Source organism: Cyrtonyx montezumae, unplaced genomic scaffold (assembly GCF_038088225.1).
Source record: "Cyrtonyx montezumae isolate F1298 unplaced genomic scaffold, pur_monq_1.0 scaffold_20, whole genome shotgun sequence".
NCBI classification, from domain to species: domain Eukaryota; kingdom Metazoa; phylum Chordata; class Aves; order Galliformes; family Odontophoridae; genus Cyrtonyx; species Cyrtonyx montezumae.
The window spans coordinates 1922908-2035849 of record NW_027071937.1 but is presented as its reverse complement, the minus strand read 5'-3'; the positions used below and the strand labels follow the sequence as shown (position 1 = coordinate 2035849).

General features: G+C 41.6%; 5 protein-coding genes across 8 annotated transcripts; 2 read left to right on the top strand and 3 right to left on the bottom strand.

The window, feature by feature from the left end:
- Positions 1-815: 815 nt before the first annotated feature.
- Positions 816-24223, bottom strand: C5 (complement C5). Its single transcript, XM_065737252.1, has 41 exons — positions 24159-24223; positions 23153-23345; positions 22352-22514; positions 21690-21760; positions 21103-21194; positions 19664-19746; positions 19157-19247; positions 18753-18858; positions 17967-18093; positions 17772-17887; positions 17358-17558; positions 16599-16802; positions 15896-16102; positions 15567-15716; positions 14618-14747; positions 14248-14313; positions 13504-13704; positions 12775-12865; positions 12278-12354; positions 11477-11616; positions 10786-11007; positions 10170-10230; positions 9522-9611; positions 9106-9318; positions 8886-8961; positions 8382-8541; positions 7838-7933; positions 7352-7523; positions 6948-7153; positions 6393-6545; positions 5988-6050; positions 5442-5523; positions 4757-4805; positions 3969-4071; positions 3229-3303; positions 3032-3137; positions 2757-2843; positions 2425-2514; positions 1995-2078; positions 1300-1438; positions 816-1022 (listed from the first exon to the last, which is right to left on the bottom strand). The coding sequence occupies exons 1-41, from the start codon at positions 24221-24223 to the stop codon at positions 893-895; spliced, it is 5031 nt and encodes a 1676-aa protein (XP_065593324.1). The 3' UTR covers positions 816-892.
- A 1418-nt stretch (positions 24224-25641) lies between these two features.
- Positions 25642-56480, top strand: CNTRL (centriolin). The gene is made up of 43 exons (XM_065737186.1): positions 25642-25744; positions 26935-27187; positions 27617-27750; positions 28256-28386; positions 29178-29319; positions 30162-30348; positions 30448-30641; positions 32065-32184; positions 32984-33209; positions 33583-33692; positions 33945-34139; positions 36149-36302; positions 37077-37297; positions 37804-37980; positions 38490-38624; positions 39331-39476; positions 39842-40022; positions 40873-41052; positions 41344-41523; positions 42096-42212; positions 42623-42764; positions 43552-43691; positions 44063-44240; positions 44480-44790; positions 45060-45268; positions 45449-45641; positions 45980-46110; positions 46350-46490; positions 46682-46808; positions 47325-47489; positions 48284-48443; positions 49122-49237; positions 49444-49661; positions 50061-50218; positions 50457-50530; positions 51083-51271; positions 52110-52335; positions 52634-52839; positions 53143-53283; positions 53504-53779; positions 53857-53919; positions 54479-54685; positions 56370-56480. Exons 2-43 carry the CDS (start codon positions 26968-26970, stop codon positions 56478-56480), a joined length of 7032 nt encoding a protein of 2343 aa, XP_065593258.1. The 5' UTR covers positions 25642-25744; positions 26935-26967.
- Positions 56481-58044: 1564 nt separating this feature from the next.
- On the bottom strand, positions 58045-71820 carry RAB14 (RAB14, member RAS oncogene family). 2 transcript variants are annotated; one of them, XM_065737364.1, is made up of 8 exons: positions 71647-71820; positions 64028-64086; positions 63374-63427; positions 61897-62074; positions 60718-60784; positions 59793-59880; positions 59441-59471; positions 58045-58623 (listed from the first exon to the last, which is right to left on the bottom strand). In XM_065737364.1, the coding sequence occupies exons 2-8, from the start codon at positions 64077-64079 to the stop codon at positions 58446-58448; spliced, it is 648 nt and encodes a 215-aa protein (XP_065593436.1). In that variant the 5' UTR covers positions 64080-64086; positions 71647-71820; the 3' UTR covers positions 58045-58445. The 2 variants fall into 2 exon arrangements, with proteins under 2 accessions (XP_065593436.1, XP_065593437.1); XM_065737365.1 differs by lacking the exon at positions 71647-71820 and adding an exon at positions 68648-69286.
- A 4939-nt stretch (positions 71821-76759) lies between these two features.
- Positions 76760-100051, top strand: GSN (gelsolin). Of its 2 annotated transcripts, XM_065737277.1 has the most exons (18): positions 76760-76801; positions 88160-88384; positions 89659-89860; positions 90676-90830; positions 91286-91447; positions 91678-91827; positions 92104-92193; positions 93071-93203; positions 93655-93743; positions 94465-94680; positions 95504-95637; positions 96383-96473; positions 96849-97019; positions 97376-97550; positions 97820-97944; positions 98471-98548; positions 99071-99131; positions 99562-100051. In XM_065737277.1, the coding sequence occupies exons 1-18, from the start codon at positions 76769-76771 to the stop codon at positions 99729-99731; spliced, it is 2460 nt and encodes an 819-aa protein (XP_065593349.1). In that variant the 5' UTR covers positions 76760-76768; the 3' UTR covers positions 99732-100051. The 2 variants fall into 2 exon arrangements, with proteins under 2 accessions (XP_065593349.1, XP_065593350.1); XM_065737278.1 differs by lacking the exon at positions 88160-88384.
- Positions 100052-101140: 1089 nt separating this feature from the next.
- Positions 101141-109599, bottom strand: STOM (stomatin). Of its 2 annotated transcripts, none has more exons than XM_065737362.1 (7): positions 109534-109599; positions 106402-106505; positions 105504-105576; positions 105046-105128; positions 102890-103093; positions 102269-102403; positions 101141-101346 (listed from the first exon to the last, which is right to left on the bottom strand). In XM_065737362.1, the coding sequence occupies exons 1-7, from the start codon at positions 109583-109585 to the stop codon at positions 101152-101154; spliced, it is 846 nt and encodes a 281-aa protein (XP_065593434.1). In that variant the 5' UTR covers positions 109586-109599; the 3' UTR covers positions 101141-101151. The 2 variants fall into 2 exon arrangements, with proteins under 2 accessions (XP_065593434.1, XP_065593433.1); XM_065737361.1 differs by lacking the exon at positions 109534-109599 and adding an exon at positions 107261-107415.
- Between the last annotated feature and the right edge of the window lie 3343 nt (positions 109600-112942).

Genomic DNA, 112942 nt, shown 5'->3' with positions numbered 1-112942 from the left:
AAAGCTGTGTTCTTGCACTCCCTCTGCTGTTTCTATCACAATGGCAAACTGGGAACATTTCAAAAGCTGTGTGTATTCCTTTATATAAAATACACAGGTGCCCAAATAAAAAGGGGAGTAACTTTTCCTGGCAGAAGGACTTTCAAAACTAAAGAAGCATGGTGAAAAACCTAAGGATAAACAGCTCTAGCTCTCTGGAACAGCCTCAGCCCATTGAATATGAACTGTTAAGTTTCCCAAATGGATTCTTTCTGTTGCAGGGAGTGGGAGCTGTGGGTCTCAGATGCACTGCAGTATTTCAGTGCATTGTTAAAATAAATGGAGTGGAACAATCTGTGATTTCTTAGCTTAGTAAACCTTCAGCATTTAACTTAAACATCTGTTACTCCATCCACATGTTGAATGAAAAATGTTAAGTGCCTGGATACTAGCATAGGTAAAAAAAAAAAAAAAAAAAAAAGCAAGATTTTGTCATCTGCAGGTCTAAGAAACTGACAGTGAAAACCTTAAAAATTATTTAATGTACTGTTTTATTTTTCTTTTTTTTTTTCAGTGTGTGTGCTGAAGGCAGAGTTGTTTTTACAAGACATTGGATTTCAATGTTCATTTTTGCTACTGGCAAAAGACAGTATTTTCCACATTCATTTTTACAATTGTTCCTTTTCACTTCATCTAAATGTCTTTTGAAGTCTTCTGCATTACTCTCCCATCCAAACTTAAAAATCACACTTTGAAAATTACCAGGTTATAAAAAAATGGCCACAAAACACAATCCAAGAGTGTTTTCCAAGGTGAATAATGATGACAGTTCTAGAAGAATTACTAAGCATCTGAGGATTTCTTTTTAATGAGATTTGAACTGTATTTCTAATTAAAAAATTCTCCATGTACATCAACAGCCACTGATGATGAGATCTTCAACAAAATCTTCCATTCTGTTAAAAAACTCCTGACAAAATGTACATGCTGTATTTGAAGGCCACCACTCAATCCAAGTGCTGGAGCCCAAAGGATACTGGAACCTTAACAAAATAAAAAAGCCCTTATTTTATAGTAAGGTCTTGGGAGAAAACCATCAGATAAAAAAAAAAAACAACAGTAAGAAATAGCTTGCTTTGTGTTCATGATCCTATTTTAAATTTACACATCTGAAAACACATTGCCTGACTGAGTGCAGGTTGAACTAATACTTCCAAAAATACGTTGTATGCTACGTGAGATTTATTACAACAAAAAGTTGCCACTTGACAGCACGCTTCCAGATGAAATCTCAGCACATTCTGATGGTAAGTTCCTTACCTGAAACTGTAACCGACGTTTATCTTTAAGGCTTCTTTTCCCATGATCAAATATTGTGATCCTGGGCTCAGTTCAACATCAGTGCAGGTCTTCTTTTTAACAAAGGTAATTTCATTATTTTTTTGAGCAAAAGCCTGTCCTGAAGTAGAATGTCAAGAATATGAAAAGTTCATTAAAAGAATTTCCTGCCACACATGTATGAGAAAACACAAACGTGTTCTATGGCATGGGACAGTGAGCTATTTGCCACTTGCTGTAAAACAGGAAGATCTGGTGATATCAAACACTTCCTGCAAATTATTTTTAAGTGAAATAGAATGGTAAATAAATTTTGTTCAAATTAAATAATTTTCTACTAATTATAACCATTTTCCAATTGATTAAACTCAGGAAAAAAATGGGTGAAAAACTGCATGAATACGTCCATCTTGTTTTGTCATATAAGAGATGTTTAACTGCTTATAGTCTAGGATTATTAACTATAATAGAGAAGAACTGCTCAAAAACCATTATGCAAATGCTGCCCGCCCTTCTTAGGACAAGAATGTTCAAAGCCCATACTTGAGGTTAGGGTTTTTCACTCTCCTGAAATGACTAGGTTTGACTCCTGATTCTTGTCATGTGCTTCAGTCATCTCAACCATCAGTGCTTGCTCTAAGCAAAATAGTTACACAGATTAAAAATAGGACACTCACCTCTTTTGTATAAATCCAGAATAGTCGCAGAATACTTTACAAAGGATCCTTCTTCACTACGAGATAAGATGTTCACTTTGTAAACTGCAAAACAAAGGTTTTTTAATTCTTTTTTCCTGCAGTATGTTCTAAATGTACAGATGCTCAGGTAGGGAATACAGTGCCCCTTTACGTTAGTTCCTGGTAAAATTATGGCTACAGCTGCACACTGTCTGGCTCTTGTCTGATGACCCATGACTTCTCCTTATCCCTAAGTCAAACAGAATCATCTAGACTGGAAAAGACCTTCAAGATCATTAAGTCCAGCCATCATCCTTGCCCACCAAGTCCTATCACTAATCAGTGTCTCTCATTGTCATGTCCACATCTCTTAAACACCTTGAATTTTAGCAAAAGCATAAGAAATAAATAATAACAGTTCAAATGTTACCATATGCAATATCATTCCGGCATGCAACTTCTCTCCTGGTATCAGCAGTTATTGACTGATCTAGCCGTTCTTGTACTTTGCCACACTCAGCTACATTGAGAGAGGGAAAAGGAATAAACAGTTAAGGCAATGTCATCACAAAAGTGTCCTCACAAAAAACATCATGAGCTTCTACCTGACTGGGATAATCTGCTGTAACTGAGAAACACAGAGGACAAATAACTGTGTTCTTAAGAGGATTTTCTCTTGTGGTTTAAAATGATTTTGTACAAAGCATTAGACTGTGTTGTTTCCACCAAATGGAACAGAACAACAACTTTAAAATAGTTTACCTTCCATGCATCTGCATTCATCTCCTTCACACAATCTCACAAGTTTTTCATTTCCATACGGGTTATAAAATACAGTGCATCTTTTATCTACAAGATCCAAAAAGATATAATAAATTAAATACAGAGAAACCAAGAAAATAGCAATGAAACTTTATGAGACAGAAATTACCTGTGCTTAAAACAACAAAGATTAGAAAGCTGTTGAAAAAGGGAAAAATGTAGCCTTCAAAAAAGGAATAAAGAGTTAAAAAACATGAGTTTGCATGGATACATACCAGGTGCATGATACTCATACACAGTGAATGTGCCAGGATTTATCATTCCAACGTGGAAAAGCTGACTTACTCGGAACCCAACACAGAGGGGCTGATCAGCTGGCACCTGTTTGAGAGACACATGAATGAAGGAGCTCTAAAAAGGACACACAGAAAGAGTAAAAGTTGTTCTTACGGTTATGAGAGAGGCAACATACAGAGTCTATCTGCAGAATAACATGGCCATCTTTTATCTCATAATCAGCTATCAACTGATCAACTCCACTTGCAAGCTGTAGGGAAGAAAAACATAAAAAAATTGATACAGTTTTCTGGAAGATCTTGAAGATTTTTTAACCAATAGCTTTCACACAATTTTGAGACTTTAAAATATCTATTTTTGGGTTGCCTCTTATAAAGCTTATACTCTCACTTATTTGCCTTTTTTTTTTTTTTTAAAGAAATGATCCTTTTACTCATTGCATCTATCATCCTACTTAAATCCTAAAATTCAGAGTCCCGTTATCTTGCAGTAAGAGTTGGACTGACACTACAGTAGAGATTCATCTCACAGACTTTAGCCAACTAATAGTTAGGTGTGAACATTAAGAGAAGCCTCTTGACACTTGGCAAATAAAACATATCCAAAAGTGGATTAACATCTTCCTAAAACAAATGGCAGCCACTCTCTATTCACTTTTCTCTTTCCACTGACCACAGAAGGAGCCTGTATTACAAGCTTTAGTTAGATGTCTGGCTTCTGATCAATTGAAGGAAGGTGATCTGACTACTGAAATTCCAGACTCTACACTTAGGTAGACTGTTCTCATCAGCATTAGAAGCACTTAGCAGCAATAAGAATACGATGGTACAAATCTGTACTACTAGTCTAACAGAGAGAGATGAAGAACAATAAGTATCACAATTCTGCCAAAAAAATCTCCAGCCAAACACTTACAGTAGATAAGTCTTCTGTGTTTGCTTCCAATCCACTAACCAAACTTATGTCCATCACTGCATGAGCAGACCCTGACTGTGGCTCCCCCGTGCTGGGCCTGTACCTAAAATAGAATAAATTTAGTTAACACAACTGAAACCAAAAATAACCTTCAACGTGGGATCTCAGAAAATCACAAGGAAAACTCTTTCAGCATTCATAACACCATCACAAAGAAATATACTGTGGATCAGTTATTTCAGAATTATGTAATTTATCATTCTTAAAGGAGCTTTTAATACTTATTTTCCAGATAAATATAAATCAACAAAGAGCTATTTTCCAAAAGAATAATGACCTTTGTCTCTACTATTTTTACACAAATGCATAGGGAAGAAAAATGAAGACAACAAGATCAGAAGACCAGATGTAATTATTGACAAGAGAGCATTAGCAGATAAATACATCTTAATCTCTCCTTTGAAAATAAATAAAAAATATATGAATATGTAATCTAGTTATTGTTTTATTATTGTATTAAGAAAAAATGTAAAAGCAGAAAGTCTTCATAACATTCTTAGTGTAATTTCATTATGTATACATAGAGCCACAATATATTTCCTTGTACTACTCAGTCTCCTTAACAGCTGGCACTTCTGCCTTTACAAATAGGAGCATTGAATGTTCAGAAATCCAGGGTGCTTGGAGCCAGCACTGAGTTTAAATGAAACATTTAAAGCAAAACATGGGCTCACTCACTGCAGAAATAATAACAAACTACCTAACCAAACCCCAATAGCTGTACTTACTTTGCACAAGCCTCTAAGCGCCCCAATGGCTCACCATCTTCTCTGTAACCTTTTAAATCAAGTAGAGTCAAAGAAGTGATTTGTCAAAGAAGAGATTTTAAAACTCTCCAGAAGTAGCAATCCCAAACTCTTATAAACTGTTCTCATAATTGAAAGAGAGTTTTTAAACTGTTTCAGTAGCTGTTTTTCATAGGAACACATTGCCTAGTCACAAACAAATAACACCAAAGTATTTTGTAACTCGGGTAAAATGTCAGCTTAATGCTTAATATGATTTATCTTGTACTAAAGTTGTTAAAACTACTTCTTAGCATAAGCTCAGAATGTATTTATATACCCTGTTGTAGCTGGATTATGTCTCAATGCCTCGCAGAATTTACCACAAACCACTCTCCTATTATATTTCTTTCTTCTGCTAGAATTTTGTATTTCTCACTGCCTCAATTGTAATAGCACTTCTACAAATGAGTAAAAACTCAATAACACAAATACATTAAAAATATTTCCATTCACAAAAAGACAATAGTTTCAAAAAGGGCAAAAAAAGCTTCCAGCAATTTGTTTTCCAGTGGAAGAATTCATTAGTATCATTCCTAACGAAAAGCACATTGACAAACAAAATAAGCTTCCCCCACCCCCTGCACTGACCCAAGCAGTAATGATTAAAACCATATTAACTCATTACCACCATCTCTCTTTGGAACAATCTTCAATTCAAAGTTACATGACTCTTCAGAAGTACCCATTATATTATATACTGTCCTCACCTACAAACAAACAAATAAATTAGACAATATAGAAACAGTGAACAGTGCTCAAATATGGCATCCAAATGTGAAAATTGACATTATGGAGCTAGGGAATTACGATACAAGTAAAACTAAGTTTGTGCAGCATGATTAGTATGGTGAACACAAATCAGATTGAATAAATGATCAGCACAGCAACAAATGCAGAACTGTCAAGAAAAACCAAACCACCTCTTCCTGCTTGTATCTTCTAGAAGACTAAAAATACTTCATGAACAAGTCCTGATCGTTTTATGAACATAACTAGTCCATATATTGTCATCCATCAACTCAGTACAAAACATAGCCAAAATGACATCCATCCCTTCAGTCTAAAAGTAAGGGCAACAAGTGGAATAGTTAATGAAATGCTGCATTTTCTTTTTCAGTGTTCACATTAACAAACAGGAGACAGCATACAAAAAATCTGTTTGCATGCTTACATTTACTGTAGCAATTCCAGTGCTGCTGCCAGTGCTTACATATATGTCATCATCCAGAGGTACCTATGGGATTGGTGTTAAATATAAATAGGTGTAAGATAATAGTAAATAGTATAATTGAAGTCAGATGAACTGCTTGTCTTCTCTGTATTTAAATACAAATTAGGGTTACAAACAAAAACTTCACAGGAGCAAGCAGAGATGAGTTATACATTAAACAAACACACAATGATTAAATGTAGCAGATAAACAAATTCCTTAAACACTTTCTATGTCATATTGATATTGATTTGTTAAAAGATAAAGTTAATCTAGCAGTGATTTTAAAATTCATAGAGCTACTTAAATAAGTAGTAGTAGCAGTAGTTCTGCTTCGACTTTTCAGAAGAGACACCATTCACTCACTGTCACAGCTCTTCCCACAAAATTATCTTCTGTCAGTTTAAATAGATGAAGATCTCCATGATTTCTGTATGCAACCTTAACACCCATGTCCAAATGAAGCCGTCTGACAAGAAGGGAATATTCAGTCAAGGCCTCGAGAGCATTAACAGTATCCTGTCAGAAAATGATTTTAAAGATTTACTTACAAAAATGTAAAACTAAATAACTTTTACAAAGCAATTTGTTGTGGAAACAAGAACAAACGTCACAAAATGAAATATACTGTTTTATAACTAACTTGGGAAATCAGCTTCCTACCGTGACTCCTTTCACTCAGCTTATCTCAAGTCAGTGGAATCGGCATGCAAATTTCTCTTGATAATGTGATAATGAACTTCACAAAAAGACATCATATTTCCAAGAGACCATGAAAAACACGGCATGAGAGCTATTAGATGCTAGTGTTGTGTACAAGACACTGAAGTCATCATGTGGGGTCATCTAATGATATTATCCTCTGGAAGTTTCTCAGATTTTGGCACTTGAGGAATAGGAACAAAGTATTTGGAAGCTCACCTGGGTTGAGTAAAATCCTCCACCGTACCTTTGTTCTTCAGACAACCACTTGATGATTGGATTAGCATAATTCTTGTCCCCTCTTAACAAAGAAGTAAGTAATGCATATGCTGTAGTTTCAACCATTTGTGCAGTAACGGAGCTGGGATCACGTAGGTCTGATGTTTTAAAACCATCTTTCCAAAACCGATAGATCGGAGGGTCACCTGCAGAAGCACAGAGGAAAGGTTTCAGGTTGTCTGTGCAGGTCAACAAGAAAAGGAGGCACTCTCTCTGCATATAACGAGATGAAGAAACACTTCTCTTATGCCTATAAATAATATTTATTCTAGAAGCCAATGATAAGCAGAACAATGTACTAGAGGATCAAGTACGATACTTTGAGAGAATTTACTAAGCAATACCTATGACAGATGCTTCCCTCTTCAGAGCAGAGAACAGTGATCTTGCAGACTGATGATTCAAATCCACAAGAGCTAAAGCATATGAAATTATTGCCATAGTAAAGGGGCTTTGAGCAGACTGTACATTTTTCAACAAATAATCTCCTGCCTTATTTTTAGCATCATGGATTTTCTGAAAAAATAAACAGACTACAGCTTGCATGTATCATACATTTATAAATGCTATATATATTATATTCAATGTATATTCATACACTTCTATTTTATGCATCTATCAAGACAATATAGGATTACATAGCATTTTATACAATTTAGCATAAAGTGATCTAGAATTTCATTGTTGTTTTTTTACCAATTTTGAAAGCAACTATCTTAACCTCTGACACTGTAAGAAAGCCTGTTGATTTCTTTGAACAAATGTTAAAGAAAATGGAAGAAATTAGAATCCCAGAACTGACTGCAGGCAGAAATAAAAACATTATTTACCTGAGTAGGGCATATTTTAATTGATTTTTCAATTCCAATAACAGAAAATGCTGTGAGATACAAAGATTTTTCTTTAGCTTCTCTGGGTAACGTACCCTAGAAAATCAAATAAGCAAATATAATTAAATAGAAGTAGCTGTTAATTTAAATAATTACAACTTTTTACATTTTAAGTGAGGAAATAAATAGAAATTCATGTATTGATTTTACCTGAAAATATGATGACTCTTTTCTAAGTAAGAGCTCATTAGTAAAAAAAAAAAAGAGACTAAAATATATTTATTGTCAAGGCGGGTCTGTTGCACTGTAAAAATCAAACTACACGTTCGTTGTTTCTAAGCATTAAGGATCATTACACAGCAACTTTCAGTGGGAAGACAGGAAACTTTGTAACGTCATGCTGTTCTTTAAATTAGTCAGAAAGAGGTAAAATTGGCAAAATTCTCCTGGCTAGATTTCTGGTGAAATGCAGTGTAGAATATCTTGCACCTCCTATAACTTTAATTCCTACTCTACACACATAGTAAACATGCAGTTTTCATACCTGTAGTTTCACTGGCTGATAGTCTGAAAATTCACTGAATGACCCATCTGGCATTTGGCAGTTATCAACCAACCACAGAAGTGAATTACAAACAGAAATTTGATCAAGATTTATATATTGATTAACTTGTCCAAGAATCCTTAAAGCAAAAGCTGTCAACCTGACAAAGAAATCAAAGGTATTATTTTTGTTCTCAGTTGCAGATACTTTCATATTGCTAGAGAGTAGACAGATTTGCATCATTTATAATTTAGGTGCATAAATACACTCCCACAGTTCAAAGAAATAGTACAGATGAATTTTAATTTAAACTTAATAAACGGCCAATAATTAGTCACAAAGAATTTTATAATGGATTAAATGTCATGCTTCAGGATACAAACTCATTACGATGTTACATGTTCTTCTTGAAAATACCACCCTTCAAAAATAAGCTGCAGTATGAAAGCAAAGGACTGAATCAAGCTTTTTCCAGGCATACAAATCAGAAGATTTTTAACTCACCATGTGCTAGCTTTCCCATTCTTCCACATGCTATATGAGAAGTCAGAATTTCTGAACGACAAGACGCTTACAACTCCTAAGGGATATACGAGGCAGAAAGAAAGTCACAAAAAGAGATTTATTAAAATTCTATCTGCTCACTCAGATACATTCCCCTTCTTATTCAGCAAAGTTGAAGAAGGTCTACAATTCTGAAGCAAGAGAAGTTATATCTTCCTACCTTCTTTCATCTTCCTCCTCATTTGAGTTCTTGAAGTTAAGGTTTCAGGACCCAGTAAATGCCAGTTGTTTGATGCTTCCAAGTAGTGAAACACATAAAATATTGGGGCAATACTCATAAGCTCTGCCTCTGCACTGCCCTTTGGCAGGTTAGAAAGAGTACTAAGACCTTCAGGATTGAGGACTGTGGCAATTACTTCACCCATAAGATGTCCTGGGGAAAGAATCATAACAAAATTGATTTAAATAAATGATCAGGAAAGTGAATCCATGGGCAGAATTTGACTGACTTCTAAGCAATCATTCTTTATGAGGAGACCTGCAGAGCCTTTTCTAGAAAGGCAAAAAATCTAAGAATAAATTCAGACAAATGTAAACATGGACTAATAGTAGACCAAAAGCTTCAGTACAATTTACCTTTAACACTGACACTTCTATCAATTTTTGTTTTAGGGACCAGGTTTAGTGGGATTTTATAACGAAATTCTTGTCGTCTCTTGATTGAACCTACAGAGGAAGATACATATGTAACATACAGCAAGATCTAAATCAGTACAGGATTAAGATATAATGATTGGATTTAAATGTTTCAACTGTCTGAGAAGCCAGCAACAAAAATAGCTACAATAACATGAAAACTAGAAATATACACACAAACAGTATCAGCTGTTGAGAAAGAACAGATGGAAACACTATAATCATACTTTTGTCTTTACTGTTAAAGAGAAAATATTATTTTTTAGTTTATAAGTCATCTGTGGTTCAATAAGAATGTATTCAATTTTCATTTATATACCTCTGTATCAGCTTTCAAACACACTATTAGTATTATATAATATTTAAAAATTCATAATGGTTTACTTTTAAAAAATATATTTTTTGAAAGATTAGCTATTCTGAGCTGGATTTGTTAGTCAATAAAAGGAGAAGAAATCCTTGGATGTGCCCAACAAAGAATATATCAGGAAGGAGTGTCAGTCTTTTCAAAACTCAGTCATCATAACTGCATGAATCCAGAAAATGAAAAAGAGAGTACATGAAGATACACAGAATCAATTTTCATACCATAAACACCTTGTGGATCCAAAGTGAAACCTGCATGAAGTTCTTTTTTTATGCCTTCTGGCTGTAATCATTAAGATGCAAGACATAAAGAACAGTAACACCATTACTTATTGTAAGCAACACATGAAACGTAACAAATACATTAGCTGTCTTCTGCATCCCTCTGTGCAGCTGAGTCTTACTTAACTGTTCCACGCTGTATTTAAGTTAGTGGTCTATGTCCCAAAAGTTCTGGGAAAGTTTAACAAAAGGTTTAAATGAAAGCTTAGGAAAGTATAAGATTCCCCTCCAAAAAAAGTATCCTTCAGTGAAGTAGGATGAAGCAGCTGAAAATGTGAACCAAGTACCTTAGAATTTCACATTCTCCTCGCTTACTGAATTAGATCTGGATGAACCTTTCTGATGATCTTTATATGCAAGTCATAAAATGTACATACTCAAATACTTTGCCATACATCTTTCCACTGCATGTACCTCAGTTAACTCAATGATATTGCATGATATTTGGAAGTATAACAACATTAAAGCAAAGCAATATTCATACACTGATTTCATATATTTTGTTGTTTTTGCAATTGAATCAATATGGAAATCAGAAATAATCATTTTTTCTTACCATTACACGTAATGTTCTAACTACAGTTTCACTGCTCCCAGTTGTCAGCAGTGTAAAGTTGATAGTGTGAAGACCTAATTCCAGAGGAAGAATCCTGAACAGAATTGGCAATGAAGAGCCAGCATCTAGATTCTTAAAATTGCAGTTGTGCACCCTTGCTCCAGTAGCTGCAGAATCTCCAAAAGAACAGATTCCATCTCCAGCTGCTATTTTAACACAGAACTGAAACATTGAGAGATTTTAAATGTTCATCTCCATGACAGATAAACTACCTGAGAAATATTAAAGTCACTAAAATACCACACTGAGCATTCTATTACTAATACTCCATTTCTGTGTATGATGAGCAAGTATTACTGGTGTTACTAACTGCACAAATACTACTTTTTGCACTAGGGTCACACTAACAAATATTCCTCAGCAATGTAAGGGAATCACAGACATCTTTACCCACTTTTCAATAGTTTTGCATCTTGGTTTAAATGCAGTTCATTAAAAGTAGTCATTTTGCATTAAGCCCCTAGACAAGGTAACCTTCTAGCTCAGGAGCAGGTTGCTCCAAAAATCCCATCACATATTCAATATCTCATCCCAACATTTGGAATAGAACAACTGTATTTTAACTTTCATGTGTTTTTTTTTCCCCAGTTTATTTGTTAGTATTTCAATAGAATTCACAAAGACAAATTACCTTAATTGCAGAAGCTCTGTGGTTATAAACAGATCCTTTCAACTCAATTTGTTCTCCTCGCACCACAGAATAAGGAACATAAATGCTAAGGAAGATATCTTTTACAACTTGCACTTCCAGTGGTGCAGCAACACATATACCTAACAAAATTAAACACATAAAATCACACTAGCCTATCTGCCCTTCTGATAAACCACACTTTTTCCCACCTTTACAGATGATTTATCATTTTAAAAAATTCACTTTGAAATAATCCTGTTTTTTCCAAAGCTCTTGCTTCCTGTTCTTCACATATACTTTATTTTATATACTCACTTTCAACTGCATTTCTTTCATATGCTTGCTGACATTGCAGTACTTTGGGCTCCTCCTACTTATTCCCAAAGCTAGAAGAAATTCTTCTATTTGAACTACCATATCTATTGGAAAATCTGTTCCTTCCTCTCCTCAGGTCCCCAAGCTATTGACAGCAGGACAAAGTGCAGCTGTACTACAGAAGAGACGCTATCTGTGAAGTTTTTACATTCTTTCTTAATTATTTATTATGGGCCCCCAGACAAATACAAGGTACTAGGCTAGACTGGCCTTTCTCTTGCACTGTCATTTTTACATTCATAGAAGGAAATGAAGTAATGTCCTTTCTCTAAAATATATATTTTGATGCTGTCTCTTCCTCTTTGACAACCAGAAAAAGAACATTTGACAATATGCATGGAAACTAAAATGAGAGGTTCTACAAAATCCAAACTGAAAAATTACCTAATGTTTCAGCTACAACTTTAACTGGGTTGCAGTACCTACCTTTATCAGAAATGCCAACACCTTGCACTTCCCAGGTAGTCAGTGAATCAGGCAGAGTGACAGACAAAGTCTTCGACCTATGTTTGGAAGTGTTTTTCTTTTACAATCAGCAAATTCATACATTAACTATTTGTTAATACCAAGAGCTGATCAACATAAAAACAGCATGTGCACAGAAGGACTGCAGTCTAAGACAGACAAGGCGAGATGAGAGCATATTTAGGGAACTGAACATCTGGGTTTTGTTTTTAGCTGACTTCACAGAAGCTGATGTCCAGCAAGGTAAAAAGTGAATGGAAAAGGGACTCAATAACCTGGGTGCCAGACAGCATCTCCAACATGCAGGACAACATGAAAAGAATAGTGTGCTTACACAAAACTGTATTCTAGCACACATCTTGAGTATGTGTAAAATGACTCAGGTTATATCAATCTTAGCATTTAGTTTATAGAAAGTAACCTGATGATGTTAGTAATTTTCTAGAGAAAAGTAGTACCGTGGAGAAACTTGATGAACTTCCCATAACCAGCTTTCAGGAAAATAGCTTCGAACCTCTGCCTCGTCCAGCTCCAAGAGAGCTTCAAATTCTGTACAAGATGAGTAAATCAAGTGAAAAACAAACAAAAAACCCTTGCCAAAAGCTTTTCACTAAAGGCATGAAAATCATTACATCTTCCTTGTGATACTAAATTCTGTATGCCTATTTGCCTCAGGTCAGTTCTGATATTAAAAGAAGTACCTGAATACCTAAATCAAGAGCCTGTTTATTCCACTTCATCTATTTATATATGTGGACAACCATTCAATATCTGGACAGATTAACCTGTTAACAAGGAGAGAATGGGGGACAAGAAATTTCACACTCCCACTGATCTTTCCTGAGATGTTACCCACGGGCTGTTTTAGACCTAGGGAAAGGACTCCAAGTTAAGCATTCAAGCATTCTCTTCGCATGAAACACATTTCTGCTTGTTCTAACATGGATGAATAGAAGAATATAGCTTTTCATCAGTTCTAATAGAATTAAGAACTGCTCTATTACCCCTCTGTAGGGGTACACAATCAAGGCTTGTGGAGTCTGGCACAATTCCTTCTGAAAAAATCCTGAGAGGTAATCAATCAGAGGGCTAAAAGATTAACTCAGTTGCCACCTCTTCGTTTGTCCATATTCTACCAGATGCATTTTTCTACATGTCCACACAAGAGTTAAAGGTCTTCTACTTACGCTTTCTCGCCAATATTAGGAGCTTATTAGGCTCTTCTTCCCGCAGTCTGTTTGCAAATTCACAGCAATTTATGAAAGCTGAAATGCACCTTGCATGACTCTGAATTCGACGAGCTCTATCACTGCAAGTCTCACTTACTGGATATGCTTTTACTCCATGCATACAGCACTTTCGAATTTCTAGATGTTTATATTTGGATGCTGAAATAGCAACAAAAGAATTCCCTTCCTTAGTATGAAGCTTTACACATTTTAATTAACTACACTACACTTATTTCTAAAATTAGCTGAATTTCTACGAAGGTATAGATTTGAGGAGGAACGTGGACATGTATTCTTGAAAATGCTGGAGACATGCACTTAATGACAACTGTGAATTAGAGAAGTTTTATTATGATAAGATTTAATGGACAGAAGCTGTTCTGTCAGGCTTGGCCACTGGCAGGTGGTCACTGCCATATGGTGGAACCGTACATTTTCAAGATATGCCTTTCCAGAAAATAAAAATAATCCTATACATATTCAACACGTACTAAATCTTGCTGATTTCAAATTGAGCATATGGTTAAGAGGCTTTATAAATGGGGTCCTATTAAATGTCATCTTCCACCTTTGTCAGCCTCTGGTATGTTACATGAATAGCAGTAATTTAAACTATTACACAAACATTCATTTTCTTGATCTGTAATGGGCATGAACTTTTTTTTTTTTCAAAGACACATATTTAAAGAACTTTTTAAACACCTTCTTTGAGAACTCGCTCCTCGAAGTCAGATCGCTTGGTTCTGACCACTTCATTGCAATTTTCACCTGCTGTAAAAAAAAAAAAAAAAAAAGCAAGTACAAAACACAGGACTTTTTTTGATAATAATATAGACTATTTAAATAGATATCCAAAAAATCACATTCCAGATTTGGGAGACATTTTTGATTTATTTTTCAATTTCCTTAATAGTAAGTCAATTACAATAACCAAGCCACAAACCATAATACTTTTCTTCCTCAAAACTCCATTTTGTGTTATATACAAAATAAGTTTTTTTGTTTTTTTTTTTTAATTTCCAACGTATTGTGAGGCAGAAGAGAAATTTCACTTTAAAACAAGTGAAAATACCTGCTTCATTTGAATCATCAGCATTTGCATTAGTTAAAAAAGTAAGCCCAGCCATTCGGAATACATCAACATTGTTTTTTCCTCCTCCAGCACCACAACCGAGGTCACTCTTTTCCAATTTCAGCATTATCTAAGGAATAAATACATTAGCACCTAGCTAAAATGTGGAACAGATCACATTTATCAAATGAGAGAATTAGACATGCAGAAAAGCTACTTCAGTCTGGAAAATATCTTCACAACACAATGATACATACCATTTTGTAAAATTTGAACTAATTCAACCACCAGAACTAACACAGTTTTGCTCTTGTAGCATGCATCTGAGCTAATAAGTCAGAATCAAGACAGTAATGTGTTTATAATGGTTCTGATACTCAATCTAGGTCGTTTAAAACTTCTAAAAATTATTCTCTCATTCAACTCCAATGAATTTTGTTTTCAATGCCACAAAGAACTGCTGTGTTTTATTACAGGAATGGAATTACTTCAGTGACAAATGATATATACGTTTATTTAACATATACATGTATCTAAAATTCTACAAGGACTGAAAACCTCTGTAATCCACTGAATGTAATAGCATCTGCCATGTCATTTTAAAACTATGCCCTAAAAAGTTTAACCTTAAGATACTATAGGAAGAAATAAAAAGACAAATGTAGTTTCCGTGCCTCTTTGACCACAGCACTCTCTGACACCACAGCCTATTTCTGTCCAAGTGTGAAGGTTTCTGATGAGACCATTCAGATTTGGCTTTAAAACACCACAGTTTACTGAACTATGAAATATGCATTATTTCTATAATTTGAAAGTGACAGATTTAAACTCAGATTTTATTCTAGATTTCTATTTTCAGGCTTAATGAAGGCATAAAACTTAACAGTGATTTGAAGAAGAACCTTAAACAAACAGCAATTTATCTTTCTTTTTTTGGCTATTACTTAACTTTTTCCATTGTCCTCTTTCCTCTTCCTGTTACTCCATATATTGCCTTATCGATAGATGACAAAGCAACAAAGGAATTGAACTGTGTTCTCATGTTAAGTGATACAACTTCTCCTGGTTTGTGTGTCTCTTTGCTCGATAGCAACTTAATCTATCAACAAGAAAGAAATGTTATTAATCTTACAAGTACACTGCTCAAAATAAACACATCCGAAAGCTGACATTTCAACACATCAAAGAAGTGTTAAAAAACTTATTTAATACCAAGTTAAAATCTGATCATAACATGAATGCACACCCACAAATTTCAGTGCCTATTTTACTACTCACGTCAAGACTACTCCCACACTTCTGTTCCACATTTAGCCAAACTGAATCAGCTACTAACTCAGCAGGTTCTTCTCCCACAATATAGTAAACAACAAGACGTGCTGAAGGAACCATTTCTTGAGTTATCTGAAAAGACAGATGTTCGTATTCCAAATCCTTAATTCTCTTCTGAGTTCCAAAGCTTACTATCTTCCCTTTTGATGTGATCTGAAATAGAAAGATGGTGGAGAATAAAAAAGTCAAATTTGAAGTTGAATATCCCTCACACATGATTATTTTGCATTTAGGTATAATCCAACACCCACAAAAATGCATTTGGAACAAGTGTGGCTAGTTCAAAGGAAGGCAGCCCTCTCCCTCAGCCTGTAACAACAGCTGCTGTCTCTGAATCTTTGTCTTCCTTTCCTTGGATGATTAAGCTCATTAAATAGTTCTTGAGATTAGCACTACTACTTCATAATTCTAGCCTATGTCAGATTTCAAAACAATATAGTTTTAACACATAATTTATACACGAATCTGGTAACAAGTTATTACTACAGGACTGGCACGTTTTATAGGAGGAGGAAGTATACATATTCTGAACAGTTGCGTGAGCAACATATATATTCCCCAGTGATGACAGATCCTGACTGATGAAGTTCTTCACCTAGGACAACACATCCAATCACAAGTCAGTATTTCATATGGAAACATCACTTACCACATAGCTGTAGTGATGTATTTTATGAATGTATCGACTTCGTGGATATATGTTAATACTTATGAAATCCCCTACATTCAGTATTTTGTGATTTGAAGCCCAGTCAATATAAAGATAACTTTGACTTAATGATAAATAAACTCTTGCTTCATAGGTTTTGGTTGCTTGGTTCTCATCTGAAAGTTGTGGATCAGAAGTTTTTACCTGAAAAGATAATAAAATGTCCACAAAACTGTGGCAGAAAAGGAAATAAAACCTGCACATCCTGACTTCTGCATAGTTTAAGTACCAAGCTACACTTGAGAAAATAAGCATAATATTAAAAGCATTCTGTAATATACCATTCAGAGAGATTACTAAAATAAGCCAACTAAAGGCTTTCATGTTTTCTTTAATAAAAATATTTATAAATACAAAATGAAATTGAAATTGTAGTATAGAAACATATACATAAGTAGAGCAGAAAATGTCAGTAATATGCTTTTGTACATAACAAGCACTCAGATTTGTTCTCGCACAATTCAATTACTAAATAAAGCATCTGAGCAATATAAAATAACTGTGATTAACTGGGATATTTTGTTTCAGAATAATTTCAAACATAATTAAATACAGAAGTAATGTTTTATTATAGCATTTAGGTTTGATAACCGATTATTGGGAACAATCTCTAAGTTTATAAACTGTTGTGCTGTACACTGGAAAAAATACACAATTAAATCCTCTAAGAAGTGAAATAAATGGGAGAATTTAACTCACTTGAAACTCCAGCAGGTTGCTGTCAGATGGGACATTAACAACAAATAAAGCAGTTCCATCATTCATGCTTGTTTCTCTTCTCCCAGATTCTGAGCCTTCTGAAATCAGCTCAGTCTCATCCATCTGCTGACTAAATGATTTTGCAGTGATAGTTAGAGGGATGTTTCCAACAAACTGATCCATTGTATCCTTCACCTGCACCTGTTTATTAGAAAGTATTTATTTCAAGAACGACATTTTTCAAGCAGAAAACGAGTGGTTAACCTTCTACAACAGCAAGTTAAAAAATTTTAACAGTCAATGGAAATCAAAAGTGTGTTAAGAACTACAGCAATATTCACAAAAAAAAAATTGTAAGACTACAACAAGATGGGTTTAATCTTGCAATGTGCAATGATACTTCTATTAACAAACCTTAATGAAGAATGGAAGTCCTGGCTTTACAAAGAGAGGAGTAGCAATCAAATTCAGTGTGTAAGGAGATACAGAATATTTTACTCCAGAAAATTCCACTTCACCACTGAGGCCTCCTAAAAAAATATTGTCTCCTTTAATAATTACATCCTAGGGCCCTTAATTTCAGCTGAAACCAGTCAGAAAGCAACTTACCCTTAGACTCTGCTACTGATGCAGCAATGTATAAATACAACCCATCCAATTCTTCTAGGCTTTGAAACCCTAAAGAACTCACTGCTTTCTTACTGTTAAAATTGATCTCAGCAACACCATTTTCAATCTGGAAATTAAATAGAAATCATTCATTTACAGTAAATAACGTAGAAATAATAGGTAAACTACACGTAAATTCTACTTTCAGCATGTTTCTGCTCACTATTTTCAGAGAAAATACAAAGGTGGACATTTTTCATGAACAATTTAACAAATAAGATTTTTTTCTTCCTTAGAATTATAAATAATTAATGAATCAATAGCACATGTTCCAACATCTGCATGCAGGCCAAATACAGACACCTCTCTCCTTCAGGAGAGACAGTGTGTTTTACAACTCTTCAGTGACTACATCAAAAAGACCAAACTAAATGAGGAAAGGAGGAACAGTCTCTGATCGTGACATGCTATTACTACACTGATTGTATCTCTGATTTCTTTTGTTTTGTAATAGCAACAAAAAATACTACATGGAAGTTTCAACCACAAGATTTACCCAAGTGAACAAATGAACCAGACTGCAGTGACATTCTGAGATGCTGCTTCTGCTTTCATCACACAGTATGTTTCTGTGCGAATGATTAAGGATTACAGAGGAAAATCTGACAATGAATAACTGTCAGTGCAAACTAGGAGTTGGGACATGTTCTCTCCAGCCTCATTCAATTGAATCAGTCCTGAATTAAGCATGTGAAGTGTATACAATTTAGGCTTGCTTTTTCTTACCTTAGTCACAATCATTGCACGAGGCATCATTCTTTTTTCATTTCCTTCTATTATTCCAAAACGTAGAAAGACATCAGCCTTTGCAAGTTTTTTATTATAAAAATAGCTGAGAATAAAAACCAATATACGTGTTTTTAAGATTTCCATCCTAATGGCTGGAACTAAGTATGCATTTTTAAGAGGAGTCGTTTTCTAAGCAAGGAATAGAAAACAAATGTCTACACTGAAAAATAATCACTTCATAAGTATTTTAAAATGGTTCACTTCTTTTCATAGCAGAGCTGAAAGGATTGTAATGATATATATATTTTTTTGGAAGCAGGAAGCTACTCCACACAAGCGAGTCATTCTTCAAGTAAAGAAGAAAAATACATCTTTTAGAAATCAAAGTCAATTTTCCTTACCTAGCTTTCACAGCAATCCTGAAGTTCTCAAATTTATCAGAACTAATGAAGTTATTTTCTGGCTCTATGACAATGGAAAAGCTTGGCATAGCTGAAAAAATGAGTAGAAAATAAAGCTACTTTGATGTGTTTTTAAACAGTATCCAAAAGTTACTCAGAAAGATGTCATTACACACACATCAAAGAATCACGTTTCAAGTGACGTGAATTACCTTATAGCCCAAATATAAAGCTGTCAGCTTGTCCACAAAACAACACAAGTTATAAAGCCCAAAGTTATTGTTCTGCCCTCTCCACATTTTGTGTCACTGCAACCATGTCAAAATCACCAGCACGCTGCAGAATTACTATTTATAGGTAAGTTGTGTTCATACAGTCTTCAAAAATAAAGTAGCCAGTGCTCCTTTAAGCATTTTTGCATTTTGTTACTCTGTACTGCATAGCTGCCCTAACTAAATCTCATGGGAAAAGCACAAAACTGAAGATCACATTTCAGACATGCCATACCATATTCCTTAACTTCAAATTTTGCAATCGCTGAAGTTATGAAATTCTTCTTGTACTTTGCTTCAATCTTCCAAATTCCATACCTACAATAAATCAACAACCAAACTATATTTTTAAAATTAAAAATATATACATTGAAAATGAAAGAACTGCTACTTAACAATAATTTATGTTAATAACTAGTTAAAAAAATGGAACTGACTATTTGCACATATATAATGCCTTTTTGAGAAGATTCCACTACTTTACTATTTTAAATAAAATCATCTGAAAGGTGTTTTGAAGAAAGTAAACATTCTTTATATTCTGACTACAGACATTTTTTTTTTGTTATTGTTACTAGGTCAGGTTGCTCTAGGTCCCACACAACATGGAAGTGAACACTTTGAGGCAACAAACAGCTTTGTCCCAGGGAGCCCAACGCACCACTATCTCAACCAACAAAGCTATTCCAACAAAACCTTTTACGATGGCTGAAAACAATTGATTCCCAGTGACTGGATCTGTAAGAAAGGTCATCCTGAATGACAATTACATTAATCTACAAGTATTCAGATCTAGAGTGAGAACTTGAAGATGTAACTACACTGGAAAATTTATCTGAAATGTAGTAATCAAGAAATATGCTCCAAAACACTCATGAAGGCTCTGTCAGGCTCTTTTTCTCTCCAACTACAGCACTGAGGCACAAACCTAATTCACATTCAACAACTTACAGAAAACCAGTTCCTGTAATCTTTTGGCTTTGTAACACCACAATAATTATGATGCAATCCATTGTTAACAGACAGTTTCAAAAGGGATACAAAATTAATTTTTGACTGAAATTATTGCTAATTTCCTAATGAATAATAAATTGGGCAGAAAACACTTTCAAGCTAGCTACCATCCATCTGCCAACTCAGTGTATCTTCAGCACCCTCTCAAGACTAAAGAGAGAAATGAAGAGGCATGTATTTTGTGTGCAGATCTTACTGGAAAAATGCTGGTGATTTGCGTGTATGAAATAGGAACATTTTCCTTCCTTGAAATCTATCCAACTTGACAGTGCTTCTATCTCCAGAGTAGAAAGTTTTAGCTTTTACTAGTCTTTCTTTTTAACTGAGCATGATAAATCTGCTGTTCAGTTTCATCATCAATATTTTCACCCACTATATCTTCTCACTTCCTCTTATTACAGTGAGGATATTCCATATTTTTGAAAATAAAGAGAGTAAACTTGAATTTCACTTCAGGAGACAAAAATCTGTATGGAAGTCAACTAAAAAAGGAGAATGCTTTGTAAAAGTTCTCTACCTATACCATTATAATACATTATGTGAAATTTTACAAATTACCAAGTTGCAAGTCACACACACACTGTGTATCAGCAAAACAACAGCTTTTAAGAAAAGACAGAATTATGCTGAAGGTTCTCAAAGAGCATTAAATATATTTACTTGGGATTAGGAGGAATCTTGAAGTCAGGAAAAGAAACTATCCCAGTAAAGTCATTTTCTTCTATGATATCCACTTTTACTCCATCTGGATCCTTGAAATCACAACAGAAGAGAATTAGTGATTAAATAATTGTGATCAAAAGGAAAAACCTTAACTCAGAGATACTAGTGGGAGCCTGTGCACGATGCCATTTTCTGGGTAGTTACTATACCAACAATAACTACTATTGTGGCTAAAAAAACAACAACAACAACAAAAAAACAGTACAGGAACCACTGATAAGTTTTCTGTGTTAAATGAAGGAAACAGCAGTATAAAAATCACACATTATCAACATTTCTCTCACACTGTTTCCATAGGTATTACGGACAATTTGTGCTTTTTCTTATCTCTGTTCTGAAACAGCTTTATACCACAAAATTGAAAAAAATCTAAGTGTGCAAAGTCCTTTTCAGATCTTAAAAGACAGCTGGCTACCTGCAAAAACATTTATCTGTTTTCTTGTATATCCATTGCATTGATTTCCTACATACCTGGGATTCTTGTGATCTATGAAATATTAAAATTAAATTCAATTGCAACATACCACAATCGTTAGGACAGTTTCTCGCCGTGCTGGCTGCAGTTCTTCATTCAGAGAGTAAACCCTGACTTTCACTGTAAGATTAATTACAATAGATCTCAAAGTCATACCATTGTTGATATTAAAACTAACAAACAAACAAAGCCAATCCAAACCTAAATCTTATAACTTATTTCTTTATTAAGAGTTTTGTCTTTAGTACTTATGAAATGCACTTGACTTTTTGCCAGTATGCTCTCCAGACAATATTTACTCATGTTAGCAATGAAAGACCCTGCACCAACACTTTTTCATATTGAATCATCCATGCAAAATAATTTTTACCATTAATATCCCAGCATACCATTTCTGCAGTGAAAAAAACAAAACCAAGGATTCAGTCATCCCTACTTTTGCAAAAATATGTATTTTTTTTTATTATGTTCTCAGGAAAACTGAGAAGGTAAGGACCCAGAGGATACTGGGAGCAATTATTAATTTCTATAATATGATCAAATATTTCAAAGTATTATTCTGCTAATTAAAAAATAAAATAGTAGCTGATGGCAATAAAACATGGCCAAGAGTTTAAAGGACATTTACATCTGAATTCCTTGGGAATAATGCCATTGGCTTGTAAAAAAAAAATAATAATAATATCAGCCAGGAAAATGAGCATTATTTACCTGACTGATCTGGAGTATAAACTGGTTTGTCAGTGTGAATAAAAAGAAATCCATTCTCATAGGAAACAGGAATTTTTTTTAAACCAGTAAAATGTGGAGAAACAGCTTCCAAATACACATACTTGACTGAGTCCTCTGTGCCAGCTAAATCTGTTGGTTGAAGCTGGGAGAGAACAGTTAAAGAATATTAAAATTTTTTCAAGTAGTTTTTCTACAGTATTTCTTGTCAAAAGGTTGGATGAATTTGGATGAACAGGAAAGCAGAGCGAGAAGCAGCTCCTGGGATGCATCACCTCGAGTAACACCTCCCTAGCGACTGAATTTTAGCAAAAACCTCTTGTCAGCTTTCAGGAAAACCTGTGGAGCTTCCTGCCCCTTGGCCTCAGGTGACTGCACGTCAGGGGTTTATGCTTACATCTCAGTCCCTCTGGAGCCTGTTAGTTCCAGACAAGATGAAGCTTAGTTTTATTTTGGCTTAATCTGAATGCTCAGATGAGGAGTCTTGTTCACACCAAACACGTCTCCATTCCTTCCTCTTTATTTTTTTAATGTTATGCGAACATGATAATGTTTCTAAAATAATCTGATTAAACGTTAAACTTCTTTAAATTCCTCTACACTATTTTTATCCAAAAGAATTTCAATTTCAGACAAACTAAAATGAAATAAACTACACAAGGAAATCTGAGGAGCGAGGGCTGTAGGTTTCTCCTCCCATTTTAAATATCTGTAAACTTAGTACAATCTTTTCCAACTAAAAGCAACAATAAAAACATGTCAAGAAAAGTTCTAATTCCTTACTGTTACAGTTACAGAATTTTGGAAGTTGTTGTCTGGACTTAAAGAAATGTGACCAGAAGAATAAGCAACAAGCTTATCTGGAAAGCTTCTTAAGGCAAGATTGACTGCAAATTCCTTGTCATAGCCAAAAGCTTGAACTACGACTTTCTCAGATGTCCCAAGTCGGAAGACCTTTGGTGCTGTAAGGACATACCTGTATATGAAATATAAAGAAAATATAAGGGTAATGACTTTTGTTTCTTACTTTGATTTGTAATTCACTTCCACAGACGCTGCCAAAACAAACCCAAATGAACCCTTGAAATGTTAATGCCCCAAACAGTACACTTGTATAGTTTTCCCACCAGCAAAGTTCTTACTGAAATAAATGAGGCAATTTACAGTAAAGGTGAACTTGATCAAAATTCTGCAGGATTACTCTGATCTCTTCTGTGCTTTTTAAATTGTAGTATGCATTACTCCACAAAACCACAAACCAGGCTTTAATACACGAACACACCATCTATCTAAAATATATATGAAGTGCTGTTGAACAATAAACATTCATCTTTTCCTGAAATGCCAAGAGCACTTATTTTGATTGCTTTCTTACACACCACTGTTAACAGAAGAATCAAAATAAGCACTGCTGAATACAACCACAAAATACGCATTTAAATAAGAGCCCTCCTCCAACCTGCAGCACAATATCTGTCTTCAGGCACTACAGAAAATCTAGTGAGCACAAGCTTCATTTTTTTCCATATATATTCTTGTTATTATGTTGAGAATTCACTGCAGGTAAGGAGTTGACTCTACCTCCTTCACTGACAGCAAATAGAGCAATTCAAGAAGCATCAGCCCTTTTTCTAGCATTAGCATCCATCAGGGAGTTTTGCTGTGAAAACACATGGATTTGGGCAGTCTGTGTTGTAGTGCCTCCAATGAAATTCTGCACCTATTCACCTAAGACAGTTGCCAACAATCAAGTAATGTTTCCAGTAAGCACTGCATTTGTTTTACTTACGTTTTATCCTGACTAAAAGCCGTTCCAGAAAATACTAAAACAAAAAAATATCTTAAAGTAGCCATAGCATCTCAATCGGTATGCCCACAGTGCGATCAAATCTGGATCAAACCGTATTTCACTGCTGCTGCAGATGAGCAAAAATACCACTGACAGTGGTGATACATGCCACTCACTGTTAATAATTAACTGCAGGTCTTGCTTTTACTAAAATGTCATTGCCCCTTCCAAATCGCCCCTATTTTTTGATCAGAAATTTCCTTTCTTTTGGGAGGGGGGTGGGAGGGGATGGAGGTGTTGTTTTGAACTAACTCCACACTTGCAAATGTCTTTTAGCTACTGGTATTCCTGTTAGCTATTGGTATTCCTGACTGTGCCCACCCTCTGAGTACTTACACCGCAATGTGAAAGCATTAGGGAGTGGCACATCTACAACACCTATGGCCATAAACTGCATTTGCAAAAAATAAACCCACAAAAAACAAAACCAAACCCAAACCTTTGGTGATACAGACTTTGCAAACTTGATACCTAAGCATAGAACCTAAGGAAAAAAAAACAACTAAACTAAACTAAAACATTAAGCTGAAGTTGTGCAACTGTGCACTGCCCAAGCTTAAACAAACACTGCGATCAGCCCTTACGGGAAGGATTAGCACAAAGCTATTTCTGATCAATATAAAAAGAAAGCCAACGTGGGCTTCACGACTGAGCTAAGTTATAAGGGAGGCATCAGCGTATGGAACACACACAGTGTTAAGGTGATGATTTCATGACATCAATGGCCCAGATATCTATCAATGATTAATGAACTATGAGAACGCTCATGTAAAAACAAAAAAGAAAACAGTAAACGAGGATGGAAGACTTTCAAGTTTCAAAACCTGTGACCATTATGAACTCTAATGGCAGATTGTCCCTATGCTCCTCCTCAGGTTTGGTTCAGTCACACCCAGGCACAGACCCTCAGCTCATACACACAGCCCAGAACCGTTAGGAGACCTTCACGAAGCACCTCCGTGAAGATGATATGCATTTAGGAGCACCCTATGGAGCCCAACACAGTCAGAGTATCTCAGGTTGTGCTCTCGAGGCTCCAACACGACGCCCACCTGACGCAATTCTACAGAGGCTAAAATGCAATAAGCACGTGTCACAGATATAAACAAAAAGCATCGTTACGAGCAAATACTTCGCTGTATATACAGTAAAAAGGGCTTTAATGAGAACAAAACGCTCCAATACCACAAACCAGCACCGGACCCACAAGGGCACGCGCCACGCGCACGCGCTGAGGACGTCGCTGGCGGGAAAGCGGTGAGGGGGGGTGGCCTCGACGAAGCCTCGCCCCCGATTCGTTCGCCCATCGCCGGCCAGCAACCAAACAAAATGGCGGCGGCGCGGCTCCTTGCGACGGGCTCTTAAAGGAGCCGCGTCGCCTCGGGCCTGGCGGGTGGTGGAGGCGGTGGTCCTACGAGGGACGGAGGGGGACGGTAGAAGTGGGCTGCTGAAAAAACGGTGCTGTCCTACGGGGGCATCCCGCCCGGCGGCGGCGAGCGGGAAGCGGCGTTGCCATGTCAACCCAGGTAATCAACTCGAGGCCTGAGGGCAGGCTCTGCCGGGGCTGGGGGCTGCACCGCACTCCGGTCAGGTGCGGGCGGGGCGGGGCCGGGGTGGGCTGCGCGGCTGTGAGGTACCCGTGCCCTTTTGGTGTGGAGTTCTGGTGGGTTTTTCATTGCTGGAGTGCGGTGTTTCTGAAGAAATTAAAATACCTAATTGTTTTTCCTTAAATAGGAAGGAGCTTCCCGTGGCAGCTTTTCACTTGGTCGTCCCATCTTCCATCTCTGCCTCTGCAGAGCACGATTTTCTGTCCCGGATGAGCTGTGTCCCCACATGTTAGGGCAGAAAACTGTCTTTTATTTCCGTGTTTTCTTATTTATAAAGGTTCAGTGAAAAAAAAATTTAAATGACAGAAAATCTTATCTTTGACATGTGTAAGCACTCTTATTGCTCAAAGTTCCCACAGTAGCATATATTTCTTCTAGAATGTCTTAGAGTGTGCTTTCTGCTTATTGCATTGAGCTTTGGTAAAGCTCTGTCCCTTGGAGATGGTCTCTATGGGGAAGGACACACAGCAGAGCGTGGCTCTGCCTGCACCCATCCCCAGGGAAACCACATTCATCTTTGGTGGAAGTTCCTATTGATGGTTCCCTGGAACTTCCCCTCAGCCGCAGCACGGCTCATTGGCAGCAAAGGGGATGCTGGGCCAGTGCTAAACCTCTTTTTAATTTTATTTTTTCTTTTTTGCTTGTATCTGTTCGTTTTTTTAGCTTCATTTTGGTGATTTCTAGCCCTGGTAAAAGCAGTTGCAATCCCAATTGTGTCTTTCTGTTCTCTACCGGCTATGTTAACTCTGAGCCAAGTGTCTCCAGACTCTGTAAGCTGTAAATTTCAGGACAGCTACCCAGGTAGGGTTGTGCTTTAGGATAGCATAAGTAAACAGCTATAGCGTTCCTCTAGGTATGTGTTAGCCCATGAAAAATGGAAGCTGTCACCCCCTGGAGAACTGGTTTGCATGTATTTTTTGGCAGCCTATTATTGCTGGAAATATTTCTAATGCTGACAAGACAGATTTTCGAATATCACTTCTGTGTTGTCTCAAACTCTCAACAAGCATCTAAAATCCTTGAACATGTTTCTGTAGCACTTCTGTTGGCAAGCAAACCACTACGAGTTCTGCTGATGCAGGTAATTATGTTTATTTCTTTCCTTGCAGATATTGTTCAGATGATATTCTATATTTTTGGCAATGAGGAAAGGCTGCATTAAAGAGGAATTATGTGGAAAGACACAAATGTCAGCTTTTTGGACACCTAGTCCAATGTCTTCTGTTGGTTCAAGCGCCAGATCACCATCTCCCCTTAGCCAGCAGACATCTCCATCTGCTCACAAAAGCAGGGCATATCAGAATCAACAGCTTGATGCTACAGCAAACGTAGAAACTACTGCTGAATCTAACTTTCATGAAGGTATTGTATAAAAATATGCACTAAAACCACAAAAAGCCCATGTTCTGTGAACTTTGTGGTAAAGATAATGATTTAAAGATAAATGATCTGTTGGAAAGAGACATGATAATCTGCTTTGCTGTTTTGATACACAAATGTATAAGCAATAATAATTAATCTGTATAGAAAAACAAGATTTTTACTCCTTTTAGTGTGCTGCAGAGGGAGAAGAACACTGAAGATGGGAGATATGTACTGTGTCATTTTTGGAAGGATATACCCACTTACTCTGAACACATCATTTCCTGTAAATGCTTCTGGTGTGCTGTTCTCATCTTGTGGGGGAAAATAGTTTTCAGCTCTTTTCCTGTATTCAGTGTGAAGTACAAGATGAATGCAAAAGTCACCAATCCTTCTACTGCTGAATGTGATTTCTCTGTTTAATTTCAGATGCAAATGGTGTTAGTTCAGGTGTTAGGTATGTTACGGAACCCCTTATAAAAAGTCTGTCAAAACAGGAAAATTTGGCACATATAAGGTCACTGAATCTTTCTTCACCAAAGAAGGGGGACAAGAAATTCAAGGTAAGTTACTGAATGAAACTGGTAATAACACAGAAGTGTATATCTACTGGTGTATGTATATAACCAAATAAAGGTGTGTTTATAAGTAGGTGTCAATAGCTATATTCTGTTGGCCTAGTTCTACAACCAGCTTCTGTAAAAATAAAAACGATAGAATGTCAGTGGAGGCTTTTGTGCAGAGGAAGAAACCATGAGTCAATTACAGTGAAGTTTAGAACATTAATTTTTTAGGGTTTGGGTGGTATGCTTTTTGTTTTGTTTTTGTTTTAATAGCAAATTCCCCTTAATGTAAGTGAAACTGATTCACTGCAAACTTAGATCTTGTTTTCTTTCTCTGATATTACAGAAGACTGAATTTAAGACTTCTAGAATTCAACAATGAAACTGATTAATGCTAGAATAATGCACTATTTTAATGAATGTGTTTGTTAAAAATCTAATTCTGCCTCATTTAAAGAAAAAAGCTAAAGCTGCAGTGCTAAGGGGTATATTTTCTGTTCTTTAGTACATAGAAAATTTGGAAAAATGCTCTAAACTGGAGAGACTGAATCTAAGCAACAATCAAATAGAGAGGATTGAAAAGCTGGAGAAACTGTTGAAGTTGTGTGAACTCAATTTGTCTTGCAACAAGATCAGGTAAGCAGAGACACTTCTTTATAGTTTTGAAATCCCCAGATATGACAAAGCTGATGCTCTCTTATTGTTTGAGTGAGACAGTAGGAAGTAAAAAAAAGTGTTTCTGCACATTTACATTCACACAACTTCCTCATTTAACAGGAATTGAAACGGTCAGAGTAGCTTTATTTATTGCTGCATGTTTTCAGACTTGAGTCGTAGACATTTGGTTCCTACTGAAACAATAGCAAGGTAATGAGCATTTTTCACCCCATCTTATGATACTCATCTCTTCAGATTAGCACCCAGGGAAACTTAAACCCATCTTATTTTCCTTGTTAGCAGTTTAGTATTTTAATGAATATACTAAAAATGTAGCTCTTCACAGTATCAGTTTACAGTTAATTCTTGCTTTTATGTGGGAGAAGTAAATACATGACACAGCTTAACTAAAGCATGTGTGTATAATTATATTTGTAGGATAAGAAGAGTAAAGTGGGTATATTAAAAAGGCATAATCACATATTTAAATTTAATTTTATAGTGGGAAGGTGTAAAAAGATTTTGTTGGCCATGGTAGTAAAACACTGCTGTAAAATTGTTGGATTTACTTGTTGCCTTAGCACAGTATGTGAAAGCAGGATATTCTGATTTCTTTTCAACTGTGAGTCCATTGTAGCAAACAACTGTTGCTTGCTGTTTCTTGAACAGTGATTAGTTGAATTAAGATTTTCTGTATCATATCCATAGTGCCTCAATTGCACTGTAAATTTTGTATTGCTTTGTGATGAGTTATGCTTTCTTATTTTCAGTAAGATTGAAGGCATGGAACATCTACATAACCTACAAAAGATGAACCTCATGGGGAATGAGATTGAGCATATTCCTGCGTGGGTAGGAAAGAAACTGAGATCCCTGCGTGCCCTGAATTTGAAACAGAATAAAATATCATCAGTAAGTGATTGTACTTAGGAGCAATATTTTCATGGACTCATGAATTTATGTTGTTTGAACTACTAAGAATCACTCGGTGTCTTTCAATTGTCAGTACAGTTGTGAGGCTAACAAAGCTGTTTTTTAAGGGGGAACTCTTCTTTTAACTCTTGTTTTCTTCCAGACATTCAAGTGTAAACATACTTTGTTGTTCAGGAAAGTGTAAGATTTTGGAAAAGTGTGAAAATGTGATGGCTTTTTCCTGTAAGTGGTGGTGTCACTTATAAGTTAATTACATGGTTTTGGAAACCTGTACTTAATATATTTGCATTTATTTTGTATTTAAGGCATGACTAAATTTGCTTCTGTGGTCCAGGTTTTGTATAAACAGAGTATCTATGAAATTAAGTCAGTAATGCAGTTTCTGAAATAGTAATAGAATTTACTTAAGATAAACCAGCTTTGAGTGCTCTCTTCAAGTAATAAAATCTCCTTTCTCACAAACTAGTCTGGAGCAATGGAAGGTTGTGTGTATCCACATGCTGTGGGATCTTGGCCTTCCCAAGGGCAAATGGATGAAATTTGTTTTTTGCATTTATATATATATATATATATATATATATATATATATAATTTTTTTTTTTTTTTTTAAGGAAGAAGCAGTTTGATTTTGAAGAAGGTATTTTAGTCATAGCACTGTGTATTGTGGTGGGTTTGGAGTTTCCACTCTCACAGAAACATTAACAGTGGACTCCTCGATGTGGTTCCAATATATAATGTTTTATACAGACAGGAATATAGACGTGTGGGTTGGTTGTTCTTGGAAGGATGTCTAATGATTGTACCACTTGTCTTTCATTTAGCTTCATGAAATAGCTAAACTAAAGCCTCTACAAGATCTGACTTCTCTGTTCCTTGCTGGTAATCCAGTTGCAAGTTTGCCTCACTACCGTTTGTACACCGTGTTCCACCTACGAGCACTGGAAAATCTGGATGGACAGCCAGTGACAAATCATGAGAGACAGGAAGCTCTAAAGAGGTTTGATTTAGGTAATGATGTTATGTTAGAACTATAATAAATGACATTAAACAAGTTCACCTGGAAAAGAATTTTTTTTCTGAATTGTTTCGTTTTACTTTGTTTTTCAGAGGAAGTAGAAAAGCTAGAAAGAGAGTTAGAGAATGCAGTAAAGGAGATAGAGAGCCTTAAGCTTAACCAGTCCAAAGTGCTTGAACAACTTCACCATCAAGATGAGGTCAACAAATCATTAAAAGAAAAAGCTTTGCAGCAGAAGCAAAGCTGTGAAGATTTACAGAGGGATGTGGATACCAAAAATGAATTGGTAAGATAGTCACTTGCAGTGTATATTTGGAACAGGTTTGTTATAAGAAATAGATGCCAGTGGGAGAGCTCAAATGGTTGCAGGTTTATGTTAAAAAATTAAGTATTTTGGAAGACATATTTTAAGACACTAAAGAGTGTTTTCAGTATTCCTTCCGTGAAAAGATAAATGTATTGAACCAGCAGTCAGTACCAGTCTCACAGTTGATAGTTTATAAAACCATTTTGTCTATAGTAACAACTATTTGATAAAAGATTAAGCATCCTCTAGCTGCTAAACAATCTATGTACGTAATCTCCTGTGTTGTTCACAACTTTAAATGCTGCTGCATTGAGGGGGGGAGAAAAGGCTAAGTATTTTTAAAATAATAAGGTATGCCTGCGAGTTGTATGCTGATATGTTCCTTGATTATTTCTCCAGGTAAAGTGTATTAGTTTTCTTGTATTTCCTTTACATCATCCTAAAATCTTGTTACAGTTATCTTTTGTTGGTAGCTATCAAATGCAAGATTTGTCCCGTGGCCCTGGAGGAAGCCCTGTTGACTGAAGAGTGTTTAGTTGTGAATGACTTGCTGGGAGCGTAGTGTTTGGCTTTTAATCTTTCTTGATAGCTCTGTCCTCTACTGTTTTATCCTTCAGATTCTACTGCTAATGCTCATTTGGCTGTTTCTTTTGTGAACATACTAACCAGCAGTCTATTTCTAAAATGAAGTTTTCAGTATAGTAGGATTTGGTAGCAGATAGTTTGCACCTTAACCCACTCTTATCCTCTGGATGACAAACTCTGCTTGCTTCTTTCTCCCTTTAGCTGATGTGTTGGTTTGTCACAGTCCCTTTCTGCAGAGCCTTTGTTCCTCACTGAAGGTAGCCCACTGTGCTCCTGGGTTGCATGCTTATTTTTATTTCTAGGATTTCTTTGCATGTTTAATAAAGTAGAAATGTTGTATAGGGAGTTCTGGTGAGATTTTTTTGTTTGGTTGGTTGGTTTTTGCATGAAATGTTTCTTTCAAATCTTAAGTCTTTACTCCTTTATTGCAGTCTTACCTATTTATTTTCCTCCAGTAGTTTTGCTTTCCACTGTCTATTGGAGTTTTACTGCATGTTCTCCCTCAGGTACTTTTTTTTTTTACTTTTTTTTTTTTTAAGTTAGTGACAAACTTTCTAGCATACATCTCATCTCGTAAGCTTAAGAGGCCTTTTCTGTGATTGTCTGTGCTGCACTGTGGGATTCCTGTCTACTCTTAGTCGTCATGTTGCATCTTGTAATGAAGTGGCACTTTGTGATATTCTTAACCTAAAATACACCATCTTAACTTTCTGATGTGAACTTTGTTTTGAAGTTAATGTCTGCCCCTGCTGTTCTGAATTGAATGATGTGATAACAATTCAGTGAATGCATCTTCCTTTGCTTACTGGTTTATTAGCTAAAGCAGAAAACAATGGAGCTGACCCGAGCTTGCCAGAAGCAGTATGAATTGGAGCAGGAACTGGCATTTTATAAGATTGATGCAAAATTTGAGCCATTAAGTTATTTTCCATCAGAGGTAATTTTAAAATAATGGATCTTTGCATTCCTTTTTCTCATACTTTTCAATTGCTTGGAAATATTGAACTTCCATAGTTTTTCTATCATTCTTTATAAACCTGTGTCTATTAGAGTTCTAAAAGACGAAAATCTTGTTCTGAAATTATAGGTTACATAATTTGATCTAAACTGAATCTTGAGTCACATTGAACTTGTTGAGAATCAGTACATCTGTGCATGTACATTTTAGCTGAACAGAGTTGATGAGCAATCGTTTTATTCTTAATGACTTATTAAATAATTGTCTTCGTTTCTGCTTAATTTTGGAGGCCCTTTCAATCTGAAAAACTCTACAAACCAGAACGTTCTTCAGTTAGATGATATCTTAGAATTTATCCTTTTTTTTCCCACCTAACCAATAAAGCTAACTTCTGTCTTACTTGCAACATTGAAATTAACAGTGAGAGAGTCTCTACAAGGAACATAACGTAAAGATCACAAATTAATGGTGTGTTTTTTTTTTTAAGTTATGCTTCAGTAAAGTTTAAGTGAAACATTGTAATGGACAAAGTATGGTCTGTGTGACTTCTGCATTTAAAATATTAAAGAAAAAAATCTTCTAGTTAAATACCCACTTGCATTAACCACTGGCAAGACTGATGACATCCCAAAAACAAATGTATCTGCCAGTGTCAGTAGCCTGTTCATTTCTAATGGCACTATAAAAGTGTTAAATGCATTTTATGAGCTGACAGCAGCTGTGTTTCTGAGACAGGTGTGTAAATAACATGACAGCTGTGCTGCTTTTTTCATTCCAGGATGTTGAGCTTCACGACTTACCTGGTGAAAGCCCATACATTGGTAAGGCCAGGTACAAAAGAAATATGTTTATAAGAGAAGGCTACATTGCTAGTAAACATCAGCTAATGGAGACTGGAAAAATGCAAGCAGATGAAAATGATTTGTGTAGGAAATTACCGCTGAAACCTCAGTTTCCAACTCTAGATGAACAGTTGGAGAGTAAAGAAAAAAAGATTCATTCAGGTAAATCTTTGTTTTTTTAATATTGAAGTGCATATAGCAGTATTTATTCCACTGTTGAAACTTTTCTCATGTATTTGACGTGAGAGTGGCAACAGTGTGTCAAAGCTATAATTGCTGTTACTACACTGTAATTAACGTAACTGGGGTCAAAATTGATATAAAAGAGAATGCCAGGGAAATCTCCCATCTGATCCATCAATTTAATTGTGCTGTTAACATTAAAAACTTGTTAGATCTGCTGTTGAAGTAATTGGAATATGTTAGCTTTGATTATCAGTGTGTAAAGAATGTATTCTGATTAACAAACCAATGGAAAATGTGTATCAGTGTTATATGGCATATTAAAATGTATGTGTGGGTTTTTTTTCTGCAGCCCAAAGGAGATTAGAAGAGCTGCAAAACGCAATAGGAAAGGCAGAACAACAAGTTTTGAAAGTAACAGCGGAACTGCAACAACTGGAGGATGCTCTGGCTCAGAAAAAAGTATGCAAAGGAGTTACTATGTGGATAGCAGGGGAACGTGTTTGAAACAGTGTTCATGCAGAAACAGCTGTGTCTCTCTCCCCACCCCTTTTTAAGGAGCCATTGTACACGTGTACAGTGCAGATTCAGATAATTAGTAGGTCATATTCAGATGGCCTGTTGTGCTGACCTGGCAGTCTGGTTTAATAGTGTCTGGACCAGCTGCTTCTTTCTAGTGTTACTGTTTGACCCAACCCCTGATGCTGTCTCCAGGTGTCACAGGCCAGCAGGGAGGATCTGGAGCAGCAGCTGAGTAAGAAGATAGAAATACTGCATCAGCTACAAGAGGAAGCCTTAGCACTGGAAAAACAAATGGAGAAACAGAGAAGAGAAATAGGGAAAAAGCAGAAAGAGCTTGAAGACTTGCAGAGTTTTCTTGCTTCTGTGAATTCTAAAGATCCAAGACATGTGAGTAAAACCGAACTCTTTTCAGGCTCTACCTATATTCATATACATATAATTCACTTTACTACATTTCTCAGTTACTTTGCTATTTAGCAGTGTCTTCAGCAGGTAGGAGAACTTGCTTTATCTGTTACTCAGAATGCATCCAACGCCTCAAAACTAAAGAAGAATTGTAAAACACTTGTGTAACCCGTTTTCAATGCAGTTACTGCACACTGCTTTAAGAATCATGTCTTTATGGTTCATACAGACATGCTGTGAGCCTTGGAAGGAGAGATTTTTCTGCTTTCAGTTTTCAGTTTATCTTTCCTAATTGTGAGGAGATCTATTAGTGGTATTTTGGTGGGGAATAATAACCTTCCTGGGCTGCACGTGTCCTCCTGGTGTTACTGAAGGCTGCTCACAGTCTCAGAGCCACTTGTTGCTGTAGCTTGACAGCCACCTTCTTTTGAGATCCACACGAGGAGGACTTCTGATTTGAGCTCCTTACTGTGCTCAGCAATTGGACATGATTGCAGAATCATCTGTTTAAAAAAAACCAAAGCTTTTTTTTTTTTCTTTTTGTAACGAGAGCTTTACAGTCCAGCTTGACACCTTGAGGCGTGCAAATTAACAAAGGCTTTTTCAGCTCGGTGCCCGTTTCGAGCCGAGGCCTGCAGCCACTTTCAAAAAATGCGTGAAGCGCGGGCAGGGCTGCAGGGCGCGCTCGGCACGGAGCCCGGGCCCGGCCCGGCCCCTCTCGCCGCCGCCGCGCTCCGAATCACGGCGCAGGAAGCCGGGCCCGGCCAATCCCCGCGCTGCTGCGGGAGGGCCCTCCGGACCTCCGCTCCCCCCCGGGTTGGGGCTCCCGAGGAGCGGCAGGTGATGCCGCAGCTCGTGCTGGAGGCGGCCGAGCGGTCGGACGGACTCCGGAGCGGGGCTGGGGCGTCCTGCGCGCGATACCGGAGGAAGAAAAGACAAAGGCGAAGCTGTAAGTGTTTGTTGTTTTTAAATAGGGCTTCTGTGACATCCAGCAGCTGCGGCGAAATGACTCAGCAGCAGCAGCAGCACCTCTCCGTGCTTTCTGCTTGTTGAAATTTCACTTCTGACAGCGGAGTGTTGGTTTGTTGTTAACAGGTGGCAAATTCAATTGCACTGATGAGGTTAGAAGTAGCTTTCAAAGCATTAAAAATACAGAGATCGTTTAGGTTTTTTTAAACAATTACTTTGCTTCAGAAGTAACTTTACAAGTTATTGTTCTGGGAACACACACTTCTGCCAGCTTGATTTCTTTTTCAAGTGGAAAGAAGACAACTGCTGTTTTTCATGACATCGTAAATGATGTATTTTCCCAATTTTTGTTGTATTTAAGCTGTAATTTTGTCTAATGGGGAAATATAGTGCTATATTGCATTGGCAATAGGGTTTTGTGTATGGTTGAAACGGTGGGTTAAATTCCTACAAAATATCTATGAAGTCCTGATGGAAGTCAGTGTGAGCTGTGGAGTCCCTGTGGAGTAGGGGCATTTCCTGGAAATACAGAAGTGGTTCTGCTTGAAGTAGAACTTGGCTGTTAAGTTAGCCTGACTTGCTGCTTGTTCATGGCATTTTTCTTCGAGTGGTGACCTGAGGTGCTGTGCTGCAAAGGCAGTGCATGATGACAGGATAAAGCTTCTGGGGGAAATCATGTTTGATCTTCATTGAAAGAGGAAATAGCATAGCATGAAATAAAGTAGAAAGAAAGGTAATAGTTGCATGTGCTTATAAATAAGCCCACACTTTATACAACGTGCCTGAGCAGGGGGGCAAGACTGCCTAATGCTGCTGCTTCCTGCACAGATTACTTGCTTATCTGGGATTCTTTTTAGGCAGCAACAAGGAAAGCAAACAGAACGAAGCACCATGAGATACACTGCACTTGTCACTTCTACGAATGTCAGTGAGATACTGCAGAACTGAACAGAAGTGTGCCCTGACTTTTTAAAATCTGTGCTGCTGTTCTTCTGCTTGACCTTTCCCACCATCGTTTACAGGCTCACATGAAAGCTCAGAAGGCAAGTAAAGAACAGCAGATGGAGGTAATGAACAAACAGTACAAACAGCTCGAGAGTCGCCTGGATGAAATGCTTTCTAGGATTGCTAAGGAAACTGAAGAGATCAAGGACTTAGAGCAACAGCTCACTGATGGTAACTTTTTTTTCCTTGTATCTAGGATAACATAATTGAGCTGATAAAAATGTTGAGGTACTAAGGCCCTTGATCGAGTCTGAGCTGAGTGATTGTTTACTGAACATATCCTTGTCATCTTCAGATTTGTTGTTACATCAGAAATTCAATTAAAAGCAGGATAATTCTAAGTGAGCTACTGATATTTCAGTACCCTTAGGAAACTGCTTTTTCATTTAGACTTCAGATAATATGTCATAAATATGCTAATTTCATAAATATTAAAACACTTTCTTAGCTAGAGCTTGAGCTGGCTGAGATTCACTTGCATCACTTTAATCTTCACAGAAGTGCCTTTTCTGTGTCATCTTCTACGTTTAAAAACTGATTTAAGAAGGGTACTTCATTAATGTTATTATGTATATGTTTACTGTAGAGCTGGCCTGTGTGAAAGCTGATGCCCCAGAGAAGGATATGATTTTTTTTTTAATGGTATAGGCAGAAAAGTAGCAAGTGCTATCTTAAATGAAGTGTGTGTGTGTGTGTGTGTGTGTGGAGGGAGGTGCATTAAGAACTGCAGGTGCTTTTCAACTTTTCCAGTGGTCAGGAATGGTAATATTGAAACTCCTAGCCTTAAAAACAGAGCACAAACATTTTCTGCTTGACATCGAGTTACTTGTTTTTATTACTTGTTTACCTACTTAGCTAGCTCAAGATTAGCAATGGCAGTTGTGTATGTTGGTGTAAGTAAAAATGGCTTCTTCAATACCTTGAATTCATTTTGCATTTCTGCAGGTCAGATAGCAGCCAATGAAGCACTGAAAAGGGATTTAGAAAGTATCATCACTGGATTACAGGAATACCTGGAAAGTGTTAAGCATCAAGCAAAACAGGCTAATGATGAATGTAAGGAGTTGCAGAAGGATAAAGAATCTTTGCTACAGAGATTGGCAGATCTGGAGGATGAAAGAAATAGCCTGAAAATAGCTGTCATGGATGCTGAAAAAATGAGAAAAGTGAGGTTTAATGCTATTTCTTCTCAAATTCAGATACCTAAGAATAAACTTAACATTAAACAAGCAACCAAAATTGGGAATGGCAGAACAGTTCTCTGGAAAAAATTAGTTTTTGATATGGTAACTTCAGTCAAATGTGTTCAAATGCAGTGGGAGCAGAACTGGGCCTTTCAAATGTATCATCCAGGTACTTAAAAAGCTTTCTTAGTATCTTAGTAAACCTTAATACCTTACTAATATTTATCACTGTAGGTTGCACCTTTGTAACTCATGCACAAGCTTCAGTTGAGGTCTGTCATAGTAGCACCATTGACTTGGCCTGTGTGTGTAATAATGCTGCCTGTCTTGTTTGAAATGTTTGGAGATTAGGTTTAGTGCCTCTATTTTGATATATTAGCATTCGAGTTAATTGTGAGCTCCTGAAAAATAGAGGAAGAGTGTCAGTGTGATTTGAGAAGTCCTGTTTCTGCTGTGTATGTATTTCTGAAGTGAATGTGAAATTCCAGGAAATAGCAATGCTAGAAGGGGCACTGCAGGAGCAGCGTGAGATAAACGAATCACTCAGAGGTGCACAAAGGAACATCAGTGCCTATGAGGCTGAACTGGAAGCACAGTTAAGAGACAGAGACACTGAAGCCAATCAGCAAAAGGAAGAACTGGAAAGACTGAAACAACTCAGCCAGGTGAGAGCACAGCTGTAATGTTGCCAAAGTGACAGTCAGCCTGGGCTGATGGCAGCGGGGTGGGGGAACTTTTCCTCCATACCATATTCTCCCCACCTACATTTGCAAGGAGTTGTTGGTTTAGGCATGTCCCAAAATGGAAGGTAGTATCAGTTCATCACCTTGCATTGCAGCAAGACAGAGTATTTGTGGTCTCTTTGTAGAGGCCTCTATATTTGTGGAATAGCAGATGAAGGACAAGGTTGGCCTTTGCTGCTTTTTCTAGTAGAAGTTCAGCTCTGTAGCTTTTTTTGTTTGGCTTTCTGCTGGGTAAGAACAATGTGTGCTTTAAGTTATGCAGCCCCATTTTGTCTTACTGTTTACTGTTTGGGATCCTTGTTTGGATTCAGATGCAGTGATATAAGGTGAGTGCCATCTTGGTTCATTTTCCATTAATCAGGAAAGAAATACAGCTTTACACATTTGGGTGATGATGTGGGGCTATTGATCTGAATGTTTTGTGTTTGCAGATGGAACTGTCAGCTCTGCAAGCTGAACTTGAGAAAGAAAGGCAAGCATTAGAGAATGCTCTGACCAAAGTACAGCTAGCAGAAGAGAAGGATCGAGATAATGATAAGCTGATTTCCCAGTTCAAACAAGTGCAGGTGAAGTATTTGTTGCCATAACAAGTTACCTGATAAGCTGTGTGCTTTTTCTTCTGTCATGGGGCAAAAGTGATAAGAATTTTACAGAGGTTTTAATAAATCTTGTTTTGAAGTTCAGTAGTGCTTCCTGACAAATTTCTTGTCTGGAGACCCTGCACCACAGTCTTTTATCTGACTGTTTTGGATGTTCAGATTGACCTTTGAAATAATTCTACAGCTGCTCTACTGTATTGCAGTGGGATTGATAAATTGTTTAGATCTTAATTTCCCACAAGCCTCATTCAGTACGTGTCAGTAAGAAAACTGTTTGTAATGGGGGGTGAAAAAAGCAGACTTTATTGCATCAGTTTTTCTTGTTGAGGCAAGCCTGGGTTCAGTGCTCTGCATCCACCAAATCCCATTTTCCAATTTCATGCAGTCAGAGGATAAAATGACCATCAGCTTATAAAGGATCCTCGCCAGATATTAGCACTATAATTTCTGCCACAGCTTGACGACGTGCAGAGCTGGTCTCCTTAGCCCAGTGTGGCTTCTTGGTCTAGTGTCTGGGGTGGAGGTGGCACAACTGCAGGCACTGTAGTGTATGGATGTTGTGATGGGCTTTGGATGTCACTGTGCTTTGCTTATGCAAAACTTTCATTAAGAAAAATCTAAGATCATTCTGAATTATCACTGGAATATGGAAATTTACTTGTTTATTTATTAGGGAGACAATAATCTTCTGAAACAACAGCTTAAAGATCTTCAGAATCAGCTAAGCCATGCAGTTGGTAACTTGGTACACCCTGAGGAAGTCCTAGCTCGTATAAATGAACTCAGGCAAAAGCTTCGGACCGGAGCAGGAGAGATTAAGTGAGTAAAATAGAAACTGTTAGATTTGTTAGCTGCATCCTACTCAGTATGACATAGGGCAGTTCAGACATGACCTTTGGCACCTTGTGTTCAAGAGGACATCACCTGAGCTCAGAAATCATATTACTGAGGGGAATATATGCTCCTCTTGGGTTTCATTACAAGGAGTGGAGAACTTTTCCTCCTTTGTCCACTGCTACAAAGAATGGGAATAAACAGAGAACAGAATAACATTGGGCATTGTAATCTGTTCAGCACTGTACCTGAGCTGGTGTATGTTGGATGTTTTAAGCTAGCACTACTGATCTGGGCTGTGTTGGTTTTTATGTCTGTTATTGTGATTTTTAAAAATCTTTCTCTTTCAGGTGTCAGAATTCAGATGATGTTTTGGGGAAAAGCCTTGAGAGTCTGTGGAAAGAATTTAATAACATCCTTGCTGATACACAGAGGGAAAAAGAGAAAGCATGGGAAAGACAGAAACAGTTGCAAGAGGAAATGATATCCCAGCAGGAAAAACTGGAAGATATACAGGAAAAATATAGACAGGCACGTATCAAAACTAGAAAAGCAAGAGTTCCAGCTTTGTCTAAAATCTGTGCCTTGCAGCTAAAGGATCAAGTTCTGTGACAAATGTAGATTTGTTTCCCTCCATCTTTCGAATAAGTACAGTTTTACTAAAAGCAGATAAATTGCACACAGTTGCTTGACAGAAGCAAGTTCAGCAACTCAAGTCAGTGCAGGGCACTGATTAGATGTTTAGAAGAGGAACTGGAACGTGATTAGAACAGGAATACTAACCACTATTAGAGTTCTGGTTTTTCTGTTGTGTTGAAGTTTCATCGTGTAAACAAAAACATCTGGATAAGCTGGTGAGAGTTTTGAAGAGGGAGGAGAATAAGTCACTGACCATTTCTGTGCTGTATATGCTGTGAAGTTCAGGTTAAAGCAGTAAAATTATTGCCTGCTCTTTTCATAAGACAAAGATGCCTGTGAAGACTTAAGTTGAAACCAATAAAGGCTATTTACAGTCCCAGTTTTTTTTAATAGATATGGCATATGCTCCTTAGCAATCTTTTCCTGGCTTCTGTTCAGTCTTTAATTTGACCCTTAAGATAATGAAGAGAGACTTAATTTTTGATGCTTGTATAACAGTGGAGTCTTGCAACAAGGAGTTTAATTATAGGTAGAAAAATACAGCCAGTAACCTTCTCTAAAGATCACATTCCATACAGTTGTCAGAAAAATGTAGGTACTCCCAAAATGTGATAGTTAGGAAAGGGAACTGCTTTCTGCTTTGCTATTCCTTAGGTATGCAATGTGCTGCTAATGGTGCTTTCAAAATATTTGTCCTGAAATCATTAAACCAGGATGGGGTTTTTGCATATTTCACATACAGGTTAAATCTGAAAACAGGCAGAATAAGAACAAGGTCCATCAGTTAGAGAATGAAATTCAACGTTTAAATGAGAAAATAAGGAGTATGGAAGAAATTCAGGGCCTGGCTGATCAACAGCTCCAGGAGGCAGATGAAGAGAAAGAGACTATTCTTGCTCAACTAGAGGACTTGGAGAAAAGGGTAGGAATGGGCACAAATGCCTGCATGTGTGCTCTGTGTTGGGTTGCTCAAGAAAAGAATATCTAAAGAACTTGTGAATTATTTTGCTGTTTAAGATGAAGATCCAAATGCAAGAGGGAACACAGAGGTTAAATATAATCTTTTTGTTTCTCTTAAACTTTATTGTTCATCTTTATTTTTATGATAGTTCTACGTATATAATGCAAAATAGGATGTTGTGGGAAGGCCTTTATTCTGTGCTGCTTTTTGTTTAAGACTTAACTGTGAAACCTGTTGCTTTCCTGGTTTCAGAAAAAAATAGAAGATGCCAGGACACAAATGCAATTTGCTAGTCTAGATAAAGAGCTGAAGGAATTAAAGAGAGCAGTCATCACTTCAGATGAACTGGCAGCTGCTGAGCTATCCATAGCTAAAAATCAGCTGCAGGCTCTTCATGGGACTGTTCTCAAAATTAATCAGGAACGAGCTGAGGTGAGTCAACGCTGGTAATTAATTGTTAGCTATAATTTAGCAATGCTTTCTAATGCCATAATAATCAGGACAGTCTTTGCTGCTCTTAAATTCAACTTCAAGTCTTTTAATTATCCTGCCACACAAGAGATGCTGCTCTGATCAGAGTCACATCTTTAATATTATAAATGAATGTCCAAGTTAACTTGGGTTAGTGGGCTGCCTTACTGCAAGTCAGAAGGTGGGAGAGAGGTAAGTTTTGTCTTCTAGCAATTGAAAATCAATGACTAAATAACATATTGTTGGATAAGACTAAGTAAAGCAAAAGGAAAAAAAAATACAGAATTTAGTTCATAAATGTAAAGCTTTAAAAATTGGAAGTGATTTTTTTTTTCTTTCTACTAACACTAGAATCTACTCTGTAGAAAAACTGTAAGGTTAAAGGAGAAATAATCTGCATAAACTGCTTGACGTTTTCTTGAATTCCAAAACAGAGTTTCTCATTAGTCTGCAGCTCACAAAGCTTTGTGAGACATCTGCAAGTTTGTGAGATGTTCTTGTAAACTAAATCTAAGGTGGAACTTCAATTTCAGGAATTTGAGGAAGCTGAAGAGTTCTGTGTTGAGGCAGCTCGTGCAGCTCGGGATCTTGCCCGAGCAGAAGCAGAAATAGAACTGTTACAACAGCTTCTGAAGCAGAGGGAAGAGCAAGTAAGTTGAAGCTGTGTTTCCTCTGTTATATGAGGAGGGTGACATGTATGAGGAGTGGTTGAGTGGTGTTCTGAAATGGCCATATTCAGTTGCCTGCTGTGGCCTTTTTCTTCCCAAGTTTTCCCAAGTCAGTATGTTCTTCCTTCCCCTGCACCTGCCAAAGAACAAATGGAAAACCTCACTGATGAGAGTGTTTTAATTTGAAGAAAACCTGTTTGCTTGAGTTTGTGTGGCTGCATATGTAAGCCTCAGTCATACGAGAGGATGGGAAGAGTAGTTTTGTTGCATCACAGTGGTACATGCACTTTGCTGAATGAGCATTTCTGTAGGGAACCGTAAGCTTGTTTGAAATTGTTCTGCCATAATCTAAACTGAAGTGCTTTGCTTTGATTTAAACTTTCTTAAAACAGCTTCAACACGAAATGGAGAAAGCTGGTGAAAAGATTGCATCAAACTCTCAGAAGTTAGAAATTGACAAACTAAATGCTACAGTGGAGCAACAGAAAGCAGAAATTGAGCGTTTAAGATGGTTGTTGGATAATGTTGGGGCAGGTAATCTCATCTGTATCTGCTGCAGTTACGTATGGATACAGAACAGCTCATTTCTCCATATTTCTCACTAACATGAGAAGCTGTATAAAGCTCAGGGATTTTACTCTAGAACAGGAAACCATCCTGTGCAGTTCTTACACTACTTAGGATACATTCAGTCCCTAAATCACTGTGCTTCAGTGGATTCTCTGTATATGAAGCAAGACATAACCTTTCTAAGTGTGGTGTATTCAAAGCACACAGCATGCACTTACATGTAGCACGTAGGCCTTTGCTTCTTTGAGCTTAGAATGGAGGAAATGATGGTTAAGGGCCTAATGCTTCGGGGTTCCTAGTTTTGCCAGCTGGCATGACACAACCTTTGGTAGTTCTAGTGGAATTCTGTCTTAGTACTAACATTGGAGTTGTGCTTGCTTTTTGGTATGTTTAATTATTTTCAATTAATTTGTATTAAGTTTGAGTAACGGTTCAGATAAGGCTGATTGTGTTGTGTATTGTTTGTACTGTGCTAGAATGCTATCAGAGATCAGTATAGAAAAAAGTGCAACAGTTGCCTGTATATGAAGTTGTATTTCTGCAATCTTTAAATGACAAATTTACAAGGGTAGGGGGGTATCTACATCACAATGTAATATTGATGTTTTGATTGTTTGCCTCTTGTCCTTTTTTTTTGTATTGTTTCAGATTAACATGGTAAAAATGAGAGAGAAGCTTTAAACTGTCTTTAATTACAGGTGATTACAGTGTTTCTGGCTTAAATGCTTATAGAACTGTGATTTATTTACAGGTAATAAGGATGAAATTGACAACTTACAAGGTGAAATTGCAGCACTCAGAAATGCACTTTCATACCAGAATGATTACATCACCAGTATAGCAGATCCACTGAAAAGAAGAGGATACTGGTATTACATACCACCATCACAGGTCAGAAATTCAAATCCTATTATGTAGAGAGCAATTTGATATGGAAAAAGTCTGTTATAAACTTGCATGGCCTGGAGGGAGCTTAGGAAAAAGGCATTGGTTGGCATGGAAGAGAAACACTCAAAGAGCATGTCAGATGTTTGCTGACCAAGCTGTTGTAGAAGTGTATTATAGGAATCCACTAAACATTCAATTTGGAGTACCCTGTTCAAAATGCAGTACTGTAAATTTGTTTATGTAAAGGCTTAAAAGGGAGACACTTGTATAGCCTGCTATTGAAAAGAAACAATGCTTTAGAAAGTCCATGATTATTAAATTTAGTCTAGAAATAACAAATAATGTAATATAAATATCATACATCTTTTCCTTAGGCCTCAACTCCTGCCTCCCACAGCACAAAAGATTCTGGAGTTGGTTTACAGTGTCCTGGTACATCCCCACCCAGAAGAGGGGGCAGTCAGGTCAGGAAGGAGGAGTTACCCACGTCAAGAGGGTGCTGGGTTTATTCACCAGTCAGAACCAGGTTGTGCAAAACCAGCATTGATAAAGGTGAGTCAGCCTCATGGTCTCAGGTGTGTAGGACGTAGTAAACCTGGGTTTGCTTAGGGTTCACAGCTGAATGTTTCTGATACGTATGAGTGAATTATGAAGATTTATTTCTGGTGAATCTGTTATAACAAACAGTGCTAGAAGTAAATATCTGTGTATGTACACTGTATTACTTTGAAGCATGCAATTCTAAAAATCCTTCTTTTAAAAGTGAATAACTTTTCTGTGTGTGTATAAAGCTAGAAGAACACAAGAAGATGGTGAAGGAAATGAGGAAGCTCGTGCTCACAGAGAGCTGCCCTTTGTACCACCACCTGGTACCGTTATCTATACAGTCCTCCCAGATGGTGCTCCTCTACCCCAAGGAACTGTGGCTTATGGCCCTCCCCCCACAGCTGCAAATGGAGGCTCAGTTGCTCCTGGATCTGTTGTCTATGGCCCACCTCCTCTGGGAGCCCAGATTGTTTATGGCCTTCTTCCTCCAAACTTCTCTGTCCCACTCGTTCCTTTTGGAGATACTCACTGCAACGTACCCAAACATCGTGGCTTGGTAAGACACAGAGTGGCAGGGTTATGAGCAGCTTAGGAGCAGCCTGTAATGCGTGCTTCTTCAAAGGAAGGAAGAAACCTTGCTTCTGCAAATTAAAGTTGGTTTCTTTTAAATTCCAAGTAGTTGTGTGGCAAGATTCTGGATCTGACAGCTTGCCCTGTCTTCTCTGTTAGTGGCCTGGTCTCTGCTATCTGTATCTGCTTATGTGTTTTGGAGCACTGAAATGGAGAAATAGAACAATCAGTCTTAATTTTGCTGTCCTTGTGTAGGAGAGTGAGCTCTCAAGGTTAGAAGACACTGTGCATCATTTAAAGTCTCGGAAATACAGAGATAAATGGTCAGGAGCAGCTGAGTGTAAATGTGAGGATGAAATGGGAAAGCTGCATCAAAACATAGAAGATCTTCTGCATGAAAGAGAAGAGCTGGAACATGAAGTAGCAGAGCTACAAAGAGCAGCTCAAAAACGTAACAAACGCAAGTAAGAATATCACCCTGGTTTTGTTTAAGCAAGTGGAAATATCTAGAACTTCCAATGGAAGTAGATTTTGACACGTTTACAATTCATGTCCTTATTGGTCTGTTACGTGCATTATGCAAACTCCAGGAGGCCTCTGACATTTTGTACTTCAACCTGTTGTTTTTCTTCCTGGGCTCTTAGGGACTTTATTGATGGGTATACTGAAAACTTGATGGCAGAACTACAGCTAGAAAAATCCCTTAAACATCATGAAGACATTGCAGAAGAAATTGAATGTATAGAGAAGACTCTTCTGAAACGCCGAGCAGAGCTGAGAGAGGCAGACAGACTTCTCTCAGAAGCTGAAGTGGAACTTGAGTGCACACGGGGAAAGGTGAGTAAAGCCCATGATGAAGTGCAGAAGGATTTCTGTGTTGTGTTGACTGCTTTAGGCAGAAGGTGTTTTGTTTTTTATTTTTGTCTAAGCAGTTTATTTTTACTTGGATGCCCTGCAACCTTTTATAAATGCTTCCATTTGAAAATAAGCCCTGGGATAACCTGTGCTAAAAGAAACCATTTTGGTCCTTGTCAAAGAGGAGGAAGCTTTTCTTTTCTGGGGCTGGAGGATAATACTCAAGTAAGGAGGAGGTCATTGTCAGACAGCTGACCTGCAGCTTATAGATGTTGAAAGGATGAGGTAGGATTGTTATCAGTCTTCAATTTTTGCTCTAGACTAAAGACATTATTCAGAAGTACAATCATGCCAAGCAGCATTTGTCCCGGACTGAAACTGAGGCAGAGGAGCTAGAGCAAAGGGCTCAGGAAATGGCCACTAAACTTGTGAAAGCAGATCAGCAATTAAGGTATGCTATTCTTGTGAGTTAGTATCAATTAGTATTTTTGCCTACAATCTTAAATACAATTTCTGAAAATCTTGGGGTTGGACTCGATGGTCTCTTGAGGTCCCTTCCAACCCCCACCATTCTGTGATCCCATGAAATGGGGACGAGGAGAACAAGATTCTCTGGAGTATCGAGATACTGCTTTTGGAGTGGGGAAGCTGTGAAAATGTTGATATTTAAGGACATAAATGCTTCTGTAGATCACTGCAGGCAGATACAAGGGATTTAGAGCAGCATAAGAAGGAACAAGAAGTTATTTTGAAGGAAATCAACAAAATGGTGTCTGCAAGAGACTCCGAGTTCCAGTCATTAAACCAGAAAGTAGAAATGCTGACTGAAAGGTAAGTGTGCCTTAAATTTACCTTAAACTAATGTCCTTCTCTAAGAACTGCCCCATGTACTTGGCTGTGCACAACCCCGCTCACTGCAGGGCAGTTGGACCAGATGACCTTTAAAGGTCCCTTCCAACTCCAAGGATTCTGTGATTCTATGTATTCTTGTTTCTTCTGAACCATGCCTTTATCTTTGTAAGTCTTCAGAAGCTTCAAGGAGATGTTCAAGCTGCAGAAGGTAATGAAGAACATCATCTCCAAATCCTCAGAGAAGCAGAAGACATTCTTCAAGTCAAGAAAACTGAACTGGAAAGGCTGAAAAATCAGGTAAGGGTACATCTGGTCAACTCAAGAGTTTAATTGTTTTTCGTGTAACTGGGGACTGTGAAGTGTCTTCTGTTCCAAACTGCCATGCATGAATCACCTAATTCTTAATTCTGTAATGTTTTTGTTACTGTTGCTAATATGAATTCCTGTTTGGCTCTTTTTTGGCTGAGGGGAGCGTTTTATTTTTTGGGCTCGTGAAGTTTGACCCTGATGTGGCTAGCATTTCTGGGTAAAAAATATTATTGCTGAGATCCTTGTGTTCTTACTGCACTTGAGAATAAGAAGCTTAAGTTCCTCTGAGGCAGTGCTGCACTGTCCAGATCAGAACTTATTCATCAGTTGTGGCCCTTATTCAGCATGTGAGCAAATGGAGCTCATTGCTCTGATGGAATTCTTCTGTGATATGCAATTCAAGGAAATCTGTAAGACTGGGAACAGTATTGCATTTGGTTTGTATGTGCATAGCTGCAAAACTGTGTCCAGATGTGGTGGTGGTGTTAAATTTGTGTATTGTAGGTTACTGCTCAGCAACAGGAGCTGTTGTTTCTGGAGCAGCAGTTAAGTCAAAGGAAAGAGCAGCTCCGTGTCCTTCAGGACTGCATTTCTCAAAAGAAAGGTGACCTCAAAGAAGCTCTTCGAGATGGGGAGACTGAAGCAAAGGAAAAACAGCACCAAATAAGAGTAACTTTCCAAATTAGTTTTCAGTTTGTTGTATCTCTGAAGAACAGCAAAAGAATAGAGATATAAAAACATGACAAGGTTCCCACAAACAGTTTTGCTTTCTACATCCTCCCCAGGTCTGAGAAGCAGAGCAGGCGAGTTTGTGGTTCCTGTTAATGAACCTAAGAGGTTGGACCAGGTGCACAAATAAGAAGTAGAACACTTCTAATTTCTGGGTAGTACAGAATTGGTCCTTTGAGAATAGAATTGCATTGAATGAAGGTCTCCAGAGGACTTACTGTTGCTGTGGCAAGCAGCTTCTAAAGCAAATCAGTCTGATCAGTGTGCTTAAAATGCAGCACTGGTGTGAGTCAGCTGTCTGTCTCCATTCCTGTGTTCATGTTCATTTGCTCAGAAAGGAATCTGTACTTTCTTGTGGAAGAAAGACTTCTCTAGATTCATACACTCAGCACTGAAATAAAAGCAAAGAACTGAGATAAACAAAGAACAACAAAACCAACGCTGTTGTTTTCCTCTGGAGATACTTTTTCTGGTCCTGAGGCCTAGCTATTCACTTCAGTGTTGCTGTGGATCAAATTTTTTATGGAGATTGGTACTTCAAATTGTCTACAAGCAAGGCTGTACCCTAAATGTCACATCATTTTTTGCTTGTGTACACCATCAACTATATTCTGGACAGTTTAATTCTAGAATTTGTAGGTGACAGAATTCTTACACTTTTATAAATATTTAGAAATTATTATTAAAGGAAAAGGACAATAATGACATTAATTTTAACACTGTTATTTACATAGGAAGTAAAGCTGCTTCTGGAAGATCTTAATGCTGAGAGGAGAGAACTGGATGTCCAGATTGATGAGAAAAGAGCACAGCTTTTGTTCATAAAGAAGGATATTGGAGAAGAGGAAGAGAATCTTCAAAGAGTACTTGGGCAAATTAACAAGCATAAGATAGGTAGGTATTATTCAGGGCAGACTGGAAATAAATACACTCTAAGATGCTGGCTGTACATCTGTGCAGTTATCTTTTCTTCAGTCTTTTTGAGTATTGTGAATGGCTGTGGAGAAAGCTTTCCCTGTATCTCCCAGTTAGAGACAGACTCCAACACGGAGCTGACTGGTTACCCTCTGCTTGAGATGAGGCAGTGCTTTGTGTTGCTTTGTTCTTGGGATTGAAGTTTTTCATCCCAATGAGAAAAGCAAACCTACATTAGGACCTAAGGGGTGAGCGTCAGTGCTCAGTGCTGTGTGATGGAGCTGGCTGCTTGCAGCACATTCCCAGAAGGCATCAGGATTTGAGGGGGAACAGGGGGTTACCCTTCAGGCAGCTGCATCCTGTCAGATCATGGCAGGTGCAGTCAGCAGCGGCTTACAGACTTGTACTTCTGAAAAAGAAAATTGACTTTGTAGTCTGCCAGTTAGATACCTGTCCTGGAGTAACACCCCAGGCAAAAAGGAAAGAGGAGACACAGGAACCTGCAGCTGTCGAGAAGAACACCATCAGATCCACCAACTGAATGAGTACACTGTGCAGGGATTGATCAGCATCATTTCGTCCCCCTCCCATTGTCTTTTTAGAGAATAAAATGTATGTAATCTGTTTTATAATAACCTTTGATTTCTTTCTTATTAGAACTGAAACATGTTCTGGAAATGCTGGAGATTGAAAATAATGAACTTCAGGGTTTGAAACTACAACATGACCAAAAGGTCAACGAACTAGAGAAGGCTCAGGTTGCAGTTCTAGAAGTAAGTATTTATTTTATAGCAATTGTAGTAACAGAAAGAAGAGAGGTGTGTTCTGTGAGTCTGTTAAGATCTGGGTAACTGTCCCTGTGAAGTTGGAGCACCTCATCCTGCACGTGATCTGTGAATGAAAGGCTTTCAAATGCTGCAGATAAATACATTCATATTCTTTTCCACTGTGTGTGTGGCTCACGATTTTTCTTTCCCAGGAGAAGTTAAAACTGGAGAACGTTCAGAGATTATTTCAGTGTCAGCAAGGGGAAGTGGATTGGCAGGAACAGCTACTCCAGAAGGACCGTCAGGAAAAGGAACATCTGCTTTCTCAAATGCACACTCTGCAAAGTAATATTGAGTCTCTGAATAAAGAAAAGCAAAAGCTTGAAGAGGACTGTAAGAGTTTGGAAAAGACACTGTCACAAGCCAGAAGGTGGGAGCAGGGAGGGATTCATTTTCTGCAAACAAAAGTGATGGGAAATGCCTTGAATTATAGCTTGTCATAATTAGAAACACAGCTGTAACTCTGGTACCATAGAAAATGTCATTTCTTACTCTCTCTGGGGGCTTTAATTTGGTCACATCTACTGTCTGTCTATAGCAGAATTAGAGAAATACAGCCATCAGAGCCACTGAATGCAGAGGTGTTTCTCATGGCAGTGCAGTGAGAGATGTTATGAAAAGCAAAGTGCACTGCCTTGGAATGAGACTGCTGTCATGTTCTGGCTGCTAGGCAGTGTCCCCTGAGCTGAAAACCAACTGCTGAAGTGCAGCTGCTTTGGGTCTGCACCGTGTGCCTCCAGCACACCACCACTGTGTTCACATTTCACAGAGACTTGACTGCTGCTGAAGACAGCATGGGAACCACGTTGTCCAACGTAGAAAAAATGGAATTGGATATTCAAAACCTGCAGCAGGAGGTGGATGTACTGAATCAACAGAAAAAGTCACTGAAAGGAGAGATGGCTGTTATACAGAAAGATCTTCAAGGTAAAGAAACTTCAGTTCTTCTTTTAAACTCTGTGGCACCTTATGTTAAAAGTCACAGTTCCTGTAACAACGTCCGACTTTGAGTAGTACTGATTACTTGTGCTCAAACATCCACTGGCAGGAAGGACTTACTGTGCTGAGGTGAGAACTCCTCTGTTTATTCATTTAAAGAAATGTAGCTGTGAAGTTATTTCACTGACTGCTGATTGAAAGTGCCTTTCACCAAATATTTTTCTAGAAAAAAAGGACGAACGAGAGATGCTGAAAGGAGAATTGAATGCATGCAGGCAGCAGCTCCAGCTGGCAGAGCAGGTCTGTGTGGGTCAAATACAGCTGGGTTTAATGCACAGTAAATGGATGTTCAGAAACAAGGGACAGTTCTTATCACTATTGTCAGTCCATCACCCGTTTCTTCATCTAATCACACTGTCTCCAGATCAGATCCTTTGCAGAGCTAATAAACAATTAGTTAATTTCTTTGTTCTTGTTGGGTTTGGGGTGATTAGGACTGCCACAGGTGCCTCAACAGATGAGTTCTCTTTTCCTCTTTTGAACGTGAAGGGAAGTGGCAACTGTCATGCTGGTGCTGGTCAGGTTGTTCAATGCACCTCGTGGGATGCGAGTCCATTCCTCACGTGGGGTTTAGAGGTGGTCACTGTTGGGTATTACTTATTTTATGTCTGTACTTATGTGTATCTTCTGGCATTTAATCTGGTGGTTTCTATTCTGCTAATTCACTCGGGGTTGGTGGACTTCAAAGTGGTCAGGGATGATGGGTTACTTTCACCTGGAAGCCTTTTTAGTCAGACACCTGTGACCTCTGCCAGCCAGTCATGGCTGTTCATCTTCTGTTCTCTCTTTCAGAGTTTGAAAGATAACACAAAGCACCAGGAAGAGCTGCTCAGAGAGCAGGCAACCCTGAAAGAAGATATCCTAAAACGTTTAAGGAAATGTAAGGAGTGCCAAGAGAGACAGAAAAAGAGAGAGAACCATTTGCAGCAGCTCCAGAAAGAGATTGAAGAGAAAGAAACAATACTGGCCAAACAAGAAGCGGTAAATAACCCGAGACTTGTTGAGCTTCTGCCTGGCCTCTAAAAATAATGCAGGCAGAAGAGCTTTGGGTGCGAGTTCACTAATAACATGCATTCAGAAACACATAGCATTGCTTCAGGAGGAGTAGCAGTAAGCAAAGCTTCTCAGCATTCAGTTCTGTCTTACTGAAAACCAACGTTCCAGCAGAGGACTCGCCCTTCTCGGCAGGGTCATCGTGTGCAGAGCTGAGAGCAAGGAGGGCACAGTGCAGTGCTGTGTCAGCTGCTGCTGTGATGCTGGTTTGGCTGAGGATGTGGACTGACAGAGATGATTCTCCATCGTTTCTGGTTTGTCAGCTGCCAAAAAGAGCAGCTGGATATGGTTGGGAGAACTTCTTCCCAGCATTTGTATATGCTGTGGGAGATGAGTGAACAGCAGGGGATATCTGAACTGATAACATGGATTTCAAGTAACACTGACCAAAACCAGAACTCAAAAAACTAAGCAGCAGGAGATTCAAGACTCTTAACTTGAAGCTTATTTCTGTTATCTCAAAGCTGATTGTTATGTTGAGTGGTTTACTATTTGCAGGTATTTTTCTCTTCTCTTCTGCTGCACTTCTGTGTGAGACCATCAGCTTTGTGGACATTACCTTAAGTGGTATCAAAAATGTTAATCAAAAAAAAACCTGAGGGAACTGTTCTGAAATTAAGGGGGAAATGTGATGAATGCTTTTGGACTGAGTACCAGACTGTATTTCTTCTTTTGGATTTCTGCTGCTTTAACTTCTACGATGTCATTGGATGGTATTTGTTCTTATTAAACTGTACCAATTTAATCTTTTCTTTGTTTTTGGCAGATCCTTTATAACCTCCAGCAAAACTCAGAACACGAAGGGAAAAAACTGGAAGAAAACACTGCTAAACTCAAAGAACAGAAACTCCTTTTGGAAAAGGAAGTAATGGATCAACACAAGAAACTGGAACAGGCAGTAGCAAAAGTAAAGCTGACAGAAGAAAATAACAGGAAGCTGGAGAAAGAAGCATCTCAATTTGCAGCACTTGAAGAAACTATCAGAAAAAGCAGTAAGATCAACCACACAAATGTTTATCAGTACAGTCTGTGGGCTTTAATTTTAGGGAAACCAACCAATAATTCTGTTAGTCTTGCTTGGATTTTAATTCAGCACTTCAGTTGGCTCTGTCATTAAATTCTGTTGCTCAAAGAACTGAAATTCTGAGGCAGCTGTAGCTGTGTCACCTCTCACCTTGTGCCAGTGTTTAACATTACTCAGCAGAGCAGTTTGAAAATATTAAATGTCTGAAAATATGCCAAGGTATTTATATTTCTCCCAATCAGTGTCAGTTTAAATATTGTTTACAGAACATCAGATATCAGAAAAAGAGCTACAGTTACAACAAAAAAATAAAGAAATTCAGTCTCTTCAAAAAGAATTGGAACTCTCCAAGTCTGAGCTAAACCATCTCCAGGGGCAGCTAGCAACAGAGAGGAAGAAAGCTGAGAAACAAATCTGGAGTCTGAAAAAAGCAATGAAAATGCAGAGGATGCAGCTTGAAAGAGAACTGCATGTAAGTCTTGATTGGAGGAGGGGAGAATGGTTGAGGTTTTTGCTCATTTTTAAGCAGTAAAATGATGGAATACCCCTTTTATTGCTGAGGTACAAAAGCCACGCATTAACTTTGGGATTAGATGGATCTTGACACAGCCAAACTCTGGTATTTGTAGACTGTGCTGCAGAGTACCTCCAGTTGCTCTTATTTAATGCTGTTTCTGCATTTGAACTTGAAGAAATTGTTTCATGTCGGCTCTCTTGATTCACTTTCTCAAGTGGGTGCTCACAGTAGAAGGCAATCTCTTCTGCATTTTCCTAGGTACAAAAGCATGAGAATAACTGCCTGCAGAGTGGTATAGCAGCTGCTGAGCAAGTGGCACAGAACAACCACGAGCGAACCAAGTGCCTCATCAGAGAGCTCGGGCAGATCCAGCAGGACTACATGGATCTCCAAAGCCAGGTGTGACCAGTACCCAGATGGCAGCAGTCTGAGCACCTCACAGGAAAGAGAGTGAATGCTGTAGATGGGGCTGATCTGTTCAGGGAGCTTGTGATTTCTGATTTCAGTGGTCCAAACGTGAATACTTCAGAAGGAAGATTTGTTGTTACGTTCCGTGGGAAATTCCTCTGGGTTGATGTGCTTGATGTGACAGCAAAGTAGTGAGACTGTTTTCTTGTAGGTTAAGACTCAGGAAGACCTGGAAAGAAGACCAAAGGAAATAGAGACCACAGCAGCAATGCTTAAATTGGAGGTGGAAGACAATGTTAAGACAGGGTTTAAATCTTCAAGCCCCTCTTCTCCAGAGCTGTTGGAAGATTTGGAAGCATTTTCTGCAGTGAATAGAAGTCTGCAGTGTGGATCTGATAACCTAGAGGAGACGCTGTCGCTTGCTGACGCTGACACAAGACTGTTGTCACTGGACAAGAAGTTGGATTTCTCTCAAGTCTTCCTAACGGTAAAAAGCTTTCAGGAAGCAGCTGAGTGTGTCCGTGGGTGACGCTCAGTTGCTGAATGTGTTCTCATCTCCATCAGGATGAACAGTGGCGTGGAGAGGCTCTCCGAGAGAAACTGCAGCACCATGAAGATCGGCTGAAGGTGGCACACCGCTTTTCTGTGCACAGCTATGTCTGCTAGGACAACGCAGGCTCGTGGGAGGTCCCCCTCCAGCCCTCACAGCCACTCTGTCCATAATGAGCAGCTGCAGGGTGTCTTTGGGTATCTTGTTAGGGGGAGTAGGAAAGGAAAGCCCAGCAATGACATGTTATATTGAGATGAGCAGCATTAAGTAGTTATGGTTGGATTTCTGAGTACGCCAGCATGATTCTGTCACTTGTGTTGAACTGTGCTATGTTGGTAACATAACCTACAGTTCAGGCACTTGTGGCCATTTAAAGTAGAAATGACAGCACAGTTCAGTTAGAGTGTATCTGTTGTTCCTTTCAAGCAGCCAATGAGAGGTGCCATAGAAGTGCAGCTTATTTCTGACTTGGAGAGGTGAACTGTTTACAGAGAAGCTGCTTTGCAGCCCTGCTGTGGGCCGCTTGTGGTGAGAGAGATTCTAATGTCTGTCCTTTATGGCCTCGGGTCCACAGCCTTCTTACAGGTACTCTGCAAAACACTAAGTGGGTACAAACAGAACTAACCCTTTGTTCAGGCTCAGCTCCAGCACTGCATGTCCAAGCAAGTCGATGTGTTGATCAGAGGAAAGCAGCAAACCCAGGGCAGCCTTCGCAGCCTGGAGCGCCGCGTTGCCGCGCTGGGTGACCTGGTCAGCAGCACTTCCTCAGACTCGCTGCTCCCAGCTGGAGGTTCGTTGAGTCTGCTGCCTCTTCGAGATGCTCTGAGTTTCACAAGGACACAGGTAACCCTCTGCTGTGATAACTCGCGTTGCTTCTTAAAAGCCTTTTTAGCTCACTCGTTGTCTGCTGTGCCCATGCAGCTTCCAGCTGCAGGCTTTCTGAAGGTGGGACAGCCACGCTGTACTTGTTAGCTACTGGCAAAGCTCTACTTGGTGTGAGGAAGATAGGCTTTCCCCTAAGATTATCACTATTTTTAATCCATTTTTTCCTTCGTGACCTCAGCTTTCAAAGGCAGGAACTCATTGCTGACTTGTGCTTCTCCCAGGCTGCTCTGCCAGGACACGCTCGCTCCCGCAGCAGCGCGGCCTCAGCGGTGGCACCGCCGCATTCCTGCTCGTGAGGAGCACCAGAGGTAGGAGATGGCTGCAGCCTCATCAGCACTGAGTACTGATCTGTGTCTTAACTGTGGGGGCCCTGGGCTGCAGGAGGAGGGAGGTGGGCCCAGCACTGCTCCCAGAACACTGCTTTGGGATGAATGAAAGCGTTCTGTGCGAGGTGTCCCAGCAGTCAGTGCTGTTTTGGCTCTGTACTGTTGGACACATTGCTTGTACACTTTCACATGACACAGCTGTGTTGACTGACATAAACTACTTCCATCCCTAATCCCAGAATCGTACGTACCCGATTTTAATTAGTGTACACTGTGATACTCAGCACTGGATTACATGTGGGCCCATAAATGATTCAAACACTGATACTGCAGTCATCGGTGCTCAGCAGAGAGAAGAAAAGCATCACCCACCTACAGCCACTGCAGCACACGTTAGTGAATCTCAGGACATGCAGAGCGTCCGTGCAACTGCAGGTGCTGCGTGTGCTGAGCGAGCTGGGGAGAAGAGCAGCCACTGCAGTCCCAGCACACCAGCAGTCCCAGCACACCAGCTCATCAGCGTGCAGAACCACTCGTGTCCCTTGCTCTCGGACAGGCACTGGTGCTCCTTGAGACTGTGCCATCATCTTCCTCTTCTGAAGCCTTCTACCTCACTGCTCTGTGAACCTTTGCTGGAAGGGTATTTACCAGCAGCAGCAAACAGTGCTGTGCTGTGCAGCTTTGGTGTGACAAAGAAGGGAGCTTTATGTATATATGTTATTTTAAAACGCGGATGGAGGAGTGACTCAATGCTGTTCTCATTGGGGTGGGGGTACTTCTCAGTTTACAGAGTTGTCACGTTTTCAAATGCATGACTTAAATAAAACTATTTTTGAATACTTTCTTAAACTGCTTGTGACCGCAGCTCCTCCATCCTGCCTTTCTTCTCCCAGAGCCTTGTTTCTGGTTCCTGATGTGCAGCGTGTGCTGTCCTTGCGCTCCTTTGTTACGCTGCTGTTCATGCCGTAGCAGTCACTGGTTAGAAGTTTGTATTAAGTGCTGCTGCAGTTCTCTCTGAATCTGTGTCACTTTCTGACACGTGAGCAGAGCCTTTGCAACAAGCTGGAAATGCCCGTGCTTTGTCACTAAAGAGCAGCAGGGAACGCAGGGCATCCTTCCCCCATCGCTGCCATCAGCCGGCAGCACTGTCCCGGCTCAGTGGCATTTATGCCCCACTTGCACAGACCTGTTACAGCCTGCCATGTTTTACCTCTAAGGCCACTCCTAAAGAGACAACCTGAGCGGTTAAAGCATAACTGCCACCATCAGAAGGGAATCTTTTGCATAACTTCTCTATCTGCTTTCCCTGACTGCAGGCAAACACAAGTGCCCACACAGCGTTTGTAAGCCAGTGCAGTGCAGCAGGTGGAAAACAGGAAGGCAGGAGTGAAGAGGTGCAGTGTAAGTGTGCACACCCTCAGCCCTAAGTCACAGCACAAGCAGAGAGGGCCGGAGCAAGGAACAGAAGGCACTGTCATTTATCTAGATACAGGTACTTTATTTACAAATATTTAGATTAATAGCATTGTTACATCAAATGAGGAGTACAGCAGTCCAAACAAATCCTTCCTGTGACAGAAACAATAAGACCTACTGTAACTGATTCTGGGAATACAGGTATTGCACCTCAACAAGCTGTAGTCATTAGAATATTTACTTCCAAACCTCATGGCAGCAGCAGGTCCTGGTCCCTGGGCACACCCCGCTGTGCTACAGCCTCGGGTTAAGCAGGACGCAGTAGCGGCAGAGCTCAGACATACCCACCTACTAAAGAGTACTAGTTAAAAAAACCTAACCAGACAAAACAAAGGGACAGCGCACAAACAAGTCACCCGAATCCTACGGTCTGCACGTTCCAGTTGAGTTTTTGGCTTTTATTTAACATTGACTGTACAATACTCTGGTACCACTGCTGACTCACACATCCGAACAGTTCATAGTTTTAGTGTCTGGAGAAGGAATTTAAGACTACTTTGTATTTTAAGACTCGAAGTTGGACATCTGCTCGTGCTCAAACACTTCACCTCTCCACTCTGAAACTACTCCATGTTTTCTTAAGCTGTACGTGACATACAGTGCTGCATACAGAGCGACACAATCCAGTCCTGACAGCACAACAAACCCCACCGCAGTTCATCCAGCACACGTGGGGGCTTTGCTGTCTCCCCTTGCAGAGGTAGTACACGCTGTGCCACCCCAGGAAGGGGTACTCCCCACAAAGAAACCCCTCTGCCCATAGTGTTAAAATACAACAGTAGCTGCAACTCCCCAGAGAACACCCCAGAGAACACCAGTTGTTCTGACTGTCCAGTATCTGACCATTCAAAAAGTTAAAGGTATAAAAGCATAAGGTGTGCAAGAGAACCAGCCTTGGTTTACAATGCAAGGCAGGTAACAAAGCCCAGTAATGCAAAATGCTTACAGAAAAAAGCAGGTTAGCACACTGCTGATTGCACAGGACAGGGTTATAACATGGCATAGATATACCACAGTGCAAAGATGAAGGACAGATTCCACTAGTGTTCATTTCATCATCAGGAATAGAGGTCCCCCAGCACAATGTCCACTGCCACCACCAAGGGGTTAAGCTGCTGTTAGTGAGCTGCAGACACTCCTATGTGTGTACTGATGGGGGGACGTGGTCACACACAGCTCATACTGTACAAACTGATACTGTCTCACGTTCTGTTCTAATGCCAGTAATCATTTTCTTCATTAAAATCCTATACACAGGATGTATGTCACTGTTAGCTCAGTTCCTTCAGATTTTATACATATTTACGCTCTGATAGCAAACAGAAAAGATAAAAGTGGCAAAAATGATGTAAAGCTATGAGCACAAGAACGGATGGTTGGGTTCCCTGTGAAGTCGTCCGCTCCTGCGCCAGCCCCCCAGCATGCACACCACAGGAACTGGTTCCACAAAGCACACTGTTACGGAGCCCCTTTCTACCATCAGAAGTCATTTCACAGCAAAAAAAAACCAAAACAAAAAACTTATCCTTTACTATGGACAGCTCTACACAGGCCAGAGGTGGGGAAGAAAGGCTGAAGAACAGGAAAATTAAACCGTACAAGACAAAGCCCTGCGAGAGTGTAAAATCATGAGTCCAGCATCAGTGCTCAGTTTAAATTATGTATCTGTGACACTATCACAAGGACAATCAAGGAAAAAAAACTTCTAGATTCACCATGCAGGAGAGGTTTTATTACTCTACTTGCCTTTGATAACCTGATTACATCTAAAGTCGTTTAGCAGTTTAGTACTGTGTTAAACTTGTTTCAGTTTTAATTAAACCCAATAAGATGTACAGAAGACAGGGAAGCAATCAAAAGCACTGCTCCCAACAGACAGAGGTGGAAGGTCGGAAATGAAGCCCTGGAAGAGGTCACTAGCAGCCACAGCCTTCTCTCTGGGGCTGGGGTTCGCTGGTTAGCCGCCCCCCCTGCGGAGCTGATGGTTTGTGCTGTACACCCGACTCTGCAGCGTTCAGATCCAGGCTTCCATCTTGGATATTCTGGTAGATTTTCTTGGCAGCCTCCAGGAATGCATCCTCAACATTCTCTCCACTAGAAGAGCAGCAGGAGTTACTTTGGTTACACGGTTGCAGAGGCAGCTGGCTGGGTATCCTCACCACCGCTGTCTCAAGCAACAGAACTTACAGCACTCAAAAGCAGACGTGGCACGAAGCTTAACAGCCCATGAGCAGGGCAGTGCCCAGAGCCATAGCTCAGAGCTCTGTTACATCCATCAGGAGCAGCCCTGAGCACCGCTTCGTATCAGAACTCGGAATGTAAGAACGAAGCTAAACACACACAGCTAACCTGAGCCCAGCACGGTTCTGGAAGGGGCCCAAAGGCAGTGGAGCTCCTGTGAGTCAACATCACTGTTGTGAAGCTGTTACAACAGCTGCCAGGTGGAACACTTCGCAGCACCACTGCAGATCCAACCCCTGGATGCTGCCAGGCCCTGCAGCCAACACAGCCCACACCACAAGCACTGCACAGCTCTGTGACATCGGGCTCAGCACTCCCTCGAGGGCATGCTTACAGCTCAGACATCTGAGGGAAGCCATGTCCTGGGAACCACCACGAGCCACACGTGCACATCTTAAGCTGAAACACGGCCCTCAACTGAAACTGATTCAGCCTAAGTCTACCTGAAATGCAGCACGAGAGCTAATCTCTGAATTACTTTCAAGTCAAAGCTGGCATGAATTGAAGCTGTTAGGCATACCTTACCCTAAGACAACTCCAAAGTTGCTGGTTGTTTCTTTGCTTGTAAAACAGTATTACACTTGAACCTTGCAGTGTATTTAGGCATAACCAATATATTCCTCTTAAACAGAAAACATCTGATACATTACTCCAGGCAGAAGTAACTTACGTTTTTGCACTTGCTTCAAGGAACAATAAACCTGTTTAGAAACAGAAATTTAATGATCAGTCAATGCATAACATGTGTAATACAGTCCCAAATCAGTCACGTTATGACATTCAGTTATGTGCCAGAGGCTGCTTTAGTACTATATGACATTCTATGAGTGAGTTAGGGCTCATCAATACACAAGCTGACTTCCAAAGCTAAGCAGATGGAGTTCATCCAGGCTGAGGCACCAGAGGAGTTCGTACACATAACATTACTTTGGAAGTGTGAGTTTGCATCTGTCTGAGGTGAGGGTTCACTCTACAATCACTACCACATAGGAAAAAATCAATGGCCCAGAGGAAAAACGCACCATTTTCTTCAGCAAATTGTTTGGCTTCTTCATATGTAACATCTCTCTGTGCTTCCAGATCTGCTTTATTTCCTATGAGGATTATCACCTAATTCAGAAGAGAGAAAATTAGCATGATGCAAAGCTTATTAGCTTCCTCACTACCCTCCTTACTATAAAAGATGAAAATCCAAAACATTCAAAAAATCCTAACTGCAAACTCGTGCATCTCCAGGGCAGTGCTGCTCAGCAGAGCCCCTCTCTGGTCAGGAAAGCTGCCAGCTGCTGCTTCCAAATTCTTTAAACTGTTCTCATGAGATGAGGTCCTATGAAGTAACAGCCCTACTCCTTAGTCCTTAAAGTTGTGCTTGTGTTTATTCACCTGCTAACCCAGCCAGAACCTCCCCAAGTTTTCTCTCAGTGCATCAGGGAGCCTTCCCAAAAGCTTGGTTCTACAGCATTTCAGAGTCATTCACAGGAAGACTGAAGGACAACAGAGTTGTTGTTTAGTCAGATGTAGAGCAGCACTCCTTCCCACCCCTCCAGGCACCAGGGCAGCTTTTGCTCACAATTCAGCTTACATTCCAATCGAAGAAAATGAGTCTGCATTCACACTGCCAGCACGAGGCAGTAAGCAGCAGTAGCAAAGTTAAGCTGTGTTCAGAGGTTACCATACTTTCAGTCTCCAACTGCTGGAAAAAGGCCCACAAGAAGTAAAGCACAGGAAGACTTCTGCAATAAGCCATTGCTTTCCTGCACAAGGACCTACATTCCTGCACCACTACTGATCTGCTGCAGTGGGGACGTTCAGAACTACGTAGCTGAGACACAGAGGCAGTTTCCTTTAAAGAACACTGCTATCACTGCACATGCTTTGTCCTAAGCCTCCCATCTCTTGCTTTGAAATAAGCAATCTTGCTTTTAAACTAAATGGTGTCCAACTTACAGTATTTGGATTGGTGAGGTTCCTTGCATCTGTCAGCCAGCTGCTTAAGTGATTATACGTACTTCTTCTGCAAAGAATTGAGTACAGGTTTTAACTACAGTATTTTTTTCAAATATTTAAGTGCCAGCAGCATGGTTAGCACCCACTAAACACCAACACATCACACCCGCTCCTCTCCCCTGCTCAGGAAATAGGGAGCAGCAGCATCTCGTTTGGAAATGTACCAAGATTTCAACAAACCAACTTCAAACCACAGTGCAACACAAACGAGGCAGGACAGAGCAGCTCACACTTCAGCCTGTGGAGGTATTGCTGTCTCCACAAGGACAACGTTCATATTGTGTTATATAAAAGACATTAAAGGATTTCCTGTCAGATGCTGTTAAGAGATGTGCACAGCAGTACAGAACTGTGGCAACAAACAGCACAGCACATCACTGCTTTTGTATTTAAGCAAGCAGGTGATACTTCCACGTATACAAAAGATAAGAAGTGCTCAAAGAATACGAGTAACAGCCTCAATGGAAGACGGGGTGGGAGACATGGGAAGGCAGAGGAATTTCATGTTGCACATCTGATGAATTATTCTTTCGGAAGCATCTAAAGATTAATTCATTTTAATTTGCAAATGGAGAAGAGAATAGCTTCTGTGCCATCTCCTCTCATTGGAGAAGTTTCATTTCTGGGCCTCTTCATGGGCTCCTCCTCCAACTCCTCACATACACACTGAGCACACTGCACAGCCCACTGCAACAGAAGCAATATTCTGCTCTGTGCCTGCTCTGAGAATATTTCCAGTGCTAAGCAGCAGCATTCACTGCCTCCCTCCATCACCAGCAAGCGAACAATTCATGTACTAGAGGACAAGTTCTAAGGGTAAAGCCAATTTCCTAGCCAACTTCAACACAGGCAGTCAAGATCTAAAATCACAATATCCTTTGGTCTGTCAGCACTGGAGCCTTCCGAGAGAAGCACTTAGTTCAGTTCCCTACGTTTCATTTTCAGCTTTTTAAGTACTTAAGAGTATTCAGGAGAAGAAGGGTGGTAAGCTTCACACAACGTGACATGAGTCCTTTGGTGAAGTCAAGGGGGCAGAGAAGACAGCACGTAGGAGGCTGCAGAACCCCAGCAGCTTCTGAAGGACACAGTGATGATACAAGACAGCCAGCAGCACCTTACCTGGTAATGTCATAGACCATGAGAGCTCCTGCTGCTCCTCTGTAATAGCTTCGTGTGACAGCCCTGAATCTCTCTTGTCCTGCTGTATCCCAGATCTGTAGTTTAATTTTTTGGCCACTAACTTCAATTATTCTTGTGCCAAATTCAACACCAATTGTGTGGGGACAGTCCGCCATAACTGTCATGAAAAATAAGAGGGAAGATCAGCTATTTCTCGTGTACAGTGTCCTTGCTGCAGAGATCTTACTACCATCACTTCTCTGACATCTTGAGCTTCCTTCTCTAGGAAGGCCTTTTCAATGAACTATTTCCTGAACTGCTCTTTTAAGAATGAAACGATTCCTTATCTTTTCCAGTGCATTCATAACTGATGCCATGCATATCAGAAAGTATCTAGTCAACTGATCCTCAGCCCTATCCTTGCAGAAATAGTCAACCTCTCCAATGCAGTAGGAAAATGAATCATACAGCAAATTAAATACTAAAAGGCATCTGATTATAATAATTTCATCTTAAGATGCTCATCTTTAAGAGGGATCAAGAAAATAGAGGACAGATGCATACCACCTATTTAAGCTGTCTAGAGTGAGCTTCCCACAGCAGAGGGGCCCTATAAGCCACCCTGTTTGGCTGTACCCCTTCTGCTTACCATACCATAAGAACAAGTCACTGCCTGTTCATAAATGTAACTGTATGCAAAGTTGCACTGAATCAAGTGGGTTATCTGGGGTTCTGATTCAAAGCAGCAGTTAAAAATTCACTTTCTACTATAAAACAGGAACATTTAATCTGCAGCGTGCACAGTTATTTGCACATCTAGAGCAGTGTAAGATAAAGACTAACTTCATACTAACAGATAACTACAGACCTATCCACTGAGTGTGAGCTACACAGTCATGAGTTCCTAGCAGCCACTGCAAACTCCAATACAACGCATATTAGTAAGAAGAGCTGAAGCTAATTCTTAATTAGCTATGATAGCATACATGAATATTACAGTTGAGACGGAATGCTGAAAGCCTTGAACACCATCACGCAGGAGCAGTCCTATGTCATGAGTCACAGCAGCTACAGAGAATGACAATGCTTAAATCTGCAGTCTATGACAAGTGAAACCCCCACCCCTTAAGTATTTCTTTTTTTTAACTACAACGGTGTTTAAAACATACCAATATTTAATATTAAAATACATGCAAATTTTAGGCAATAGATCTCACTATTTCATAGCACAGCTCCCTGGAAAAGCTGTAAAAATGTATGTATCCTTCCTGCTCTCAGGACTGACATCATCCCTCCCATTACCACATTGGCATTTTGCTTCTCTAATTGCAACAGTCCAAACAGAAGTCTGACCAAGCATAGTACAAACCTACACAGGTTAAGGCATACATCAAGCTCACCTAAGACAGAGCAGAAAGGCAGGAGAGAGAGATGGAGAACACCGCTTTCTATGAACATTGGGTATTGAAATACTCACATTTCTTTTCTGTGAATTGGTGAAGCAAACAGGACTTTCCTACACCCATGTCCCCTGTTACAGAAAGAGCAGTTAAGGCAGACACTGTATCATTGCTGCAACAAACACATTCTGTTCATGCCACACAACACAGGCAGCCTGTCCTTCCTCAGGCCTAGCATGCAGCTTCCTACACCTGGCTACAGTCCTCGAGATCTATCAGCATTACAGTCACACTATAATTTTGGTTACAGGTACAGAGTTGCAAGCAAGGGTGGAGCACAAAATACACAAGTGATGATAACTGCATTACTGGCTTCACATTTAAGCTTCACAAGGTCAGAATAAGCTGACCTGCAAGAAACTGAAGCACGGCACATTTTGAGTGCTTGCCCTCTTCCTGTGTTATTTGCAATTGCAAGGAGAGTAAATTAAAAGTATGGATAACCAACCAGCCCCACTCCACCTGGCAGCAGTCACAGCAGCACACAAAAACATTTGCCTTTATTTTTATCAGCTGCTAAAGCTTCAGGGGAAACGTGAGGGATGGATGCTGGATGAGGAACTACTCCAGGAACTAACACTACATAGCAGGTAACACACAACAGAAGCCAACAATAGTTTGGAGGCACAGTCACACACATACTGACATCAACATGCTCTCTTGATACTCACCAATAATGATGTACTTAAAGATGTAGGAATAGTTGTAAGGTGCAGTTGCCATTGTGGCACTAAAAAACAAACAAAAGAGAACATATTTTAACTGCTCCTTATCTGAACTGAACCCAACTGAGCCAAGGAAAATTAAAATAACCCACACCTTTTCTCTCTCTCCCCCCAACCATCTTCCTATTCACAGTTCATGTGCTCATGTACAGACACTGAACCAGTAACCATTCAGCAGAGCTCCCATGCCATTTGCCCTGAAGACCCATCAGCAAGGACTCTGAACAGAAAAATATTCTTAGTACTGACACTTTACAGTGTCATCAGAAAAACCTTTAAGCCACTGCAAAACTCCAGCAGGTTCTTGACTTAGGCAGCCACCAATTAACCAAGCAGACCAGCACTCAGTTGTCACATAGCTGATGTGAGCTGAAAATAAAGTCTGACTCCAAAAAAAATTATCAGAAGAGGTTCAATAAAACCAGCAGTTTGGGATGATTACCATACGCTTTTAAGACTTGCAATAGAAACAAAGGAAGCAGCAGTTTGCATCAGTCAAGGATTACTCAAGACAGCACAGGAATACTGCAGCAGCCTGAACTTCTGCATGCCCACATCAGTGAAGCAGCCCAAGTCACAAAGGAGACACTCAGGAAATCAGTCTCCACACCCACAGCTCTGCCAGCAGGGCAGGATCACACCAGGGCTTAGCAGCACTTTTCTTCCTCTTTTAAATAGCACTGCTCACTGATCTTATAAGATTTATTCACTAAACTTTGCTCTATAGTGGATTTTAGTGACAGTGTTAAAATCTGTTTGGGATAAATACTTTCAACACCACAGAGATCTCTTATATAGGAGGAATTAAACATTGCTTCACCTGTGTAAACTGACTTATCAGCTACTGCAGCACATAAGCAGGACTGCATGTCTACACTGCTCAGATTTACCATCTTTGTCTCCTTGGAGCTAAATGACCACTTTTCTCCCAGACTTCAACTGGAAGAAGATGCAAGTGCCATCATTTAAGCAAGTAGGAAGTTCCTATTAGGAATTCACCATTTCCCTTCCTGCTCCTGCATGGCAGATAGCCAGCCATTAGCAAAACAGCACTTCTAATAGGCAACATGGCCTCAGCCTAGGAAGGAATTTCCCTTCAGCCACGTGTCATCCACATGACAAACCAAGCCAGCGTTGCAAAGAAGTGAAAACCCAGGGAAACTTATGAGTCTGTGCCTTTCTCAAAAGCAAACTAGCATTCTGTCAGCCAGCATTAATCCATAGCTGTGAACCGTCTTCAAAAGGTGACTGTCAACAAACCTCATTCACAGGGCACAAGCTGAGAGCCACAGCTCCACACAGGTTTAAAGCAAACACTCATATCTAGACCTTGGAGGAGAACAACTCCAAGGGAAAGGTGAGAAACACCTACCACATGCCAGCTGCTGACCCGCACCTTTCCATCATGCTTTCCTCAAGATACAGAGATTCCAAAGGCCTCCCAGCCCAAGCACTAAGCAAAGTGAAGTTCTATACACACACTGTTTTATTAAGCAAAGTTTAATGCAATACAGTAAACAAAGTTTTGAGCATCATTCTTGTCCATACTGGCAAAAACAGAACTCCGGACTCGATGCTGCATGGTTCCAATCAAGAATCATTTCAGTCGAGATTTTAGATCACATTCTTCCACATGTGCAGAGGAAATAGTACCTGGTGGCTCCACAGCTCTGTCACTCCCAGGCCCCTCCAGCAGCAGCTGCTCAGAATGCTTTCCAGTGCTGCACTGCAGAACTCACACTCATGGTTTAAGACCTGCTGCCCCACCACCTGCAGCCCACGTTTCCCACGTGTGAAAGACTCCAGAGCTACAGTGTCAGCTTCAGTGCACACACACTGGTTGTTCCTAGCACTGGCAAAGACAGACAAGCAACTACACTTGAGAATTGAACATTTAGGTGTTACTGCAGAAACACTGTACACTTCACAACAGATCTTCACCTGTCCTTCCTCCCCTCCCCCAGCCCCAGTTGCACCTCCAGGCCCTATGTTCTAGCAGCAAACTTGCAATGTGCCATTTGCTTTCTAAGTAAATAAGTAAAGCTAGGAGGATTGTTCACGTTGGAAATCAGTCTGGTGGCAGACAAGGTTAAACCAGAGTATTACAATCAATTAAATAAAAAAGCTTGAATAGGCCTATTTATATTTGCAAATCCTTCAGGAGGAGGGCATAAGTACAATATTCCACTCCCCCCTCAAGGAAAACAGGTACTACAGCCACCACATAAAGAAAGCTGAACAGACTGAAAGCACCGATATGAACCTAGTTTGAAAGCTCTGCACTCTGTTAACAGAATCCATCAACCTACACTGGCTTTGTGAAATGCAGTACTGTAATTCCAAGGCAGGGAGCTACCCATGCAGCTGTGAGATCTGTCCTGCAGAAGGAAACCCCACTATCCACCTCTTCTCTCACAGCACCAGTTGGCTGAGGAATGCTAAGTACTCAAACACTCAATTCTAGTGCTTCTGAACACCTGCCTTTACAATAATGCAGTACACAAGTAAAGGAAAGGGCTCACTGCCCAAGCTTTTAAGGAGCTGGAAGGTGAGGAATCTTTTTTTTATTAAAGCATGGACAAACTGGGAGCTCTGTGCAGGCTGTCATGAAATCTGAAAAGTCTTTACTGCTAAATACACAGTTCTGTTTACTTGACACCATTTTTACTCACTGAAATATGCCAACTTTCCTTCTACTCTTTAAGTAAAGAGGTCTGCAACTGCATTTCAATATAAAAGAAACTGTCACTGCTTCGTAACATATGCATCAAAATCAGTTCCCACTTCAAAGCGAGAGTCAGAAAACCACATCCGGCACTTGTAACAAAGCCTGTGAAGGAATGGTTGGAAGGGCTAACTACCTTCAGTGCCTCCCTGCAGCAACATCACCCTCACTCTGAGTGAGACGAGGCTGCTCCCAGAGATGCCACAGACCCCACTGGGTGCGCTCCTGCCCCAGCTCAGAGAAACACAATAGCAGTAAAAGTGCTGAGAAATGCACCGATCCAATGAGTCCCAACCTCTCGTGTCCCACCCAGCTCCTGGAGATGTTACAGTGTACAACAGACATTTACTGAAACCTTATGGAGACACAGCGCAGATTTAAACAGTTCCTCGAGTTAAGCAGATACAAAAAGAAAAGCAATGTGTCAGCACAAAGCCTCTTCCAAGGGTCTGAAACATCCCAAATTATATCTTGGCACTAAACTGACATCCCAGGTTGTTTTTTTTACCCTAATATAAATAAATCACACAGCAGAAATGAACATTAAAAGAGATAACGTGCTTACTGTCTATAACCCTGGGATTAAACCACTCCACCTCACAGCTACCAGCATATCAATCTCCTCAACAGGACAGACCCTTGCTAGTAATAACACATCCTGAACTTACACAACTTAACACCATTTCTTTGTTTCACTAAACAGACATACTTAACAACCCCTGCTGTAAGACAACCAAGTTCTAAAAATAAAGCTGGATCAGAAGAGCTCTGCAACGTTCAGGGAAAAAACATGACACAACACAGAAGACACTGAAAACTCAGCCTAAGAAAACCTCCAAGCTCAGCATTTCCTACAGACAAAAGAAGGAAGTCTGGACAAGCGTAGTGCACAGAACTCAGTAAGCACAACATCAGCCACACAGGAATGCAGAGGGGTAATGTACTGTCAATAGAAGCAGCTATCTGTAGAAAGTGGTGTTTCATCCCCACTTCACAGCCCTCTATCTCCTATCATATTCCCAAAATAAGGGTTTGAGTTCTCCCTGGTGAGAGGGAGCAGTGATAGAAAGAACTGTGGGACTGAAGAAGTTGCATCCAAACCTGCATAACTCACCTTCAGCCACAGCTGACGTTATACAACATGCCAAAGTTAACCAGCCGTAAATTCAGCAGTAACAGAAAGCAGAAGTAGTTCTGTCTGGGAGCTCGGTCTGCCTGCCATCTTTCTTCCAGGAAAATCTGCCAGCACAGAACAAGCCCCAGCTCCCTTTCCTGAGGTAATGCTTCCCCAGAGCACAGAGCATTATTTCAGGATGGCAACTAGCCAGAAGATCATGCTTCACTATACACAGATCTTTGCTAGCTTTAAAACTTGTACAATTAATTTCTGTGTCATAATTAGGACTAGAATTTTACCATGTGTCACTGTAATCCATTTTCCACACATCTTCTCCCCTTTTTATAATAAGGGGAAGCAACCTTAACAAGATATTGGTGACAGCAGCATTTCTTCCTCTAAACAAGCACCACCATGGCAGTATTTTCACATCTCACCAAAGCCCTGCTTCAAACACCAGCATCTACCTGAATAAACTGAGATAAGGTAGTTTGCTCTTACTGAGTTTTATGGCAATGCACCTAGAACTAGTTATTAATACCATACCTGTACCAGCTGTCGTGAGGCCCAAGCAGCTCCTCCTAGTCCAACTCAGGGACACCGCCAATTACATCCTCAATGGGTACCTTTGGCATAAAGAATTTTCATAGCTTTATTCTAAGAAACTGCGTGTTATTAGGAGGGACTGGAACCTGTAATCACTGCACGTGCTGAATACCATTACCTGGTCAACCCACACAGAGATGATACCTCAGCCTCAGGATGGTTTGAATTTCACAGGTTCTCCTTAAAAACATACTGCTGCTGCCAGACAAACACTGCAGTTAGTCTGGAGTCAGAGATACTTTTATTTTATGCGGCCACCCAGGTGGTTTTGTCACTCCTCAAGGGTGTACATCAGCAGAGGAACCTCAGAGGTCACGTTCAGACCCACCTCTGTAGAAGAGAATGCTACCACATCATCACTTTCAAAAACTGCAACTCTTTAAAGAGAGTTATTAGCATCTTCACTTGTGGGGGAAAAAAAGCTTAGCCATGAGTGGAACTGGATGCAATCAGTAATTATTACTTATAATAAGTTTTAAGTCCTCACATAAAATGAATGGGTTATTATGCTCCTTCCCACCACATAACCTTCCTTCTCTTCTCTGCATATTTACTTAGGCTTTAATTCACAATGAACACTGAGAAGAGATCAATAGGGGAGGGAGGACAGGAAGGAGGGAAGCCTAGGGAGACAACTGTTTCAACTTATACTACTCCTCCGATAGAGACTTCTGTCAGGCACACAAAACAGGGCATCATAACTGGGATCCTCCTTTAGTGGGCAGCTGGAAACGCAGTCTGTAATTACAGAAGTCCATAACTGATGCAAAGTCCCACGACACCGGAAGGCAGTAACGGTTTTATCATCAATTAATACACCCAAGTGGTGAATCCCCATCAGGCAGCTGTCTATAGCAAGCTACAGGGTACCATCAAACTTCACTGTGGTTCTATTACCTTCATGTACCAAAGGCATTCAGATGTTCCTGACCACACGAACATCTCAGCCCTCATAAAGAAAATGGCCTAACAGCCACCACTGATTCCCCCCCAGCTATTATCTTTGTATGTTACTCTTAGAAAAGCCCCATGTGTAAGACTGATCCCGGAGGAGTGCTATTAGCTGCTGCCAGCAGCTCACGCTTTCATAACATCACCTTTTGTTGGCCAGTTCCTTACTCACTCCTCAGCTGTTCTAGAGTCATCTTCTCTAGTGCTCCTGATTGGGCTTCACTAAAGCATCTGAAAAAGCACAAGACAACATGTTTGGCTGAAGTGACCCTCAATAGGAGCTAACAATCAGCCAAGCTTTTCATGATCTGCTTTTGAAGATCACTCTGCAGCTCATTTCTTGCATGCCCTGTTATCCGGGGTGAGACTAGTGAGCTTGCAGCTGTGCAGGACCTTCTTTCAATTGTTTCTGAAGGAATATATTTGCTCTACTGTTTCATGATCACATTAAATACACTTACTAGGCCTCAGACCGAGTCAGGATGTTGAACAAACCCACAGGCCTCACATTCTTGATTTAAAATAAAAGAGAACGTACCGTGCCACCTCCGCTTTCTGACTTACCTCCACAGCTGCCCAGCTGCACACACTGTGGTGGTTAAAACCTGTAACAGTTTCACTTTGCAATGCTTTGCCATCTTGTTTCCTAGGCTTCCTGCACTTAGATGCAGACCTCACTTCTGACCCAGCGCACACCTGCCCCCACCAGTGAGAGCCCTTCCTCCAATGTCCGCTCTTTTAAGCATAGTTTATCCATTCCTCACTTAGCCTCTTCTCCTCTTTCTACATGAGTCCCACCACCACCTACACTGGAGGCAGAGGAGCTTAGTTACAGAGATCCCAAATGAACTTAGGGTCACCGTATACAAAAACCAGAAGATAGTGTCAGCATCATAAGTCAAAGCAACACGCAACTGTTTGGAGACACTACCTCAAGGAGGAGGGGGAGAAGAGTTTTAGAAAAATACTGAGGTCCACCTCCTTTGTTCCAGAAGCGTACAGCAAAGTGAGAAACAATCATAAGTTCCATTTGATGCACATGAGCAAGCAGGCAACTTCAGAAGTTCAATTTACATTCTGAGTCCCAGCACCGCCAGTATAACAGGTTTGCTTTCAAACTGCTGTCCTTCACAATACCTTCTTTTATTTTTTACAGTTTTTTAAAACAGAAAAAGAAAAAAGCTTCTTCCTTCAACTCAAATTTATGAGTTACTCAAAACATTACACGAAACTACTAAATTCCTTGTTAAATCATATTAGGCTACATAGTAATTATTTTCTAAGCCCCCCAGGACTGGGATTTCCTTCCCATTCCCAATACCCAAGCACAAGAAGCCCTCAGTCCTAACCATGACAGAAAGATCCCAAGACACACACCCCATTCCACAATGCATAGTAACAGTAAAAGCCACATTTCAGACCTCAGGGTTCACAGTGATTTGAGATCCAGACAGCCTAAATCCCCTGCACAAAGGTGTACTTCTACACCTGCAAAAACAACAGCAACACACAGCCACTGCACTCAGAAGAGTTCTCATCAAGGAACCTCCGGAGCAACGCAGCCACAAGAGACCTCGACACAGACACGTTTTTCCTGGCTTTACTGCAAGGACAAAGCAGTGTAATTTCAATTCCAGGCAAAGCTACATAAAGCAAGGAGGTGAAAGCAAGCAACCGCTGCTTCAGCAGCAGAAACACCGACAAAAGGAAACAGAGAACAGAACGCTTCCCCAGCTTCCAAATCGGAAGCGGCATAGATTCATCCCACCCGCACCCCGAAACTTATTTTCCTATCAGAGTTCACGCCAACAGCGCGCGGGCCGAGAAGGGAGTAAGCAGAGATAACACCGCCAAGCAGCCACATTGTGTAACGTATGCACACAGCCACCACACTGCAGCGATTACTGAGCGCACATTATACACCCCCAACGCGCTCCAGCACCCGGCGATGGCGCGGCGCAGGGCAAGCGGCGGCCGGCAGCGCACAGCGGCCCGGTCCCCGGCTCCTGGTTCCCGGTCCCCGCCTTGTGCCGCCGCCCGGTGCGGCGGAGCCCCGCGGAGGGCAGCGCGGCCCGGCCGGGCCCCCGCCCTGCACACAGCGCCGGGAGGACGGGCAGGGCCGCAGGGCCTGGAGCTGCGGGCCGCCCCTCCCCGGCTCCTCGGTACCTGGGCTCGAGGAGCGTGCGGCTGCGCAGCGTGGCTCTGCCGGCTCTTGCCCGGTCCGCCTGCGGGCACTGGAGCGCTCTGCTCGGGCTGTGCAGCGGCCGGGCCGAGTCCCCACGTCGCTCCGGCACTCCCTCAGGCTCTGCTCCACTGCGCCCCCATCACCCCCCCCACTTCTCCAAGATGGCGGCGCCCCTCACACGGGGTTTCCCCTCCCACTCTCGACGGGCTGCGGGGCTGCACAAAGGTGGGCGCGAGAGGCCGCCGCGGAGCCAATCGCGGGGAGCGCGGTCCGGGAAAGTCCCGCCTCCCGCCGGCGTCGCGGGGCGGGGCGGGAGGGGCGCGAGGCGGCCGCGCGCGCGCACGCAGCTCCCGCTCGGAGCCTGGCGCGCGCCGAGCGGTGGGCGGGAACGCAGTGGGCGGGGCGGGGCGGGCGCGTCTCCTCAGGCGACGTCACCGCCCCTCAGGTGGGCGCAGCGATGGGGGGGAGTCCTGAACCCACCCATCCTGTCCTGTCCCGCCCCCACGATGTAAAACACACAGAGAAAACAACTAATTTTTGACTTATTTTTATTTTTTGTGCTCAAATCCGCACTTAAAATACATAATCCTCCAAATGATAAACATTTCGGTAGGGAGATATATAAAATCTCACCACAATCTGCTACAGTCGTGTTGTTACTGTCGGTTCGGGTTGCTCCTGTCAGGGTCGTGACTTTTAAACACGTAACGCTAGGCAGTGGAACTATTTCAAAGTTCAGCGGTGCCATAAATGGAGTGATTTTTACTAGAAAAATAGGTCAAAACATGCCAGCAAGAATGATCTCCACAAGAGGGAGTCTTCAAACAGCAAATGATCCGCTGTTCTGACCCAGTTACAGCCCAGCGTTCTGCCTGAAAAACCACAGATCCTTCATGTGCTCGGTATTTCCCCAGATAGTCACCACGATCTACAAAACCTCCTGTACAGAAGACGATTAAAAAAGGTTTCAAAATTATGAGTTATTTAAACAGCACACCGAAGTCAGCTGGCTGTGCCTTTATTTAATGCTCGGGGCTGAACTGTGGGAGCTCCCATGTCCCTGCCCAGCTGCCCAGGAAGGACCGCAGCCTGCAGAGCTGCCTGGCCGCATCCTTCTGTGCCAGGGACACTTTGGGACATCCATGGCCCTTACACCGCACGCTGAGCTCCCGCAGCACAGCCCTGACCTCAGTGCAGGGCTGAGCGATCCCACTGCCGAGCTCAGAGCTGCCCATCTAACAACACTGGGCCTCTGGAACGCGCAGGACAAGCACTCCAGAGGCCACAGATGTCTTCAGGATCACTCAGCAGCCCTCCCAGTCGCTCTAATCTGAGGACCGGGTTGAGGAGAACGTGCTTTAATCCTGAACACAGTGAAAAGTAGTTTTAGAGCATATGAGTAATCAGTGTTATTTCTTCTTTTGTCAGTGGTTTATGGGCTGGTTTGGCCTGGTTCTGTGATGATTGGTGCAGGAGCCCATGGACCCACACCCCAGGAAAGGGGAAGGGGGAAAAGGAAAAAGGGAAGAGGAGATGGACCTAAGAACAAAACAGCGGCAACGATCCGAGGAGGAAAGCTAATTTACTAAATAAGATATTGGAAAGCAAAATAACACAATATAATACAATATAATCAGAATTAAATCTAATAGATCAAATAAAATAAGCAAGAGAGAGTGTCCGATAAACGGAAGGCCTTACGCTAAGTGCTGAAGGCAAGACTAGTGAGTTTATCCCAGAGGAAAGAGAGAGTGTCTCATGACGCACAAAGTTTTTATCTTTCCCTCTGAGCAAAAATGCATAAAATACAAAGCAACAAAGTCCTCTGGGGAACATAGTTCTTCTTCTCTTCTGAGGCAGATATACCAGTACCTATCAATGATCCATGGAGCTGGAGCATTAACTCTTTAACTCGTAATGCACTACATGATGTTATGATGTGGAATACCAATACCAAAAATCATAAAACCATGACATCTTTGCAACAAAGAAAGCTAGAAGCTGTTCTCCAACTACAACTGAGATGATTGTTTTCATCTGAAACTCAAATTTCTGTGTTATACTCTCAGATATATTTCATATAAAACTGTCGGCATTCGCCAGATGAGCTAAAAGGCAGTGCAGAATTGCCCTAAAGGGTCTCCTTTTGAATCACTTTGTACGTTTTGACCAAATATTCCTGTAAAGTTTAAAGGACACAAAAGATGGCAGCGAGGCAGAGGGTGGGAGGAGAGCACCTTCATGTCTTTGGTTCTCGTGTTTTGTGAGTGATTGAAAGCTCGCAGCAGATTCTGAACAGCAGTTATTGAGAAAAGGCTGACTTCAGCTTCTTCATTCTGAACATCTGAGCAGAAGCTAACAACAGTAATTAAATCCCACTAAATTGGTAACGACACCAAACTGCTAGAGATGAAATGCTGTGTGCCGTCCCACCCTTCCTTGTGGATTTCTGCTGCTCGAAGTCCATTCCTACGTGTCTCTCTCTGAAGTCGCTATCAAGAAAGAACAGTATCCAGATTTTCTGGTCACAAAAGTATTGCTCGTGGGTTTATTTTTTTTCTTACCACAAACCCCAGGGAAAAATAAAGCCTGAGAGTTAATGCAGTTTGATAGAAGGTTTGTGGCTCCTGCTCTTCTCAGAGGGGCGTACAAACTATGTACAATCATGCACGAGGACCAGTGGGTAACGAAACACAAAGAGTATGCTCCTGCTTTGGTGGGACAACTGCCTTAAATAGATGTTGCTGCATCTCTGACTGTACAGCTTGTGTGCTCAACTAGGTTATAAATCAGGAAAAAAAGGAAAAAGAATCCACAGCACATCGCCTCATAGTTACTGAGAAAAACTTATTAAAGGAACGACACATCAAGCACAACTGAAGAAAAAAAACACTGCTGGCATTTGTCTGATGACACGAAAGCAGCAATTGGCCACGGGTGGGAAGGTCTAAGCTACCCCAGAGGGGGACAGACACAGCCAGCGCAACAGCAGCCTGAGTAATGCAGGTCTACATAGGTGTGGTCTCTCTGCCTTTTCAGTTCCCCTAAAGCTCAGCTTCTTTTCTGGCCGTGCTGCAGTCTATGCAGGCAATGACAGAGCGGAGCAGCGTGGGATATTTCAGGAACTATTCTGAAGAACCGTGCTTCCCTGCGAGAGCCGGCCATGCAGCACTGGGTCGCTCTGAAATGACTCATTGGTCTCTGGTTGGATTTGGAGATGCTGGCTTCTTCTTTCATCTCTTACCATTTCAGCTTTGTGGTGTCTGTAGAAATGTCTGTGGTTGTTTTTTTCTTAATCTTTTTTTTTAGTTCCTTAATGTCCTGGCAAACAGGCACGCCCCAGTCATGCTTTCATTTGCATGTACGCGATCTCAAACCTTCAGACTGAACTTAATAGCGGATCAAGAATATTTGTGGTGGAAGTAGATGCAAGTCGGCCAGGTTTTCTGTATGGCACCGCAGGCAGTGAATGTGAGTATGAAATGGAAGTAGATCCCTTCGCCCACTCTGTGCTCAGAGGTCCATCGGAGCACAGCATGGCTTTCAGCACTGCAGAGGGCGGTGACTGCAGCTGCGACAATGAGTGCTTCCTTTGATCCCAACTACAGCCAAAGCTGAGCAGCACTGCCTTCATCTGCATTACTTGGGAGATCACACCGTGTGCTGATGTCAGGTCCGCTCCTTCAGCTGAATGCTCAGTGCTTCAGCGAGCAAGAGGCCTGTACCTTGGCACAGCCCCACACGCCATTACAGCAACAGAACCGCGCTGACTGCCAGCACTGCCCTTTCCAAGACAAGGCAGCCGTGTGCCTTCCTCATTGGTACAGCAGCACAGCCAGAGCAGATCACCCCAGTGGTGAAACGATGCATGAGTCAGCTGTCTTGCACAAATCAAGACTACAGCCACACAGCAGCAATGACGGCCGCCGCCAGCAGACAGCCTCAGATAGCTGTGCTCATTGTGCCCTCTCCCCACTGTCTCCCAGCAGCTGTTGGTGCACAATGAACTCTTCCAGCACCGCAGCTTTGCTGCAGAGCACCGCGGGGCCGCCTGCGCCGAGACCGGGATGAAGGGCCGCCTTGTTCCACGGCCTCAACGGCGCCTTGTCCCTGCGGGCACGAGTGGGGGCACGGGACAGCCGTCCTGCGGGGAGACACGGCGCGGGACGTGGGAGCGCCAGGCTGCGCCCGGCCGCGCTGCTGACCGCGCCGCCGACCCGCGCTGCCCTCGCCCCGCGCTGCCCTCGCCCCGTGCTGGAGCACGAGGAGCTGCTCGCCACGTGACAGGAACGGCGGAACCGCCCTTCCCTCCGTGCCCGGGTTCGGCTGGGCCGTGCCTCGGAAGGCTGAGCTGAGTGAGGTAAGTGAGGAACAAAATGGTGGCCGAGGGGCTGCGCTAGGGGCGGACGGGGCGCTGAGGGAACCACGGCCGCTCTCGGGCCGGGGCTGATCCCGGTCCTGCGGCCGCAGGGCTGGGCAGGGCAGGGCAGGGCAGGGCTGGGCTGGGCAGAGCTGCCACCGCGCCTTGGGCGGGGTCTGGTGCCGGGCTGGGGCGGGGTGCGCGCTGTGACCGCCCCCGGGGCTGCCCGGTTGTGCCCGGCCCCGCGCCCCGCAGCCGTGTTCCGCTCTCCCCGAGTGCCAGCAGCAGGTACGGCCCGCAGCGCGGCGGGGTCAGTGCGGAACCCTCCGGCCCGGGATGTGGGGCGGCTCCTGGGGGCACCGGGAGCCGGGCGGAGTCGGGCGGGCGGTGGCAGCGGCAGCTCTGAGCCTGGGGCTGCCGGGGGGAGGTAGGGGGAGGGGGCTTGGGGCGAGGGGTAGCGCTTCGTGTCTGTTCGGTGCTCGGTGTGGGGCTCTCCTGCGGCTCGCAGTAGCGTAGCACCTCCGTGCCCCCGTGTAACGCTGCTCCCCGCAGTCTGACTCGGTGGTACACCGCGCCGTGAGACCGGCCGCCTGCTGAGCCTCTGCGCCGGGAGCGGCGGGGGCTGGCTGCTTCTGTGCCCGGGGAAGGGATGTTTGAACGCTCTGAACAGAAATTCCAAAAATGTGGATACTTAAAATTATTTGAAATGTTTCCTAGGAAGAGTGTTTAAAAAAAAAAAAGTTATGGGGATGACTTGTTTCAAGGAGGCCTCATTAGTAAGTAGATTTCATTGAATAAAACTGCTTTGAATGTTATTTGCTTTTGGATGTGAAAAAAATCCGACTTTGCTAACAAGGATGACACTAGCATCAGTTTCCTCTAAGTCTCTTTTTTTTCCTTCTGATTATTACAATTCTTTCAGTTTTCCACTACTAGCTTTGCATGATGCAAGTTTATCAGTGAATAAACATTTCCTTTGCTGAATTTATGGCATGGCTCATCTCAGGGTACTTCTGCTGTAGAGCAGAACACAGTTCTGAAGCACCTCTCATCCTCTGGGTTTCCCAAACTACCCTGTAATGTGCTGTATAACATCTACCCAGCAAATGAATTGTTGTCCAAGTTTGCAGGATCAGGGCTTGGCTATTGCAAATGATTTCCCTCATCCTGTCCATGAGGTAGTTTATTCCACAGTCCGTACTACACAGCGCAGGGAGCTCTAACTTTAACCCATAAGCTAGCAGGGAGAAGCTAGCAGAACCAGGGCTGCTTGGTGGCCACTGTGTGGGCTGTGCTGTGCCGTGCCATGCTGCAAGGTGTACCTGCACGCTGTGGGGATAGTGGGGACGCTGTCCTCTGCAATAATGCTCCAGTCCTGGGTGTCAGCGTTCACTTATCTGTGCCATCAATGGGCCCCACCGCAGTGCTCACTTGCTGGAGCAGCATGGAGCTGCACTTCACAGATTTCACTAAAATTCAACATGACAGTAGGGTAGGAATTGAAGTCACACCTTGTAGGTGTATGTGGATGGCAGACTTCTTAAATGCTGTGCTTAGATACATGGAAGAGTTTTCCAGTGGTTGCCTGAGTGTTCAGATACCGATGCGTTTTAGTGAGAACTGGGCACACACAGCAGGCAGAGGAATGTCGCCTGCCCTCAGAAGAATGGATGCTTTCTTCAGCTTGATGAAATTCCAGTACCACAGGGAAAATACTTGGAAACTGAAACCTGCAAACAATATTTGGCTACTTTTGAATGCCTGAAGGGTGACAAAGCAAAAATGCTACTGTTAGATTCAACTTTGATTTTACAGGCGCACTTCCAACCTGTTTGTCAATTTGTTCCTTTCATCACCAAAGCATGGATGTGAGATAGCATTCACAGTCCGGTCTCATGGTTCCGATAACGTTACCGAGGGTTGCCAGCTCCAGCTGGGAGGTTGGCTGCGTGACAGGGCTGTTTTTGTAAATACTTTATATATTTTTGTGAGTGCCTCAGCTGTCTCCTGAGTCAGCAGTGTCACTGAGGGGGGATGCTGCTTCTGGGAAGAAGAGAAGGTAAGAGCCTTTGTATGCTGCGTGGAGCAGCAAGTGGCTGTTTTCAAGGGCCCATGCCGAGCCAATGCTTCCCCAGGTTCAGATGAAGTAACTTTCTGTATGCTGGTGTTGTACAGTGTGCTAGTGGGAACCAAACCATTCTTAAAATAGCCCTCTGACTTATTTGGTGCTCAGGATTTGTATCTGCTTTTAGCTTGCTTTAGGAATACAAGCTTTCCAGTTTAATTCCAGACTCAGTTAGTGTTGCTACTGGCATGTTACTCATGCTTATGAAAGAAGATGTGGGATAGGGATGTGGAGCTCCAGAAACCATCTATTTCCCCCTTTTGCTTTGAAAACCAAACCAGAGGAATATTTTAGGGGTCGGTTTATCTTCTTTTTGAAATTGCAGATTGGTTGCAGTAAAACAACATGGTTGCTCACAATGAGTAACTGCTGTATAGGGAGAAGCAGCTGTTCTTGTTTATTGTTCACTTTCACAGCACTTAGGAATTGCCATATGAATTATCCATTTCTGAATACGTCTCTGCCTGATCACTTTGTGTACCTCTGCCATGTAGTTTATTCTGCTTCTCAACATTAAAGTTCTCATCTTTTCGGTTTCATCAATTAATCATCATTTAATCACTTCAGATACTAAGAAGACTAAAGGAATTTGAAAGAAATGCTCTGGATGATTGATTCTGATTCCATAAAAGGAAAAGTGTTGCCAGGGCTCTCAGCTACAGGCCAGGCTGGAACTGTTTTGCCAATATCAGACAATCTCCCTAGGTGGGGGTAGTGCACAGCTATGGAGTCTGCCATGTTTAGTTCGTCTGCAAAGTATGTTCCTGCAGGAGGCTCTATGAAACAGCAGCCATGTAAAGAGGTAATGCAGTCTGATACAGCCCTCGGGGCAGGAGCAGAGGAGCTGTCTCACCAGCTCGGCAGTGTCTCGGCTCTGACAGGAGCTTGTAGCAGATGTTTAGGCAAAGGGTGAGAACGGAGTTTGTGTAGACACATTTTCTTAGGTCTGTCATTGTGGCTTTTGGCAGTTGAGACCTGCCACTGTTAGGGATTTCATGAGCTGAAGGTTGCATTCAGATGATCATGTTTCATAGACAATAGTCATCCCATCCCTTGTGAATTTCTCTCATCTTTTTGATCCCACTTGCAATTCTGTCTCCTGAGCAATAATTTCAATTTAGTGCCTGCAGAGAGGCATTTTTGTTTCCTTTAAAACTGCTACACAGCAATTGGGTTGTACCTGTCCACATAGAAACAATGCCTTAATGCAAATACAAAAAAAAAAGAGTTTTTTTTTTTTTTGTATTACTGCCTATGTCATTTTCTTGCCCAACATTAATTCCAGAGTTGGATTTTCTTCAGAGCTCATTCTATCATGAATTTATCTTACATGAACAACTGTGAGGATCTACCATGAAGAGTGCTGTCACCATGGAAATAAGTCACAGCTGTCCTGTATCCAAACAAGAGTGATTGGGATGCTGCTGAGCCATGAGGCAGACTACAAAACCCTCACAGGTTTATGTCACTAGAGGTCTTCTGTCTTCCCATTGTTTTGCCTTTTAGTAAGAATAAAAGTGAACTGGTGGCAGAAGCGTCTGAACAGACTGCATACACAACAGGCCTGGAAACCATGCTGTGTGGTTGTTTCCCAAGAAGTCCAGGATGTTGGCAAATTTCCTCTATTTACACTACATCCTACAGTCTGCTGTTTTTTTATAGCAAAAGTACACTGGTTGCCAGAGTGGATTCATCAGGCCTTTTATGTTCTCTTTGGCAAACAGTTGGGTGATTGGCTTTTTTGTACATATGCCAGTATGTCCATAGCCTCCAGGTACAGCTGTGCTGCCAGTGCTGCCAGTACTTGCCTGATCTCAGCAGTGAATGCTTTCTTGCAGCATCATGAGTCCTTCACTGTGCAGACACTCAGCGTATGCAGTCTGCTGATCCGGATGTGTATCTGGGGCACTGGGAGAGAGCTGGTTTGGTAATATGGCTCTGTTATATCCTGTCATAGGTGGATTCAGATCAGACAGTGTTCATAGCTGTCAGCTTCCAATTCTCCACAACTACTCAGTGAAGGAAAGTGTGAGCAGAAAAATCAGGGAAGGAAGTAAGAGGTTGTCACAGTAAGTGCTTGGACAAGCAGCAAGGTTTATCCCTGATTATCCACTGATGTTGCATTTGCAAGGTTAGAGCTCAGACAGAGCTGCGGAGCTGAACAGAGCTGCAGCAGCTTTTCCTTGGGGTGCTGTCAGTGCTTGGCTCAGGAGAGCTGCGTGAGGTGGCATGAAGACTCTGGTCTGGGACAACCAGGCTGCACCAGGGCTGCTCCATGGGCAGAGCCTGGCACTGGTGCTGCAGTAACTTGCTATGGTGCTCTGCATAGTTCTGCTCCTTCATACTTCCCTTTGGATAATTATTTTATTATTATTATTTTAGTTTTTCTGTTTGTCCTTGCCCCTCTTTCAGGTGAACTGGGATTTATCCTCAGTCAGGATATTCAAACCAATCAGCCAGAGTTTTTTTTTATTCAAATTTGGGATATGATAGTGACTGTGTAAAAGGATTACATGGTTTGGACTCAGATTTTTTTTTCCCCTGTTCTTATTTTTACCCATTTCAGAGTGTTCTTTCCTCACGACAAGCTGTGGTTTTGGTCTTTCCCCTCTTCTTCTCTTTTGCCCCTCATCCACTTCCCATTGAGAGCCTGGAGCTGCTTTCAGCTGGTGTCCCAGCACAACTGGAAGAGGGAGAAAGCCATCTGTCTGTGCTAGGAACGAGTGAGGCAGTGGGATGCTGTCCAAAAAGAAAGTTTAAACATATGTTATTTACTGAATGTTTCCACATGCAGTAAAAATAAAGCTACAATTCAAAACAGCGCCTTTAAAACACTGGAGAAAATGAATCATCCCAGAATCTCTTGGGTTGGATGGGGGTTGCTGCGCTGAGAGCTGTCTCCATCAGGGCTTTCCCTACTTCCAGGCTGCCTGCCTTGAGAGCTCTTGTGGTTCCTCAGCCCTGAAAGCCTGAATCCCGTTCAAAAGAAAATTAAAAAACACTGTTTAAGCACCAAAGCAAGAGCAGTAAACACTCTGCTGTGAGGAAGAAGGGAGTTTTCAACATGACTGTCAGCAGCATTGCCTTCTCATGGCTGCTGGCCACCAGGGGCTGTGGCAGTCAGCTTTGTGACAAAAAAGCCTTCATGAGAAGTTATCTCTTCAAGCCAGAATGACCACATCTGCATGTATTCAGAGAACTGAAAGGAGAACTGTAATAGCTGTTATATTGATGTACTCGGAAGGAGATGTTTGGGAGGAAAACCACTGCCTGTGAGATGGGGCAGCCTTGTCTCGGGTGCCTCGAGGAGGACAGTGGGGGAGTGCTGGGCTGCTCGTGCAGGTGCAGGGCTGCAAGCAGCTCCTGCCCATAGAAGTAGCTCTGTCTTCTGTGTCCTCCAAGCTGGAACCACAAACCTGCATCATCTGTACATCTCAGGGATGCCTCATGTTCTGATCAGTGCCCCTGAATTAGAAGAAGGATTTTGATTTTGAATGTCTGTGAGGTGAGGAAGCTCCTGATAGTTCACTGTGCTGCCTGTCTGTGCAGTGCCTTGGGCTGTGCTGCAGCACCACGAGGCCAGGTCTGGGATGGTCTGCTGGTGGGGCTCAGCCGTGCTGTGCTTGTGGGGCAGATTTCCTCCGAATACTTTTTAATCACCACTGTTTTATTCTCAGCCCTAGCATGGACTTCTGTCCTTGTCATCAGTGTAGCAGTGGCTTGTTGTGAGCCCTCACCTGGTAACCTGTGCTTGCTGCTTCACATGGAGCACTTCATGCTTCCCTTCTGGACTCCTTTTAGGTTGTCTCTTCTGGTTTCCATCCCATCCTCTCTGGTAATGATGTATTACTCTGCACTTCCTTGGGTTAATGATAATGGATTGAGCAGACTTCTGTGCTACTGAGGAATGCATTGGCTAACTCGCAGGGGAAGAACGGTTTGCATCAAGTTGCAGATCATTTCCCCTCTGCACAGCCAGGACCTGGTGACTGAAGGGAGAACATCTGTGTCATTTCCCCACAGCTGACCACAAACATGTCCTCACTGTCTCCATGAGCATGCTTTGGCTGTCACCACCAGATCCTTCTATGGGGCTTGATAGGGAGTTGTAATCATATTTTAATGTACTGGATTATGTCTTGCGGGTTATATAAGAACTCCTTTAAGACATGTTTTCGGCACTGAACAGTGATTTGTGTCCAACTACAATTCACTATTCATTTTTGCTTGCAACTGAAGGAGAGCAGCTGGTAGTTTCCACTGATCATTCTTATCTGTGCTGTATGTGTGTAAGTGCATGATTCAGCTCTCACGTATGCTAAGGTAGGGCTTTTAAACAGTTGATGGTATCAGTAGATTTTCTCTGGGTGTGTTTCAATCAGATGGGAGACCTGTATATTCTCCGAGAGTTTCTCCCATGTAAGTAATATTCTTCCTGATTTATATCATGCAACTGAGAAGAAACTCAGGCTTTTGTGTCTTTGCATGCACCAAGTTTTCAGCCTCAGTGCATCAGACTGAACCTGCTGTTTTCATTGAGTGGATCATATTCAAGAGGTAGAGAGACCAGAATAGAGCTGACATGACTCATAATGCAAACAAACAGCTGGAAAAAGTGAACAATACACAAATCATCTGGGTGTTCTAGATTGCTAAAGTGGTTTAGTAGGAATTTTAACTTTTAAATGCAAAAACCTACTTGCCAGTTGTACGGATAATGCTGTACTTTGTGTCCTGGACTGTTCACATGAGTTCCTCTTGGAATCAAATGCATATTTTAAATGAAGGAGGAAGCTGTTAAAGGAACAATGCCAGTTTGTTCTTTTAGGATTTGGGATTGGCTGCATCTGTCAAGATGTAACTGCTAGGAGTACTGCTAACCATCCTGCCTCTCCTGTAGAGGATTGAAACAGTTTGTGGATCCACCATGGTTAGAGTAGGAGGAGGCTCTTCCATGCCAAATTTTCTTGTCCCACAGAAGCTTTGTTTACTTCTTCGGGAGGTGGGAGGAAAGGAGTTGTTCTTAGTGTTATGTGTATGTGAATTTAAGGCTGTCAGGAGACTGAAAACAGAACTCATCTCTATGTTAGGTATTCTTTTCAATGCCTGTCACCATGGCAACAAAGCTGAAGTCCCATCAGATTTCTTTTCCATGGCTTACTGAAAAGTTAGTCATATTATATACTATTTTGGAAAGGAGGCAGTAAAGAATAGAAAAGTAGCCTCTTTTTCAGTATGTACTATCATTGGCTGTTAATACTGCACTGAGCTGTCTTCCCTTCTCTGTTAAATGCAACATGATGTCTTGCATTTCTTATTGTCAGAACTTGAATGACTCTGTAATATTCAATCTGACAATCTTTGTAAATTCATCAGAGTTTTTATGGGTTTGCAAAGGATCAGAGAGAAAAGAAATGGTTGTGTGGGTAATCAGAAAGTGTAGATTATCTTCAAAGTGTAGGAACAGCTAAACCTGAGATAACAATTTGATATTTGATCTGTTAAGAGACATTATCTCAGCAGTGCTCTGGAGTATTCAGCTCTTGCTCTGGCAGTGTTACTGTCACATGCACAACCTGCTGATTTTGTTGGGATTGATCATGCCAGTAGTGCTTCACTCCTAACAAAACAGAGACTCTCTTCTTTTGTTGCAGCAGAAGTATGGTGGTGGTTTACTTCTCTTTGATACTGGAGGTGTAGAATGCTATGAGACAAGGGAGCCCTTCTTTTCCTGAGGAGGGATATTATTTCTTTGGAGCAATCCAAGTCTCTGGGCAATTGTTGACAAATAAATAGAGAGAATGAAAGAATTGCCTGGGTGGAAATGCAACTGTTTGCCTCCAAGGTACAGTGAGGACTGAGGTACAAGAGCCATTTTTGAAATGTACATGCTGTGTGGTTACAGACTTCTGCTCAGATCTACTGTTCTCCCCATACTTTAGAAATTCAGAATGTACTTGGCAGTTATTTTGATGCCCTGTATTATCCATCAAAATGAAAAATACTACCCTTTCCATCTAGAAATGCAGAAATTGCTTCAGAAGCATGCAGCAGGTGTTTTTGATGCTCTGTGGTGCAATGTTATGTTGGCTGCAGACCTCCTTTGTGGGCCTTGTTTATACAACACGTTTAGACAAATTAACTGAACCTATCATGAACTAGGAACTGGAGTTGTAAATGAGAACAACCATATGGTGATCTGGCGTGCCACCGTCACAGCCTCATTTCACTCAGCTGAGCTTTCCTGAGCAGCCCTGTGTGGGTAAGTCCTTTTCCTATTGCTGGGTATACAGATGGGAATGGCCTCACTTTAACTGTAGTTCAAACGAACAAAAAGTTATTCCCAAAGAAAACGTGTGCTTGTTTTTCTCTTTTAAGTTGCTGGCAGAAAAACTATGTATAAACAAGAGTGCTTTTTCTGAAGGTAAGCCTGAGCTCTCAATGTTGATACACTGTCAGACAAAAGCAAGCATCATCATGAGTGCTATTTCTGTTAAACCAGGGTGCTAACAAGGTAGCAATCAGACCTCCGAGGTTCCATGCTTCATGGAAATACTTAGAATTTTCCTGTGTAACACTTAGACCTCTTTACAACTAAAGCTATTTAAACATTTCTTTTTTGCAGTTGCTCATATTCAGTGAATATCCTGAAAATAAGCCTCCAGGAGCTTCATCGAATGGCTTCAAAATATACATGCTGTTCAGTGTCTTAGAAATGTTAAAGTACAGAGCTTCGTGAGGAAAGCCCTGTGTGCTAATATTTGCTTTGTCATACAGAGGAGCTGCCTACTAAATACCTATGCACATTCTTTTGCATTCAATCTTGCTTTAGTCAATTTTTACTTTAAAAATTAACTTTAAAAGCATTACCACTACTACCTTGCACATTTTGTGGTCTGAAATACTCTGGCATTACCAGAAGTCAGAGGATGTTTAGTTTGAGTGTATGCATTCCATCAGCTCGGGTAAGCTGCTCTGGATGTTTGAGGTTGAGTAGGAATCAGACTGGAGCCCAGGGGAATAAAATGTTGCCTTCTTTTCTTGATTCTCTGAGACTGGATGATACTGTCTTCAAGAAAGATGTTTTAGGCAACATTATATGCCTGAGATGATTGTAGGTGTGAAGATGTGACAGTAGATTTGATGTGGAGGAACTAGACATTAATTGTTCCCACTAATTGGCATTGCCATGTGATGAAGCAGAAGGAATAGAGATTCTAGACTCAGTGTTCATAGGTATTCCTCACAGTGGGACAGGATGTTCCTTCCTGTGCAGTGCTGGGCCAGGTCTGAGCAGAATGGGAAGCACAGCAGTCAGGGCCCCTGACGGTGCTGTAATGGAGAAGATGCATACCAGGACATTTGCTGGGCAGAGAGACAGGAGGGTCTCCCTGGTTCTTCTGGCCTTTCTTTTGAAACAAGCAGTTCCCAACCTTTGGAGAAATCATTTAAAAATGTATTGAAGAAGCAATCTCCAAATTCTACCTTTGTCTCTGAGATGCACAGACCTTTGCACAGATTCAGCATCCACGACGGACCAATTTCATGTGTTGTGTGTGGTATATTGGGGTGCTTTCCCCATAATTATTTCCATAGGCCAGTCTCTGAGATAAGGCATTCTCAGACAGACCTGGCATGGTTATGTTAATTGCACATCTGGATACCATAACGAGTTGTTCTCTTCCACTGTTTTCTCAGAACATTGGACTTCTCTTAAGTTCTTGTTTTTATCACTGTTATGGTTTATGCAGCCAAGTGCCATTTAGATGATCCATCTGCACTGAAATCCCATATTTCAAGCCCTTTCCTTGTTTTCCTTAAGTAACTTCTCTTTGCATAAGATGCTGACCCTGTGCAGCACTGTTTCTATGACTAAACTGGACAGTTTTATTAACATCAGCTTAAAGTTTGCCTTTTTTCCCATGTCTCCATCAAGACATCCTTTTTGGTATGGTTCTGGCAACCTTATCTGGCATTTGCCAGCAGTAACACATCCAGAGCACAGCTTTCTGTGGCTTGACTCAATGACACAACATTTTCACAGCAGTAATAAGCCGTACTGGCATATGTTACACTTACTCCCTTCTGACTGCTTCAGATGAATCCTTACCAAAGATTATTATAACACACAATTTATTCACCATAGCTCTCTTTCCTTCTGCAGATAGTTGACAACACAAGCTTGGACTCAGGACAGAACTTATAAAATGCCAGGTTAATTAGGAGACCACATCTAGGTGTTTGTTCCCTTCCACTTCTCACCTCCTCCCTTCTGTCTGCCCCAGCACTGGAAAAAAGAAAAGTCTTGGGGGATTTGAGCTTACCCTAAAATGGGATGCTAAGAATGAAGACTATCCTGGGTCTCTTTGCTTTCCGTCTGTTAATTTTGGCAGTGTCTCATTATACAGACTTTTATTAATAAGAAGTCCAAAGTATTTTTCCATTTGGAAGGGGCTTGTCTCTTTCTAACATTGTGCAATCCAGTCATCTTGGTTTGGGTGTGCTGCAGCTGCAGAAGCCGTTCACAGCTGGCTTCCTCGGAGCTGTCCCAGTACACAGTTAGCTTCCAAAGTTTTGTCACCAATTTCAGGCCTCTGACTCTCTGAAGCTCTTTCACAGAAGTCAGAAATATCAGCAGAAATAAGAGATTGTTTTCATTATCTATTTCACTCTGAGAATTTGCAGTGAAATTTTCAGAAGTACATTAACTAAAGCAGTGTTTGCCAACTTGAAATTTCAAAATAAAATATGTCAACTTGAACAACAGAGAAACAGTGTTCTAGGAAGAGAGAGGAAGTATTGTCATGGGGAGAGGAGAAGGCACATGCAAAATGGGGTCTGATCTTTCCATATGGGAGTCTTGTGCCTGCCTCCTATTGAGGCACCTGCTGAGAGCTAGAGAAAGCACCAACCTCCCGCTGTCAGTAATCCTTCTTGGGGTGCATTAAAAGCAGATGAATAACCAGCAACATGACCACACAGAGGCTTTAGTTATGTTCCTCCTAGTGCTCTTGTTTGACCTCCCGGGATGTGCACTGCAGTGTGTCAGGAGCAGTGTCTGCAGCCCTCAGCAGTGTGCAGCAGGTGCCGGACCTGCAGGAGCTGCTGCATTAGCTGGAGGAGCATGGGGCTGCTCTGCACTTGGGCTGCCAGTGCTGGAAGTGGTGCGTGAGCCTTTCTGTGCAGCAGGTACCTGGGAAGTGCTAAGGGCTGATGGTTGGAAGGACGAGCTCTTTGCTGCTTCTGTTTGTGGTGGCAGTCCATCAGCATGCTGTGCTCAGCCATGAGTGTTGCAACTCCATTGACCTGAATGGGACTGATGGCTGCTAAGTTTCTGTCACGGGGGTCTTGCTACACCATCAGTGATATTTGGTTGTGGAATTACTGAATTAGTGTTGCTCTCTCACCTACCAGACTGCTAAAGCCCTTTTGCTAACATCAGAGCTGAAATAAACCGGTCCATCTCAAACTCCTCTGGCGTGTGTTACCGTGATAGAGGTTTGTGTAATGTGGCATTCAGGTGCAAGGCATGTGATGAATCTCGCTTCCTGCTCCTCTGACAAGTTCAGAGAGATGAAGGTGTATTTCCTCCATCCTCAGGTTGTTCAGACGTGTACCATTAGTGCTCCTCTGTTCTCACATCTTCAAAACCTCTTTCTGCAGCCCCTGCCATCTGGAGCAGGCTTGCTGTTTGTTCCTTTGTGTCTCATCAACTTTCCATTTAGTTGCAGTCTTCAGCAGACAAAATGTTGCCTTTGTTGTTGATGTCTTTTAATTTCTCCCTATCCCCTTGGCCTTATGACTAGATATTTGGCTTGCTTGAACATCGCTGTTGTGTCGGCTGTAATGGATAGCATATTGTCTTGAGCTTTGCCTGCTGGGATTAAGTATCTGTAAGTGGCTGAAGGAGTCTGAGGTTTCCCGGAGGAGTGTGTGCACAAACACGTTCCGCCCCGCATTGCTGAGGGGGTGGGCGTGTTTGTCTCTGATAAAAGATTGGCTTCTGCAGCACTCTTCAATATCGGCGGCAGGAGGAGGAGGAGGGAGCTGGGACTCCCTGCAGCTTCTGCAGGAGGGAGAAACTCATTTGCTGTTAGGAATGAGCAAACAGGACTTGGGTTATATTTTTCTCACCGTTTTTTGCACAATGGCTCTGAAGCTGAACTGTGTGAGCTCCATGTCTGTTGCAGGGCTTGGGTATGTTGTTACAGCAGCTGTGGTGCTTTCAGCTGTGGTAAGTGACCAGCACCACAATTAAACACTGACAAGCTTTTACTTTGCAATTACTCATAAGTGTCGCAGTATTTTCTAACTTTGTAAGGAGTTTGCACAATTTTATAGTGGGATGTGGGGAGAATTGAAGTCTGGCTGACTGGAATCCTGGCAGTAAAAACTTAGTGTTTTCCATCTTTATCTGTTTGATATCAGCTTAGGAGTCACTTTGGTAGCTAACCTGCTGTTTTGCTTTCTAGTTTGTAACGTTCTTTATTTCTGCCTTGGAAGCTGAGCATATGGTACTCTTGTCCATCAGCTACTGTGAACTCCTTTCTTTATCGAATTACTGGATGCTTCTGACATAACATTTTCATGTTTTCTTCCCTGTTGTCTGATATCCCTTAAAGGCATGCTGTAACATACAGACAAACTTCCTTTACCAATACTACAGAAATGTTCTGTTTACATTCAGTGTTACCAAAGTGAATTATTTTCATATGTAGGTAAATGGAAGTATTCATTATGTTTTTATAAAAGAATAAATTGTATATTGTAAATTGCATTTGTGTGAAAATGGGTATTAAAGCAGAATCACGATGTCCCTAGGACAAGATCTTATGTATAATACTTTAATTCCTAAAACAGAACAGTGACACAGAAATAGTGAAGTAATATGTGTCCATTGATTATCAGTAGAAGAATACGAGAAACTTTGTAGCTATCTCTTTGATGATATTCACAATGTTTTGCAACAAGAGCAGGGTAAGATTGCACAATAACAATAATAATAGCTGGATAATATTACACAAACTGTGAATAGTGATAAATAATTGTGCAGGCTGTACATCCAACAAAAGTGGCATGTCCATTTCCTGCGGTCTTGGACTTTTAAGCAACATTTATAGAAAAGAATAGTTAGCAAGGAAACTTGTATTCCACTTATGTGCTATATGGATAAGGTAGAAATTTGGAAAATACATGAAGTAAAATCAAGAAATTAGGCAAAAAACCCAAACAGCAACAACAACAACAACAACCCAAAACAACACTAGAGAAAAGAGAGCCGACAAAGGAATGTGCTAGGGATAGGGCAGAAGGCAGAGTTGTTTGGAATTTAAAAGTAACAGTCATCAGTTGAGAAAGATTTTATTTATTCATGCAGTTCAGTGCAAAAGAAAAGAAAGGAAACTCTCCACTCATTGCCTGGGACAATAGAGATCAGAAGCAATATAATTTAAACAAGAATTTCCTTGTACTGTTTGTCTTGAATAACATCCTCTGTCCTGCCTGTAGCCTGTCAGCATGGTGGAGCACGCTGAGTTTTTGAAGGCTGGGAAGGAGCCTGGCCTTCAGATTTGGAGGATCGAGAAATTTGATTTGGTACCAGTGCCAAAAAATCTCTACGGAGACTTCTTCACAGGAGATTCCTATCTGGTGCTGAACACCATCAAACAGCGGAGTGGGAACCTCCAGTACGACTTGCACTTCTGGTTAGGTGAGTCTGGTGGGAGTGCCCTTGCTGAAGTGAATTCTGTTCCTATCTCTACTTTGTCATTCTCCAGTAAGTGTTACCCAAGGAAATAAGGAACAGAACTTTTGGCACCCTGAGAGTGCAGTTTTGGTTGCACGTATTGCTACTCACCTTGAATGTTTGAAATAGTTTCTGAATAGAGACTACAGCCACCTCTGTCCCAAGAAATAGGATTGTGTTATCAAAGTAATGGCTTTTCTGATCAAGGTGATGTAATTCCAAGCTCTCCAGAGTCAGTTGTTAGGCCCACAGAAAAGACAAGACCTCAGATGAGAGAGTGCTGAAATCTTTTCCATTTCAAGGGGTAGAGGTCAGTTGTTTTCTTCCTTGCTGAGTGTGTGTTCCTTTTTCCCATGAAGTTCAGAACTCTCAGAAAGAGATTCCAAACTGTTGAGGAACTGGTGCCCTGATAGTCTCTACAGCCTTAATAAGCTGATGAAGTCTTTCTGCAGATTCATCTGCTTGTGAATTTGGCCCATGATAAGCTTCCTTCCAGAACAGCATGAAATAGCAAAGGGAAAATGTACGATCCTTACTAAAGGCACAGCTGTGAAGCAGTGGGGCTGCACCAGTTGGGGTGGTATCATAACCCCTACAGGAAAATAAACTTTTTTGATGCTGTCTGTGGTCATTATTGAAAAGATTGCAAACATCTACTCTGCAGGCCTGTGTGGAAGCTAGACTTTCCACGAATCTCCTTTCTCCCTTGTGCTTATGCAGTTGAATGCTGAGGCAGAAACCTTGCATTCTCTCCATGTTTTTGCCTTTTCATTTCTTAGGAGATGAAAGCTCTCAAGATGAGCGTGGGGCAGCTGCCATATTCACTGTTCAGATGGATGACTACCTTCAAGGGAAAGCTGTCCAGCACCGTGAAGTGCAAGGCCATGAATCCTCAACATTCCTGGGGTATTTCAAGTCTGGCATCAAGTACAAGGTAGGTTATGGCTGGACCTTTATCCTGCCAGTCTGAATCAAATCTGCAAGAAATGGCATCCTGCCCACTTCTCAGAAGAATAAGAATTGCCCTTTTGCCAGTTGATTAAAAAACATTCTCAACCAGATGTTTTCAATGAGGTGGAACTGACAGGGTGGAGAACAGCAGATCCCGGTGGGAGAACTTTGGCTCAATTAATAATGCGAAAGAAAAGCCCCAGGAAATTTTAGAGATTGGGGTTTTGTTTTTCTTCAAGAGGCAGAGGGAAAAAAAACACAGACCCAAGATGTCTGGAATGAATTTAAGAGCAATCCAAGTTAATGGGAAATGCCTACTCAGTAGACTTAACTTCTCCCAATTGCTTAACTAAGACTGGCCTTGCCTGTCTTTTTTTCTGTGCTCAGTCCACCTCCACAGCATAAGGAATAATTTTTTCTTTTTAATTTTTGTCTTAGGCTGGTGGTGTGGCTTCTGGCTTCAGGCATGTGGTTCCCAATGAAGTAACTGTGCAGAGGCTTCTCCAGGTCAAGGGCAGGAGAACAGTCCGAGCAACAGAGGTCCCTGTGACCTGGGAGAGCTTCAACACAGGGGATTGTTTCATCCTTGACCTTGGCAGTGTAAGTACCACGTAAAAGATGAGTTATCAGACTTTCAGAGGCAGGAAAATTCTGATTAATTCACTTTTTTTTTCTTCATGCTGTGTTTAGTTATCTCAAGTGTTCAGCATTCTGAACCATGTAGCTGGTTTTCTGACCTCTTTCACTCCCAGACTTGCTGCTGCCTCCTCCAGAAAAGGTCCTATTAGGGTCTGACAAGTGACAGCTGCATAATTTTTCTTTCTTTCCAGAATATCTACCAGTGGTGTGGCTCCAACAGCAACCGCCAAGAGCGTCTGAAGGCCACTGTGCTAGCCAAGGGGATTCGGGACAACGAGAGGAACGGTCGCGCCAAAGTCTTCGTTTCAGAGGAAGGAACAGAGCGGGAGGAAATGCTTCAGGTTGTTCACTTCATCCGTTTCTCTGTTCTGGAATGGGAAGGGCAGTATGTGAAAGAACAGAGGCAGTCGTTAGGTAGGCTCAGTAGTGTCTGTCTTTACACAGGAAGTGCTAGTGTTAGAAACAGTCTCACTTCAATGCGGACTTGCTGGGACATCAATATGTTTTTGCTGTTGTTGATCTAGAAGTTTCTTCTCCATGTTCCTTGAGGCTGGAGCATCTGGAAACAGATTCTTTTGGATTTGCTAGTAATGTTTTCTTTCCCTTCTCTCTCTCAGGTCCTGGGACCAAAGCCCAGTTTGCCACAAGGAGCTTCTGATGATACTAAAACTGATACAGCCAATAGAAAGCTGGCTAAGCTCTATAAGGTAACAAGAAACAGATGGACCCTGACAATTGTGGAGAGAGAAGTAATCTTTCCACAGTTAAATGGAGCTGGAATAGCGTAGAAGAACTGATCTGATCTGACTCAGAGTCTTTTAGGAACTTTTTTAATTTAAACGTACTTAAGGAACTTTGGTTCCTTACGCTGCATATCCGTGTGCTTTTTACTAACTTTATCAGAGACTAGTCAGGAGTAGAGATTCATCTGGAACTTCACAGGGATTTATGAGACAAAGGCAGAGTGTGAGATAAGTGGAGGGGCACTGTGTTAAAAAGATGAGAAGAATAGACTAGAAACTGGCATTACCTCTTTCAGCATATAGTGAGCATGATGAAGTAATGATTTGCAAGGTAACATTTGCCATCAGCTAGTGTGAGTGCAGAAGACTGTTCAAGACTTTTTGGGAGGAATTCTTCTCTACAGCCATCTCCGCTAATGACTTGGTGAATGTCTGCCAAGATGGGTTGTGATGTAGACCTTTACTTATTAGTAAGTATATGAACTCAGGCCATTAAACCCACTTGATGCAGGAAGACCTACTCACAGTTACCATGACAGCACTATTCAGTTCTCAGAACTTTAATGGCTGCTTTTGCATCAAATATATTTACCATTTTGGATTCATCTTTGATTCTAGTGATTTCTGCTTTGTTAAATGTATATGAAATCTTCAGAGTAAGTGCTAGGTTCTGTCATACTTTTGCTGCGTCAAAAGTACCCTGCTTGAATAATAATAGTTCCTGAAGAAGTCACTGCATTCAGGTTGATTTGCCTTCCACTCCATGAGTTTTGGACTACTGCCATGAAGCTGTACGGGAATGGACAATACCTTATCTAATCTCTGTGCTGTGTTACCACAGGTCTCGAATGGAGCTGGGAACATGGCAGTTTCCCTTGTGGCAGATGAGAACCCCTTCTCCCAGGCAGCACTGAACACAGATGACTGCTTCATTCTGGACCATGGCACAGATGGAAAGATCTTTGTTTGGAAAGGTATAGAGATGCAGATGGAGCTGGTTATATATGCATAGGATTTTCATCCTGGTCCCTGTTTCTTTTGATCCAGTTAGGAGAATGAACTCTTGATGGTGGTGGTGATTTTCAGGGCATTAGATAATGCTATCAGCATTAACAATCTCAGAAAAGCACTCTCATCTGAAATGTCAGGTGCCAAGATACTGGGGTTTTGGTTAAATGAAGGCTTCTGGGAACCAGAATGAAGAAAGTGATGTAATAAACAGAAAGGAAATTGTTCTCTCAATCATCATAGTAAAGCATAAAAGAAATAAAAAGTTCACTTAGTACTTGGCATCATCTTCTAGCTGGAATTCTGTGCCCTTCAGCGTTTGCAAAATGTTGAAGTGCTATGGACAGTTTTTTCTCTAGACAGATGAAACTTGTTAAAAGTTGATCTCTCCTATTTCTATTTTTTTTTTCATTAAAGGGAGGAGTGCCAACTCTGATGAGAGGAAGGCAGCCCTGAAAACTGCTACTGATTTCATTGATAAGATGGGTTATCCGAAACATACCCAGGTAAGGATGTGCAGCCCACCCAAACATGACTGAATAGTTTTGTACTGCATAGGCCACTGACTCCAAACCACAGCTCATGTGAAGTGTCAGGTCAGTCTTTCAAGTAGCTCCTGTTTTGGTGGACATGCTCTTTAGCAGAGAGATACTGCAGTGTATCTCCAAGGCTAGCACTATCCTTAGAATGTCAGTTATCTTTTCCATGACCTCTCAAGATGGTGAAAAACAGAAGATATGTGGAAATTTGCCTTTCTTAAAGTTTAACATCCCTTCAGCTTCCCTCAAAACTCAACTTAGACTGAGTATACATCTCCCAGCATATTCTAAAACCCATATTTTTGGTTGTGGTACCATCCAGCACAGTTACACAAAGGCTTAAAGACTGATTAACACTAGCTTGGAAGAAGCTGGGGACAATCCTTTCAAATGAGCGGTTGCAACCAGCATCAAACAGATGGTTTGTGATGTGTCTTCAGTCTTGGTAAAGATCTATTTGATATCTAATAAATGGAAGTTTGATTGATTGCTGTATTTCACATGTCAGTGAGACCTGACATGACTTCTTAGTACTGCTTTGTGACACCAAGCCCTTCACTGCTGTAGTCTCAGGAGTATTGTACAAGGCAATTCTGACAGCTTGAAATCAGGACTCCTGTGAAGCAAGCAGTAGCCAGAGCTGCTGTGGGATCAGGCATCTCCTGATGGGCTGGCTCTTTCATTTCAGGTCCAAGTCCTCCCTGAGAGTGGTGAAACACCTTTGTTTAAACAATTCTTCAAGAACTGGAGGGACAAGGACCAGACAGAAGGACTGGGAGAGGCTTACATTTCTGGTCACGTTGCTAAGATTGAGAAGGTACCTTTCGATGCTGCCACTCTGCACACCTCCAGGGCCATGGCTGCCCAGCATGGTATGGAGGACGATGGCTCTGGTAAGAAACAGGTAAGCCATGTTAGCATCCTTTTGAAAGGTTTCCAAAATTCGCTTTCCTACTTGATGGGTTGCTACAATCACAGTTGGAGCATGAGACTCATCAGTGCTGCATTTTCATAAATGCTGTGAGGAAATCTTCAACATTTAAGATATTAGGAAGGTCTTGAGAGCCCTGCAGCCATGTAGTGTAGATGAGTTGTCATTTTCACTCCAAGTTTGCCCTGGAGACAATGCTTCACCCAACAGCATTGACCCAGACTTCTTTCTCATTTCTTCTTGTCCTTGTTATTCGAGCTCTTGCCATCATATATGTGATGAGTGATTGTCCCAGAACACCTATCTGGCATGTCTGGATGTATGTGTTTGTGCATAGAAGCAGTGGTCAAGGTGGCTTGAAAGAGCTGAGCTGTGAGTCCTAGCCAACCTTATACTTTTCAAAAATCTCCAGTAAACTAAGAGCTCTGTTCATCATTGTCCAACTGAGAAAAATCGAAATGGTCATGTAATGCACAAAATGGGCATCAGTGTTCCAGTGCTGGTAGTCTTAACTGACATTTCTCCTGCATTTCTCACCATTCTGAAGGCCTGATCAAGATTTGGGAGCTCACAGTAGTAGTAACTAACTGTTCCTTGCTTCCAGGCCTGGCTGCAGGCTGTGGAAATCTGTGGTGGATGGGAATGACTGATTTTTAGTGGCTTTCCCCAGCAGGTGGGGCTGCAGGACTACAAGTTTTGGGAGGCTGAATGAAGAAAATGAAACGCAGGGCCTGCTAAGGAACATCTGCTTATTCCACTCAGAATAATTTCTTCTCCCTTTATGCTCTTTTTCTAGATTTGGAGAATAGAAGGTTCAGAGAAAGTGCCAGTGAATCCTGCAACATATGGCCAGTTCTATGGAGGGGATAGCTATATTATCTTGTACAACTACCAGCATGCTGGGAAGCAGGGGCAGATCATTTACACTTGGTAAGAAAGACTGGGCATTTGTGGAGCTATGAGTCTACTTTGAGAATGAGTCACTGCTGGTTCCCATTTATGGAGGATCCTTGGGGAATAAGATTCCACCTAGAATACTATTCCCTTCCAAAACACTAACAGAGGTCTGGAAAGTTTTGGAATTTGAATGGAAGGAGTTACTGTGCTAGCATCTTTTTCACTTGTTTGCTTGCTTTTCTAGTAGTTAACCCCTTCTTTGGATCAAGCTCTAGACTTATTGCAGAGTTTCTACATCTAAGACCACTGTAACTAACTTTGACACCTTCATTGGTGGATTGGGACTGTTACAGTTCCCAGGCCGTGACTTTAAGAGGAGTTTTGTAACAAGTCTCACAGTGCTGATGTTCTTGCTTCTTAGCAATCAGAGAGGGCACAGGCAAGCTGAGTAACTGAAACCAAAAAGAGTACAGCCTGTGTAAGTGCTGCATGTATAGTTCATGCTAGCAGTGCTAACAGGATGTCTTTAAGCTGGCTGCTGGAAGGATCTTAGGAGATAGGCATGGAGATACTAAAGAATCTCTGCTTATTATCCAGAAAACATCTGTATCTCCTTCTCCAATAGTCATACAATCTAAGACAGTGAACTTCTTCATGCTGAATGAAGCACTACCAAGGGTTGGTAGCGTAGAAGTTTTTCTTGCATCTTGATCTCTGTAAGGTGCATATGTTGGGGAAAAGGCTAAAAGTACAACTCACTTTTTGCCTTGTCTTTCAGGCAGGGTGCTCATTCCACTCAAGATGAAATTGCGACTTCAGCATTCCTCACAGTACAGCTGGATGAGGAGCTGGGAGGCAGCCCCGTGCAGGTGAAAAAGAACAACAAGCAAAACAAAAAGCACAAAAACCCACTGAGAATAAATAGAATATAATTGGTTTTCTCATACCTTGCAAGTGGCACTGAGCCTTCTGCTTTCTAGTATTAATAATTCTCAGAAATTAACAGTCTGCATTTCATACAAATTAATGCAACATGTTGGCAGCCAACAGAGCTTGCTAGGAGAAGCAGAAAACACCCTGAATATATTTAATTAACAGCAGCTGGATCAGCAAAGACTGCAAACTCCATAAATTCTGTAAGAAGATTCCAACCAGCAATTTGGTGGCAAAATCCATTTCTAGCACACCTTATACTTCTCTTCACCAGCATCTTAAAACTGACAGCAGGTTATCTTTTTCTCTAGAAACGAGTAGTGCAAGGAAAGGAGCCACCTCATCTGATGAGCATGTTTGGTGGAAAGCCCTTGATTGTTTACAAGGGTGGAACCTCAAGGGAAGGAGGCCAGACCACACCGGCACAGACACGGCTGTTCCAGGTCCGGTCCAGCACCTCGGGAGCTACCAGAGCTGTAGAGGTATGTGCCTAGAGCCAACTTCTGTGTTGTACACATAAGCTGCAATGGGAGCACAATCTCTTTGAGAAGAGCAGTGGCCAGATTGAGCTTTCTGATGCCAACAGCATTTGAGCAGAAAGTTGTATGTATCTGTAGACTGTATAAAGAAACACACGTTTGTTTACTTTCCATATGACTGAGCTTAACTCAATACCCAGATATGGGCAAATATACAACATGTATTGTAACCCTACATGTTTGCATGGAATGCTTTGTTAGAAGTTTGTTCAAGGGTAGATACTAATTTTGGTTTTGAAATTACGGGCTCTACATAGAGGATGATTACACCTCACATGTGCAACATCCTTTCTTTTCAGCTGGATCCTGCTGCCAGTCAGCTGAACTCCAATGATGCTTTTGTTCTGAAAACTCCCTCTGCTGCTTACCTCTGGGTTGGCCGAGGCTCCAACAGTGCTGAGCTATCAGGGGCACAAGAGTTGCTGAAGGTTCTGGGAGCTCGTCCAGTACAGGTTTCCGAGGGTAGAGAGCCAGGTGAGGGACGCACACAGAGTCTGAGGTCATTTCTGTGTAGCTGCACGTTTTCAATAATTATTTCATGGATATTTTCTTTTTGTCTCCCAGAACAAGGAAATGTGAATAGTCATAGAGTGTGGCTTCTCTGATCTAGCATCTTCATAATGTTAACAGTGCACTCGTGTTTATAGGCCTTTGGGATTTTCTGACTTTCAAGTCCTACCCAGGCCATACTGCTACTGTGTTTGCCAGGAATACTTGAAGCAACAGTGTATCTTCTTTTTCAGATAACTTCTGGGCAGCTTTGGGTGGAAAAGCTCCCTACCGTACCTCTCCCAGGCTGAAGGACAAGAAGATGGATGCTCACCCCCCTCGTCTTTTTGCATGCTCCAACAAGAGTGGACGCTTCACTGTGAGTATCTGGGAAGATAGTCAAGTAATTCAACGTTCATCTGACAAAGCTGAGATAAGCTTGGTCTGAGTCTGCTCCAGGTCAACTAATGGGCTAATACACAAAATTATCCTTTGTAGTGTTGCCTCCAGAAGGGAAAGCATTAGCACTGTTTATTTTTTTGCAGAGACAGCAGCTACTTCTATAGCAACTTTCTAAACCATTAGACTAGTCCTCCCCTGGTTAACAGCCAGCATTGCAGCTCCTAAGATTTTAACTCATGAATCTTTCAAGCAACAAGAGGCAGCATAAGAAGTCTTGTACGTGAATGAAAGACTGTTTTTCTAGGTAGATAGAGACTGATTTCTGTATTCTGTTGCATAAGAACACTTCTGTAACACAGCCTGAGTTGTGTGGTTAAATACCATGCCAGTGATATGTTTCTCACTGACAAGAGGTGAAATTGGAGCCCTGGTAAACTGCATTTTTCTTGTAAAGGTAGTGATGCTTGCAGAATGTCCTCATCTTTTGACCTTTTGTTTTTCAGATTGAAGAAGTCCCTGGAGATCTGACTCAGGATGACCTTGCTACAGATGATGTTATGATCCTTGACACATGGGATCAGGTATGTCATGTTTACCTCATAAGGAGAGAAGCAAATATACGCAATGTGGGTCTAGATTTAGAGATCCAAATTACAGTCACTAGCAGGATTATTGAATTACAGAGTCCTTTCACCTTGAAGCCTGAGAATATTGGTTTAAAATGTAAATGTATTTTCTGTTACTGCAGAGGGCTTGTATTAGTTGCTATGCATGACACAGCCAAAAGTGAACTTAGAGCTGAATTTTCTGCCTGTTTTATGTAAAGATGTTCAAACATCAGTTATTTATTTCCTGGTGTTAAGATAGTGTGCAGCTTGTTTACATAACTAGAATTTACAGCAGATTAACAGCAGTCAGAAAGCTTCTTGTCACCTACCAGTAGCTTTATTCAGGTGGGTCAGTGATCCAGGGACACCAGGAAGAATATGCTGTATGTTCCTGTTCAGTGTTATACTCTGTTCACTGAGCTCTTATCTTCTCTTTCTTAGGGACATTAGCTTTTGCTGAAACAATTCCTGTGATTTATTTTTTTTAATCTATAGGTCTTTGTATGGATTGGAAAAGATGCCCAGGAGGAAGAAAAGACTGAGGCTTTGAAATCTGGTAATGTCATGACATTTTTCTTTCTGAAATTAATGTTTTTTATTTTCCCACCATCTGATTTTAAGTCGGACAATTTAATATACTGAGAAATATATCTCAGTCATAACATTCATTGTTGTGATCAAAATGATCACGTAGATTGAGAAAGGAGGATCCCATAGATCAGCATAAAGAGGTATTTAGAGACACTGCTGAAACCCTAACAGTGGAAAAGTATCCCTGTGTGGGTGAGTATGGACTGCTGTTATATTGGAGCATTTTATAATCCTAACCTATGTTTTCTACCTAAAAATGGCAGTCTTCTAACAGGTGTAGATAAAAGCGTGGAGTATAAGCTTAATGAAGAATCTGAAATTGTATCTCTAGCATCCATCTACTGCTCCTTAAGATTTGTACTACATGAGGTTTTCTTCTACTTGTGCCTTTACAGCTAAACGATACATTGAGACCGATCCAGCCAGCAGGGACAAGAGAACTCCAGTCACACTTGTTAAACAAGGGCTTGAGCCTCCAACCTTCTCTGGCTGGTTCCTGGGCTGGGATGATGACTACTGGTCTGTTGACCCTCTGCAGAGAGCAATGGCAGATGTGGATGTCTAGCTAACAGGTTTTTCCTCTTTTTAATAAAGCAAGTTTAGTTCCTTCAGTGCCTTCAAGAGCTGCTTCCTCCTGCTGGATGGATGCTAGCATGGCAATGATGTTAATAGCCAATTAGCTGTGCAATAAGTACCAAAACCAATCACAACCAGTCGTATTACTGTACTCCTTGCTTTGATTACTTTTAATACAGTAAAGCTTTTTTGGAATAGGAGAAGAATAAAATGGGTGAGCTTTGTTACTAAAGATGAAAACCTTAAACAGAACCTGTAGATCCCACGTTTGAACTTACTTGAAACAAATACACACCTTAGAAAATGAAACCTTCTTTGTGTTGTGTTTTTTTTTTTGTAAGTTTGTTAAATGTTTACAGAAAGGATTTCACGGTGGTTTGGGATGTTTTGTTTTCCCCTCCCTAGGACTTCTAACATTTAATACCCTGGTAAATTGCCTCTATTCTTCTCTTTCAGAAGATCAAGCAATAGTAAATAGCGATTTTTAACTCAGGATCAGAGGACCAAGCGTTGCTGTTTTCAACAAGAATTCACAGGGGTGACCAGTACATAGCAACAGGTACAGACTCACTCATCTTCCCCAAGGATTAATGGCACGCCATACAGTACCTTTATTTTCCTATTGCAAGTGTGTGCACGAGTGATGCTAATTAGTACATCTTTGTTAACCATGTTTACACCTCTACAAAAGCTTAGTTCTGCTTACCTTAACTATAATACTGCCCAACATCTGTAGAAAGGTCTATTGATTTTATAATGCAGAGGTGATAATAGCTGAAAATACAGAACTGACCTTTCCAGAAAGGTGATAGAAAAAACAAGCACTTTATTCATTGATCTTGGGTTTTGTTTTCTTTCTCATCTGCCATTAATTAAGGTCTCGATTCCAAATTAAGTAACAGTGGTTGCCTAAAGAATCTCCCTCTCATGCAAACTTTTAATTCTAATCCCATTTTAATCTTTAATGACATTTACAAAACAGGTACAAAATATGAATACAGTTTATCAAACTTGTACCTTGAGACGACATGCACTGAAGATTATGTGTTTGGCATTAAATGTAAACCTTTGCATCACAACTAATAGCACAGGTCTGCTCAGAAGAACCACTGACACATGAATCATTAATTCTGTTAGGTATATTAACAGTACAGAGCCTTCTGTTAAACACCTCCCACTAATTACAGTTAGGAATGCATTTATTGGACCTGGATAAAATGCAGTGTTTAAAATGAGAACAAGAAAGGAAGTCTATTTGCAAACAGGAATCAAGGTTATGGCTTTTTATTTTTTAATTGTTTTTTTGGAAGATGTACAGATAAAAGCAGTGACTTTTCAGTGCTTTAAGAGTCATAAATCAACACAGGCATAGCAACAGGAAGCATATTGTATGAATAAAAACCCTGCAGCTAGCGTTTTGCACCTAAGATGCCCTGCAGCATGTCTACGGGCAACGGAAAGATGATGGTGGAGTTCTTTTCTGCAGCAATGGTGTTCAAGGTCTGCAAATAACGAAGCTGAAGAGCAGCAGGGGACTCTGTGATAACCATAGATGCCTCTTTCAGGGCCCTGGAAGCATTCATTTCACCCTCAGCTGCAATTACCTGGAGAAGCAAAATGAGTGGAATGGAATTAATTCTGGTGCAATAATAAGTTAGAAGTATGTCAGATGACTTCAACCTTAAGTCATAAATCAAAGACGTTGCTTATCATTTTAATCAAGTGACCTCTCCTACTGCCTTTTGTCACTTAGATATAAGCTGCTCTGGTTTGCCTTGAAGGTTCTCTCTGCCCATTTTCTATTGTTTCAGCACTGCCTACTAAAAACAGAAGGTACTCCTCCTACATATCTGAAAAGAGCTTGACAGATGAATGACATGTTTCTCACTGGGAAAATACCTTTTATTCCTTCATTCTTTTTAAATGTTTGCTCATTTGTTGCCATAAATATTTTTACAAGCAGGGCTCTTCTGCATTGGGACAATATATTCTGAGCATGAGTAAACATTCTTTTGAACACCAGAATAAATAATAAAATCAGGAAGGAATTAAGCTTCAGAAAGTAATCTAAAAACTAATATTTGGAGCCTTAAAGATCTTCTGCAGGTCAGAGGAAGGGTGACAGAACTACATTTTACAGCTGTTTCATTTCTCATGTGAAGAAACAAAAGAGAAAACAAAGAACTTTCCAAAAATCAGGGCTGAAAAGCTGGAAGGAAGTTTGGCTCCTAACTGGCTGCAGTCTCCAGCTAGTAACCTCAGAGTTGTTCTGTTCGCGTTTTACTCTTGCAGTAAAAAAACCAGGATTCTACATTTTCAAATGAAATCTCAACTGCATAGTTCAAGCTGAAACAAGCAACAAGTGGCTGTATCCAAATCCACAAGAATCCTACCCTGCATTCCTATTTGCCACAACCCAATATGGAAAACAGTCTTCATCCTCCAAACCATTGTGTTAAGTTATTCATGAAGGCCAAAAATAAGCCACAAAAAAGCCCCACGAAATGCACAAGTCAATGCCATTACCTTTGCTCTCGCCTCCCGTGCAGCTTCAGCTTCTGCAGCCATTGCTCTCTGCAGCTGTACAGGTAATTTCACATCCTTGATCTCCACACGTTCCACCTTGATGCCCCAATTATCTGTTGCATCATCAAGTGCAGCCTATTTAAAGCAGGACAGTTAATTTCAGCCATGTACTTGGCTGCAAACAAGTATCTGAATTCGAAGAAAGACTATCGAACCAAACGCATTGTCGTAGAACTCTTTGCACTTTCCATTTAATGGGTTTTTAGTACTTACAGTATCCTTTGATAATTACAAAAGCATAACTGTTGTAAGCAAACGCTTAAAGCTTGAATTCTGTGGTGTGATTTCCTTCAACAGCAGCATATTGACATAACAATCCAGAATTCTCCTCTCACAAATCCCTCCTCCTTACTTGCTAGCCCGTTTAGTTTATTATTGTTTTACTCACTCATTTTTATTGGACTGAATACCATTCCAACAGCCCTCAATGGGGTTTTGCCTAAAGCTCCAAATCAAAACTTGGGTTACTATTTAAAAGGTAAAATTAAGTCCCAACCTCCAATTTATCTTCAGGATTGATGCATGACAGACTGTTAAATGCACTGCTTACACTGCTCATACCTGCATGTTGTGTGCTATCTCCTCACGGTCAGAGAGAATCTCAGAAAGGTTTTTGGTCCCCAGAACATTCCTCAAAGTTGTTTGTGCTAAAAGACGTGTGGCTGAGTCAGCGTTTGTGATGTTTGCCACAGCAAGGGTAGCATTCTGAACTCTGTAGTAAACCACTCCATCTACGTTAACTGTCACGGAGTCCTTGGTCAAAATCTAAAAAGCAATGTCAAAAACATATAATAATACAATATAACTAAATACATATTTGTTGAATATAATGATAATTCATACTTGTTTTACTGGACAAGTGTCTAGTTCTTCCCCAGGAAAAGCAGGTGCCATGAAGGCCATGTTTTACACATTTTATACACGTATGTTGCGTATCAACATCTCTACATAAAGATGCACAAACCTTTCAGCCTTGATCTGTCAAGCTAAGATTGAATATGATAACAGAGTGCTCCTCGTTGAAAAATCAGTCACAAGACCATTGATTTAGCAGGACATCTGTGCAGGTGTGTCAGTTTATAAAACAACGGCAAAACAGGCAAGCTATTTAGAAAGCAGGTGAGGAAAGAAGGAGTGTATTTCAGCTGCACTGTCAAGCATCACAAGCAGTTTCCCATAACACAAGTGTGGATGTAGCTGGAGGCAATTCTCAAATACTGATTATTCCATAGGAACCTTGGGACAGCCAATGCTAGAGACTCCAGCACGGCAGCGGCTGTGTTAAGTTAGCTGACTGAAGTGCAAAAACTTTGTACATAAAGGATGTCAGTGTATAACGAAGCCCAGAGAAGCAAAGGGCCTGTGAGATATTTTAGAAAATGCTAAGGATGTCTGGCTACCAACAGAATTGTTTTTGTCTGCCTGAAGGCCATACATATCAGCTGTGTGTCAGCCTTACTTCCACGTCTCATTTAAAATAGTGCTGTTCTCATCTGGCAGTTCATTGTCCTTCTCAGAAGTCTGACTGAAATGTCACCTTGTGTTACTGAAGGGGATGTGGTATCCTGGGCAAATGGCAGAGGAAATTTGTGAACATCCTCATTGCTAGATTCAAGTGATTTCCTTAAATCCTGTATGCTGAAGAAAAGATGTACTTGCCAAAATAAGGACAGGTATTCTTGATGCTTTAAAAGAAAGTGCATGAGAAAGAAGCAATCATTAATATTAATTATATTTTACTGTTTCGTTATAAAGAGAGCGAAACAGTGCACATGACCATGTGAAGAGGTGTTCTGTGTTAGAAGATGAGGACCATGTCACTTGACAAGACAGCAGTACGTGTGAGATTCACCTACTTTCTGTTTCCAGTCTATTCATTTTACTCAGCTTTTTGTAATAGCATTAGGAAAGAACAAACAGCATGCACAGAAGTCATGCACTACTAATATTTTACTACATATTTTTGCTTCTACCTACTGAAAACAGGGAAACCTAAACCCACAAGCATAATATAATCAAGACAAAACAAAAAAAATGTAGAACTTTACTAATAGCACATCAGCAGCTGCAACCACATCATGCCTGCCACTGATTAGGTTTCTACCAATTACCCTTTAGAGCATGCTATGACAGCTGCCATCTGTCTACATCTACAAGTAATGATGGGCAATAAACTGGCTGGCAAACATGACAGAAAACAGAAGCACCAGGCAGGTTGCTTTAAATGTCTATCTTGAAAAATACACCAGATACTCAGCAGACACAGTTAAAATCACTAACATACAATTGTTCATTTTAACATTTTTAGAAGACTCCTTTTGTATTCTTTGCTGTCTTTTTGCACTACTTAGTTCAGCTAGCTGAACTGTTGAGAGATTCTGCTCAGAAATTCGGATGTCCAAGTAGAATTGGACAAGAAATTAAACACATTTCTGTACTTCAGAACCTCCAAACTGAAGGTTATCGGATGACATGAGGTGCAGTGTGTCTCCATATGTCCCTGTACATAGCAGGACATAGAAGCAGCACGTACACAAAACCTGTGTATGAGAGCAGACCACCGAAAACTACGTGTATTCTTCACAGTATGTTTCACAACAAGCAATGAGTCTACATTAAAATTACATGCTGCCCAGTACTGAGAGGAAGAAAGGAAAAATAAAGCGCAAAAAATTCTGCAAACACTTCAGCAGATACAAAGGCAAGTGCAAGCTCACCTCCTGGGGAGGAATATCAAAAGAGATGGTCCTCATATCAACTTTGATGAAGCTGTCTATGCAGGGCAGGACAAAAAAGAGACCTGTAGAAAAACATCCATCCAAGAGGATGTGAGAATGGGTCATTAGAATAGATGGCACTAGCTATGGCAATAAGCTTAAATCATTTATACACTGTATCTGTACAGCCCTCTTTGGACTGAACTCAGCAGTTTCCTAGTGGCTTTCATGCCAGAAGAAGAAAAGTATGCTGAGAAGCCTCAATTTGCTCAGCTCTAACTAAGGAGGTCTAGGAAAGGCTCACACATAATTAGTTTACTACCTTCTCCCTATAAATAACATACATTGTCAATAAAATAAAAAAAATGTGAGGAACTCCAGTCTAACATCTGCAGGCAGCTATTATTTTTCCACCAACTCAATTAGAACAAAAATGAAGAATACTCTCCAGGACGTACCTGGCCCCTTTGCTCCTCCTTTCAAGATGCGTCCAAGTCTGAAGATGATGGCTCTCTCATATTCCCTTACAATCTGTAATAAATAGCTGGATGTCACCCATGGGTTTCCGGCAGGCATATCATGGATTACAAAGTACACATGCCAGTCCTAACACAGTCCTAAGTCTCACATAGAATATGCGTTACATTTTATTTCTGTATTGGCTGCTGTTGAGTATTTTAGACTAAACTTTACTCATAAAAGGCAAAGAGCAAAAGGAACAGTAAGAAAACTGTTCCCAAAGAAATATTCTTCAGACCACAGCACAGTCTGCCAACAGCAGAGGGAACAACACTTGGTCTGGGCAACACCATGCAAGCACTGAGAGTGGGCATTGGGAATATCCCAGCAACAAGAGATCACAGCATAGTGGATGTGACACAGCAGAGGTTTTCCACCTGCAGTTCTGATGGAGTGTATCAGCCAAAACAAAGGAGTTATTCCCTCATGTCTGGAAACTGGAAACATCAAGCTCAAAGCTCTCACAAAGGGCACAATCACTAGGAATCTATCACGTATACAAATACGTGTGTACACACATACGTACACTTACATACACATACACAGAGAGCTCCTGAAAAATTACTTCTGTTTTTGAAGAAACCAATCCTTAGAATTGTTCTGATATTACAAACTATTTTATAAGCTGACAGTGACTGGCATAGGGAAGAGGCATAGGGAAGATGCCAGTGCAACAATTCCTTTTTTGTTTGAAGATTAACAAACTGAAATGCTGGAGTTTGCCACAGTCCAGGAAAATATGGGCTTCTTTGTGTTTAAATTCAGTAATATAATCCTAAATTGGGAAGCAGTGCATTGCTTGAAGTTTTGATCTGACTTAGCAGTGAAAAGTTTTACCTTTATGCACATCCAGATTGATATAGGAAATGTAAGAACAGTGAAAAAAAAAGAGAGGATCACCAGGATCCATCCACACACACCGAGGCCGCTATCAGCATCACCTGGAAGAAAAGAGCTGAAATTGTCATATTTTTAAAAGACATCCTATGAAGGAGAACACCTGTGATGGACTTTCCTTTCAAATAAGCTGCTATTCCCATTCCTCCTCTGGCCAAACTCATCAGATGTACATCACGTCACATTAACAGCCCAGTCCTGCTTTCTTATGCACTGCTCTGGAAGTGGTGCAGATGGCTGAGGGCAGGATGTGGTTCAGGTAACACTTGCACAGAACTAAGCACGCACATCTCCACCACTCCTTTAGCTAACAGGTACAAACAGACTTTCAAATCCTCCTCCCCCAGGTCTTCTAGCGCGATGATCTATAGGCAGCAACAGAAATCCCATTCCTTTGTTGAGGACAGAAGCCAGAACAACACTTACTTCAAAAGGAGTGGGATGGGAATGCCCCATGCCATGCCTGGCAACAGGACACTGCAAATTGGATTTGTGTTCCAATTATCTGAGATGCAGAGCTGAGAAAAACTGGCTAAGTATGAGGAATAAGTCTCCAAGTCCCCACTCAGCAGTGATTCTAAGTAGAACCAATTTTATTATAAAAGAGAATCTTGATTTTGAAAAGTACTAATTGATTTTAATGACCATGGGTACATGTGTAAGCATGTGGGTACCCACGACTGAATTCAGCATTAGCAGCAGATGTGTTGGATAGAGAGGGAAACGATTCAGACGAGTCATTATATATCACTAATTTGGAAAGCAAATTACAAACTATATTTTGTGAACTCAGACCCACAGTATTTGACTGAAGTCACAAAAGTCGATAGATTGATAGGACTAGGAACCAGCACGGACGTTTCCATTCCTCTTTCACACAGTTTGTGAAACTGTGCCACAGATCTGCACAAGTAACACTGAGTACGGAGGTGCAGGAGTTAAGTTCTGTTCATGATGTGTCAGGAACTTGAGAGTTACTCAAAGCTTCCGAAGTCCATGGGCACGTAATCTGCAAGTTCACCTACCACAATAACCCTCACTGAGGTGTGTAACATCACGTGCCATTTTCCAGTTCCTCTATGGAAAGTCACCTACACAATCTGCTCCACAATTTACAAGTGATTTCCAGGAATTCTGCAAAAGGGAAGGAGATGTATGATCTGTGTGATACGTGTGGGCACTGAGCAGCCGTGAGCCAACAGCAGCAAACGTGTTACTGGAGAGCAACGCCTCCCATTTCGTAACAAGGCATTAGCTAACAGCTCTGAAAGAACGAGACGCTATCGCAGAGACAACGCCTGGAGACCGTAATAAAGAGAGGAACTGCCAAGCAATGATTGCTTACTATTAATCATGAGAATCATGTATATTAACAAAAAATGCCTATGATGAGAACAGCTCCGTTTGTACTACTGCATTGTGGTCATGAAAAGATGCTCAGAGCCCAACTTAACACCAGAAGGAGCCCAACTTCAGCACCCTGACTCCTCTCCTATGGCCTTGTGTCCATTTCTCAGCGTGCAGTAACCCAACCTTCACATCTTGAGCTCTCTCTTGTTTTGCTAAACCATTCTATACCCCTACTGCTTCGAACACTCCTCTTTTTGCACACTAGCAGTAGTCTTGCCTTTCAAGACATCCAGAGCTCACACTGGGAACTTAAGCAAAGAATCTTATTTTGAGAAAGTCTGCAATAAATTATGTACATTTTAAGGAAATAAACCACGAGGAGAAAGAAAATTAAAACACGTTGAAGCTGATGGGAAGAATTCCTGCTACTTTAGCAAGGAATAATCCCTTGGCTCATCCAACAGGAAGACAGTTCGTGCCAGGAGACGGTGGGGCAGTTCTCCCAGGACTGCTCCCAGTGTGGCACAGCCTTCACTGGAGAAGTATTTTCTTCCACAAAGACTATGCAACGTGACCAAACACAGCACAGTCAGATAGCAAACGTGTACGACTGCTCGACACAGTGATGGGAAAGGCCCTTCCTCCACAACCATACAGACATCCCAGCAGACTTACAGCACGATACGTGGGGGAATTAACTGAGAGGAAGGCTGGAATACCAAACAGGGTCTGCACTCACATGCTGCCACCTGAAATCCCAGATAGCATGGGAATGACCAAGCAGGGTTATCGTATGACAGTAACTCGACTGCTTGCTAATTGTCAAACAGTGACTAATACTTTTGACGAGAACTCATTTCTTTTTAGAGCATCTCAAAGCATTTCCTGTGGGAAACAGCCAAAGTGATGTTGCCTAATTAGTCAGAATTATGTCTAAAGCCTCCTGAGTCTGTAGATTCTTTACCCTGACAATTATGTTTTGACCTCCAAAACAACACACAGGAGAGCCAGTAGCACACGAGGGGAAAGGGCTGGGGATCACAGCAACCACTGCTGGATATTAATAACGAGCACAGAATGAAATGCAGCTCCTGCCCAAGAATACCAGAGCCACACATGAGCCATTGGGGCCCACACGGACCTGCGGTTATTTATACCGCAACTCGGATTAGCAGCCAGAGCCTTTGTGCACGGTGGTCCTAAGAAGTCACTTCCTTCTCGTGTTGCAGCGCGCAGCAGGAACAGAAAGCGCCGGTTGCGTTATTCCGGGGCCCCCCTTGCGAGATTTCCACCCGCAGCGCTCCGCGCAGCGGCCGCGCGACGCGGGGAACCGCACACAAATGCGGTGCGGCTCCAACCGCCCGAGCCGGGGAAACCCACCGCGCCCGCTCCTCCCGTCCCACCCGTCCCGCAACGCTCGGCTCAAAAATGCAGCGGCGTAAAAACAACCGCTCCCCAGCTCCCTCTGTCCCCGTGTGCGGCGGTTACTCCCGCTCGCTCCGGGAACTGCGCGCTCTGTTCCGCGTTACCGCGCGGGGAGCGGCGAACTTTAGAGGAGAAACACACAAACTTCGCCGAGCGACGAACTAAAAACCGCTACTCAAAGAAAGAAAAGTCCGACCGAAACGGAAAACCGGAGAGCGAACCCTCGGAGCACCGACAGCCAACGGGACGGGACGGAGCCGCCCCGCACCGCCCCGCACCGCGCGCCCGTCCCGTTACCGTTCCCCCGCATCTGCGCCTTCGCCGCGCTGCCCGCCTCGCAGTCCGCCATGGCCGCCCCGCGTCCGCTCCGCTCTCCGCTCTCCGCTCCGCTCTCCGCTCAGCTCCGCCCTGCCTTCCCCTGGGGGCGTCCCGCGAGGGTGGGTCGCGTGCGGGGGAACCGTTGGGGCCGTTGGGCCGCGCGTTCCGTGCTCAGCGATGCGGGAGCGGAGAGAGCAGAACGGGTTATGGGGTTGGGGGAGAGGCGGAGGGGGCAGCGAACCGGGCCGCGTGGGGGAAGGGGGCACAGCCCTCACTGCCGTAACCGTGCGCGGAGGTGTCCCGTCCTGCAGCTGCTGCGAGCGCCCCGTGACGGAGCGCCACGCGTGGAGCAGTCGGACGCGGAGCTGATCCCGTAGGGAACGGTTCAGCGCAGGTGGGCACGCGCAGCTCCGGGCGCACGTACGGGGAAACGGAACGTGCTGCGATGTGTGCGAGGAAAATGACCGCCCGCTTTTTCTTCTCTCTTTTTCTTTGCTGACTTTAGGTCTTAGAGTGCTGAGAACGTCTCCTTTCGGTGAGGAGGAGAGGAAGGATGTGCTTGAAATGGGAGCAATGTGTTTTGTGCAACCACAGAGTGGAGGAGTTGTGACGATCTCCTGAGTTTGGTACTGGAGCCAGTAGTAAAAAAAGTGAAAAAAAGCTGGTGCCAGTAGTACGGTACGGTGATTTGAATATGAATTGAGTTACATGTATCATTATTGATTTACATTTACACCGTGGGTCCCTTCCAACTCATGCTATCCTATTCTTCTGTGGTTCTGTGGTCATTTCAGCATCTGTAAATTTGCCTTATTGCTAAGCTCATAAGTCTGCAGCCAAAACCTTCCATCCCACACGGAGCCGACCACCTCACCCCATTTAAAGCTCGAATGGCACCATTTCATGTCCTTAAGTCCAAAGGTGTGTTACCGTTTGCTCGAAGAGGAGAAAGCCTTCTGTTTCAGGCACCCAACCCTGCGTCCTTTTGCACTTCACGGATTTTCCAGCGCGGCCGGAGAGGTGAGGGTCGGAGGATGCTGTTGTGTGGTTTGTTACTGCCATCTGCTGCAACACGAGCGTACAGCTTCACAGCCGAGAGGTGGGGGCTGTGGGAGATGCGACCATTATGTAGGAGTTACAGCCTTACAACCCAGGCTATAGCAGTGTTGGAAGGTCTTGCGTTTTTCGTTTCAATAAATAAAGGTACTGAAGGATTTGATTTCTGGCTCTCCAGAGGACAAGAACATTGGGCTTGAAAATGGATTTGGGAATCCTTAGGACTGGTTGGATTTCATTTACATCAGTCAGTGTGATTTTAAAGACGGACGCTCACAGCAACACCAACTCCTCGGTATCATTTTGCAGTAATGCCTCCATTTATGCGATCCTTCCGTGGGCTCTGGTGTGTGGGGCAGTCCATGAGGAGCAGCACCCCCATGCCCCTCTCATCCTGGGGGAGAAAGCAGCTGCAGCTGCTGTGTTTCACCTGTGTGCATCCAAATGCAATTTCAGTCCTCGGAAAAAACTGAGAGCGGAACACAGAGCGACCACGAGGTGTCAGCCGGGTCCCAAGCACAGCTCTCCCACGGCAGCCTTGGAAACACTGAAGTGCATTGGTTTGTGTCATCCCAGTCCTTCTTACAGTACAGTATGGCTGTCAGGGGCTGTTCCCCTGAATGTCGCTCCTGTGCTCCCAGACGTGCTGGTGTTGGTGCACAGCTGCTGGTGCTGTGCAGAGCTCCACGTGGTGGTCCCACTGTACCTGAGCTCCCACGTGCTGTGCATTGTCAGCATCCCACAGTGAGTGCACAGAGTGAACTGGTACTGAGGAGCGTTACTGTGCACTGTCACTGTTTTTTTTCCTATTTAGCAATAGGTTCTAAGGGACTCCTGCAGACATTTCCCATTGCTGTCTTCCATTCAGTTTTAGGGGTGAACTTACCTTCACATAAGCTAAGGCACTTATTATCTTCTTATCCATATGTGCACTTAAATATTTTGTCAACTTTTGATTTGGAGTTATACCTCTGGAGTATATATATCCATCACATGAGGAATTGCAGTCAGTCCATCTGCACACTTTGATTTTCTTGTGAAGAACACGAGTTGCACTCAGTTCCGCCCAGAGCAGCAACAACTGAACAAAAGCAGACAGCCAACCCAACCAGTGCTTCCCACCTCGTAGAATTCTGCGCTTCATTTCAGAGCCCCTTTTTATACCATAGGATCCTTTCCTGTGGAAATAGAGCATCTATCATTTGGAATCAAGAGCCCCACAAGAGAAACGTGACACATTCAGTTGTTTGAAACAGAATCATTTCTCCCACATGAAAGGGCATATCGTTAATCACATCTTTGAGCCTGGGAGGTGAACTGTGGGGAGGTTGTTTACACTGATGGATATACATAGCAGCCCACTCAGCAGAACTCATCCACAGGGATCCCTGTGCTGGGAGCCGGGCCTGCAGTCAGGATGGAAACTAGCAGGCATAATGATTTTCTGATGTAGCGTGCTTTCCTTATTAAAAATATAAAGAATATCTGCTCAACCATGCAGCGAATGTAAGTGCCCAGCCACCCCTGGGCAGCAGACACGCTTCAGGAATCTCTCAAGCACTTCAAATGAGTAAGAATAAAACCCTTTGAATTCTCGTAGATGTCCCATTGGCAGATCTGAAGTTCCACATTCATGGATTATATTTGTTTATTATTATTATTTTCTGGAGTATTTCTTGTGGCTCGGAGCAGAGGGCTGAGCATCCTGGCTGTGCAGTGGTTCAGGAGCTCGAGGTGCAGCCTTGGTGAGGTGCTGAGCTGCCCGACGCCAGCAGGAGAAATAAAAGCAGGAAAAAAACCCAACAAAACAGAAGCAAAAAAAGAAAAAGAAAAAGCGATGTAACAGTGGTTTCCAACATTTAACGAAGTCTACCTCTGTGTTTCATGGCTGTACTGAGTGAATATATTCTAAGCTAAAGCAAGTAAGAGGCGCTGGAATTTCCCAGTGCCCTCCGATGAGTTTCCTGTGAACCCCTCCTCTATTCCCTCTGCTGTTTCGTATGCTAGTCGTGTGAGCAAAAGGTTTTGCTTGTCATTTCTGGGCTTACCCACAATTCAGCTGGCAGCTGCTGCTCTTTTTGATTCCTCAGGATAATGATTTCGTTGCTTCTTTATATTTGGAGAAGGAGAAAATTTGTGTTTAACAAAACAGAAAAAGCCTCAGGTAATAGAGAAGAGAAAGGAGAGCACTGGAACAAGTGGAAGTCGTTGAGGTGCCCTTAAAGCAGCAGTGCAATGGCACGTGAGGCTTACAGGAGCTCGGCCTCAGAAGAAGTGCCCCCATAGTTTGTCACTGAGGGTACAGATGTGTGTCCCAGTGGGACAGCCCGGA

Coding starts and splice junctions, on each gene's coding strand:
- C5 (XM_065737252.1), bottom strand. CDS start 24,223: ATGGCTACTTTAAGATATTTTTTTGTTTTAGTATTTTCTGGAACGGCT. Junction 23,346..24,158: donor GCTTTTAGTCAGGATAAAAC/GTAAGTAAAACA, acceptor TTTCATATACAG/GTATGTCCTTACAGCACCAA. Junction 1,023..1,299: donor AACGTCGGTTACAGTTTCAG/GTAAGGAACTTA, acceptor TATTTTGTTAAG/GTTCCAGTATCCTTTGGGCT.
- CNTRL (XM_065737186.1), top strand. CDS start 26,968: ATGAGGAAAGGCTGCATTAAAGAGGAATTATGTGGAAAGACACAAATG. Junction 37,981..38,489: donor GACTGAAACAACTCAGCCAG/GTGAGAGCACAG, acceptor TTGTGTTTGCAG/ATGGAACTGTCAGCTCTGCA. Junction 50,219..50,456: donor TATACAGAAAGATCTTCAAG/GTAAAGAAACTT, acceptor ATATTTTTCTAG/AAAAAAAGGACGAACGAGAG.
- RAB14 (XM_065737364.1), bottom strand. CDS start 64,079: ATGGCAACTGCACCTTACAACTATTCCTACATCTTTAAGTACATCATT. Junction 60,785..61,896: donor ATGGTCTATGACATTACCAG/GTAAGGTGCTGC, acceptor AATTCTTTGCAG/AAGAAGTACGTATAATCACT. Junction 59,881..60,717: donor ACCTCACCAATCCAAATACT/GTAAGTTGGACA, acceptor CTTCTGAATTAG/GTGATAATCCTCATAGGAAA.
- GSN (XM_065737277.1), top strand. CDS start 76,769: ATGGGGATGACTTGTTTCAAGGAGGCCTCATTA. Junction 93,204..93,654: donor AAAGATCTTTGTTTGGAAAG/GTATAGAGATGC, acceptor TTTTCATTAAAG/GGAGGAGTGCCAACTCTGAT. Junction 97,020..97,375: donor GAGCTACCAGAGCTGTAGAG/GTATGTGCCTAG, acceptor CTTTCTTTTCAG/CTGGATCCTGCTGCCAGTCA.
- STOM (XM_065737361.1), bottom strand. CDS start 107,327: ATGGAAACGTCCGTGCTGGTTCCTAGTCCTATCAATCTATCGACTTTT. Junction 105,577..106,401: donor CAATCTGGATGTGCATAAAG/GTAAAACTTTTC, acceptor TATTTATTACAG/ATTGTAAGGGAATATGAGAG. Junction 101,347..102,268: donor CACGGGAGGCGAGAGCAAAG/GTAATGGCATTG, acceptor TTGCTTCTCCAG/GTAATTGCAGCTGAGGGTGA.